General features: G+C 44.9%; 1 protein-coding gene across 1 annotated transcript; it reads left to right on the top strand.

Moving 5' to 3' along the window:
- Nucleotides 1–65510: 65510 nt before the first annotated feature.
- Nucleotides 65511–143896, top strand: LOC147701132 (sialic acid-binding Ig-like lectin 10). Its single transcript, XM_086928584.1, has 8 exons — nucleotides 65511–65901; nucleotides 82493–82540; nucleotides 84165–84425; nucleotides 86727–86774; nucleotides 92220–92480; nucleotides 117173–117287; nucleotides 120821–120911; nucleotides 143221–143896. Exons 1-8 carry the CDS (start codon nucleotides 65577–65579, stop codon nucleotides 143404–143406), a joined length of 1335 nt encoding a protein of 444 aa, XP_086784710.1. The 5' UTR covers nucleotides 65511–65576; the 3' UTR covers nucleotides 143407–143896.
- The last annotated feature ends 283 nt before the right edge of the window (nucleotides 143897–144179 follow it).

Here is a 144179-nt window from a genome sequence, read left to right as displayed (position 1 = left end):
GTCGGGGGTGTCCAGGATGAGTCTTGCTGAGGCGTTCTGGATCCGCTGGAGTCTCTTCTGGAGTTTGACGGTGGTTCCAGCATAGAGGGAGTTGCCGTAGTCCAGTCGGCTGGTGACGAGGGCCTGGGTGACCGTCTTCCTGGTCTCGGTGGGGATCCACTGGAAGATCTTACGTCACATGCGCAGGATGTTGAAGCACGACGAGGAGACGGCGTTGACTTGTCTGGTCATGGAGAGGGAGGAGTCCAGGATGAAGCCCAGGTTGCGTGCGTGGTCTGTTGGTTTGGGTGCGCTGCTCAGGGCAGGGGGCCACCAGGAGTTGTCCCAGGCGGAGGGCGAAGATCCCAGGATGAGGACTTCCGTCTTGTCAGCTGAGCCGCCCTCCCACAGACTACAAACAGCGCTCCACTCCCTGGAAACGCTGTGACTCACTCTTCGCTTTTGGGCTGAGTGGTCGCTCCCCAGCTTGGTATCGTTCTGCAGCGCTTTGCTTTCTAAAACTGCCTCGTATTTATTGCCTACTGTTTGCCTTGGTTGCCGCTTTGTTTGTATGCACTTTGGAATTGCCTGTGTCACTTTCACGCTGATTGCGCGTTTTCCCCCTAGCGCTCCGCTCTGCTCACCCCTCCGCCTCCATTTTGTTTGTTGTTGTGCTCCTCTGTAGCCCGCCCCGCCTCCCAGCTGAGCCGCCCTCGCCCCTCCCCCTCCACTATCCATATATGACAGTAGTTCCCGCGCGCAGCGTTTACGCGCAGCGACTGCGCCCAATCCGCGCCGAAGGTGCACCAAAGGTAAGCCCGTCTACGCCCGTCCGTGCCTGGACCGCGCCCAGCGCCAGACTCCCTGGCCCTTGTCATGCCCACCACTCCCGCATTACCTATGATGCCACCACCCTCCTAGCCCTTAACCCCGGCCGCTCCCCCAACTGCGTCCAAGCCGCTCCTGGCCACACCCATGGACCCTTTTCCTGCTACTCCTGCAAATTCAACGGTACCGACAACAACACCGCTACGATCACACCACAGATTCCCGACCCCAACCATCTACAATGCATCTTGCTCAACACCTGATCGGTCCACAGGCACGCCATTGACCTATGGAATCTACTAGACACTATCTCTCCGGACATCGCCTTCCTAACAGAAACATGGATGAACGCCTCTTCCGCCCCAGACATCACAATCGCCATCCCAGAAGATTATAAGATCATACGCAAGGACCGTACCGGCCACACAGGAGGAGGAATCGCTATCGTCCATAAGAAATCCATCCACATCTCAACCAGCTCTGACGTCAATCTCGACAACTCTGAACACCTTCATTTCCAGGTCCACATCAACCCCAAGACCACACTCAGAGGCACCCTCCTTTACAGACCCCCAGGACCCCGCGCACAATTCAGTGAGGACATCACGGACTTCATCACTCCACACGCGCTCCCCTCCAAAGACTACATCCTTCTGGGAGACCTCAATTTTCACCTTGAAAAGAACAACGACCACAACTCCACCACGCTTCTGGACAACCTCGCCAACCTCGGACTTAAACAATTGGTCACTTCCCCCACCCACATCGCAGGTCATACACTCGACCCTATCTTCACCTCCAGCAATCATGTCTCCTTCAGCCACACTACGGCTCTCCTCTGGACTGACCACAGCTGCGTTCACTTTACCTACAACAAGCCCAAACCCAACAACCACCCCCAACCAACTCTGCAAAGAAACTGGAACAAAATCACCATCGACCAGATCTCCTCATCGCTTCTTCTAAACCCCCAGCCCACTCCTCAAACCCCGACCAAGCCACCATCAACCTCACCCGATGGTTATCCAACAGCGCTGACATCCTAGCACCACTGAAAAAAAGACAAATCAAACTTGGCAGCAAGAAGGCCTCCTGGTTCAACGATGATCTTAAGAAATCCAAGAAACTCTGCCGCTCCCTAGAGAAGGCCTGGAAAAAAGACCCAACCACCAGTACCAAGGATGCCTTCAAAAACGCCACCCGCATACACCACCAACTGATCCGAAAGGCCAAGAAAACCGCCTTCAAGGACCGACTAGATAGCAACGCCCACAACAGCAAGGAACTGTTCAACATCGTCAAGGAATTTACCAACCCCTCGGCCAATTCTAACGACATCACCCCCTCTCAAGCCCTCTGCGACTCCCTAGCCTCATTCTTCCACAACAAAATTGCAGACATCCACAACAGCTTCGACAACGAACCCGGAGACCAACCCACCCAACCATCTGATGGACATTCACCCCCCTCGAACATCCTTAATGACTGGAACCCAATCTCCACTGAGGACACCATCCGCCTGATGAACTCCATCTACTCAGGATCACCCACAGACCCATGCCCTCACCACATCTTCAACAAAGCAGACTCCATCATAGCACCGCACCTCCGAGACATCATCAACTGCTCCCTCAACTCCGCCACCTTCCCGGAAAGCTGGAAACACGCTGAACTCAGCGCCCTTCTAAAAAAAAACCACAGCTGACCCCACCGAACTCAAAAACTACCGTCCCATCTCGCTCCTTCCATTCCCGGCCAAAGTCATCGAGAAAGCTGTCAACAACCAGCTCGCCGCCTTCCTCGAAGCCAACAAATCCCTTGACTCCTCACAATCCGGCTTCCGAGCAAAACACAGCACGGAGACCGCCCTCATCGCAGCAACAGACGACATTCGAACTCTACTGGACAATGGAGACACAGTCGCCCTCATCCTCCTCGACCTCTCCGCAGCCTTCGACACAGTCTGCCATAGCACCCTTCTACAGCGCCTCAAAAACATCGGAATCCAAGGAAAAGCACTAGAATGGATCACCTCGTTCCTCACCGGAAGAACCCAGAGAGTCCGCCTACCACCATTCAAGTCAGAGGCCACTGAAGTCATCTGCGGCGTACCACAAGGATCTTCACTCAGCCCCACCATTTTCAACGTGTACATGAGCCCCCTCGCGTCCATCGCACGCCAACACAACCTCAACATCATCTCCTACGCGGATGAAACTCAACTGATCCTATCACTCACCAATGACCCTAGCACCGCCAAAACTAACCTACACGAAGGAATGAAAGAAGTAGCCGAATGGATGAAACACAGCCGTCTGAAACTGAACTCCGATAAAACAGAAGTCCTCATCTTAGGTACCTCCCCCTCCGCATGGGACGACTCCTGGTGGCCAAAAGCCCTTGGAAAAGCACCCATACCGACAGACCACGCACGGAACCTGGGCGTCATCCTGGATTCCTCACTTTCGATGAACAGACAAGTCAACGCAGTCTCTTCATCCTGCTTCAACATTCTTCGCATGCTCAAAAAAACATTTCGTTGGATCCCCACCGAAACTAGGAAAACGGTCACCCACGCTCTGGTCACGAGCCGACTGGACTATGGAAACACCCTCTACGCTGGTACCACCGCTAAACTTCAGAAAAAACTCCAACGAATCCAAAACGCCTCAGCCAGGCTCATATTAGACATCCCACGGAAAGAACATATCTCAGGTCACCTGAAAAACCTCCACTGGCTTCCCGTCAATAAGAGGATTACCTTCCGGCTCCTAACCCACGCACACAAAGCACTCTACGAAATCGGACCAGAACGCCTCAACACACGACTGTCCTTCTACACGCCCTCCCGCCAGCTACGATCATCCAACCAAGCCCTTGCCACTGTACCCCGCATCAACAAAACCACCATGGGAGGCAGATCCTTCTCCTACCTGGCAGCGAAAACCTGGAACTCACTCCCCACTTACCTTCGCCTTACCCAGAACCACCTATCATTCAGAAAGCAACTTAAAACCTGGATATTTGACAAGTAACTCCTCTCCCTCCTCAAGCGCCTTGAGACCCTCTGGGTATGTAGCTCGCTATATAAATTCTCTGACTTGACTTGACTTGACTAGTTTCAGGCGGCTGTTCATCATCCACTCGGCTACGTCTTTCATCCCTTCGTGTAGGTTGGCTCTGGCGGTGGCGGAGTCGTTGGTGAGGGAGAGGATCAGCTGGGTGTCGTCGGCGTAAGAGATGATGTTGAGGTTGTGTTGGCGTGCGATGGCTGCAAGATGGACATTGAAGAGGGTGGGGCTGAGCGAGGAGCCTTGAGGAACTCCGCAGATGACTTCGGTGGCTTCTGATCTGAACGGGGGAGGCGGACTCTCTGTGTCCTTCCGGCGAGGAAGGAGATGATCCATTCTAGTGCCTTCTCTTGGATTCCAAAGTTGCTGAGTCGCTGCACTAGGGTGCGGTGGCAGACAATGTTGTATGCCGCGGACAGGTCCAGGAGGATGAGGGCCGCTGTTTCTCTGTTGTCGAGCAGGGCTCGGATGTCGTCAGTGGCTGCAATGAGGGCGGTCTCGGTGCTGTGGTTGGCCCGGAAGCCAGACTGCGAGAGGTCAAGGGATCCGTTTGTCTCGAGGAAGGCGGCCAGCTGCTTGTTGACGGTCTTCTCGATGACTTTGGCCGGAAACGGAAGGAGCGAGAAGGGGCGGTAGTTTTTGAGTTCGGTGGGGTCCGCGGAAGGTTTCTTCAGTAGAACGCTGAGTTCGGCGTGCTTCCAACTCTCCGGGAAGGTGGCAGTGTCAAAGGAGGTGTTGATGATGTCCCGCAGGTGGGGCGCGATGACAGCGTCGGCCTTGTTGAAGACGTGGTGAGGGCAGGGGTCGGTTGGAAATCCGGAGTGGATGGAGTTCATCGTGCGTAGGGTTTCTTCGGTGTTGATCTGGGTCCAGGCTCGGAGGGTGGTTGTGGGGGGTGCAGGTGCGGTCGTGGGGTGCGTCGGCTGTGTGCTGAAGCTGTTGTGTATGTCTCTGATCTTGTTGTGGAAGTAGGAGGCGAGGGAGTTGCCTCCCTTTGGTGCTTGCGCCACCTGCTCATGCAACACCGCAGTGGCTTTGGGTCCGGCTCGGGCCCTATCTCGTATGTACCACTTCCATTTGATTATGCTGACCTCTTGCGCATGTCCTATACTGTTAGTCTTGTGGGAACTCATCACCCATCGCATAATAGGAATCACAGGTCTCAAAATCACATTGTGCCCTAGGGTCAATTGCTCAGTATCCACCAGGGCCCAATAAGAGGCAAGCAACTGTCTTTCAAAGGGAGAGTACCGCTCTCCAACATCAGGCAATTTCATTGCCCAAAATCCTAAAGGCACCCTTCCTTGCTTCTGCCACTGACTCCAATTTGCATACGGCCTTTGCCCTGTCACATTCAGCTCAACATCCCCCTCCCACACTGGCCACAAATGGAAAGCATGCTGTATAGCCTCTTTTGCTGATACAAACACAATATGCTGTTGCTCTCCCCATTCAAATGCATTTTTCTTTTGCGTAACTTTGTAGAAGGGGCGAACATCTGACTCAAGCGAGGGATTAGCTCACTCTAAAAACCAAACAATCCAATGAATCTCCGGGCTTCCTTCCTATTTTGTGGCACAGCAAATTCTTTGATATTTTGCTTCTCTCTCTGTGTTCCTGATGCAATTGAATATGCAAAAACTTCACATTTTGAGAGGGTCCTTGTACCTTTGCGGAATCTATCTCCCACCCTTTCCTCTGCAAATGCTCCACAATCCTGTCCAACTGAATCTGCACTTGCTCTTGTGTTTCTCCAAGTATCATTACGTCATCGATGTAATGGCAAAGCTGTACTCCGGGAATAACTGGCACCTCATCTAACTGCTCTGCCACCAGCCGGTAACAGTTAGTACGACTGTATAAGTACCCCATAGGGATCATTTTGAATGTTAGATGTCTACCATTCCCTGAGAAAGTGAATTGCTCTTGGCATTCAGGGGCTATTGGTATAGATAATAAAGCATTGGCAATATCAGTAGTCGCATACCAAGTCCCAGGATTCTTCTGTATTTTCTCAATTAAGGTAACAGTATCTGGGACAGCAGCAGTCAATGGAGGTGTGTGGTTGTTCAATTCGCGATAATCAACTGTCAAGCTCCACGTATTGTCACTTTTGCACACAGGCCACATGGGGTTATTGCAGGCGATAGTGATTGGAGTCACTTCCCCTGCCTCTATCAAGTCCTGTATGGTTGCACTGATCACCTCATGCCCTCCTGGAATTCTGTACTGTTTCAAATTAATTTCCTTAGTAACATGGTGCACCTTCACTGGAGGAATGTTCAAGTGACCCACTCTTACGGAGCCAACTGAAATGTACCTTTTTGATCCAAATTGATAGTACCCATCCTCCATATACAGAATCATTCCCTTTAAAATATCAATTTGAATAATATAATCAGAGAAGTGTACAATCAACACGGTATACTATTTTCATTTGGAACTTTGTCTGCACAGCTGGTGTCTCTTTTCCACCTAAGCCAGTGACTGTGAAATACTGCCCTTTAAACTTTTTGGGATTTCCATATATCAAAATGACCTCCGCTCCGGTGTCTACTAGGGCTCGGGCCTTCTGAACATTACAATGTTTCCAATGAATTTCTATATCACCATAAGGTCTATTGTATTTCCGAGCCTGTCTCTGTACCAGAGCTTGACCTATTTCCTAATCTGCTTTTAATCTGTCATCCCTTGCCCAGGTCAAATCCTAGTACAACCTTTAATACTCCCAGGGGATCTCCTCCCCCTACAGTTCTCACTGAGCCATTCACTCTCTCAATCTCTCCCTTTCTTCATACTCAAATGGCAGCTCTCTCACCCTGTAGTGTAGTTCCTATATTCCCAATGGGTTCTGCGCATTGGAATAATATATACTGTAGTTTAGACGTAGGATTGAGGTTTACTAGGTCTCTACCGAATATATTAAACTTGATAGTGAGTGCCAGCTAGCTCAGAGGTCACTAGAAACTTTCTCAAATTCACAAGAAGGGATTAGTTTCTGACAACCGCATGAACATGTCAACTTTGTTTCCCAAGAATAAGAAATCAAATCTCTAGAGTCACGGAAACAATAGATATTTTACTCAGTCAATCGTGACTGCTTCGTTTCACCAGAGATGCAGAGAATTAGAGAGACGGGCATTTTCAATAATAGTATTTATTGAACAGTCTTCTTTCCCAAGCATTGAAAATTAACTGCTATAATCGTAATACTGGTTATAAAGTACAAGGCATATATTACAAACAGTATTATAAAATAGTACTGTAAAAGCATGATATGGTTTCTAAGCCATAAAAGTGCATAAAATGTATAAAATACATACAGTAATAAATAATTACTAAAAGTACTCAACTAGGGCTTCTAAAATACGCCTACCCCGGTGTACCTAACCTAAGTCTAGTACCAGGGAGGAAGTAAGTGAGGAGTAGCCTAAGTTTAGTAGTTCTCTGCCAGGAATCTATTTCAAGAATTCTCTGATACGTCTAATCAGCTCCGTACCTTGGTTTTAGAATGAAGGAGGTCTTGTATCTCTCTCTCCGGACTCGATTTCCCAGATACCAGCAAGGGTAAGCCGGAAACACTGGAGTTGGATTTCTAGGCAAGAGAAAAGACAGCGTCTCTCTCAGTGTGTCAGCTGGAGGGTCGGCTTCCTTCGGCACTTGCTGCTGCAGGGCATCGGGCAAGTAGATACTCGATCTGCTCCAAACCACTGTGTATTTGACTGGGCAAACCTGGGCATATTTATACTTTGAATGTGCCGAGTTAACGCATGTTTGGACTTAACCACTTGGATGCTAATGACAAGGGTAACTTGTCATACACTGCCCATTCATTTCAATGGAAATCTCATTATATAGCCTAAGAGGCCTTAGCGTCCAAGTGGTTAATATTGTCACTCAAAGGCTAAATTCTTGGAAAACGCCAGGAGTTCTTGGAGAACTTAATATTCAAGCAGGGGGAAGTTCCTAGCTGCTGAAGGTGGGTTTTTCCAATAAATCGTTGTTATTTCTCAGAACCTAGTGGAAGTAGCCATGCCATATTTGGGCTGTATGGCTTAGACCAAATAGGGTAGTGACTTCTATGCCTTTATAAGGATATGATCAAGTATATCTATATAAGGGCATGAATAGGGAAAATTACACTAGGGGCCTAGATTCGATTACAACACCCACTGCATGATCTTAAGTTCAATTAAGCTAACCTAATAAACACTGAACATATCTAAAGCCAGTGTTTACAATCCCACCCCAAAAATAAATAAATTGCATTTTGAAATGGTTGTACATGAGAAAATATTGAGCATTTCTACAGCATCTTCTTGAAATTTGGGTGGGGATGTCTATCCACCCAAATGTTTGAAATCTGGTCTCTAAGGTCAACACATAAATGAATGCTCTTCCCTCCTTCCTTGGAAGCTACCACTATGGGAGCCAACCATTCAGCGCTTTCAATATGCTCAATCTCACCGCATACTTCTATTCTGTCAAGTTCTTTCTTGAGTGGATCTCTTATAAGTAGAGCAACCGATCTGAGCTTGTGGTCAACCGGTTTGTGTTGAGCATGTAGCTTGATCTTGTGTAAGAAACCTTTCAACAGTCCTAATTTATCAGAAAAATCTTCAGGAAATTGTTTGCATATTTCTTTTCCTACACTAGACCTCTCCACAAGGTAAACCGGTTCAGAAGCATTTGGATCCAGTTTGATCCCCAAGTATTTTTGGTGTTTCCAAACTTATAACTTTGAGCTGTTTTTTGTGATATAAGTGTTTTCCAAAGAAAGTGGAAATGTGCTTGAGAATCAATGTGCATTTAAAGCATGCCCACAAGATGTATAGGATCATGGTTGTGTACCCCTGGTTTGATGGGGGTAAGAGTGAATATTCTTTGTTTTCCTGAATTGTGGATTCATTGATGCGAGTATATGGGGAACATGAGTCAGCAAACACCGTATACGGGACATCATCTAGCATGATCTCACATTTGGGGTAGTTGTTGCTAGTAGATTCCATATTGTTTGCTTCTTGAAAAACAATATCCTCATTAGGAACAGGTTCATTACTGACCATCGGGGTAACGTTTCTCCTAATTTCCTTGCAGACTTCAGCAAAGTATCCTCTTTTATTGTATTTTCTGCATTTAACACTTCTGGCAGGGCATTTAATGCTCTTGGCCAAATGGTTGGGATTACCACATCTGCAGCACTAAAATTTGTTGTCTTCTGTTTTTTTGTTTCACTACCTCAGTAGATGGTGATCTGGTCTTATCATCTTTTACAGATATTTTATATACTCTGTCATCCATCACTTGTGTGACATCAACTGTATCTCTCATCTCATTCATGCAAAATGCAGTGTGTTCTATACTTTTCGCTATACCAATAGCATGTTTTAAATCTGGGGCATCAGCTGATAGTTTCTCATGTATCTTCTTATCACTGGTACATCTAACTAGTTGATCCCTGATAAGAGATTCAGTCAAAGTACCAAAATCACAAGTTGATGCTAACCCCCTCAATTCAGCAATGTAATTACACACTTTTCCATTTTTTCCTTGCAAACGAAAACATAATTTGTGCTCTTCTAGAACAACATTAATCTAGTTTTTTGATAAACATCATGCTGTACATCACCTTGCAAATCATCATTAACATCTTCACCTTCAATTATAGAATCTGGAAGATCATCAAACATCTCTCTAGCATGTTTTCCTAAGTTATGCAGAAGGATATGTTGTTTACATAAAGATGAAAACCTATCACTCCTTATAGCAATTAAGTAAGACTCAAAAAGGTTCAGCATTTTTTTCCATGGGAGAAGAGGTTCCCCTGCTTCATTAAGAAATAAAGGAGGTTGAGACATTGTAATTGCTGCCATAGGGAAAGAGGAGTGAATAAGAAGAGAAGTGATGAAAGAAAAGAAAGAGGTAGCAGGAGTGCAAAGAATAGTGAAATAGGAAGAATTGAAAGGAAAATGAGGACGAGGATAAGTGAGAGTAGAGGTACAAGTGACACAACTGTGGGAAGAAGTAGCAGGACAATAATATATACCCACAGCTGGAGTTACAACACTAAACTAAAGTGTTATGAAAATACTAGGTATATTCATAGGATGTATGACGTTACAATGCATACTTTTACAACGCCTACCTTTACAACACAATTTTTACACCGCAGCATCCTTTAGAACGCATACCATTACAACGCATGCCATTACAACAAATTCTTTGAAACTACCTTTAGAACACATTCCACTACAACGTTTACTACCTTTAAAATGCGTACCATTACAACGCATAACATTACAGTACATGTACGGTAAGTGTTGGATAGTGCAGGGGTTAAAATTACTATCATAACTCCAGGGGGTGCAACAGTAGGGTAAGTGTTGGATAGTGTAGGGGTGAAAATTATTATTCTAACTCCAGGGGGTGCAACAGTAGGGTAAGTGTTGGATAGTGTAAGGGTACTATGTGTTGTAATGCTATGCGTTGTAATGGTATGCGTTGTAATGGCATGCGTTGTAGTGGTGTGCGTTGTAGTGTCATGCGTTGTAATGGTTGCGTTGTAAATGCATGAGTTGTAATGGATGTTGCGTTGTAAAAGTTTTGTTGTAATGGTAGTGCGGTGTAAAAGTTGCGTTGTAAAGGTTGTTTCCCATATTCATACATTAGTAGTAAGAGTACTATTATGCAGAGGTACAACTAGAATTTGTTATATAATGTTCAGGAATCTGAGTCCATCAGCATCAGGAAGGCGATCCTTGGGAATATTTTACCTTAATAAGTGAATCCCTCAGAACGAATATATAGAAAAGAAAATATAATGTAAATAAACTGTGCCTATAAGAGGAAGAGGGCACTATGCAGTAAGGTAACACTGAAATTGCAAGTCCACAACTCCTTCCTTCGAGGAATCAACGTGTTAAAACTCCTAGGGAAGCAAAATGGGAAGGCAAACTGGAAAATATAGTAGGAGTGCACACTGGGTATACCAATGGCAAGCCGTGCCTATCAGCAACGAAAATGCTGGCATGCTTAGGAGATTATTTGCAGACCGGTCTGTATAAGCGTAACAACCTTGAAAGAAAATGCTGGATGAATTATCAGTATTACACGCAAGGTGTAGAAATAGCAAGCTGTGCCTGTCAGTATGATGAATGCTGGCAGGCTGAGATGAAAGAAAACATCCCCTCCCTCTGTAGAATAAACACAGCGCGGAAGGCTCAGAGAGGAAGAGTGGAGCGGTGTGCTGCGTCACCCGGCAACAGCTGAGGTAATTAAGGTGAAGCATAGCCCTTTGCCTTCCCAAGGCTCTGAGAGAAGGAGCAGACGGTGAGCTGCGTCACCAGCAACAGCTGGAGTAATTAAAGGAGAAGCATTGCTCTCAGCCCTTCCTAAAGCACTGAGAGAAGGAGCAGGCAGCGTGCTGCGTCAACTGGCAACGGATGTATGACGTTACAACGCATACTTTAACAACGCACACCATTACAACGCAATTTTTACAACGCAGGATCCTTTACAACGAATGCCTTTACAACGCATGTAATTACATAGCAGATGCTATTACAACGCATGCCATTACAACGTAAGTATAGGTAAGTATATAATTTTTTTTTTTTAATTTAATTATTAAATATTTAATTAATTTAATTTATTTAAGTAAATATTTTTTAATGTATTTATAAATATATATATATTTTTTTAAAAATAGTGAAGTGTTTAAAAATAATATTCTAACTCCACGGGGGAGTAATAGTAGGGTAAGTGCTGGATAATGTAGAGGTAATAATTACTATTCTAACTCCAGGGGGGTGTAATAGTAGGGTAAGTGCTGGATAGTGTAGGGGTAAAAATTACTATTCTAACTCCAGGGGGTGTAATAGTAGGGTAAGTGCTGGATAGTGTGGGGGTAAAAATTACTATTCTAACTCCAGGGGGTGTAATAGTAGGGTAAGTGCTGGATAGTGTAGGGGTTAAAATTACTATTCTAACTCCAGGGGGGAGTAATAGTAGGGTAAGTGCTGGATAATGTAGGGGTAAACATTACTATTCTAACTCCAGGGGGGTGTAATAGTAGGGTAAGTGCTGGATAGTGCAGGGGTAAAAATTACTATTCTAACTCCAGGGGGTGTAATAGTAGGGTAAGTGCTGGATAGTGTAGGGGTTTAAATTACTATTCTTACTCCAGGGGGGTGTACCAGTAGGGTAAGTGCTGGATAGTGTAGGGGTAAAAATTACTATTCTAACTCCAGGGGGGGTGTAATAGTAGGGAAAGTGCTGGATAGTGTAGGGGTAAAAATTACTATTCTAACTCTAGGGGGTGCAATAGTAGGGTAAGTGCTGGATAGTGTAGGGGTAAAAATTACTATTCTAACTCCAGGGGGGTGTAATAGTAGGGTAAGTGCTGGATAGTGTAGGGGTAAAAATTACTATTCTAACTCCAGGGGGTGTAATCTAAGTATATAATTTAAATAAAATGATATACTTACCTATACTTACGTTGTAATGGCATGCGTTGTAATAGCATCTGCTATGTAATGCCATGCGTTGTAAAGGCATTTGTTGTAAAGGATCCTGCGTTGTAGTAGTTGGGTTGTAAAAGTAGTCCGTTGTAATAGTTGCGTTGTAACCGTTGTTTCCCATGCTCCTCCGGTGGCTGTGTTTCTTCTGCCTAATTGGAAAATGTTCACAAGATTTAGTTCAAAGGCATCGCTGTCATGGACGGTTCCGATTCTACGTTGGGATGGTGCCCCTACGCAGGTGTTAGGCAGACCCCACTTCTTTGGTTTTCCCTCTCATTGACGCAAGTTTGAAAGTGTCCTTTTTCCTTCTGGGTTGTGTGGGCTGATGAAGAAAATGGTGTTGGTGCACTTGCTGTATTGGTTGTTGTCTGTATTTAGCCATGGGGTGTGGTCCCGTCAGACTACTAGTCATAATATAGTGAGGTGTCAGGGGGAAATCCCTGTTAACAACTTTGAATGGTTTGGGGAGTGAGGGTCTTGCTATCTTTTAGAAACATCTTATTTTTTATAAGCTATTGATCCCCCCACCCCCTTAATCCTTCTTGGGTGGTCTTTTGGGCCCTTAACATTTCCGGACTGGGTGACAGGCTGATGTTAGGTATGTTTGTGAGGTGGTTCTCATGAGGTCAGGGAGTGATGAGTCTGTGGCTCCTAGTAGAAGTACTATGAGTGGGACTCAGTTTCGCTATAGGTGCGTGGAAGTGTAGGAGGAGGGGTCGTGTTGCCACTTGGTTTTGCTGGTGGCTGCTAAGTACCTGGTGAACACATGTGTAGCCCTCTATTACCAGCACATGGTTCATAATGTGGCCTTCCCTCATGTCCTGAAATACCTTGTTTTGCTGTTCTCAACCTCGCCTTTGATCTAGAATCTTCCTTCTCGGCTGGTTTTGGGCATTTTCCATGAATCACACCATTCATTGTTTTCCCCTGCCCCACGGAGAGAGGGTGTGAGGCTGCTCCGTGGTTCTTCCACCCTCCCCTAACCTGCCCCCAATGGGGCTGGCAGTTAGGGCAGACTGTTTCCTGGATAGTACTTGCAGAGTTGGAACAATGTGAGCAGATTATGCTTGGTTTGGAGGTGAGCGCACCTGGCGCCTGTGTTGAGCAAGAGTGGAAGTTTGAAATGCTCACTCCCAGGCACCCTCCTCTTTCTTGGACCACACCCTGCTTTTTTCTGGGGTGCCCGCTTTCCCTAGCTTGTGGCTGGGGTCTCTGCGGTCCTGGTGCATCTCTTGTCGATTTTGAAGGGGTGTGGCAGGGTGACCAGACTTTAGAAACCAAGGGAAAAAAAATGTGACAATTCACACAAAATAATAGAAGGCGGCTAGGCAAGTATTTGCCCTGTGACTACAAAAATATGCTTACACCATCCGCAGCTCTTGTAGGTAAGAGCAATGGGGCAGTGGGGCTGGGTAGGGGGGATTTTGACATATGATGATGAGGGAAAATTAATTATTTATTTAATTTTCCGTCATTGTTGTCGCCACAGGGCCCCACCGCCCCACCGCTCCTATCTGCAGGAGTCGTGGCTGGCTGAAATGTAACTGAAAATTTTAAAAAGAAAGGAGACTGCCCCAGTCACTCCGGGACCCCTGGTCACCCTGGTGAATCCCCCAATCGGCAGAATTGGACTCCACATCCTGCTGAGGGCTCACTGCATATTGCCTCTTTTTGTGTGCTGGGGAGTTGTATGGTTTTACCATCCCAGGCGCAAAGGAAACCTGCTTCCTGCCACTGAGGATAGCTTAATTTTATAACTTAAACGGAGGCCCCTATTGCTTTTGGGTCCTTTCGAGCTTTGGGACTACATGATATGAAGGAGTTGTTGTGAGTCGTAATGATAGTTGGAAATGGGATCTTTTTCACCTGGTAATTTGAATGCACCCCACTCAACTTGGACCGGAGGCTAGTCTTTTAAAACAGTGATCTATCACACCCCGTCATCAGACTGTCCAGCCCCTGGGGTGTGGTCAGCAAACCTGGCCCTCGGGGATCTGCAGCAGTGGGGCCTAGTTCCTGTGGGTGCTTTAAGCTAATTCATGTTGTGCTTCCATGGAATTGTCGTTGATGCTCAACTTAGTGTGGGCACTAATTTAGCATAGCCCCCAGCAACCCTGAATTTCAGGATGCAGAAAAGAAATTGGATTACCTTGTCGTTACTGATACTATTTAAGTCATTAAAATTATTATTGTCTGTCTTCTCCTTTGCTGGGGTGGTCTATCTTAATGTGTATTTTAGTTCTGTGATTGCGAAAAGGCTCCACCTCCCATCACTGTAACCCCTCCCTGTGGCTCTGCATTCTCTGTCTCTGGCTGCTACTGCCTTGAACTTGCCCAGTGGCTGGACTCTTGCTGCAGTTGTGACATGACTGGTGAACCTCCCTGTGGCTGAGCGTACAACAGATTCTGATTGCCCTGTGCTCAGTACTAAGGAGGAGTATTCATGGCAGTTTGTGGCAGTTGGCCCTGGTTTTATGACCTCTTCTGTTTCTCATTGTATGCTTTTATCCAGCTCCACTTTACCAGGTTACCCCACCTATGGCAATTGCAGAACTCTCGAGGGTCTGGTTATTACCAGACCTAGTTGGTCGTGGTCCTGGACTGCCTGTTTGGTACTGTCTAACATTTTGTGGTGGAGACCCCATTTTGACTGGTGCCATCTTCATGGTTGCAGCCATTACTGCCCCCTCGAAGGTGGTCTTTTTCAACTTGTGTTGAATATGTTTTGCTGCGTTTCTTTGGGCCTGCTCCTGCTTCACTCTAGCCTTCTCTTGGTTCTTCTTGTATTAGTGAAATATATGAGGTAGTATCTCCCACCAGGATTTGGTGTCTAGCCCGCTTTGTATCTCTGTGGATAACCTTTTTTTAAGAATATTGTAGAAGAATGTGACTTGTAGGCCTGTATCTTTCCACGGCTGTCCGGTTTCTTGTGCCCATCTCTCCCTCATTCTATTCAGGAAATTGTGTATGCTCCCCCAGGCTTCATGGTCTCTGCTATTAGCAAACCTACATCTGGGCAGACAGGTAATAATTCCTTCCGGGCGGTCCTGATCCTGTGCCATTGCTTACTAAATGTAGCCCGTGGTGTTGGATATTTCTATTTGTTAGACTGAATGTAAGCATGGGCATACACTGTGTTAGTCTGCTCCCCAATTAGGCTACTTAGCAGGCTCTTATTGTCTCCTATCGCAAAATTAATACCTGTGGTGTACCTCTCGAAGCATGTCCTCCACTTCCCTGCCCCATCCATTAACGGCAGAAACTTGTTTTTCAACCCCTCTTTATCCATCTGAACCCATGGTATATATGCAATCCCCGCCGTACTCTTCTGTAGTAACAGGCACACTCTCATGCTAGGTGGAGCTACGGGTGTACCCTCAACATAGCGTTCCCATCTTGCAAGGCAATGCTGCATGTAGGGGGAAGATCCACTTAAGGTTTCATCCATCACACCTGATGCAGTCCTCTGCCACTGCCATGTCCTCTGACTCAAACAATCCTTACTTCAGTCAAGGCCTGTCATAGTGGTCCTCTTCCAAGTCCAATCACCTATCAAGTCACAAAACAGGTGCACAAAGGTCTTGCCTTCCTTCTTAGCTATTATCTCCCTCGGGGTTTGCCTATCTTTGCCAGGCACATGCGAGAAACAACGTTGCTGCTCCCCTCTTGTGTGCGCACTGGGGTCACCTTGTTATTTCTGTGTGGTGTGTGAGTAAGTACCAGGCAGGCTGCCCTGTTCTGTATCTCTTGGTCTGCCTCTCTCCTGTCCCTGAGCGATGTGACCCTGAGCCCCACTAATAGTCTTTCATCGACTTCTGACTCTTTCACCCATGGCATCCCTTACTTGGCTTCACTTCCCTCATGAGGATAGTACACTGCCCTATAGTCTCTCTCTAAATACCAGGTGCATGCTCTTTCTCTCTTGAGCCTCCATTTGTGCCTCTCTTTCTTGCACCACCTGCCCTGTAACCATCGCTCAGAGGGATGGGCTGACCTGGATAGTCTGGCTTCACCCTCAAATTCACTTTCCATACCTTCCTTGGCTCCCTGGTAAACCAACCCTTGTTTTCAGTTCCTGGGGGAAAGGGGTTCCCTTCACCTCCTGAGCTCACAGAGTCACTGTTGAGAATTGCCACAAACTTTCCTAACATACTTTTGCGCTCACCTGATCAGTGATGTCATTTGAGATGTCATCAGTGATGTCACTGACCATGTCATGAGTGATGTATTATGTGAGGTCATAAGCAGTGCACTGAGGGGGCGTGAGTTATAGTTAACTAAGCTGGCCATAACTACAGAATTTTACTGTTTTTTTGCAAATTAAACCTGAGCCTGACTATAACAACCCTGTAACCTTATGGTATTTTTAGTCAATTTCTAAGGTTTTTAAAATGCTAATTCTTAACTATAACATCGCTATAACCTTGTTTTTTTCAGTGAATGTTTATGTTTTTTTAACTAGTAGTTACTTTTGTAGAGTAGTGGAGAAAGGGGCTGGGACTCCAACCAGGTCTCAGGAATCCCACTGTGTAGGAGTACCAGGAGGGTTTCTGGACCTCCAAGGTCCCTGAGGAAAAAATGGACTTCATCCCTCAACCATAAGTGCACAACGGGTCACGTTTGCAGAGTGGCAGAGAAGGGGGGCATGGCCTCCGAAGACCTTTTAGCCATTCTGTATTTGGGAATTATTGGTGGTAACAGGAGAGGTAGTCGTCCCCCAAGGACTTCGGGGCCAACTACCACATCTGTTATCTCCACTTCTCCAGTAAATCCCACACTGCAGTATTGCTGCGATCTGGTGGGACACCGCTCCCCCTTTCTCCACCACTGTGCAAACACACCTCCTGGCACACTACTAGCTTGGGGATTAAATCTGCTTGACTCTTGAGGGTCCTTGGGGGCCAACTATCCCACCTGTTACCTCAAGTAAGACCCACACAGCTAGATTGCTGAGAGGTCATCAGAGGCAATGCCAATTTTCTCCACCACTCTGCAAATACGCCTCCCGGCACACTGCTTGTTCCAAATAAATAGCAAACAAATAGCAGGTCAGCAATGTTAAATTGTAGGGTTTGCAGAAAATATTAAATCAATATCTATATTTTCAGGCACATTCTCCCTGTATACCTAGAAATGAAGTTTAAAGAAGTTTTCCGCTTTGCGAACTTACCCAGTTTTGCAGCACATATAGAAAAAGGCAAAAATGGCTATAAATGAAAGCATTTATCCTTGTTACACCTGCCTTACGTCAACCCTGGGGTGACGTCAGACTCTAACGCATTTTCAGGTTTATGATTTCTCGTAAATCTGGGAATGCTTCAGATTCCATGGGTGTTGCGTGGGAACACCCACAGCAACACCCATGGAACACCGCTTTCATGCAGTGTTCTGCGTGAAAGGGGCACATATTTACAATGACTTGAAAAGCCATGTAAAGTGGCTTTACATGGCCTTGTAAATGTGGTGGGGCACATTGCACCACCAGAAAGTCAAAAAATGATTTTCCAAAGCTGTAAAAGTGATAATAAATGAGGCCCTGGGTATTTAGCTATAATTTAAGTGGATCTGTTCAAGAAGATCAGTGGATCAGATCAACAACAGTAATATCTAACTCTCGGGCAGCATACAAAGACACTAAGTGGGCTTCCTCAAAGTCCTTACTGCATTATTGGATACGTTTTGCTAAATTCCAAATAAAGCACCAGATGTAGCCGCATTGGGTTTCACTGTTATTGTTTGTCATATGTAGCCATATTTAATATGAGGGTAACTTGGGTACATTCTAAGTAAGTAATCCGATGAGGAATACAGATGAGCACGTAATGCTCAGATTACTAACCAATTACTCTACGTTGTAGGCTTCCTCAGCAGGGCCTTGCATATCCTCTCTTCCTTCCAATCCTCCCCAACCCTTTTATTTTACATGGTTCATACCTAAAACTGAGGGGCATATTACCAAGCAATAGCGCTAATTATCGCTATTGCTTGGTTAGAGACAAACATTTACCGCAAAGCTGCGGCGATTTTTACCGCAAATAAACCTTGGTATTACCAAGGTTTTTCGCAAATGCGATAAAAATCGCCGCAAATGAATAAATATCGCTGAAAAGTCAGCGATATTCATGCATTACCGTGCTAATGCTCTTAGCCATGTTATCCACCTCCTATTGGATAACATGGCTAAGAACTGCTCAGGGCAGGTGTTAGCTTTTGGAGATATTCGTGCTTAGCGCGAATATCTCCAAAAGTTGGTAATAGGAGATAGCGATGTTAGCGACTGTTTTCAGTCGCTAACATCTTGGCACGCCCACTTTGCATGTCATTAGTGATAAATATCACTGACATGCAAAGTGGGGCCCAAGATGGTCGCTATCTCCTACTAGCTGTCGCTAACTGGTGTTAGCCACAGCTAGGTAATAGGGAGATAATTGTATCTCCGCTTTCTTGGCTTTTAAAGCCAAAAAAGCGGAGATAAACCCCCATGATAATATGCCCTTGAATTCTTTTGCTGCTTTTGTATACCAGAATGTGAAGAAGTGAGAGCTCCTTTTTGATGTTAATATTCTGTGGATGTGGTTCAGGGGAAATATTTGCTATGCAGTATATTGTTTTTTGTATCAACGGAGTTATCCTGTTCTAAGCACTGAAGCAGAAACCTCATTAGTAAGGACTGTGACGAGGAAGTCTACAACAAGGAGTAATAAAGATTAACAATAAGTATTTTGAACATTCACAATAAGACAATCCAGCTGGTAGGCTTGGTTTCATTATTGAGGAAGGCGTCTGTCGACAGAACTCAAAAATTAAATCTTGCACCACTTTCATATTCAGTGAATTTCCGGGCTTATTTTTAATATAAGGTAACACAATAAAGAGGCGCTATTTTAGTTATGTCAGAACTACTGACTTTGTTAAATTATCAGAACACCAAAATATAAAAAGCTGTGAGGCGAGCCGGTGGCAGGCAGTGTCATCTCTCTGATGGCTGATGCAGAAAGTTATAAGCACCAACAAGCAGACTGACTATCTGGAGCATTTCAAGTCCTAGCCCTGTTCTCAGGGGCCTTGCATACATCAGTGCCTTCCCATTTGTGACGCACTACAGCAACACTGGTAAAGGCAGACCCAGGTAGTTTAGTCTTAAGCCCCACTGTGCCCAAGGTACACACCAATCAGCCTGTCACTCCACACTTTCCCAACTTTTGACAGAGAAAAAAAAAAGGGTTGGATGAGAAAGCAAGTGACTTAAACATGGAACCTGTAACTGGTGAGATCCAGGTTTCAGTATCCTTCTTCAACTGTGTACCTACTCTGAGAATCAATTGTGCACGAGGTGTTGGAATGGGACATGTGCACCCAGTAGTAGTAAGAAAAAAAGAAATATTTCACATTTCTTTGTGTGTGTGCATGAGAGAGAGTATTTGTGAGAGAGGAAAAGTATGGGCGATTGGACATCTTTTTCTGTGTGTGGGAGGGAATGTATGTGTAATTGAAAATGACTGAGAGTGAGTGACAGAGAAAATAATGAAGCATGAATGAACGAGATTATAGGTGACTACAAGTGAGTGACAGTGAGGGAGTGAGAACAAATGAATAAGAATGACTCTGAGCAAGTGTGAAAGTGCATGTCATAGTGAGAGAGTGTGAGTGAGTAACTGGCAGTGATTGAGTGTAAATGTGAGAGAGAATGAATGAGTTGGAGTGAGTGAACAAGGTGAGAGAGTAATAATGAGTGAGTATTAGTGAGTGCAGTCGTGTCAAAATCCTTGGGTTGGCATACTGGAGGCAATCTTTTGCATAATAAGCATCTGAGACAATATACTGTAACTGCCATAATGCTAGACATATGGGACACATATAACTGACAAAGTTGAATGGGGTCAAGTTGCGGATGCAAGCATCCTAGTTTGAAAAAAACGATGGGACTCATTTATGAGGCTGTGCATCACTTTTACAACGCCGGTGCATCACTTTTTGTGATGCACCAGTAGCGTAAATAATGCGCTTGTTGCGCCATATTTACAAAGTGACGCATCTAGGTAGATGCGTCACCTTGTAAACCCCTGTGCCACATTATTCCTACTTCAGGTATAATGTATGCAAGGGAGGCGTATTGACGCAAGAAAAGGTAATAGAAGTGACGCAGTGAAATCTATGAGATTTCACTGCACCACTTCTAGGACGCAAATGGGTCAATATCTTAGGCCTGCCTCACAGCAGGCGTAAGACTGACGCAGGCCCTTTCACATGGGGCTTGCCCCATGTGAAAGGACGCATTGCTGGAGTTGCGTCACTTTTGTGACACACTCCAGCAATGCGTCACTTTTGCGCCATACATGTACGTAAGAAATACTGATGTATCCGTAACTCCTTGAGACATGATGCATCATACAGTAAATATGAGATATCAATCATGTTGCAAGGAGGGCGCACTGAGAAGAGACGCATCGCTGCTTTCACGTAGAGATGCGTCACTGCTCATAAATGAGGCCCGATGTCTTTGACTGGCTACTAAAGTCTCCTCTTATAGCACCTGTAATATAATCTTCATTCTATTACCTGCGACTGCAGTCTAAGACTGCATTCTTCAACGTACAGGGTGAGAATTGTGAACATGAAAAGTTATCTAGTAGCCTTGCTCTGTAACAGTCTATTAATATAATATCTAGGTGGATTTGTCTGAAGTTCTATGCTCCAAAACAACATCAACCCCTTATCTCCTCCCAACTTCAGGTGAGTCAGAATATGCACCAGACGCTCATAGGCCAGCTTAATTGTATATCTAAAAATGTTGACAGGACTATTGTCATTGCTTCTTTTACAGTTAGGTGACAAATGAAATGACCTATGTTGGAGCATCTAAGGTCAATGGCCAAGCTGTAAGCCTGCTTAAAAAATACAAATTTGTTTCTGTAGTTTGCATAATTTGAGCAACTTTTCATTGAGCGAACTAAACAAAATTACAAATAAATTATGTGGATATCTTTTACTGCATTAGAAAGCAGTGTTTTTGAAAAGTGTGATTTGTGGTTGGGGATATCCTGATAAACAAGGGAATGCTTCTACAAATCCAGAGAAAGCCTGATGTTTTGTTTTTTTCTTTTTTGAACTAAGTAGTTTCCACTATGCTGTCTTAGCTATAGATGTGCCAAGATCCACCAGAGGTGGTGAGCTCGTCCGTCAAAAAGGCAGGGATGTCAGTGACATAGACTTTTGAAGATGATATGTTTGGTTGTGAAGATAGTGTTGACTGGCAAATCTAATGGAATTTCCTCAGAGGGTTTGTGGTTAACTTTCTATAGGCCTCTATTGAGTCATGCTGCAGCATGTAGAATGACCTAAAGGTGAATCTAGGAGGTGGTAGAGTTGGGCATTGGTGTCATCCAGATGCGAGAGTATCTGGGCTTGAAGTTCTGAAGTTACTTACTGAGACATACTATCGCATTACGCCTGTTCTTGCAAGGGTACTGACCTTAGATATCAGATAAGCTGCTTTAGGAATCTTCAAAGTGTGACCCCACATTTATGTCAGAAGCAAAAACCTTAAATCTGATTTCAGAACTTTTCCAATGATTTTTATTTATGACCTGAAAGTGCAGTAAGTATGATTTATCTTAGTTTATGGTAAGCCCTTTGGTGTTCTAAAGATATACAGCTTTTTATACAAATCAAAAGGCAGAAAGCGTTTTGAAGAGTTCTCAAAAAAATATTTGCAGAAAAAAGAGTAAATCTAAGATTAAACCTGGACCTTTTTAGTCCTAGCATTGATGAGAACAGTGAGTAGAGACACACAAAGCACCATTATTCATAGCTTAAATCTCACAGATGTGGGCAACTATTTTTTTGGTTTAGCGTAACTGTAAGAGAAGACCATTCGCTGAAATGGGGTATTAACTATATCAATTTTCCCAGCAATCACTTCACAATGGTGTATATGCTCTTTTACAGACCCGCCTGATGTGCCCCAGATTTCCATCCACAAAACACAAGGTAACATATTGGCATGCTTCTCATGATTATGATTACATGTTATCTAATTGATTTTTTTAGCTATAGAATCATTATTCATACTTTCAATCTGTTTTAGTTGTTTTATCGAGTAGTGTATGTCGTTATCATAGTGTGTCAATGTATTTTTAATTGGTAGATCATATTTAGAAAGGAAAGTTCGCTTTCACGGTCTCTACAATATCAAGACAGTGGTTGGATTCAACTATTTCAAGTTCAATCAATCAATCAATGACACTTATAGAGCGCGCTACATACCCGTAGGGTCTCAAGGCGCTGGGGGAGGGGGGGTGCCACTACTGCTCGAACAGCCAGGTCTTCAGCTTCTTCCTGAAGGAGAGGTGGTCTTGGGTCAGGGGCAGGTCGGCCGGGAGGGAGTTCCAGGTCTTGGCGGCCAGGTAGGAGAAGGACCTTCCTCCTGTAGTTGCTCTTCGGATGCGGGGGACGGCGGCGAGGGCGTGGTAGGCTGATCGGAGGTGGCGTTTGGGAGCGTAGAAGTTGATGCGGCTGTTGAGGTAGCTCGGGCCTTGGTCGTGTAGGGCTTTGTGTGCGTGGGTGAGGAGGCGGAAGGTGATTCTTTTGTTGACGGGGAGCCAGTGAAGGTCTCTCAGATGTCCGGAGATGTGGCTGGTTCGTGGGATGTCGAGGATGAGTCTGGCTGAGGCATTCTGGATCCGCTGGAGTCTCTTCTGGAGCTTGGCGGTGGTACCGGCGTAGAGGGCGTTGCCGTAGTCCAGTCGGCTGGTGACGAGGGCCTGGGTGACGGTCTTCCTGTACTCGGTGGGGTTCCACCAGAAGATCTTCCGTAGCATGCGTAGGATGTTGAAGCACGCCGAGGAGACGTTGTTGACTTGCCTGGTCATGGAGAGGGAGGAGTCCAGGATGAAGCCCAGGTTGCGTGCATGGTCTGTCGGTTTGGGTGCGGTGCCTAGGGCGGGAGGCCACCAGGAGTCGTCCCAGGTGGAGGGAGAAGAGCCCAGGATGAGGACCTCCGTCTTGTCAGAGTTCAGTTTCAGGCGGCTGGTCGTCATCCACTCGGCTACCTCTTTCATCCCTTCGTGTAGGTTGGCTCTGGCGGTGGCGGGGTCGTTGGTCAGGGAGAGGATCAGCTGGGTGTCGTCGGCGTAGGAGATTATGCTGAGGTTGTGTTGGCGTGCGATGGCCGCGAGGGGGCTCATGTAGACGTTGAAGAGGGTGATGCTCAGAGAGGATCCTTGAGGGACGCCGCAGATGACTTCGGAGGCCTCTGACTTGTACGGTGGTAGGCGGACTCTCTGAGTTCTTCTGTCGAGGAAGGAGATGATCCATTCCAGCGGGATCCAAGTTGGATATAAGAACTCAAAACCTACGACAAGAAGTGACTTTTTATCTTTTGCATTGTTAAGTATAGTTGCATTAGTTTCCTAATATTATTCAAGTCATATCTGTAAATTGTGGCAGGGATAGGTATGTGCCTCTCTCTCTCTCATCCTTTAGTCAGGAACCCTGCTAAGACTTGGAGTAACCTAACAAACTGAGTTGGATGGATTCTGCAGGCACAGGGAATTTTAGCCCCCACAAGGGAGTACTTGCAACCTGGAAGAAGTGGGCAAAGCTGAAGACCAGAACTGCTCGAATGAACTGGGTTTAGGGCACCGGAACGAACTGGGTAAATTATGTCACAGTGGGGCAATTTATCAGTTTTATACAGACAGTGTAGATACCCTCCTGTTAGACATTGGGTTACTGGTTGAGGGAGGTACAAGCCCTGGTCAAGAGGTAACTACAATCCTAGTCATGGTAAGTCACAAACACTAAGATACACATAAACTTAAGAGCTAATGTGTTAAGTATTTGTGCAATACTTTAAAAAGTAAAACAGTGAAAATGCCATACAAAAGATTAGAAAATAGCTTTTCAATTAATAAATTAAACAAGACCAAAACAACTAAAATCCAATAGATAGAACTTGAGATATTTTATTTAAAAGAATAAACTGTAAAGTAGTGCTGAGAAGCAATAAGAGTTTACTTGGGATATCTGTTCATGTTGGACCAGGGGCTCAGTCAAAAGTTCACGATGGACCGCGGGCTGGACACTGGGACTGAAAGTGCCTTAATACTGGTTGCAATGTCGAAGATGCAGGGTTCAGCCGAAGCAATACATCAGGGTCGATCCCGCTACATAGGGGATGCATCGATTTTCTCCACATAGCAGAGGTGATTAGGGGTAGGCAAAGAATTCTGCTCCATTGGCGGAGTCCTGAAAGTTTTACCCACTCTGCCTAGAGTGGAGAGTTCCATAAAACTCTCCGAAGTGACAGGGGGTGAACTTTTTTCTCCCGATCGAATTGGTAACGTTAAGTTGGCGAGTGCTTGTGAGAAAAAAACGCGCACTGGACAATCTGCTGGCGAGATCTACCATTCTTGTTGAGGAAACTGCCTGCTTGGGTAGGTTGTCTACTCGAGCCACAGAAAGCAGCAGCACCCTCCGGGGCAACATGTAATGCTGTTCACGCTGATTTTACAGGGCCTGACAAATTCTCAGAGCTAAAAATCAGTGTGAGCAGCGCCACTTAACAGACTACTGTGCTGGCTGAACTCAGCAGAGCGTGGCAGAGTTTTTCCGGCCCTTCATGGAATTCTGCGAAGCAGAATTCCACAAACTCTGCTGAGGTCCAGAAGTAATATGTTGATTTCCTCCATGCTGCAGCAGCGATTCGTCGGTTTAAAAGGTGTTGTGTTGATTCTGCTCCTGCCGCAGAGGCTGCATACATCAAGTAGACGATGCATCAGTTCTGTTCCTCCAGCAGAGGCAGTCCTGCTCCTTCAGCAGAGGATGCGTTAGTTTTGCAGGAGCAATACAGCAGGGTGGTTGGAATTATTTTATGCCCCTGAGACTTCAGATCAGGAGGCTAGACAACTAGAGTCACTCTAGGTTCTGAGGACAAGTAATGCAGGTCCAATCCTTCTCAATGAGGCAAGGAGGAGATCAGTCATCAGGTCAACACAGCAAGGCAGCAGTTTTTCTAGATCAGCAGTCCAGCAGAGTGACAGTCTTTCAGCAGCATAGCAGTCCTTCTTCTTGCAGAGTATCCACATGTCCAGAGGTTTACTGAAGTGGTAGGGTCTGAGGTCAAACTCTTATACCCACTGGTGCCTTTGAAGTGGGGAGCCTTCAAAGTAGGGTCTTTGGAGTGCACATAGGTCCTCCCTTTCTGCCCTGGCTTAATACTCACTAAAGGGGGGGGGGGTAAGTGTGCAGCAGTGCCCAGCTCCTCCCTCCCATCCTCCCAGGATGGCCCACCAATTCTCACCTAAGCTCCTGTTTTGTGTGCTGTCATGAAAGAATACACAAAGCACAGCTGTCACCCACCCCAGACATGCACCCAGAGACAGGCTACAGGTACAAAACGCTAAGAACAGAACAATGACAACTTTCCGAAAGTGGCATTTTCAAATTTGTAATGATGAATTCGAATTTGCCATTAAAGTGGATTTATATTCACAATCCCGTAGGTACCAGCTATGTCAGATCCACATCCTCTCAATTACGAATTACAGTTTATTAAATGTAATAAGGAATCCCCAATGTTGAATATGAGAATGTCAGGCTTGGCAAGGAGTTTTAAAAGCCAAGTCGACATGGCATTGTAACATTGCATTCAGGCTGCAATGGCAGACCTTGAACAAGTTTCAGAGTGCTACTTAGATGGGTGAAACAATACGTGCTGAAGGTCCACTGGTAACATTTAATTTTCAGGCACTGTGTATATGGTATAGCACTCTACAAGGGTCTTACAAGTAAATTATATATACCAATTAGGTGTATGTCAATCAAACCATGTTTAGGAGAGTGAGCATCGGCAGTTTAGCACTGGTTACCACTGGCGCTCCCTCACTCATGACAGCTCCAAGCCATCATGAGTCACGAGCGGCGTATGCTCATGACTTCATGGAGCCAACATGACTCCGCCCACTCACTAATTCTCCGGCACAGGTGGGGATATTAGTGCCGCGCAGGCGGAGCGTGGGTGAAGTGGCAGTTGATGACGGCTCCACGCCGTCATGAGCACATGCCGCCCCTGGCTCATGATGGCGTGGAGCCATCATGATCATGGAAAGGGTTAAATGGGAGGAATTTTAAGTGAATAAACACGCTTCATAGACCATTACAATGTATTTGGCCTAATTAAAAGTGGAGCAAGGCATTAATACTTAATGTTTCATGGAAAAGATTTTCCTAAGTAAATTTCTCCCATTTGAAAAAATTACTATGAAAGAGTTAATGAAAATGAAGAGTTGATCATTAAGGTAACTTTTCATTTTAATTTTTACCATTTAAAAGCATAATTTTGTTGTTACATTCAAATATTGAGTTGACAAGAACTTTTATTTAAGAGTTGAATACTTTAGTGCCTCAGTTCTTCACCTCTGTTACCAAGCCCAGCCCATACATCTGAATAATCAGGCCCTGCTACTTGAAGCATGATGATAATAATGTGAAGTAAACACAATCTTCCCTTAATGTTAAAAGAAAAATGTGACCCTGGCCTTATTTAAAAATGAACTCAAGGATGCGAGCTACTCTGAAGCAGCAGCGGCGGCTCCTCCGTTAGGGCAGAGGAGGGTCGCCCGACTGTTGAGAGCCAGCAGATGCAAACATGAAAAATCAAACCATAACAAAAAAATTGTATTATCGTTTTATTTTTCACTGAGCCGCGTCTTAGGGCGCGGACATCCTGATGGACAGCAGCAGGGAGAAGGAGTGATGGGAACTGCAAGTGCTCACATCAGTTTGGTCGGCTGTCCTAGGACGGTCAAACCAGCAGGCACACTTACATTTTCTCAACCCGAGCTTTGTTGCACAGCCATGCGGAGAGCAGGCACAGGCTCCCTGTCCCTGAGTGAGCACTAAACCAGCCCACTCAGACCAATTCTGGTGCTTTTCTCTTGCTGGGTAATAGTATTACCGGCATGAGAGCAGCATCTAGATTGGCGTTGTGGAGCGTGGGAGCCTGTGCAGTGTGCATCAGCCCAGCAGCATAGGAGCAGAAGAGCACCGAGGCAGCGTCCAGCAGTGGCAGGTAAGTACTATTTTATTTTTTTACATTTCCAGAGAGGTTCTGACACAACTGTAAAGGTAAATAACTATATAGCTGGAAGACAGGCTTCCATGACAGCAGTCTAGTTTAGGGAGCCCCTTGCGGCCAGAGTGAGAGCTCTAAGGCATCAACTGAGGGAGCTGTCCTCAAGTCTCCTGGGCAGATTTACTTAATTAGTCAGCGATGCTAGAAAAAAAATAAGTGGTTCAAATGACTGCTTTGACAGAATCGTTTGTGAAGAATGTCCTCAGATGCCTTGAGACTCTCGGCAGGCTACATCCTGCGTGGCAGATGTGAACTGAGGTAATGCACCTGCAGTGTGTTCTTTGCTGTCACTTCAAACCAGAGCTGGGTTATGCCGCATGACAATATGTATTGCTGAGTCACGAGGGATCTCCACTTACAGTAACCTCAGGAAAACCAATACCCTGACCTAAAAAGTTCTCTGTGGCTGGCAAGCTTCGAAATGTTCTCAAAAGGTAATAGGAGCTGGCAGCATCGGACGTGCTGGTTTTCAACAGTATGGGTGTAGTAGTGTAACGTAACAGCAGAATAGGGCCACCTTGAGGTATGTTGTAAGGGGCCCCTGAGCTTCCAATATCTCACAGATGCTCACAGCTTGGGATTTAAAGGGCTCGACCCAGAAGGATGTGAACCACCATGCACGGTAACGGCTGCGGAGACCTGAGTTAAACCCCTGCCTACAATAAATAGTGACCACATGGAGCTTTCCCATGTGTGGCACCTTAGAAAAGTCTTTACACTCAACAGCACATGTCAGACTCAGACTTATTGGAAGGCTCATACCTAAGATGGAAATCAGTGAAAGTGTGTGTGAGAGTGTGTCTGCAAATCTCAAGGACAGTAAGAGGGAGTGTGAATGTGAGTTTAAGTGTGTATCGAAAAGTGAAGGGGACTGCGAGGGTGTTAGTGAAAGCATGTGAGTATCTTAGAAGGAGAGAGTGATTGTAGACTGAGATGGGATGGAAGTAAGGCAGGGGTCTGGCTATTGATTGTGCAGCAATCTGAATATGTGTGTGTGTAACAGTAAGTGAGAGTGAGTATAAGTGAGGCAAATTTTGAAAAAATGGGGTGAACATCTGGCAGGTACAACGTTGAAAGATCACCAGCCGCCACTGCTTTGAAGGTGTCTGGGAACTACTGGTAGGTCAACTACTTGGAGACACCTAATGATTATCAATCCACTGGTATCACATTTTCGTATCCCGGTAGAGTAATAGTGATTCTTTCAACCCCTCATTAGATTTTATGATGTAGTCAAAGATAGAATCAATGCAGGGCATTCAAGATGAGGATATAACCTGGGTAAAACATAAAAAAGATAAAACTACTAAGAACATGGAAACACTATACAATAAATAATTGGAAAGCAAAGCAAATTAATTTTAGACACACTATCATCAAAGTTATTCTGTTACTTGGAAAATGACCATCCTGTAGGAGAAAATATCTTAAAATGGGATTAAAGCAGTTAATCTTACAGAATCATGAAAGACGTTCGGCAGATGTTATTGAGGAAGAGTACTAAGGAGCTTATTTACAAGTCCCTTGCACCGACGATGCGTCGCTTTTAAAATGGTAAAAAGTGACCTGCCGGCGGTGCAAGGGGCTAGTAAATAAGCACCTGAGTGTATCTCTGTGAAACAATCACCTAGCCTCTGAACCAGCTGGTTCAATTAATTAAGCCTTAACATAAGCCCATGAGAAGACAAGGGGAACAGAGCAAGAGGAACCGATCACAAAAACAAGGCTCAGGGAAAGGCTGGGCTGGATTCCATCAAACAAGAACAGGCTTGAAATGAACACGTAAAGGTTCTGCAAGGTATCTGCATCCAGACGAGTACAGAACAGAAAGTATGAACACAGAACTAGAAGCACTGGAGTACAAATCTAAGAATATGCATACAAACAAGGATAGGCAAAAACAATGCAGGCTGAACCAGGAACACTGGAACACAAGACAGGAACTATTTACTCAAAGAGCCGAACAGAGAAACTAAAGTAGTAAACAATATAGTGGAAAACCACGTAAAAAGAAAATTCTTAAAGTAGGGCCAAGCCTTATTGCAAAGCAGCAATACAGCCAGCATTATCTACCATCTCAGCAGTAAACATGGCTGTAAGAATGGGAAGCACTGGGCACACATGACAGAGACAGCTGGAAACTAAGGGGGGTGGTAGGGAGAGGGTGCAGGGACTGAGCCAGTTGCTCCCAATTGATCAGGTACTGTGAATCTAGTTTTCACCAGTGGAGGAAAGGTTGAATTGTGACTTGGATAAGGAAAGAATAGGAAATCCATAAGGCACAAAAGGGGAAACAGGAAAACCAGGAGGTTAGTACAGACCATAGCTGAGAGAGATAAAAATCCATAAAGCATGCACGTCTGAGTCAGAATATCTGCATAACCAGGACCCCGATACTATATAGACAATAATGCATCAGGGTGGCATTATGGAAACCAGGAACAGTGTGTGATAATGAGAAAGGAGTTCTATGTACTGGAGAGTGTTATGGCTTAAACAGGTGCAAACAGGGCCACATATATTACAATGATCAAGTCCCAACTGGTGCACTGTTTGGGGGCAAAATTAAGGGCATGCAGTGCAGGGCAGCAAGCAACCCTGCTGCGCTGCACTGCGTGTCAGGGAAAGGGCCGGAGTGCGCCGTATTTAAGTTAATACTGTTGCAGGAAATCTAGAAAATAACAGAACTATGCTTGGGACCATAGAATCGTAGTAGGCAGGGACAGTGTTATCCTACCACCTCAGTACCCATGAGCCCGGGTAGACTAGCTATAGTGCCTTACTAGTCGCCTACTTACTCACAGAGGAACACGTGATTAGACACCCCAGAACACAACATTCTTGATCCTCTTAGAAATCGCTGAAACAGAAGATATGATTTTGCTCTCACACTCGTACTTGTCCATAATAAGATCTGACTGAGAAACGAGGAAAGTTGAAAATATTTATTTTAACTATTGTGCTCTTGTTAGACCTAGGGTATCCTAGATTACATAGGGTAGCCTGGCACAGTAGGGGAAACAGCTAAACTCCAAGGCGTTGGTTAAGTGCTTACAGAACCCACTCACAGTAACTCAATGATTGACCACTAAAAATAAAAGACGCTACACCAGTTTAGAAAAATACTAGTACCTTTTATAAAAATTCTCTTTTGTTCTTGTCTTAGGCCAAAAGCAGTACACATATAGTCCAGCACAGTTTTCATATATATCACATCAAATTCAATACTTTTCTCAATCAGTGCAAATGAATCAAAGGTACATCACATTAGAGGTAAATTACTATCAATTTCACAGAATGCTTATTCACTTAGATGTTACAGAAGGGAAAACTCACTTTTCAGGTTCAATGTGCCACTTTACACAATCTTGGCATGTACATTACCCATCTGCACTCAGGGCCCAGGTCAAGCTTGTCAGACTTCTACCCCCAGCAGCGCTGTTCACAAAGCCCACAGCCAACTATATAGCTAAAAAGGAGACAAGGTAAATTAATTATGCTTCCTGGGGACTGTTCTATGACTACCCCTCTCCTGTAATAGAACTGACTCCGAGTGATTAACTGCCTGGGAGGTTGTTGTGACTGAGCTCTGTTCGTTACCGGCACCCTATGGCCCAACTTACACCACTCCTACATAAGGCACAAGAATCTAATGCTTCGTTTCCCTTTGTCACTGCTCCCCCGTTATTAGCCTGGTCTTAATGTATCCTCATATACTGAGAGGGTTGATGGCCAAGTTCCTCAAGTGCTTATTCCGGGCGGTTCATCTGTTTTACAAGTACTCTTTCTAATCCTGCCGCTTCGGTAGTCTCTGCCAGCCGGCACTGCCGCCTCCCGCTTCCCCTCGCTCCTCCCCCGCTTACTTTGTCTGACGGCAACCCGGCTGGAGATGTCCTTGCGCTCGGTTGTTCTCTCCTAGCGCTGACAGCGGGGGTTCTGTAGAAGTCGGCGTCGGGCGGGGAAAACGGGAATGCTTACTTTAGCCGGGGACGCTCCTCCGGCGGGACCGTGGCGGGGCTTCTGCCTCCTTCCGCTTTACCTCAGGCGAAGCTCCGCCTCGGGCGCACCTCCTCTGACGCGCCGGGTCCTTCTTCCTGGCTCCGGACTCCGCCTCAGGCACACTTCCTCTGACGCGCCGGCTCCTTCCTCCTGGCTCCGGACTCCGCCTCACCTCCAACGACGACTCCTCCCGTTAACACACGGGTCAGCTGGGCAATTCACTTGCGTGTGGGTCAGGCTTGGTGACGGCGCTTCACACAGGTAGGAGCTTCAGCCGATTTCACCGCCTGTTTCCACCGCGTGAGAGCTGGTCTCGAGTGTGTGAATGGGACTGTCCTTACTCCTCAGCAAGTCAGCACAGATCCAGTCCGAAGTCCACCTGATCTGCCCACAGCCTTCAGGGCAGATGTGCAGGTCACACACAAGGGTCGCTTTGTAGCAGGTTATGAGGGTCTTCTTACAACACGACCCATTGCTTTACAATCTGGTCACAATGTCTCTGGTCACGCTTTATGGATGACGTGACAGTGGGGTTTGGTCAGCCTGAAAGGGGGCACTTCCCAATAACGCGACAGCCGGCCCACAGGTCGATCTGGTCACCACTGGTGCGCAATCCTCCTCCACAAGTCGCCTCTCTCCTCACTGGTCACTCCTGAGACTGCACAAAATGGCTGCTGGTCACTGGCCTTTTATAGAGTGGCCTGAGACCTCTGGAAGCCACTAGATGTTTCTGGAACCTTCCTCATGTTAGTCTATGGGTCTGTTCTCCTGGAATGTCCGTTATGGCAGTTGGTGGACACCATTTTAGGTTCATGAGTGTCCCTAGATTTTCCAGGAGTTTAACTAGGCCTCACAGAGTATGAGGGAAAAATGGCATCATAGTCAAGGAACACCTAGCCCTCTGACAGCACTGAAAAATCCTAGATGCAGACAGGTCTAACAGCTCTCATATGCAGTATACATGCCACAATAAGTAGGAAGATGCCTAACACACATACGGTCAGCATAGTAAGTAATCCATAAATCATAAAGTGAGCTGTCATTGTATAAAACAGGGTAAGCGAATCCCCTAGTTTACAGCAGACCCCATAGCTTAGCATGCATAGATGAAGGTTCTACATCTCAGGTGTAGTCCCAATGTTGTCTGTGTGTTTGCATGTCTGTGAACACCTATCTGACAAAGAGTACATGTTCTCAAACAACAGCTGCGTTTGTGTGTTTTGTCTATGTGCTAGAGCCTTAACAAAACTGAAAAACAAGGGGCATTGTTGTTTGTCTTCATCTAGGGTGTTCTGACTAAATCCCAGGAAAGAACAAAGGGCAAAAACAACAGAAGATTATGTGTGAAAGTGCAGTGTGGCACAAAGCAAAATACATGTGTATAGTAGAGTGCGAAAACCAAAGTGAAGACTGTGACATGCTCATGCTAACAGGAAAAATAACAATGGCTTGCACAGGGGAGAGGACAATAAGGCACAGTCCTGCTTGTTCTCTTAATGTAGCACCATTTTGGCTGCCTAGTGCCAATGCAGGCACCCTTGCACAATGGTGCAAGGGTGCCTCTGTTGTCAGGGGGATTGTTTTTGTGCAGGAAGTGGCACGTTCCTGCTCAAAAACAACCCCCTGAGGAATGGTTTTCCCTCTTTACAGCACACAAAGAAAGAGGAGAAAAAACTAGCAGAAATACATTTCTTTCTTGTTACACCTCACCTAGGGAGGCACGGGTTTTGGGCGCATTTCCAGGTATACCACTTATTTTAAATCTGTGAATGCATCATAAAATCCATGGCTGTTTTGTGGGAACACCCATGCAACACCCATGGAAATGCCTCCCTGGTGCAGAGTAATGCAACACAGCGATTTATGCTGTGTTGCATTATTTTAGATTTTTGAAGCCACTCAGAAACTTGCAAGGTGGCCTTGGGTGGCTTCATAAATCTAATTTTCAATTTGAGTCACTTTCGCACAATGTGGCGTGATGCATGAGCGATGCAAAGGGGGTAGTACATATGCTCTAAGTCCATTGTAATGCATGTTTAGAGAAAGGGAGGTGAGAAAGAAAATGCCAACTTAATATGACATCATGTCAATTCACTGTAATTATGTCTTGAATGGATATGTGCATGGATGTTTCCCAATAACAAAAATTCAGATTAGAAACAAAACTGACATACAATTTTGGAAGAGCACTGGAGAACACAAAAGTCTTTCCAAAGTATGTCTTCTCTTTTCCTCTTCCCACGGTATGAATGAGTTTTGTCTGCCATTTACCTCCCAGAAAAAGACAGTTTGCAATAATTGCTTGTTATAAGGTGGGTTATTAGTAGGGGTAAGTATGTACCTACCACTAGCAATAAGACCAACAGTGCAATATAAGGTCCAGACAATGTCTTAATACATTATTTTGCTCAATCCTTGGTAGCTGGCTGTGAGCAAGCAGGATTAACTCAGGAGATAGGTATGTAAAGCATTTTAAAGCACCAATAGATTAAATAAGAAAGACACAACACATAAGAAAAAATCCCACACCAATGTATGACAATAGGAAATATTTGTATCTTTTAAATGACACCAAAAGGTTGTAAAGCTAAATAGACAGATCTAGATAGATAGGGTTGCTAGGAAAAATATACATCTGGTTCCTTAGATGGATAGACAGATAGGCAAACCAATAGAGCTGTGAATATAGGTAGATATATAGACAACAGACTGATCAATAGAACGACAGGTACTAAGACAGACCAACACATAGATAGACAAGCAGGTAGACAGACCGACAAGTAGATGGACAGGTAGATAGATAGACTTGATGATAAACAGACAGTTGGGCTGATAGAACTTTGAAAATAGGCAGATAGAAAGACAGATAAATAAGTAGCTGGGTATAGACAGGCGGACAGTAGATAAACAGCTAGACTGATAGACTGTTATGTTTCATATAGGTACCCTAATATAGGCCCGGTAATATCATACACCTTCACCTGCATTTTATTCCTAAAACTACACAGAAACAAGCCTTTAGGATTGAACCTTTACCTAATTCTAGTCCTGGGCACAGAAGGAGGGGTTTTCCCTGAACAATAGCATCCTATAACTTCACCAATAAACTCATACAGTATGAATGAATATTGATAAGGGTTCTTGGAAACCAGTCAGAAGTTACCTGCATAATATCTATATACAAGGTTTATCCCATACGTCATCCTCAAATCCAACAATGGCTAATACAAGAAATAAGGGACAAAGAAACCCTAGATACTTTCTGTATAAATACAGCACGTCTTGCTAGGGTTAGAGGAGGAGACCAAGACTTCCAGGCCGACACACTGACCATAGACTCTGAGGCTCCTAAATGCAGACTCTACAGTTGTCAGTGGTCTAACAAATCCCTCGAGGGGTGTCAAATTTGAGACTGAGGCGGGACTCACACTCTTGCACTTCAGGTAATGGGGTTAGAATAAATCATAGGGGGATTTTTGGCTTCACACCTACTCACATGCTGTGTACACTTAGGTACATCTAGATAGGCATTGTTGGAGTACGCACATTTTTATCATGCATTTTATATTCATGTATATAGTCATGATTATTGCAAGATGGTTTAGCTGTCCTATCCTTTTATTTTCACTATACTGCTAATCACATATATGTGCTACTATTTAATGGTTATTGCAGAAGAACTATTTTACACTAGAAGAATAACTGTGCAATAAATTCGTATTTTAACACTCCCAACTGTTTCTTCTGTGTAACTCTCGGAGACCGAATAAGGGAGCACGAGTGACTGAGCAAAAAGTAGTATATTGTTTCCACAATCCTGGGGGATCAGGGTTATCATGTTCTGAGGTTGCCAGAATCTATTCTCTTTCCTATAAGAAGAGATTCTAGTGGCACTGTGAGCTAGCTAAAACAGAAAGGCTATCATTCTTGGTGGGTGTTCTCAGAGTCAGTCTGCCACCAATCCTACAGTTTATGTTATCCGAGCACGCAGATCCGGTATGGGTAATACAGGAACTACACAACAAGACATATAGGTCGAAAGCAAAGTAGATTGAAATATAATAAGGAAAAACTTGCTAAAATTGTTTACAAATATAATTGTAGTCTTCCATTAACAGACATACTTACATGATCTAGAAGAGTGCAGATATGAATGCACTCCATTGAGTGCATATTAAAAAGAGGATTACTTCATAAAGGACATTTTCAAACGGGCACAATCTGGTATGCTGCAAAACAACAGCAGTCAGAAAATTGTAAATTGTAAATTGTTGTGTCTTGTAAAGCGCACTGCTACCCGGAGGCCTCGTAGCGCTATAGACCGCTGGGGAACCCGTCCTGGCTTTCCCTGTGAGATAGTCCCTCCTGGGGGTCTCCAAGGTGAAACCAGGCATCCCCGGCGTTTGTGTGGGGCCGTTGTGGAGATGAGGCAAGCTAATGCCCAGAGTTGCCGAGTGTGCTCCCTGGTCAGAGTAGGCACCGATGCGAGAATTATCAGTCCGCTGATCCTGGTCCAAGACCCTGCCGCGTCGGGAATCGAACCCTGGTCCCGGGCCGTTCTCTGCACTCGGGTCTGCCGCCTCTAACCAGTGAGCCACACCTCTCCAGAAAAAGAAAGGCCACTGTAAAGTAATTTACAACAGCATTAGCAGGAGGCAGGAACAGATAAAGCTGGATTGTGTCCCCTGCTGACATATGGTAGTCATCCCATCAGGCTGTATTAGCACTGAACAATAAAGTGAAAACAAAAACACTGGCACTGAGTTGAACTACCTTGTGTGCCGTTGTGCTCATTGTGAGAGAGCAAAATGCAGTCACTCAAAGTGAAGTGCACCAGTGGCTGTAGTAGGATGACCCGCTGGAGTGGGAGGAAGCAAAATGCAAATGACACACCAATTGACCAATAGATGAAGAGAGCTGGCTGAAAGCCCATATAAGTAAGTATATCATCCTCTGTCCAAGGATAAACTGAGTAAAGAATAAAGTGGAGAACTGATAGCCTGTTAAGCTGTTTACAAAATTCCCACTGGACAAAAGTTGGATTATGATTGGATTTGGTTCGGTAAATTAAGCATATTGATGAATTCATTGAGAAAGAAGGGAATGATGTCAGAAGCGGAAAATTTACCTTCACAATTGTACTTGCTCGTGGGTAGGATAAACGTTCTCTTAATAAAGTAATCAGAGATGCAAAGGTTAAGCTGATCACAAAATTAGAGCAAAGGTACTGTGTTTAATTGTTTTAGTGACACAAGAGAAGTAGTCCCCTGTGCATTTTGAGGACATTTTTGGCAGTCACAATTTTGTTACAAAAGTAAGGGTGTAATTTAGAGTTCGGCGTATACATTTCTTTTGAGCTTAGCTTGACTGGTCAACATAGGAAACTTTCAAGGATGGCGACATTGAGAGATTCTTGCTCTTCGAAACTGTTGTTGAAGTAAGATAGTACAAACAGTTGTTCATGCATTTATTGTTTTGTTTTTGCAAAGCAGATTATGTTTCGCTCTTGATGATTTCAAGAGTGTGGTAATTTGTTGTTCACTGCAGAAAAACTACACTATTGCTAATTTTCTGCACATTCTGTTAAAATAGAGCTCGGCACCTCTGGTTTTGTGGGGGCAAGTGATTTCATTTGACAGAGGATGTCAGGTAGGAAATCAATTTAGACATGAATCAGAAGGTATTCTGCCTCACAATGTTGTATTGCAAAACTAATTCACCATCTTAAACAATCTAGATATCTGCTTACAGTGTCTGCACCATTCTTTAACAGTATGAACAGCTCTTTACCGAGTAACGTCGACGATGGTTTTACTGTTAAATAATATCTACAACAATAACCTCATTACATTTGTTTTTACATATTTCACAGATATACCAATGACAGTCTCTATTGGATCCTCAGTGGAAGTGCTAGAAGGCTCTAACTGCACTCTGCAATGCACTGTGGACAGTAACCCTCTTTCAAATCTCACCTGGATCAAGGGAGAGAACTCCCTGATAGAATCAGTCCTCTCTTCCAAAAGCCTTGAATTGATCTTTCCTAATGTAACTTCCCGCGATGATGGTGCCTACCATTGTGAAGCTGTCAATGAACATGGGCAGAAAAAGAACTTGATCAAACTCACTGTGGAGTGTAAGTATCAATTCTTTATAAATATCAATCTGATGCCAATTTACTATTCAAAATGTCTTCCTTTTAGGATTTATATTCGATCTTTCTTGTGCAATAAAAGTGTATCTTAATATCATTATAGTTTATTTTCAAACTCCAACTCAGCTACTGAGATCAGTAATTCTAAAAATGATCCTCAAATTTGTTTCAAGCATGTCAGTAACTTACCAGCCTTGGAAAGCGCAGTGCAAATTAAAAAAATCTCACTGCAATTCACTCTTGCCAAATGACTTGAACTCAGGCCTTCAATTTATTGCCCCCATTGTGACCATCATATTTTTGTTTTCCACATCTCTACCTCATCTGACATTTGTAATTAAAGGATTAGGCTAGGCTAAAGTAGGATTATGTTAGCTTTATTATGATATTTGCAATCAACATAGGCTATCGCTCGGTATCGATGAATATCACAGTTTTTATTGATATCTGTATTCCTATTGCATTCTTTCCTGGCTGTACAAGTTGAATAATGATTTATCGACTCAACTCGAATGCGACTGCACCCACCCATAGTCGAGATGGGAACCTGTTTCCACAAAAGCTTCTAACACCAAAGCTGTGCAAAGCAGGTAACAAATATGTGTCCCTGATATGCAGAGAAGGACCAGTATTTAGCAGTACACACACCATATTTCTGTTGCTAAAAGATGGATGGACGTGTCCAATATTAAGAAGGGCAGAAAAGTGAGCATAGTGCCCACGACAAAGGTATCTGACTCTCTCAAATTGCAAAGGAATTTTGCAGATCTACAGCAGAAGTAACTGGGAGGAGGAACACAGTGTGGACAGATATACATCAGTCATGTGTATGAATTGTATTTACAGTAGATACATCCGAAAAATATTTCCTGCAGATGGCATGCATTTCTTACCATTTAGCCGCCCTGGAGATAAATTTAATAAGCATATGGCAAGAAATAAAACTCTACTACCAGTACTAAGACAGTATGACAATCTTGCTCACCAATGATCTCCACTTGAAATCTGCAACTTTTAATTTAAACAAAAGATATTTTCAAAAGAGTAACAAACAGAAGGATGAGTTTGTGAACTCTGCCGCTTCCCAAGACACAAAATCTCACCACGACGAAAGAGTTAAATGTCTCAAGCGCAGAGAGAGTCGCTAGAACTAGGATTGTAAGGGTATTCAAGTGGTGCAATACTGAAAGCCTATGGGTGCATTTTGTGGTGTTGCTAAGGCTCTAGCGGATCAATGAGAAGGAAAGCACAAACTAATTAAACTTATGTTAAAGTTTTGAGCAATCCCAAATCAGGGACATACTGATAACCTCAATCAATCAATCATGGGAATCGTAAGCACGCAACTCACCCAAGGCGCTGGGGAGGGGAGTAAGCAGCTCTGTTCAGTCAAAAAGCCAGGTCTTGAGCATCTTCCTGAAGATGTTCAGGGAGGGGGCGCGTCTGATGTTGATTGGAAGCTCATTCCAGGTCTGGGCCACAACGTAGAAGCTTTTTCCACCTGTTCTGGCTCTGTGGATGCATGGGGTTTTGGCAAGGTTGGCGGACTGGTGGTTTCTCTTGAGTACGTGGAGACATTCTCCTGTTGAGGTATTGGGGTTTGGTGTTGTAGAGGCATTTGTAGGCGTGGTTGAGTATCTTGAAGGCAACTCTCTTCTTGATGGGGAGCCAGTGGAGTTTGCGCAGGTGCTGGGTGATGTGTTCCTGTCGTGGGATGCCGAGGACGAGTCTGGCCCCGGTGTTTTGGATGGTCTGGAGGTTGTGGAGTAGGGATTTGCTGATTCCAGCGTAGAGGGTGTTTCTGTAGTCCAGTCTGCTGGTTATGAGTGCATGGGTGACAGTCTTTCTTGATTCGGGGGATCTCCTGTTTATGCAGTTCCACAAGTGGATCACACAGATGTGGAAGCAGCATATATTGATATGAGCTTGATGGAAATGTCTTGTGCTGTCGCCTGTTTGCACAGATCCACCAGGAGCCCATAGATCTCACGTCTTGCTTGAGAGAATGAAGGCTTTGGATTTTTGATTGATAAATTACAAAATCACACAGAGAAATGTGCCAATCAAACTCAGTTACCTATCTTCATTGTATCCTGCTTTGAACACTTCTTTAATTCCTTTAAAATATGTTTTTCAGAGCTTTTCAAACGAGTCTGATTTGTTCAATTTACTTTTGATGTCATGCTTATATTAACATCAATGTGTAAAGTATTTGTGTAACACTTCAAGCAGTAAAACAGTGAAAACACCACACAAAAAGGATCCTACACCAGGTTAGAAAAATAAAGCTTAATTTAATAAATCAAACAAGACCAAAATGACAAAAAATCCAATCAGTAGAACCAGTGCTATGACTTTTTTAAGGATATACTCCGATCCATTTCCTTAAAAGCATAAAGCACAATCCTCTGCTATTTGGTCGCGCTGTACCAGGTACAAAGTCAAAAGTTCAGGCCAACCGTGATGTAGCACGGTATGGATACAGGTTGATACCACTGATGGTGCCACGAGTGCCATTCATATTGGAGAGGGTCGCATGGAGCAAGGAGAGTGTCCCTGGTGGTGGTTGGCATTGTGGATTAGCAGTTTGTAGCCTTGTGTAATGCTCCTACCCGATGATTGATACTTGCTCTGTGGTTGTGGTAAAATTGTTCCCATTTGGGAACAGTCCAAAAACTTGCTATAAGATCCCATGAGCCAAACAATGGGGGACATTTACAATAAAATGTCGGAGCACGGTATTGCTCCAAAATTGGTAATGCCGCACTCTGACATTTTTTAAACGTAGGGATGTGCCATATTTACAAAAATACAGCGCACCCCTGCATTTTCCCCAGCTCTGGCACTAAAAAGGCTCCTTAGGGATGGTGCAGGCACCCCTGTTTCCGATATCCGCTGAAGGCTGTTTGAAGGACAGGGGTCACTAGGGGAGCCAGACTTCATGGATTTGGTTAGTATGAGTCCTCAATCCATTGTGAGCAATGAAAATGAGGTCAGAGATTCTAAGTTGGTGATAGGAGATATTACTCCAGAAGATCAAGTGATCAATCTAAGGTTAGATGTAAAAGCTGTATTGACAGCTTCCAGTTTGATTTGAATGAAGGTGGAAAGTGTGTTGCAAAAGGAATAATTGGAGTTGGTGATGCTATTCTTAGAGATGTCGGAGAGTGATTTAAAAAGCTCTTTAATAGAGTATTTGGTAGTTTCAATTTTATGGGTGAATAAATAAGATTTTCTTCAAAAAACATGGTTTTGTATTTCAGATTGTTTTCTATAGGCCTCCATGCACTTTCTAATCTATGACACAGTTGTTTTTTGCATTTTGAAACTGTCCTAATACCAGGGTTTGGCGGGCATCAAACTATGGTGTGTAGATATTTTCTCAGAGAATAACTGATTGATTGGGTTGTCTAACCATGAGTGGTATTCAGAGACAATCTTGTCTATGTTTTTAGCATAAGTGGGTTTTGTTTTATTGAGGACCGCTTTTAATATTTTTGGTTCAAGCTTATGCCAAGGGCGAGTTATTTTAATTTTATTGGGTTGTATTGGGAATGGCACCTTATCTACATGGAATTCTCTACCATCCCTGCCCTGGCTCCAAGCTAACTGAAGTGACAATGTATGGTCATTAGACCCTTTGTGTGAAGACAGGACACAGCCCATTCTAGTGTAAGTGGAGCTGTGCCCAGTTCCTCCCTCCCTCCCATCCTGCCAGTGAAGGCCCATCTAGTCACATCTAAGCTCACATTGTGTTTAGCTACCTAGGTGAATACACAAAATCCAGCTGTCAACTAAATCCAGTCATGTGACGCAGACAGGCTGCAGGAACAAATGGCTAAGGAAAGAAAATGTTAACTTTCTATAAATTAAAAAAACAAGGTGGAATGCTTGAATTAGGCTCAGTCACTGGCAGTTGCCGGGGCCGCATCCCAATCCAATGTTTTGTAACCATCAACCCACCTCGGTTTGGACCCAGCCATGTGCAAATCAATCTTGACCCTGCTCCTCATGGGAACAGTCCAGCCTGAACTGCCAGGCCAGGTCTCCCTGAACTGGAACACAAGCAACCTGGACCCGTTTTGTCCTAGTTAGGGCTTTTCAGCTGATTTTAATTACGGCAGAGTATGTAAGGGCACCAAGTGGTATTTAGTGGCTGCCTTTGAAGATAGATTACCAATGTGAAACCTGTGTTGGTGAAGCACAGTGGTGGTTCCGATTCAGGCTGTCAGGTTGATTTGGAGTCCTTGCACTGAGAGAATCCTTACAGCAGAGGCAATTCATCAGTTCTGTTTAGCTTTTGCCATGCAGAAAAGGCGATGCTTCTGTTCTGCTGCATCCACAGATGAGCTGGCAGAGCACTTTCAGGTCCACTTCTAAGGGTCCTGGACTGGGGTGGAGCAACTTGGCGGGGTGGGCCACACAGATGGCAGCGTCCAGGTGCTGGGTTCAAAGTTGTGTAGCCTCTGTCCCTTAGGGTGTAGTCAAGAGGCCAGCCACTAGTTCTTTAAACTCATATTGGGGTTCTGGGTTCGACAGCTATAGGTTTAGTCCTTCTACCTCAGGCAAGAGTGCAGCAGGTCACCACAGCAGGGCAGCAGTCCTTCAGAGCAGCAGTCCAGCAGACTAGCAGTCCTTTCAGTAGCACAGCAGACCGTCTTCCTAACAGAGTATCCACAGGTCCAGAAGTGTAGTAAAAAGGTTAGTGTTGTGGGTCCAATATTTATATCTAGTCATTTCGTTGAAGTCGGAGAAGCTTCAAGGTGGTTTCCATTGAAGTCCGCAGACATCCTACCTTCCCTGTCCTGGCTATAGACTAACTACAGAGGGGAAGGCAGCCCTATGTGTGAAGGCACGACACAGTCTATTGAAGTTTAAGTAGGGCTTTACCCAGCTCTACCCTCCCATCCTACTAGTGATGGCCCATCAGAGTACACCTGAGGTTCCGTGACAATTGTAAGTGGTGTTTTCGACTCACACGAATATGGTCGAGTCTAGTATCTATGAACCGCAAATGACGAGTTTAGCAAGTGTGCGCAGTTTCGCTGTGCTAACTTAAACCGTTCGTTTGTTATGTGGGTTTGTCATCTGTACCCACGGGTTCCATCTTAGATACGGCATCCATTTTGTCTCTTGCCCTCAAGTAGCCAGCGAACGGACGCTGTCCGCTTCGCGACCCTGGGACTCCCAAGATATTTGCGGAAGACACATGTTCTTTGAAAGTGTCTTTATGACGAGGGGGATGCTACTGTAAGGCAGATGGCGCCGCTCGAGGCTCATCTTGCCGCACGGGCTTATTGTCTCAGCCGTGCATCTCATTAGGCACGTCCCTTTGATGCCTGTATCTCGTGCTTCTCGACACTCCCCTTTTACACCCTTTCCGATCTCCCCACTGTTTCCGTCTTCCTCTGCACCTGTCTTCGTTCCTGTTTCGATCTACTTTACTGCTGATTGGAATTTGCTAATGGTGGGAAGATGGGTTTTTACAGTTGGGAACCGCCAAATGTTTCCGCACTTATGTTCCGGATCTTGTGTGTTTCAAAGTGATCTAAGCGACCCCTCTGAGAGCGACTTGTGGGAACCAGGTTGTAAACTATTGTGTATCATGTTATCCTATGGGTAGAAACTGTATAAAAGGAGCGATCCACAAATACAATTTGAAGCAGTCTCCCCGAACTACACTCGATGTACTTCCTGTGACTTCTGTGTTCCCTGCAGTAAATAAACCTTGACTCTTTGACGCCGAAGGAAGTGTCCCGTGTCTCTGTGATTTGTACGCCGGAGCAGGTTACCCACGAAGGTTTCAGGTGTTGTGCCCTGGCACCGCTGGGTCCAAAGAACCCAGTCCTTCAGTTGGCGCCCAACGTGGGGCTGCATCAGTGGTACCGGTCCAAGCCTGACGATCGTGAGGAACTTCGTGTGAAATCTCCGAGGGAAGGTGCACCCCGCTTCATCGATCCTGTTGTCGAAATAAGTGGCCCGAAGACTTTTCCCGCGAAGATTCCCGCCTCCTAACGGCTGCGACGGACTGCTACCCTGACTGTAGACCTGTTTTGGCGCCTGGCGTAGACCTTGGTATAGCGAGACGATAGACGGGCCTTCCTGAGGACGCCATTGATCTTTGAGTTAAGTATTTGTGGGTCGCTCCCAGAGTTCTTGGTTGTAGACACTTTAGCGAGTGTCTTTGTTGTAAACACTTTAGCGAGTGTTTTTGTTGTAGACACTTTAGCGGGTGTCTTTGTTGTACACGCTGTGTGAGTGTTTTTGTCGGTGACACTTTGCTAGCGTACTTTGTTGTTGTTGTATTTGTTTGACGACTGCAGCCGCCAAAGACCGAGGGTTTTGTTCTTGCTGGGACTTGGTAAATCCCGTAACCCTTGAAGTTTGTGAAACTCGGCTAGTGTGCAAGATGCCTGGTCGCAGTACTTTGTTCAGTTGCTTTAGACCTTGTGGTGCGGATTCCCTGCTGGAGGACTCGTGTCCGATACCTCCGGTTGGAACTCCTACTTATGACCTATATAGCAAACATGGGCTAGGCCCGATTGCTTTTAACGATTATTGGATCAAATATACAAAGAAAGACGGCGATCTTCGTTGGCCACCTCACGGTAGCTTCGAAGCGTCGATCTTAGATAATTTGGAAATAAAGTTGTTCGAACGTAAATCAAGGCCGGCCATGTTTGATGCCTTTCGGTTCTGGCGCAAAGAAGCCCGACAGAAAGAGATCAGACAAAATAAACGTAGTCAGCGAGATACTGTTGCTACTATAGTAAAGAAAGCTGAGCAGTTTCAGCGTGATAAGGAGGATAAGGATAAGGAAGTGTTTGAGAGATTACAGCGTATGTCCATAGACAAATGCTATCCTGTTTTGTCTACGGAGTCGGATAAGAAGGAAGAGGCAGTTGAGGATTCTTTAATGTCCTATCTTATGAAGTCGCCACCTCCGTACGTACAGGGTACCGCAGCTCCTGTGGTCCCTGCCGTACCTGTTCCACCAGTTCCTCAACCTGCACTTGCTCTTCCGACTGTTCCTGCTCCTTTGCCTCTTTCTATTCCTACTGCTCCTCCGCTTCCACATACTCCTGTTCCCGCTACTGCTCACGCTACTGCTCCTGTGTTGTTAACCCCTGTTGCTGCTAACGTCTCTACTCCTTCTCTTGTTAGTCCTGTGTCTTACTCTTCTCCTTCTACTCGTAATCGTGATTCTCCCCTTGCGACAAACTTCTTTCAGTCGCTCGGACCTGTTTTTGGGTCTGCTGGTTCTGATGGTCCACAGAGACGTAGCCAGCTTCCTGGTAATAGAGAACGTGTTGCGCTATACAATATGGCGATGGGTTGGATGATAAACCCTGTTAGAAATCCACCTCGTGTTGTCCTCGAAACGTTTGATCAATTCAACATACCTACTCAGAGATATGTGTTTGATGAAATGTGCAAGTTCTTACATGATCAGATAGCGGCTGTTGCGCCTGACGAGGTGCTGACCGCCCTGTCTAATCTTCGGCTTCAGTTCGCAACTGGACTGATAGTCGACACTAATGTCCGACGTGCTATTGAACGGTTGCTATCTCTTCGTCCCGCTCCTATTCCTCATGCATTGTTCGTTGAGGACATTGAACAACGAGATGGGTCTGGCCAATATCCTATGCGAGAAGTTCCGCCAGTTTGGGTACCCGCTGATAATACTAATGCTAATGCTCCAATACCAGCACATTTCCAGAGAGTGTGGATACACCTCCCTTGGAAACGATCGGAAGTGCTTCAGGTGAAACAAACTTTGCCTGATCCTCGCAAAAATCCTGCGGGGTATTACAAAGAATTATCGCAGCTCGTAGACGCTACGATAATGAATCTGGCCGATATCGACATGTTGTTTGGCAATGTCGTACCGCAACCGGTATGGGCCAAGATTCGTCACCAAGATCACGCGAATGAATTAGGTGGTGATTGGGCTGCCATTACAGCGGCAGACGCTGGACAAGTGGCTGCTACTAAACCCGATCAGTTGATTGAACTTCTTCCCCAGCGAATCATTACGTTAATGAAAACGCTTATGCCAGCTATGAGGGTAAATTGGGACAAGTTGTCAGCCTGTAAGCAGAAGAAAGATGAGAGTGTTTCAGACTTCTTTACGAGGTTCGAGGAAACATTCGTCGATCATAGTGGGCAGGATATGGGTACTGAGGGTGGACAGAGGTTGTTTGTGGATAAATTTGTATCGAACTTATTGCCCGATTTGTGCAATAAATTGAAAAATTCAGAAAGTTCATGGGCCGTTTCTACCTCAGCTCAGATTCTGGCTACGGCACAATATTACGAAAATAGAGAAAAAGAGGAAAATGACCGTGCCGATAAAAAGACGAAAGAGCTGAAAACTAAAGTGTTGTTACAACAAGCATATCCGCCGCGTTCTAATCAGAATGCGCCTCAGCAGAATAGATCGCAGTTGCAATCGAATCGATCGCAGCCGCGTAATGATTCATCTTTTCAGAGATCTTCATTGGGGTACAACCAATGTGCTTATTGTAGACAGGAGGGACACATTAAATTTAATTGTCCTGCTTTAAATGACCGTAGTGGTGGTAATTCGTCTAGAGGAGGTCGTGGTGGTTCACAGAACGCATCACGTGGTAGAGGTCGTGGTGCTCAGAACGACTGTTCTGATAACTCGTCAAATTCTAATAATTGTTTCGACCAACGTGGATCATCGCAAGGACGATCTGCGCAGTACAATGTAGACGATTATTACGTCGATCAGGGAACTGACGATAGTAATTACTAGGACAGCCAAAGACAAGGAGAGGGAGTGGTATCAGTTCCGGTTGATCAGAGAGGGCCTTACGTCGCAGTTGCTACATCGGGCGTCGTTGAGCCTTTTCTGTTGGACACTGGTGCAGCGAAAAGTTCTATCATGCATTCGAAACTCCCTGGCGCACCTTTGTCTGGCTTAACAAATGTATCCGTTGGATTCTCTGGCGCCCCCGTTAGCAATCCAGTTTCGCGCCCTTTGCCCCTTAAAATTGGGCCTCGTGAGCTCGAAGCTCCGTTGATTTTAACCACTGGTTGTGGTGAAAATCTTTTGGGTCTGGATTTGCTTAAACGCTTGTATGCGACTTTGTATTGTTCTCCTGCGGGTGTAAAGCTTACGTTAGGAGAGAGGGTAGTCTCTCCCATGTACTTGTCCCTCGATAAGCTTCCACCGGAATTGAGTTCTCTTCCTGCATCTTTGTGGGCGACGGGTCCAAACGACGTGGGCCTACTTGATATCTCCCCTTATGTTGTTCAGTTGAAATCGAATGTGCGATTGCCACGTATTCCCCAATATCGTATCTCCCTTGATGGTGAACGAGCTTTGTTAGCGATCATCTATGATTTGATCGAGAAAGATGTTATTGAAGAAACTCGGGGAAACGTGTGCAATAGTCCTGTACTGCCCATTCTTAAACGTACTGATCCTACCAAACCGCCTGTTTATCGTTTTGTTATTGATTTACGGGAGGTGAATAAAATTGTGGTTCCTCAATTCCCTGTTGTGCCTGACATTACGGCGCTACTGACTCTGATTCCAGCTACGGCTTCATGGTTTTCGGTGATTGATTTGAAAAATGCGTTTTTCAGCATCCCGATTGCCGAAGAGAGCAGGGACCTTTTCGGTTTCTCTCTTGGTGGACGTAGCTTCCGGTTCAAACGCGCTCCTCAGGGCTACTGTGAAAGTCCATCGATTTACAGTCAAGCTTTGAAGGGTCAACTAGATGCGTTTAGGTTGCCGGTTGGTGCGGCTTTAATCCAATACGTCGACGACTTATTGGTGGCTGCTGATACTCAGGACATTTGCAAAATTGCTACAGTGTCGTTGCTGCAACATCTCTGTGAGTTAAATCACAAGGTGTCACCTTCTAAACTCCAATATTGTTGTCAAGAAGTAACCTACCTAGGTCACTTATTGTCAAAGGAGGGAAGGAGATTGACCCCAGAGAGAATTGCAGCGATTGCGCGCATGGCTGTGCCACAAACCCAAAGAGATGTGCGTGCCTTTCTAGGTATCACATCGTACTGCAGGCAGTGGATTCCTAATTTTTCATTGCTAGCGAAACCATTGGTGGCTCTTACGTGCAAGGATGTTTCGACTCCTTTACCATGGACGGAAGAATGTCAGAAAAGTTTTTCTGAATTACGTGATTCATTGTGTTCGGCCCCTGTGTTAGGTACCCCTGATTACAGTAAACCGTTCACGTTATATGTTCACGAGAGGGAAGGTTGTGCTTTAAGCGTCTTAACGCAACCTTTTGGTGGTAAGCAACGTCCATGTGCATATTTTTCCTCGACCTTAGACCCAGTAGCTAGAGCATTGCCGAGTTGTTTGAGAGCAACTGCGGCAGCTGCGGTCTCCATCCGACAATCAGCAGGATTGGTCATGGATAATATGCTTACGGTGATGGTTCCGCATGCAGTCGATACTCTTTTGAACCGTACGAAAACTCAGCACTTGACGAGTGCGAGGTTATCTGGGTACGAATTGACGCTCTTGGCAAGCCACATTCAGATAAAACGTTGTAATGTCCTAAATCCGGCAACTTTGTTACCAATTAGTGCAGAGTCAGATGCAGTAACAGAACATGACTGTTACTTGCGTACAGAGGAGGAAACAAAAGGTCGTGTGGACCTTAAAAACACCCCATTGGAAGACCCGGATGGCATCCTGTATGTGGATGGGTCATGTTTTAAATTGCCGAATGGTGATGTGACTACTGCTTATGCTGTGGTGACATTGAATACTGTTGTTGAGACTGCGAGATTGAATCAGAATTCTGCCCAAGCTGCAGAGCTGATCGCTCTTACTAGAGCATGTGTATTAGCAAAAGGTAAACGTGTGAATGTGTACACCGATAGTCAGTATGCTTTCGGTGTAGCGCATAGTTTCGGACGATTGTGGCGAGAACGTGGTTTCTTGACGTCACATGGCACGAAAATACAGCATGGCCAGCTTGTGAACGATCTTTTGGATGCATTGACTTTGCCTGCTCAAGTTGCAATTGTTAAATGTAGTGCGCATCGTAAGGTGACGGATGATGTTGGTCGTGGTAATGCGTTTGCAGATGAGATTGCTAAGGAGACTGCCCGGAACCTTAGCACTCGAATGTATGTGACGAATTCGGTTAGGTGGCCTACAGAATCAAGTATGTGTGAGAATACTATAGAGAGTGTGAAAGCAATTCAGAATGAGGCCACCGACACTGAAAAGATGAAGTGGAAAGAAAGTACGGGAAGGTTGGATGTGAATGGTTGCTGGATTGATTTGTCAGATCAGAAAAGATGGATGTTGCCTGATGCGTATGTACTGGCCGTTGTGCAAATGGCACATGGGTTAGCACATATTAGCGCGAAAGGTATTTGCAAGTTGTTGGCTGATGTGTGGAAGAATGATGGAATTACTAAGTGTGCTGAACGTTTGGTGAAGAATTGTATGGTGTGTATAATGTACAATCCTGGCAAAGGAACCCCAACTCCCCCTGGCAGTTTTGCTCCTCCTTCGTATCCCTTTGAGGTGATCCAATTGGACTTCATCCATATGGAGCGATGCAATAACCTGAAATACGTTTTGGTTGTGGTTTGCGCATTCTCCCGATGGATCGAGGCCTATCCCCTCAAAGATAATACTGCTTTGTCTACTGCGAAAATCCTACTGAAGGAATATTTTCCTCGGTATGGAATGCCTAGAGTCGTGTGGTCAGATAACGGAAGTGAGTTTGTTGGAAGTGTGATGAGGAGTGTGTGTAAGGGCCTTGGAATTAATCAGAAATTCCATAGCGCCAATCATCCCCAGTCAGCTGGATTGGTTGAAGGGTACAATGGCACCCTTAAACTGAAATTAGCGAAGATCCAGGCTACGACTGGACTTTCGTGGCCTGACGCTTTGCCTCTAGCATTACTGTCAACTAGGGCGACTGTACACTCCCGAATAGGGCTTAGTCCCTATGAAATAGTGTTCGGCCGTCCTGCGAATGTGTGGGGGGTTCCTAGGCCAGGTATGTTTGTTGATCTTGAGTACCCGATGTTGATTGACTACTTACATGACTTGACTGCTAAACTGAGGTTAATTCATCAACAGGTTTACGACGCCTTGCCGACGCAGACGGAGGGTCCAGGCCACCAGCTCCAGCCTGGTGATTGGGTTGTCACCCGAAATTTTTCGCGCAAGAAGAATCTGGACCCCCGCTTTGTTGGACCTCACCAGGTGCTTTTGGCCACGAGGACTGCCGTTCGTCTTGAGGGACGGAAGAACTGGGTACATGCTACCCATTGTAAGCGAGTCCCTATTCCTTTGCCGGCAGACCCGTGGGTGAGGAAAGGCATTGCGTCAACAGAAGCAGCGACATTGCCGGCGTTTGTACCTTTCAGTGACGCACAACTTGTTGGTGAACACTCAGTGCAGCAGAAAGCCATTGTTGGAACATTGTCAGCAAAAGACTCAAGACCAGACCAACGAACTGATCAGCAGGACGCTGTCTCTTCGACAGATCCTTTGTTCGACGAGCAGACACGTCCTGGGAAACATCGATATTCTTTGCGTTCTCATACTAAGGACAAATAAATTTTTTTCTTGCTTTGCTGAAACTGATAACTGCAATATCTTCGTTTCCCCTGATCAACTGTGAACAATTCGTATCACTGAAAATTGTTTTGTACATATATCAAGATTTTTTTTGTATCTTTTTCCTTCCACAGCTGAATTATTTGTGCTAAATAAAATACATATTGTGTATTGAGGGCCGTAGGGCCGCGCGCGTACTTCCTTCTGGACAGTAGGTCTTGACGCTAGGTTAAAGGCCGTCGGTTCCTAGGAACTCCTGGGAATTGACTATTGCTGCACAGAACGAAGTGCGTCAAGAAACGTTGCGGACGGTCATAGGGAAATGGCATTTTTGAAGCTGAATGATTTGGAAGGAACGCAGGCGTATAGAGTCAAACTGCAGAAACTTAGTCGTACTAAATGTTTTGTATTCCAATTGTTTGTACTGTTTTTAACTGCTTCTGCATTTTTTGCGGGTGGGGTGTATTACACTATGTCTTACTTCTTACTTCCTACCCCTACTCCTACTCCTTACCCTAACATTACTTCTACTGCTTCTCCTCATTCCTTTCATATGTTACCAGAACACGAACAGGCTAGACGTGTAGAATTCCGCAACAATTCCTTTATCCAGCTCCTCCATCAGCATCAGTTAGTGGTTAACACTACTAATTGTTGGGTGTGTGGGTTGATGCCACATACTACGGGTAAGGGAATTCCATATCTGGTGTTACCGTATAGTTCCCAAGGGTCAGCTCGAGCATACCAAACAATGCTTCGAAGCGCACTAGGTTTCCACCCCTCTCCAGAACGTTCCCCCAAACCGGGTCCTACCTCATGGCAGTGGGTGGTATCGATGATAATACAGGATTTGGAAGATGAGATCCATGATGCTTATCTCATCCCTAAGGCAGAGGTACAAGCCTATAGGGCACCGAATAGAGGGGAATATAGTACGTTCACTAATGAAAAGCAGCTTAAAAGCTCGTCTCCAATATGGGTCGTACCCCACACTGGTAATCTTTGTCTTGTGGGTCGTGGCTCGCAAGCCTCACTTGGAGTAAGTGCTTGCACTGAAAGTTACGTTCTGTCAATGTCCCCGATCCCTGTGTTTCTGGCTGCCAAGGGTACGTACTTCATCTGTCATGATCGTGCATACACATGGTTGCCCGCAGACTTCATGGGCTCATGTTTTGTTGCAAATCTGTTGCCTCCGACGTTCACTGTAGATGCCGATTATCATAAGACTAGAGTTGTACGAGGCGTAATTAGTGAAGAGGATACTGCCGGTCAAGAGGCAGGAGACTTTTTCAAGGGTTTCCTCCCGTTTTGGGGACCTATGGTTAATAGTAGGAACCTGAGACATTTGACTCGAGTGGTAGAATCGACAGCTAACATTACTGCCAGTGCCCTTGGTAATATCACCACAGAACTTCAGGCGGAGAGACTTATGACATTACAAAACCGTATGGTTTTAGATGTTGTCTTAGCAGATCGCGGTGGGGTATGTAAAGTGATCCATTCGAGCTGTTGCATTTTCATTCCAGGTAATGCTCCTACTGTCTATCAAGCCATCTCGAAGTTGCACAAGATCTCCGAATCCATACACGTGGATGTAGGGGATTGGACGCTACTTGGTTGGTTTTGGGGCCTGGTGTCGACTTGGGGTTGGAAGATTCTGACGATCATCGGGGTTGTGGTAGTGTTCCTGTTCACGTGTTGCCTTTGTGTACAGTGTGGTCCTGCCTTATGTGGCCTCTGTGCTACAACGTGTATGAGACAACCATCTGTTACCAAGGGGACTCGGTTGGACAGAGCTATGCTACAACGACATCTTGATGGTCTGATGAATATCGAGTATGATTCCGACTAGTGCTTGCCTACATGAGGGCAAAAGGAGCGTCTGAGGTTCCGTGACAATTGTAAGTGGTGTTTTCGACTCACACGAATATGGTCGAGTCTAGTATCTATGAACCGCAAATGACGAGTTTAGCAAGTGTGCGCAGTTTCGCTGTGCTAACTTAAACCGTTCGTTTGTTATGTGGGTTTGTCATCTGTACCCACGGGTTCCATCTTAGATACGGCATCCATTTTGTCTCTTGCCCTCAAGTAGCCAGCGAACGGACGCTGTCCGCTTCGCGACCCTGGGACTCCCAAGATATTTGCGGAAGACACATGTTCTTTGAAAGTGTCTTTATGACGAGGGGGATGCTACTGTAAGGCAGATGGCGCCGCTCGAGGCTCATCTTGCCGCACGGGCTTATTGTCTCAGCCGTGCATCTCATTAGGCACGTCCCTTTGATGCCTGTATCTCGTGCTTCTCGACACTCCCCTTTTACACCCTTTCCGATCTCCCCACTGTTTCCGTCTTCCTCTGCACCTGTCTTCGTTCCTGTTTCGATCTACTTTACTGCTGATTGGAATTTGCTAATGGTGGGAAGATGGGTTTTTACAGTTGGGAACCGCCAAATGTTTCCGCACTTATGTTCCGGATCTTGTGTGTTTCAAAGTGATCTAAGCGACCCCTCTGAGAGCGACTTGTGGGAACCAGGTTGTAAACTATTGTGTATCATGTTATCCTATGGGTAGAAACTGTATAAAAGGAGCGATCCACAAATACAATTTGAAGCAGTCTCCCCGAACTACACTCGATGTACTTCCTGTGACTTCTGTGTTCCCTGCAGTAAATAAACCTTGACTCTTTGACGCCGAAGGAAGTGTCCCGTGTCTCTGTGATTTGTACGCCGGAGCAGGTTACCCACGAAGGTTTCAGGTGTTGTGCCCTGGCACCGCTGGGTCCAAAGAACCCAGTCCTTCACACCTAAGCTTTCTATTGTGTGTGACTGCCTAGGAGAAATACGCAAATCCCACTGGTCAGCTTCACCCAGTCATGTGACCAAAAGATACACTGCCGGCACTAAATGGCTAAGGCAACTTTCTAAAAGTGCCATTTTCAAAATTGCAATTAACAATCCGACTTCAGAATGAGAGAGGATTTTTCATTACAATTACAAATACAACAAAAATGATCTGTTTACCTTCTCCCATTTGGAAATTATCACTTATTAAATGTCAAGTCAAGTCAAAGATGCTTTATTCGGTAAGTGGGTTCTGTTTTATTGAGGACCGCTTTTAATATTTTTGGTTCAAGCTTATGCCAAGGGCGAGTTATTTTCATTTTATTGGGTTGTATTGGGAATGGCACCTTATCTGCATGGAATTCTCTACCATCCCTGCCCTGGCTCCAAGCTAACTGAAGTGACAATGTATGGTCATTAGACCCTTTGTGTGAAGACAGGACACAGCCCATTCTAGTGTAAGTGGAGCTGTGCCCAGTTCCTCCCTCCCTCCCATCCTGCCAGTGAAGGCCCATCTAGTCACATCTAAGCTCACATTGTGTTTAGCTACCTAGGTGAATACACAAAATCCAGCTGTCAACTAAATCCAGTCATGTGACGCAGACAGGCTGCAGGAACAAATGGCTAAGGAAAGAAAATGTTAACTTTCTATAAATTAAAAAAACAAGGTGGAATGCTTGAATTAGGCTCAGTCACTGGCAGTTGCCGGGGCCGCATCCCAATCCAATGTTTTGTGACCATCAACCCACCTCGGTTTGGACCCAGCCATGTGCAAATCAATCTTGACCCTGCTCCTCATGGGAACAGTCCAGCCTGAACTGCCAGGCCAGGTCTCCCTGAACTGGAACACAAGCAACCTGGACCCGTTTTGTCCTAGTTAGGGCTTTTCAGCTGATTTTAATTACGGCAGAGTATGTAAGGGCACCAAGTGGTATTTAGTGGCTGCCTTTGAAGATAGATTACCAATGTGAAACCTGTGTTGGTGAAGCACAGTGGTGGTTCCGATTCAGGCAGTCAGGTTGATTTGGAGTCCTTGCACTGAGAGAATCCTTACAGCAGAGGCAATTCATCAGTTCTGCTTAGCTTTTGCCATGCAGAAAAGGCGATGCTTCTGTTCTGCTGCATCCACAGATGGGCTGGCAGAGCACTTTCAGGTCCACTTCTAAGGGTCCTGGACTGGGGTGGAGCAACTTGGCGGGGTGGGACACACAGATGGCAAGATACAACCATATAGCAACAGACATAATAAACAAAACAACATACATATGTATCAATTTTTGGGGCATACTTCCACTAAAATATGTACAAAATATGTCAGAGTAAAGCGCAAAGCATTATACCATTTTTTTCTGTGTACAATATACAATAGCAGCATTTGTCGGACATTAATATATGTGCAAATTGGCATGATAAAGTGTGAAGTATCGATACCATCCTTCCTAAAGTGCAATATGCATTTAGCAACACTAGACTGAGTACTTTAAAAGGTCTAACTATGTCAAACTAAAGTGCAAGCGCTATATCATTCTTTCAATGCACAATATACAATAGCAGCAATTATACAGCGTTCATATATGTGCAAATTAGCATGATAAAGTGCAAAGTGTCAATACCATCTTTCCCAAAGTGCAAAATGCATTTAGCAGCACAAATCCGAATACTTAAAAATATCTAACTCACTACATTCAGCTAACCATAAGTAGTGTAAGTGATAAAAGTATTCGTTTCAACATAGTAAATTTCTTTTTAAAAAGTTTAAAAAAGCATAATTGAATGAATTCATACGATAATTGATTTTCTTACAGAAATACATTTTAAAATATAAGTGGCCACATGAAAACATACATCTGGAGTCTCTAGATTAAACATCAGTTGCATCGCTGTTTGTATACCATGCGTGTTATATTTTAAAAAGATGGGTTTCAAATAAAATGTTCTAAAAGAGGTATAAAAGTTACAAGATAGCATAAAGTGACAAGTGCTCTGTTTGGATTTATCATCACAGGGACAGGGACAGGTGCTGGGTTTCTTAACCACGGGAAAGGACACTAAATGATGCACAATTCCCAAGCGGAGACGGGTCAATACAAAAGTATGGGAATTCATACTAACAACAGTAAGATAAGTTTGGAAGCCTTCATTAATATTATATTCCAGATAGGGATGTACCATGTTACAACGCGTACTATTACAACTACCTACCGTTACAACGCGACCATTACAACGCATACCATTACAACGCATAGCGCTTTGAGGTGCTGGATAGTGGTAAGTATAATTTACTATTCTAAATCCAGTCCCCGTGGACCCTAGGGAAGGTGTTGGATAGTAAATTATACTTATTCCCTATCCTAGAGCGCCCCCCAGCGCAATGCGTTGTAATGGTATGCGTTGTAAAAGTCTCGTTGTAATGGTAGTGCGGAGTAAAAGATGCGTTGTAACGGGTGTATACCTCCAGATAGAGATTAAACGTACTTTGTTTTATATAGCTTTCCGTTCTGATCCCAGCTGTATATTTGAGAAGTGAAACTTTAAGCTCCCGCTTCGACAGTGTAGACCCTATTGTTAGATCTTTAAAAATGTTTAGACCATACAGTGTCTTATACCAATGTTGTATGTGGCTTAGCCAGTGGACATTTGATCGGCGGTCGAGTTTAATACAATCAGTAATTACATCCTGAGTAAACTTTGTCTCCTCCTTTGCCCAAATTGAGTGCCATAGGGACAGAGGACGTAGAACAATTAAATCATTCACATAATTTATGTATTATCTCAGCTGAAGCCGTAGCCGGGGCACAAATTAATTGTTTTAAAAACACATTCTCCTCGTGCTGGATCAAATTAGCACTCTGGGCATCGTGCCCCCAAACCCCGGCCCCATATATGGCTGAAGATATACATCTTGCATTAAATATGGATAACATTTCATAAATTCAGCGACCCCCTAATTTGGCAGCAAATCTAAAAATGCAACTTGTATTCCTAACCATTTTAAAAAGGACACTTTTTTGTTCATTAACCCATCTCCCGTCTCCTGAAAAAGTAATGCCTAAATAACAGAAACTACTGACAGATTCTAATCTCTCCCCGTCTAAGAAAAAGGGCTTGCATTTTCTTGGTTTCTTACCACATATCATTGTAACCGTCTTCCCTTTGTTAATTTTCAGCTTCCTACTTTCAGTGAATACGTGGAATTGATTAATTAGATGTTGCAGTCCATTATGAGTCCTAGAAAGGAGGACCGCGTCATCCGCGTATAAGAGGATTGGGATCGGGTTACCATTAATGATAGGTGCATCTGCATTAGTCTGTCTTAAAATTTGATCAACCTGATTTATAAAAAGGGAGAACAGTAGAGGGGCAAGCACACATCCTTGTCGGATACCTCTCCTGATTTTAAAAAAAGGGGTGCATTCTCCATCTGTTCCAAATCTACCTTTACTGGACTAATTGTTGTACAGTCGGGCAAGCAGATGGATGATTTCAATAGGGGCACCCATCGCCAACAGAGTAGGCTAGAGCAGTGCGTGTTCCACCAGATCGAATGCTGAACTCAAGTCGGCAAAGCACAGGAAAAGATTACCATCTTTAGCTTTGGTATACTTGCCGACTATGAGTTCCAGGTTCACGCACTGCTCCATTGTACCCATCCCCCTATGAAACCCATACTGGACTGGGGATAAGATATTTTTTTCCTCAGCCCAGGCTTCCAATCTCACTAATAGGACTCGACTAAGGATTTTAACTGTCGAGTCCAAATGTACTACGGTAACTCCAATGTTATCCTATGGGAGTGGCAGGCCTTAAAATAGTGAAAAAACAAGTTCAAGAGTTTTTCACTATCAGGATATGTAAAACTTAAGAGGGTACGTGTCACACGTTTTAAATACACTGTACCCTTCTCTCTGTCCTTTCCAGGGCCTACCCTAGGGGTAACATATGCGTTAGTAAGGAAGATTTGGAGCTGGCAAAAAGATTTCTTTTGCAAGGTCGACATGGCAGTATGAGAACTGCACACACAGGCAGCAATGACAGATCAAAGACATGTTTAAAGTGTTACTTAAGTGGGTCACACAATTCCTCCTTTAATAACTTAAAAATACTGGCAATCATCACATTCTGTTCCATACAAGATTTACAGAACTCTATAGTTTTTAATAAAAATCTAAATTAGCTATCCCATCCTTGTGACTAGAATTATGTTGAGAGCACTGTTAAAGTAGTAAGATATGCAATTTATTATAGAATAGAACAGAACGCTTCCGCAAAGATATATACCCACTCACAATGAACTTGCACACCAATCATTCTCTTAGAAATATGGTTCTACGAAAACTATGATACAGTCCGCAATCCATGCAGGAGACACTGACACATACAGGGGATCAGTCCTCCAGCTACAGAAGCTCACTTCACTTAACTCAGATGCCCTGCATTTTTGATCATCACTGTGTTGTATTGACTACAGCTTGTTCTCAATACGTTTGATCACAAATAATTTAACATGTGCAAATGTGACACAAATTAGCTCTGACTTAGGGAGAGGAATGAAACCTCCATCTTACATTCTTTTTACTGAAATTTGTAGTGCTCTTTACACTTTTGTTTGTTGTGCTTTGTGTCTTATTTGCTTTTATCATTTGACCCTGGTTTCTTTTTTTTTCTTCTTTTTTTTCACCCCTTCCCACAACCCCCAACCCCCAAACCAACCCTCCCAACCCACCATATGAGGCACAAGGACTGACAGTCCCCGAAAATATGGAGTGCCGCCCCCTCGCCCATTTTCCTAGGTCCGGAAGGAGAAGAATATTATTCTTTTAACAGAACTGATCATTACCTTAAAGCATATTGTTTACCCAAAGGGGAAAAAAAGAAGAGGGGAACTTTATAGCATTACCGGCTGCAGACCGACCATTCTTCCAACATTATAAGGACAACAGATACTCTTTTGTTTCTATTTCAGAAAAAAGAACTTTGTTTGACCATTTACAATGATTTTTAGCTTGGCCGGATTTTGGAGATAGACTGTAGCCCCTTTTTCTTGAAACCCTGTGATCAGCTGACACAAATGCCAACGTTTCAAAACTGTAGCCTGGCAAAAATCAGGGCGAACAAAAAAATTACACCCTTTTACCACCCTTTTTCTATCTGGTCTAGCTAATCCAAAAACAGCTTCTCGCGCCAAAAAATTACCAAATCACACCAAAATAGCTCTAGGGCGTTCTCTCTCCCCTTGCCTTCCTTTTTTAATAGTAAATGGAAACCTGTGTGCCCTTTGTATCTCAGTTGTCCAATCCCACAAAGTCAGTACGGGAAATGCTTCCGCAAAAAGTTTGCAAACAAATTTTCGAACGTCTGTCTTTTTTTTTGATTCAGGGACTCCTAAAATCCGTAAATTATTCCTTCGAGCCTGATTTTCCAACTCAGAAAGCTTAAAGCTGATATCATCACTTTGGTGTCTCATAGTTTTAATCTCTACTTTCTGAGCTGCCACCTCATCCTCTAGCGTTGAAATTCTTGACTCCGCTTCAGTCACTCTAAGCGCTGTATCAGAACATATCTTAATCACCCGCTGTACGGCATTCTGTACTTTCCGACACGTTGCCTGAGTACGAGTATTCTCTGCCTTAATCTCGGATCTGTGCTCCATCATCGTGTGGTAAATCATTGACTGCATAATTTCTTGATCAGGACTCTGTCCCCCTGTATTTGACCCCCCATCAAGCTCGAGATTTTCATCGGGAGAGGGTCTCGGCATAGTAATCTCAGGAGATGCCCCACCCGCATCAAGAAGGTTGTTCTTAGATTTGCCATGCAGCACTTTCCTAGTTTTTAGTCTCTTAACTGTAGTTGCTAATGATCTTGGTGAGACACTATTCAATCCGCCCTCATCCTCCATACTGCTGCTGCCATCTTCCGGGTAATCAGTCCAATCTTTGCTTAAATTCTCACTTTCATCCTAAGAATGGTCAGACAATGAGTAAAAGTTATCTAGGATATCTTGAGATCCGGTCAAATCCTGTATGGGAGCAGCCTCAGTTAAAGCCAGAGAATCTATTACTGAAACAAGATTATCCAGGCTACCAGTAATGCTACCAGTAATGCCGTCCATAGAGACATTCTCGATATGGTCTCCCACAATGCCCTCTGTTAATACCTCTCCAGAAATTCCTTTCTCTTTCTGCACGCAATCGGGGGGGTATCTTTACCAACTCAGAAACCGTTGATACAGAGGCACAAGAAGGGGAGCCAGAACCAAGTTATTTGTAGCCAACCTGCGCTACATTTTTGCTACTTAATGGCTGTGGCTGTGGCTGCGGCTGTAATTGCATATTCTTCTAAACTTGCTTTTCAAATAGTTCCGGGAGAGTTTGATTTCCCTGTTTGGAAACTCTTACAGCTGCGCTCGCCTTCACTAAACGCTCAAGCCCCTTCTTCCTGCTCGAACCGGCGGGAGAGTGATCCCTTGCTTGATCTCCTTTTCCAGGTTCTACCGGTTTGCCATCTTTGCCATTTTCGCCGTTTTCCATTCCTTCCCCTCGAGCAAGGTTCGCCTTCGTTCTCCCGCTTCGCGTATTCAATGTCAGTTTCGAGGGCATATTGCTCCGAACAGCTCCTCCAGCACCTCCGCGCCCCCGAGCCACTTGCCAATAGGCTCGCACCGAGAGAATCGGGAGCCGCCACACCAGGATTCCTAGCAGTCGGAAAAGCACCAGCCGGGATACCATCAAACAGATTGCCCCGCAACATGCAGCATGAAAGAACAGCAGCCCTGTGTCACACCGCAGCGATTCCTCGAGTTGGTGATATGTCCATGTGTCGGAAAACCAGATACTATCCCAAAGGTGCGTGGCTTAACAGCTGGGTAAGCTGCTTACATTTCTTTCTCCTTCCGTACCCGCCATTTTGCCTCCGTGACCCTGGTTTCAACTGTAAATATGTTGATATACTAGATATGTTGATATACTAGATATTATCCTAAGGAAAACATCCATTACTGCGCAGTCAGAACCACAACCTGCTTTAACAATGCAGTCAAGTTCAAATATCTTTATTCGATTGTAAGCATTACAATCATAAAAGTACAATTCATCAACAAACAGTTAAAAGCAATCCGGATAATTCATTTATAAGGTACAAAATTCTTTATACAATGTAAGAGGTAAAAGCAGCGGGCAGCATAAACATTTTAAAAATGTGTAAAATATATAAATAATTTCAATATAATAAAGGATAAAAAATGCCCAGGGCATTAACAGCATAATTATCCCTCCATACTTTTCCTGAAAGTGATTGCTAATTTCAGAAAATTACAAACAAATAAAGTGCAGTCGCATTTCAATAGTTGGAGGTAATAAAGTGCAGGTTTTATCTGTGCGAAATTCAGTTTTTTAAGGCAGGGTTTTAAGTATAGTTTCCGGGGTGTTATGTAATAAGGACAAATGAATAAAAAGTGTGCCAGATCTTGCGGAGACTTCCCGTCACAGCCGCAAGCTGGCAGCACCTTACCCCGATGAGCCCCACTTGGTACCGCCAGTAGGAGATGGAACAGGTCAAAACGGAACCTTGTTAGCAAGTAGCGTTCATAGCCAGTCATAGGCCATGATAAGTATGGTTCCATTTGTAGACAGGTTTTAAGTAGTACGTGTTTCCTAACACTGTCCTTCTGTAACTCAACCTCCTCCCTGGCAGTATAACTGGTTGTCAGCATGGCATTTTTTACAAAAATAACATCGGATTTGGTGATAGAATTTGCGGTTAAAAATAAATCAGGCCGGTCAATTGCAGTCAAGCAGTCATTGATATACTTCAGCCACAGGACCTTAAACCTTCCATCCAATGTTAGGGCTTCTTTTAATATGTCATGAGTGAGGGGTATATCTTTGTTGAGCCAGCAGTTCAACCAGCACAATACAGGGTTCACTGCTATTCTATCACTTAGATAGGGAACACCCAGCTCCTCATGTACCGAGAAATTTCCAGTTCACCTTGGCAGCCTCAGTATTTTCTTCAAAAGGTTATTTTCTGTAACCTCTAGGTCCCTCATCTTACAATAACCCCAGAGTTCGCTTCCATAACAGGCGACAGCAACACTTTTTGCCTGATATAGTTTAAGCAAAGCGGCCATCGGGCTATTGCCAATTTTTTTCGCAAAGCCAAGTATGGCCGCATTGACACGTGTTACCTCACCCTTCTTTTTAATAACAGCGGGGCCCCAGGATAATTTGCAACATACTAGACGCGTTTTGAGACAGCCAGCTAGCTGAGTATCCGTTTTCCCTGAGCTCTAACACACCCAAATACTGCTGTCCTTGTAAAGCCACCTCCATTAAATTCTCCCCTCCCCCCACACCTCTCCATGCACTGGAATTCCTTGTTCAGGATGCCTCAAGCAGATCTGGGGGTACTTCAGCTTCCACTGTCACTTCCCACAGAAATTCTTGAATTAATGAATGTCCGTGGGACCGAAAAAGGCAGAGGGGCAAGTTGGCACTTTTCCCTGCCAGAGTATGGTTTCACTTTTAAAACTGCGGCAGCCAGAGTCAGGCCATCCCTGGTTTATCCTCCTTGTCAGTGTGCTTCCCATGCCAGTGTGGTGAATGTACAGAGCATGAACTTTTAAATATAATCACTTTATTTCTGGTAGACCCGAACTTTCTGGACTTCACGGCGTGATACACAGAGCAACGTCTTAGTATTATAGGATTAGGTTGGGTTCAGTATGTCAACCTTTGTAGTATACATTTTCAACTCGTGCATTTAAAGCATATCTTGCAAATTATGCACATACCCCTGTATGAGGCCCACATCACTGTGTACACAAATCAGGCGTGATTTGTGTGCACAGTGATTCCCAGGTCGGGAACACTGTGGTGAATAAAACCTTTGAAAACTATACGCTTTGTTCGGTCTATCCCTACGATCATTACTTTTAGACAAACCAGTCTATTTATACTGTTGTGTGCTCTGGACTTTTGCCTAATGGCTGATGAAGGGTGTTACGCAAAAACCGGTCCCAGGATGATTGTTTCTGGTTCAGGGAAGACCTGTCTTGGCAGTTCGGACCGTTTGACCGTCTGGGTACTCTGGACTCTTCTGAACTTCGCTCTCGGCATCAAGACCGCACCTGGGAATCCTTGCTGCTCCTTGACTCCTTGTCTTGCAAGCTCGCTGCAATGTCTGTGCCCATGCTCAGTGCAGGACCTCCCAAGATCTGTGGAAATCAAAGACAAAATGAAGGAATCTCCCTTGTAGTGAAGGATTTACTTCCCTGCATCCGCAGACACCGCAACACAACTGACCGGTTTGCCGATCCTGGGCTCCCACATACTCCACCATACTCAGCAACACAGGCGGTGTTCCTGTTCTCCCACGAGACCTGAGCTGTCCTCTCATCAAGTTGAGGCCAGTACCCCCTTGTCAGGGTCTCTACAACTGAACCCCTGTGCAACGCTTCGTTGCTTCGCTTCATAAAATGGCAAATGCATTGGTTGTCCCAACCGTCTCGTACAAACAGAGTCGGACGCACCAAAATGTTCTGTCAATGATCCTGTTCCCTCTCTAAATGATCAGCGCCAATGCTGTTGGTTGGAATGGATGGATCCTGTCATCTTCGAAGGTATGGTAGCTCTGGCAGAGCTGCTGACTCGGTGCAACAATGCTTGAAGCTTCTCATCATTTGTTTTGACCAGCAACCTTGAACTCAAGTGAACTTCGTCTTCCATGCCTCCTGGACACACCTGAGTGGTAAAGACTCTTTCCCCTCTGCTTACAGGTACTCTTCAACTCAGACTCAATTCTGGGTTCCAACCGACTTCTCTGTCCTCCTGTGGTAAGACTGCAAGCGTGGCGTTCCTGCTGTTCAGTATGGAGTACAAGGTTGGGTATCCTCTTCTCACCCGACTTTCATGGAGTCGTAGACTCTCACATAGGGTGGTTCCTTGGGTCCCCGACTCTTCAACCTCTCCTGGGTCCAATCTCAACTTAGGTTGTGATTTGTAGCCCACTATCTCGATTTATGTGTCCCCCCAGGGACTACTGTGTATTGGTGCTACTCGCTGTTCTATGGCCAAAGTATTGTGTCATTGTGATTATATCTCTGAGTAGGAGATATTGTAATGTGTCGGTGAGTGTTTGTAATAAATATCTATTTTTTATAAGTACTCTGTGTGTTTTTTTTTCCTTATACGAAAATATTAGATACTTTTCAACCGAGCTGAATGGCACTCCTCCTAGATGAAGCCTGAAGGCTGTTCTTCACAGCTATCACTTAGAGAGCTTTCTATGCTTATCTAAAATCCTAAAATCACCATAAGGGTCACCCAGGTTAGTGTGGGGTGCTACACCTACATACGTGAGCACAATATACTGACCCGGCCTCTCAAAACCCCTATCTCTCCCATTTTGCATACCCTCCTGCGGCTCCTCAGCGGTGAACCAGGCACCACATAGTGGCCTTGATAATGCTCAAAATGTCCATTTCCACGTTTGCAATAAGCACTCACACTCTTATATGAATCTGCAACTCTTCACTGCAGTGGATTTATGACACCTTACGTTAAGCTTTGAGTGTTCAGCAGATGTGAAGAAAAATATAATGAACATCCACTCTACAATAAAATTACAAAATATTTGTCTGCTTTTATTGTTACAGATCCTCCGAGGACCCCACTAATAAAGGTTGAGAATGTGACGACACCAGGTATTAATGAAAATATTGTGTTCTAATCAATCTAGTTAGTATTAATTGTGGCCTACAAATGATCTTTGAGACACAACCTCTTCAGCATCTCCCTCTGTGAGAGCCTCAATCAACTTCTCCCCATACATTGAGGTTCTGTCTTTTAAATTTAGGATGCAAGGAAATCTCAAGTCTGGTCTCCTTTGTCAAGATATAAGGCCAGGCTAACCCAACATGTTCCAGAAACTTGTCGAAAAAATGTGACAAATACAGATAAGTAGGATCTGAGTAGACTTTGTTGTGCTTCTTAAACTTTTTTACTTCTCGATCCAACGTATTCTGTTGTGGGGTTTTCTATTAATTTCAGGAATGGACAAATATAGAGGTAGGGCAGCCGATATTATCCTAGGTGATATTTGATTAAAGGGCATTGACTAAAATTTAATTGAACATTGTGTCATATGTTGTAATCCAGTCGAAGAAAGAATAGCCCATTTTGGTTTAAATAATTTTGCTTGGTGTCTGTTCGGCACATAGGGCATGGCGGAAATTCAAAAATTTCCTTCTGTCATTTAAAGCCTGCGCTTAGAATTTTTTTCCAGCTTTCGTGGCATGGACGATGTATCTCAAGAATTTCCAAAGAAATCTACAGCCAGATGTATTATCCTCTGCATTGCATATCTTATTCATACCCGTATATACCTATTCTTGCATGTAAAAGTTCTAACAGGAGCATGCTGAAGTCCTGACTGTTTATGTTGTCAGCTTTCTGTGTATGTCTGTTTGTGTGTATCAGGTGTCATCAGAGTAGTCCCAAAACACAGCCATACAACCGATCACTTTAAATGTCTATGAACATTGTTGCTCATCCACCATTAGCAAATAGATGATCAATTTAATTCAATGCAAAATCCTATAAGAACTTTCTCCCCAGGAACACAAAATAACAGAAAAGGAATACACCAAACCTAGCAGCCCGCAAGAGGTTGTCTTCACAAGGAAATCTCTGTGTGATTAGGGGGAAATTTGTAGTGGTTTAAAAAAAATTAAGAGTAAAATAAATAAACAGCAGTTTTGTCAGTTGTCTCTAGCTAGCTCAAGTTTCACAGTGGGCGGAACAAAAATAAATCACACCGGACCCAAAAGTGATACAAACTTTGCACAGTGTTGGAGTGCAATTTACTATCCAATTCAAACTAGGATTTCCATTGGAAAGTTCCCCAAAGTATAGCAAAGCTGCGTCAAGGTGTCCCATGAGTGGCACATGTGCGTTCTCATGCAATCACCAATGTGTGCTGCATTGCTGCATTGTAGAACACATATACAAAGTGTGAAAAGTCTTAAAAGATATTTATTTTTTCTACTGGAAGAATCCCTTTCCAGCACAGGACCTGGGCTTTAGGGACCTCACCCACCCATGGCAGTCAAAAGCACGTTATCGATGGAGGACAGAAAAAATGCACCAAATAACTTAGTAGATGTGGCACATTTGTTCTTTCTCTCTTTGACACAGGGCAGTGCAATAACTGTGTGTTGCATCAAATGTTAGTAAATCTGGGCCTAAACATCTTTCCGTGGTCCCTTGGACCAATTGGCCCACTGACTGACTCTGCGTTTCTCACCTGCACCTGCACCTGATAGGGTTACAATGGAAAGGGCCGGGAGCATCCATTATTTCAGCCTATGGTGATGGATGCTTCATCTGTTCTTAACATCTAGAAAGTTGAACCAAATACCCTCCACATTATCTGCGTCCATTTAATCACTTAAGGAGGCAACAATGTATTCAAATATAATTCTAAATAATGTTTGGCGAAAATCTATTATTTTCTTGATGTTTGCAGATTGGTCTGAAAAGCAGGAAAACATCTCCATTAAAAAGGTGCTGGAAGGACGATCTGTCAATATACACTGCTCAGTGGACAGCGCTCCCCTTTCAAACCTGACCTGGATAAAAAGAAAAGAAAATATTTTAGGAGGAAGGAACATTAACAACCTGACATTAAATCTCTCAATCGTAGCATTCGAGAACGAAGGACAGTACTGGTGCGTTGCAAAGAACAAACATGGCATGGCAAACTCTTCCGTATTCATCAGCGTGGAGCGTAAGTATGTGATCTTCTGGAATGTTGTTTGAGGACATATGCAAACAAAACAATGGAATGGAAGCATTTGTAGCTCGTGAGTATTTGACACCTAAAGACTCAAAAAAGATTGTGTATTATTTCTTTATTTTGATATAATGTGCCAATGAACATATTCAAGGGTAGATTTACTAAGATATGCACAACTGTTGCACGACTGGGTAAGAAATGATGCCTCATATTACCAATACGTTGCAAGCTGGTGTCGCCATTGCCCACACAAATAAGTTTCACTAATGTTTGAATAGTTAACCAAGGCAGTAACCCATTATATTCCATTGTGACCAAGAAAAAATGCCAGTTAGCACCTACATCAACTACTTAACAGGTCTATGGTACTGGCATGACAATGTAATACAGCACTGTAATACAGGCTGCAAACTGTCACAAAGCAATAGTATGTAGTTGTGCACTTTGTCATGGCCAGCCTCTTCTCCTCCAGAGCTTGTTCTTTCTCCATTTTCAATCTGCCAAGCTCTAGTTTCAACTTTCTCTCTTCCATCCTGTCCTCCAGCTCCTCTGGGGACAGGTTCCTAGATGACACACTGCTCCATGAACATGGCTGGACTTATACCCCAAGAGGATGTTCTCCCCCTCCCCAAAAGCTAGCATGTCAAGAGCCTCAGACTGGTCTTGCTCCAATTCTCTCTGAGATCCTGACCATTCCTCCTCATTGTCTGTGTGGGTCTGGTGGGGCTTCTTTCCATACTCTCAAAGCTGTTTGGAGCTATGCTTTATTACCACTCCCTTTTGTAAACAACCCTCTCTCCTGGCAATATCCCTTGAACTGGGCCACGGTGTAGCTCTCTAGACTGACCAGCACAAATTATATCTTTTCAGTTGAGGTCACAGACATAACAGTAAAAATGTGAATTGGGAAAACTCTGTAAAAACCAAAAATGTCAAACAGGGCAGAGTGACTTGAATTGGTCCAGATATGGATATGGAATAGTAGTGTGCAGCAAGTCACTGTATGATTCTGCACAAGTACAAGTCTTATCCTCACTGCTGATCACCAATGTTAGAAATTGGGTTTCTGGTTGGTGAAGGTATGCAACCTGACCAGACAGGACCACAATCCTAGTCAAGGTATGTCAGATGCACACCATGAATGAACCTCTGCTCACCCTCTGGTAGGTTGGGTGCAACACTTCAAACAGTAACACAGTGAAAACACCACAAAACATCTCCCCACCAGTTTATAAAATAGCTTATATTTTTATGAACAAAACAAGACTAAAACAACAAAAATCCAATAAGTATAACCAGAGTAATTAATTTTTAAGAAATAAATGGAAATATGGTGCTTAAAAGCTTAACGTGCCAACTGGTTACAATCGATTAATCAATCAAGAGATTGTTTTGTAAAGCGCACTATTCACCCGTGAGGGTCTCAAGGTGCTGGGGAGGAGGGGTGTTGCTACTTCTCTAAAATCCAGGTCTTAATTAGCCTTCTGAAGGTTAGTAGGTCCTAGGTCTGCCGTAGGAGGTTGGGGAGGGTGATCCGGGTCTTGGCGGTGAGGTGGGAGAACGAGTTTCTGCCGGTGGTCGCTCTTCGGATGCGGGGGACGGTGGCAAAGGTGAGGTCAGCGGAGCGGATCTGGCGGTTCGGGGTGTATAAGGTGAGTCGTCTGTTGAGGTATGCTGGGCCGGTGTTCTGGAGTGCCTTGTGTGCACGGGTTAGGAGCTTGAAGCTGATCCTCTTGTTGACGGTAAGCCAGTGCAGGTCTGTCAGGTGGGGTGTGACATGGCTGTGGCGAGGGATGTCGAGGATCAGGCGTGCAGAGGGGTTCTGTATGGGTTGTAGACGTTTCAGGAGTTTGGCTGAGGATCCTACATAGATGACGTTTCCGTAGTCCAGCCTGCTGCTGACTAAGGCCTGGGTGACCATTCTTCTTGTTTCAGTGGGGATCCACCTATAGATCTTGCGGAGCATGCAGAGGGTGTTGAAGCAGGGGGATGAGACGTAATTGTTATGTTATGTAAAAATATTTCTTAAGCGCAACTAACACCTGGTGGTTTCATGGCGCTGTGAGCATAAGATAACAGATCAGGAGGGGACTCAGTTGTGTGCTTTACGGAACAGGTGGGTTTTAAGAAGGGACCTAAAGTGGGTGTAGGAGACAGTAAACCTAAATTCTGAGGGGAGTGCATTCCAAAAGGATGGGGCTAGAAAGGAGAATCTAAGCCCTCCATGTTTCTTGCGTTTAAAAGTAGAGGTCTTAAGTAGGGCCAGGAGGGAAGAACGAAGGTTGCGGGACAGAGCATAATGGTGAAGTAAAGAAGAGATGAATGACGGGCCAAGACCAGCTAGGGCTTTGAAGATGATACAGCCTAGTTTAAAATAACAGCGTTCTGCTACGGGGAGCCAATGGAGGGTCTTCAGCAGGGAACGCACATGCTGATGCCTGGGCTGGTGAAAAATCAACTGTGCAGCCTGGTTCTGAACCAGCTGTAGTCGATTCAGTTGATAGGTGGGAATGCCAGCATAAAGTGAGTTGGCGTAGTCTATTCTAGAAATAACCAAAGCCAAAAGGGTCAAGGTGAGGCCATCAGTAGTGAGGAAACGAGCAATTTTACGAATTTTGCATAAATGAAAGAAGCTGGAAGAGACTACAGCATTGATCTGGGGCTTCATCATTGACTTGCTTTGTCATGGAGAGTGTTGAGTGGAGGATAAACCCAAGGTTGTGTGCGTGGTCGGCGGGTGTTGGTGCTGCTCCCAGTGTGGTCGGCCACCAGGAGTCGTCCCAGGCTAAGGGGGTGGACCCAGAGATGAGGACCTCCATTTTATCGGAGTTCAACTTCAGACCGCTGTTCTTCGTCCACTCAGCGGTGGCTTTCATTCCTTCGTGGAGGTAGGTTTTGCCAGTGAGGGGGTCCTTGGTGAGGGAGCGGATCAGCTGGGTGTCGTCTGAGTAAGAGATGATGTTGAGTTTGTGCAGTCGAGCGACGTGGGTGAGCAGTGCTGTGTAGACAATGAACAATGTTGGGCTGAGGGATGATCCTTGGGGTACGCAGCAGATGATCTCAGAGGGTTTGGAATGGAAAGGAGGAGGCGGATGTTCTGGGTTCAGCCGGTGAGAAAGAAGGTTATCCATTCCAAAGCCTTGTCACAGATCAATGTGTTGTGGAGGCGAGTGCGTAGGGTGCAGTGGCAGACAGTGTCAAAGGCGGCTGATAGGTCCAGGAGGATGAGGACCGCGGTTTCACCGCAGTCCAGCAGGGCCTTGATGTCATTAGTGGCAGTGATGAGGGCAGATTCGGTGCTGTGGTTTCTGCGTAACCTAGACTGGGACGGGTCCAGGACGCTGTTCTCCTCGAGGTAGCGTGTCAGCTGTCTGATGACAGTTTTCTTGATGACCTTTGCCGGAAACGGGAGCAGGGAGATGGGCCGGAAGTTCTTGAGGTCCCTCGAGTCCGCCTAGGGTTTCTTGAGTAGGGCATTGATCTCGGCGTGCTTCCATCTCTCCGGGGAGGTTGCGGTCTCGATGGAGATGTTGATGGCCTAGCGGAAATGGAGTGCGATAGTGGCGCCAGCTTTGTTGAAGATGTGGAGCGGGCCTGGGCCTGATGGAGAGCTGGAGTGGATGGTGTTCATGATTTTGATGGTGTCGTTGTTGTTTATGTTGGTCCAGGTGAGAAGGGGGTTGATGTGGGTTGTGGCCGTGGGGTCTGGGGTGTCAGTCGCTGTCGAGGCAGTCAGGTTGTTGAAGCTGTTGTGAATGTCTGCGATGTTGCGATGGAAGAAGGTGGCAAGGGAGTCGCAGACGTCTTGCGATGTCGTTAGAGTTGGAGAGTTCCTTCACGATGTCGAAGAGCTCGTTGCTGTTGTGTGCATTGTTGTCGAGGCGGTCCTAAAAAGAGGCCCTTTTGGCGGATCTGATGAGGCAATGGTGTGTGTGGTGATGGCGTTCTTGTGGGTTCCGTAGCTGTCCGGTGTCTGTTCGCTGTGCCATTCCTTCTCTAGTTTTTGGCAGGTTTGCTTTGAGGCTTGGAGGTCCGCGGTGATCCAGCTGGCTTTCTTGTCAGTGTGTCTGTTGGAGGGTTTCTTGATCGGGGAGAGAGTGTTGGTGCAATCGTCGATCTAGCGCCTGAGGTTGCGGGCAGCAGTGTTGGGGTCGGTGGGTTTGACGAGTGGGCTTTGGGCGAGGGTCGTGTTTAGCTGGTTTTCAGTGATTTTGCTACAGCTGCGGCGGGGAATCTGTTGAGTGCGGTGGTGGGTGGTGCGTTTCCAGAAGGTGAGGTGGATGCAGAGATGGTCAGTCCAGTGGAGTTCGGTGGTGTGGCTGAAATAGACGTGGGGGCTTGCGGAGAAGATGCAGTCAAGCGTGTGGCCGGCAGAGTGGGTGGGTGTTGTGACAAGCTGTCTGAGACCGAGGTTGGTGAGGGTGTCAATCAAGGAAGTGGAGTTGGTGTCATTGTTGTTCTCGAGGTGGAAGTTTAGTTGGATGTAGTCTGTGGAGGCAAGGGCGTGAGTGCTGACGAAGTTGGAGATGGAGTCGCTGAACTGAGCCTAGAGTTTGGGGGGTCTGTAGACAAGAGTTCCTCTGAGGGTCATTTTGGGATCAATGTGGATCTGGAAGTGCAGGTGTTCGGTGGTGCTGAGGGTGTCGTCGGTGCTGGTTGAGACCCTGAGGGTGCTCTTGTGGATGATGGCGGTTCCACTTCCTACTCAGTTGGTGCGGTCACTGCGGGTGATCTGGTAGCCGTCCGGGATCGTTATGGCGATGTCGGGTGCTTAGGAGGGGTTCATCTAGGTCTCTGTCAGAAAGGTGATGTCCGGGGAGGATGTGTTGAGCAGGTCCCAGAGTTCGACGGCGTGTTTGAGTGCGGAGCGGGTGTTAAGTAGAATGCATCTGAGGTGGTTGCATCCTGTCACAGTGAGCGGTATGACTGCTTGGAGGTTGGTGAAGCTGCAGCTCCGGCAAGAGAAGGGTCCTTTGGTGTGCTTTGGGGCGTCCAGGAAGCAGGAGTGCTGTTGTCCGGTGTTGAGTGCGTGGAGGGTGCTGACGGTGTAGTGGCAGCTTTCGGTGTAGCGTTCGTGAGGGCCAGGGGGTCTGGCGCTGGGCGCAGTCCAGGCCTCGACGGGCTTGCCTTAGGCGCACAGCTGTCAGAATTTGTAGGGGAGGGGGGAGGCAGGAGCAGCTGGGAGGCAGAAGCTGGTCGGGAAACAGAGTGAAAAAAACTGCGGGAATACAAGAACACGCTGGGGAGGAGGGGTGTTGCTACTTCTCTAAAATCCAGGTCTTAATTAGCCTTCTGAAGGTTAGTAGGTCCTAGGTCTGCCGTAGGAGGTTGGGGAGGGTGATCCGGGTCTTGGCGGTGAGGTGGGAGAACGAGTTGCTGCTGGTGGTCGCTCTTCGGATGCAGGGGAGGGTGGCAAAGGTGAGGTCAGCGGAGCGGATCTGGCGGTTCGGGGTGTAGAAGGTGAGTCGTCTGTTGAGGTATGCTGGGCCGGTGTTCTGGAGTGCCTTGTGTGCACGGGTTAGGAGCTTGAAGCTGATCCTCTTGTTGACGGTAAGTCAGTGCAGGTCTGTCAGGTGGGGTGTGACATGGCTGTGGCGAGGGATGTCGAGGATCAGGCGTGCAGAGGGGTTCTGTATGGGTTGTAGACGTTTCAGAAGTTTGGCTGAGGATCCTACATAGATGACGTTTCCGTAGTCCAGCCTGCTGCTGACTAAGGCCTGGGTGACCATTCTTCTTGTTTCAGTGGGGATCCACCTATAGATCTTGCGGAGCATGCAGAGGGTGTTGAAGCAGGAGGATGAGACGTAATTGTTATGTTATGTAAAAATATTTCTTAAGCGCAACTAACACCTGGTGGTTTCATGGCGCAGTGAGCATAAGATAGCAGATCATGAGGGGACTCAGTTGTGTGCTTTACGGAACAGGTGGGTTTTAAGAAGGGACCTAAAGTGGGTGTAGGAGACAGTAAACCTAAATTCTGAGGGGAGTGCATTCCAAAAGGATGGGGCTAGAAAGGAGAATCTAAGCCCTCCATGTTTCTTGCGTTTAAAAGTAGAGGTCTTAAGTAGGGCCAGGTGGGAAGAACGAAGGTTGCGGGACGGAGCATAATGGTGAAGTAAAGAAGAGATGAATGACGGGCCAAGACCAGCTAGGGCTTTGAAGATGATACAGCCTAGTTTAAAATAGCAGCGTTCTGCTACGGGGAGCCAATGGAGGGTCTTCAGTAGGAAACGCACATGCTGATGCCTGGGCTGGTGAAAAATCAACTGTGCAGCCTGGTTCTGAACCAGCTGTAGTCGATTCAGTTGATAGGTGGGAATGCCAGCATAAAGTGAGTTGGCGTAGTCTATTCTAGAAATAACCAAAGCCAAAAGGGTCAAGGTGAGGCCATCAGTAGTGAGGAAATGAGCAATTTTACGAATTTTGCATAAATGAAAGAAGCTGGAAGAGACTACAGCATTGATCTGGGGCTTCATCATTGACTTGCTTGGTCATGGAGAGTGTTGAGTGGAGGATAAACCCAAGGTTGCGTGCGTGGTCGGCGGGTGTTGGTGCTGCTCCCAGTGTGGTCGGCCACCAGGAGTCGTCCCAGGCTAAGGGGGTGGACCCAGAGATGAGGACCTCCATTTTATTGGAGTTCAACTTCAGACGGCTGTTCTTCGTCCACTCAACGGTGGCTTTCATTCCTTCGTGGAGGTAGGTTTTGCCAGTGAGGGGGTCCTTGGTGAGGGAGCGGATCAGCTGGGTGTCGTCTGAGTAAGAGATGATGTTGAGTTTGTGCAGTCGAGCGACGTGGGTGAGCAGTGCTGTGTAGACAATGAACAATGTTGGGCTGAGGGATGATCCTTGGGGTACGCAGCAGATGATCTCAGAGGGTTTGGAATGGAAAGGAGGAGGCGGATGTTCTGGGTTCAGCCGGTGAGAAAGAAGGTTATCCATTCCAAAGCCTTGTCACAGATCAATGTGTTGTGGAGGCGTGTGCGTAGGGTGCAGTGGCAGACAGTGTCAAAGGCGGCTGATAGGTCCAGGAGGATGAGGACCGCGGTTTCACCGCAGTCCAGCAGGGCCTTGATGTCATTAGTGGCAGCGATGAGGGCAGATTCGGTGCTGTGGTTGCTGCGTAACCTAGACAGGGACGGGTCCAGGACGCTGTTCTCCTCGAGGTAGCGTGTCAGCTGTCTGATGGCGGTTTTCTTGATGACCTTTGCCGGAAACGGGAGCAGGGAGATGGGCCGGAAGTTCTTGAGGTCCCTCGAGTCCGCCTAGGGTTTCTTGAGTAGGGCATTGATCTCGGCGTGCTTCCATCTCTCCGGGGAGGTTGCGGTCTCGATGGAGATGTTGATGGCCTAGCGGAAATGGAGTGCGATAGTGGCGCCAGCTTTGTTGAAGATGTGGAGCGGGCCTGGGCCTGATGGAGAGCCGGAGTGGATGGTGTTCATGATTTTGATGGTGTCGTCGTTGTTTATGTTGGTCCAGGTGAGAAGGGGGTTGATGTGGGTTGTGGCCGTGGGGTCTGGGGTGTCAGTTGCTGTCAAGGCGGTCAGGTTGTTGAAGCTGTTGTGAATGTCTGCGATGTTGCGATGGAAGAAGGTGGCAAGGGAGTCGCAGACGTCTTGCGATGTCGTTAGAGTTGGAGAGTTCCTTCACGATGTCGAAGAGCTCGTTGCTGTTGTGTGCATTGTTGTCGAGGCGGTCCTAAAAAGAGGCCCTTTTGGCAGATCTGATGAGGCGATGGTGTGTGTGGTGATGTGTTCTTGTGGGTTCCGTAGCTGTCCGGTGTCTGTTCGCTGTGCCATTCCTTCTCTAGTTTTCGGCAGGTTTGCTTTGAGGCTTGGAGGTCCGCGGTGATCCAGCTGGCTTTCTTGTCAGTGTGTCTGTTGGAGGGTTTCTTGATCGGGGAGAGAGTGTTGGTGCAATCGTCGATTTAGCGCCTGAGGTTGCGGGCAGCAGTGTTGGGGTCGGTGGGTTTGACGAGTGGGCTTTGGGCGAGGGTCGTGTTTAGCTGGTTTTCAGTGATTTTGCTAAAGCTGCGGCGGGGAATCTGTTGAGTGCGGTGGTGGGTGGTGCATTTCCAGAAGGTGAGGTGGATGCAGAGATGGTCAGTCCAGTGGAGTTCGGTGGTGTGGATGAAATAGACGTGGGGGCTTGCGGAGGAGATGCGGTCAAGCGTGTGGCCGGCAGAGTGGGTGGGTGTTGTGACAAGCTGTCTGAGACTGAGGTTGGTGAGGGTGTCAATCAAGGAAGTGGAGTTGGTGTCATTGTTGTTCTCGAGGTGGAAGTTTAGTTGGATGTAGTCTGTGGAGGCAAGGGCGTGAGTGCTGACGAAGTTGGAGATGGAGTCGCTGAACTGAGCCTAGAGTTCGGGGGGTCTGTAGACAAGAGTTCCTCTGAGGGTCATTTTGGGATCAATGTGGATCTGGAAGTGCAGGTGTTCGGTGGTGCTGAGGGTGTCGTCGGTGCTGGTTGAGACCCTGAGGGTGCTCTTGTGGATGATGGCGGTTCCACTTCCTACTCAGTTGGTGCGGTCACTGCGGGTGATCTGGTAGCCGTCCGGGATCGTTATGGCTAGGAGGGGTTCATCTAGGTCTTTGTCAGAAAGGTGATGTCCGGGGAGGATGTGTTGAGCAGGTCCCAGAGTTCGACGGCGTGTTTGAGTGCGGAGCGGGTGTTAAGTAGAATGCATCTGAGGTGGTTGCATCCTGTCACAGTGAGCGGTATGACTGCTTGGAGGCTGGTGAAGCTGCAGCTCCGGCAGGAGAAGGGTCCTTTGGTGTGCTTTGGGGCGTCCAGGAAGCAGGTGTGCTGTTGTCCGGTGTTGAGTGCGTGGAGGGTGCTGACGGTGTAGTGGCAGCTTTCGGTGTAGCGTTCGTGAGGGCCAGGGGGTCTGGCGCTGGGCGCAGTCCAGGCCTCGACGGGCTTGCCTTAGGGGCACAGCTGTCGGCATTTGTAGGGGAGGGGGGAGGCAGGAGCAGCTGGGAGGCAGAAGCTGGTCGGGAAACAGAGTGAAAAAAACTGCGGGAATACAAGAACACAACGAGGGGGCACACTGAGAAAGGACCTCAGAAAACAGTATCAGACACAAGTACAATTAAAGCAGGCTCACAGGAAACAGTACAATAATAGAAATACTTATGCAAAACGGGTTCAGAGAGGGTGAGAACCCTACCGCGGATGGTGGCTGAGTTTGTGGGTGACGGAGATGCCACTGTGCTGTCAGGGAGAGTGATATCCTGGAACAAGGTCTGAGACTCACGTGCGCTCCCCTGGAGTGGTCGGCATTTGTAGGGGATGGGGGAAGGACGATCAGCTGGGAGGTGGGAGCGGGGTGAGAAACGGTGTGAAACAAATGGCGGGAATACAAGAACACAACGAGGGGGCGTACTGAGAAAAGACCTCTGAAAACAGTATCGGACACAATTACAATTAAAGCAGGCTCACAGGAAACAGTAGAATCATGGAAATACTTATGCAAAACGGGCTCAGAGAGGGCGCGAAACCTACCACAGAGGACGGCTGAGTTCGAGGGTGAGCCAGATGCTGTGGTGCTGCCAGAGAGAATAGTATCCTGGACCCAGGTCTGGGATTCACCCAGCACCTTGTTGTGTCATCAATGGATCTGATATATGAGCAGCAAAGGGGTAATGTGTTTTCATTGAGCTTCCAGCTGTAGGCAATGCGTCGTGCACTTGGCAAAAGATCCTTGCACATGTGTCAGAACGGAAGGTGATGCACCATGCAGTTGGCAAGTGATGTACAGGATCCTTGCAGATGCGTCGGTGTCGAGAGAGATGCACCAGCTCTGATCGGAACACAATTGTGGATGTGTGGGTTTTAGCAGTTGCACTACTTTATATCCACTTACAAGGGCCCAGGGCTGGATTGGCACCACTTGGCAGAGCAAGACGTGCAGAAAGCAATGTCCATGTGCTGTTGCAGGATGATGAAGAAGTCTTTGATGTCCCGGAGAGTTAGAAAAGGGGGCAAGCCAGCATGTCCTTGGAGACATTCAGGGTTCAAGTGAAATGGGTTCAGTCCTTCCTCAGCAGGGCAGAGGGTAGCAGGCAGCAGGGCAGTACAGTAGAAAAGCAGTTCTTTCCAAGCAGCAGTCCATCAGAGTGGCAGTCCTTGCAGCACACCAGCAGTCCGTTCTTCTTCATTTCACTGGTCTAGGAGTGAACTAAAGTGGTAGGGTCAGAGACCAGTACTTATAACCAGTTGAGCCTTGGAAATGGGGGTAGATTCAAAGTGGGGCTTTGAAGTGCACAGAGATCCTCCTTTCTTAGCCCTAGTTCTAGACTCACTACAGGGGGATCTACAGCCCCTTGTGTGGGAACAGGACACAGCCTATTCAGGTGCGTCAGCCCCTCCCTCCCATTCTCCCCACGATGACCTATTAGGATGTGGATGGCCCATCATTGACAAGTACGCTCCATTTCTGTGTAGTTGTCTAGAGGTAATGCAGAAAGTTCAGCCGTCACCCACCCCAGACGTGTATTGGAGACAGGCTGCGGGAACACATGGCTAAAACCGGAAAAATGCCATCTTTCTAAAAGTTTTGTAAAACTAAGCAGTTAGGTCCTTGTGGGGCATGGGGTAGGCTGGACCCTATGATATCAGGAAAACAACAAACATTGCCTCCACCACACTTGTTTGCAAAGAAAACTTAATGCAAAGATCAAACCCAAACTACTTAAGTTTGACCCCATATTTTTATTTATACCCTTCTACTTTACGATTCTTTCAGCTCTATTTTTTCCGTATTTCGAGCAAAAAAAGGAAAGGACTGTACATTTGAATATTTACATTAATATACAATGCTATTTACAAACATATTACATTACAAAAAATTAAATTAAATAAACAACATACATCTCAAAAGAGACAATACATCAAACAAACAAGCATCATACATTTATGTTTTTATCTTTGCATTGAATGAACCTATATCCAAAAAAAAAAGGAAAGGACAAAGTCATAAATGGGAATACAATCGCCAGAAAATGATTACTTCTTGCACTAGCACATGCTCGTTTCCACTGTTAATGTTATTGTTTACTCCCGTAGGTGGGCCGACGCATTTCAAATTCAGGGGAACAAGTTCCCGGATTCTCATCAGGGCTTTGTCACTTTTTTGTAACGAACTGATTCATGAACGTTCCAGGTTTCAAAAGAAGGATCAAATCGACCTTTCTATCTGTCTCCTTATTGGCAAGGTCGTGACTCATTGGGTTCAGCAGGGTTAATAATTCCCTCTAGAAACCTGGAAGGTTCATAAATCAGTTTGTTACAGAAAAGTGACAAAGCCCTGATGAGAATCCGGGAACTTGTTTCTCTGGATTTGAAACGCGTAGGCACACCTACGGGAGCAAACAATAACATTAACAGCGGAAACCAGCATGTGCTAGTGCAAGAAGTAATCGTTTTCTGGCGATTGTGTTCCCATTTATGACTTTGTCCTTTCCTTTTTCTTTTTTTTTGGATATAGATTCATTCAATCCACACTAATATAATAAAGAGAGAGCCCAAACCTTTGAGGCAGGTAATCTCAGGAACCACAGCACCAATCACAACACCCAATACAGCGTTGGAAAGAGCAGTTGCAGCAGAAGGACATAGGCTATGCAGATGCCCACCATATACATTTAAAAGGTTAAAGAATTGTGCCAGCAAAGTAGTCCCTTGTGGGCGTGTCTGCGTTGTGCTGTGGGCGTGTGCTGGGGCGTGACAAACGCTGGGGGCGTGTGGTACGTTCCACCCTTCATGCCATGTCTCATATCGTGTGCTAATCCCACCCTGCTCCCTTTAAATACCCCTGCACTCCATAATCATAACCCACCCGTACTCCTTAAAATACCCCAACACCATTAAACACTAACCCATCTTAACCCTATAAATATACCCTGTACCCCAAAACCCAAACCTATCCCTAAACCCTAAAAATACCCCTGTACCCCAAAACCCAAACCTAGCCCTGAACCCTATAAATACCCCTGTACCTCAAAACCCAAACCTACCCCTAAACCCTGAAAATACCACTGTACTCCAAAACCCAAACCTAGCCCTGAACCCTAAAAATACCACTGTACCTCAAAACCCAAACTTACCCCTGAACCCTAAAATACCTCTGTACCCCAAAGCCCAAACCTAGCCTTGAACCCTATAAATACCCCTGTACCTCAAAACCCAAACCTACCCCTAAACCCTGAAAATACCACTGTACCCCAAAACCCAAACCTACCCCTGAACCCTAAAATACCCCTGTACCCCAAAACCCAAACCTAGCCTTGAACCCTAAAAACACCCCTCTACCCCAAATCAGATAAGAAATGCTATCAAAATGAAATCCTACAAAACAATATACTACTGGCCGGCAGCACTTCATACCCGGACAACGTCGGGACGGGCTGCTAGTACAAAGATAAAAACATAAATGTATGATGTTTGTTTGTTTGATGTATTGTCTTTTTTGAGATATATGTTGTTCATTTAATTTAATTTTTTGGAATGTAATATATGTTTGTAAATAGCATTGTATATTAATGTAATTATTCGAATGTACAGTCCTTTCACTTTTTTTGCTCTAAATACGAAAAAAATAGACCTGAAAAAATCCTAAAGTAGAAGGGTATAAATAAAAATACCGGGTCAAACTTAAGTAGTTTGGGTTTGGGCTTTGCATTAAGTTTTCTTTTCAAACAAGTGTGGTGGAGGCAATTTGTTGTTTTTCTGATCTTTCTAAAAGTGGCATTTTTAAAGATGTAACAGTAAATCCAATTTAGCCTTCAAAGATGATTTTTAATTACACGTCCAATGATACCACTCATCAAAGATCTACTTCTCAATCAGGATTTAGAACTTATAAAGTGTAATAAGGACTTCCCAATGTTAACCGATGAGAGCGGTAGGCTGGTCGGTAGTGAAAAAGGAATTTGGGTGTTTTTCACTACCCGGATTGCAAAACCTAAAAGTGCATGTCCTGCCTTTTGATTACACCGCACTATCTAGGGCTTACCGTAGGGGTGTCTTATATAAATAGAAGGGGAGTTTAAGGATTAACAAGGGATATGAAATGCCAAGTCAACATGGCAGTGTGATGCTCCCTTCAGCCTGCAATGGCGTGCATTGGACGAGTTTTATAGGGTTGCCTAGGTGGGTGTCACAATAAGTGCTGTAGGCCCGCTGTTAGCATTTATTTTGCAGTCCCTGTGTATATAAAATACCACTCTATTTATTTATTTATACAGGATTTGGAATGCGCATGGCTGCCTCAGCGACGAGGCGTCCCAGCGCAGCCAGAGACCAGACAAGAGACAGGGAGACACAGTGAGCGACAGTATCAGATAGTGGGGAACAGCCAAGTTTTTAAGGATTTCCGAAATGTCAGAAGATTAGGGATGGCTCGGATGCTTACTGGAAGGGAGTTCCACAGTTTGGCTGCCAAAAGGCCAAACGAACGACCCCCAGCCCTCGCTTTCTTAACTTGAGGGACACAGACCAGACCATGGTTAGCCGAACGCAGAGCGCGTCTGGGAAAATAGGACTTCAGTGAACCTGATAACGCCATAGGGACTTGCAGCCGCAGAATTTTAAACGCAATGCATAGCACCTTAACCTGAATGCGGGCTTTGATTTATAGCCAGTGCAGCTTCAAGAGCACCTGGGCCACTGAGTGAGATCTTGGGAGTGCCACTAGCATGCGTGCTGCAGCATTCTGGACCCTCTGCAGACGCTTGATGCTAGCTTTATTGGCACCTAGATATAAGGCGTTGCTATAATCAAGCCTCACGAGGATGGAAGCCTGCAAGATGGTTTGGCGTACTCTGGGAGGAAAGAAGCCAAGCAAGGGCCTCAGTCCTCTCAAAAGTGCAAAGCAGACTGTGGCTACAGCTCTTGTCTGCTTATCGAATGTTAGTCCGGTGTCGAACCAAACACCCAAGTTCTTTACCGTCTCCTTCGGTGACGGCGCAGTTTTCAGATGATCAGGCCACCATTGTTCTGACCAGAGCTCCTGGCCCTTCCCATACAATAGAATCTCGGATTTACTGGCGTTTAATTGAGGGCAATTAGCCTTCATCCAGTCTGAGATAATTGATAGATCCTCCTTAAAATTCTCCAGGTTAGTACAGCATTTTTTAGAGAAAGCGATCACCAGCTGGGTTTTGTCTGCATACGACACCAAGGACAGCCCCCTGCCTCTGGCCACCTCCGCCAAGGGTCCCACATACAGGTTGAATAAAAGTGGGCTTAGGATGGAACCTTGAGGAACACCCCGGCCCAGGGCATGTTCCTGAGAATGAAATGGTGGCACAGACACTTGGAATGACCGCCCAGCCAGGAATGACCAGATCCACTCCAGGGCTGCAGCCCTAATGCCGATCATCCAGAGACGTTGAAGAAGGATTTCATGTGACATCGTATCAAATGTGGCACTTAGATCCAACAGGACCAAGGCCGCAGAATTACCTACATCCAACCTACAACGGATGGATTCCGTGACCGCAAGAAGAGCTGACTCTGTGCTATGGCAGGGGCGAAACCCATGTTGAGATGGGTCGAAGATGTTATGCTCATCAATGTAATTAGACAAGATAGAATTTACATGTCCCTCCACCACTTTCGCCATAAAAGAGAGCTGAGATATAGGGCGGTAGTTGCATGGGTCGACCGGGTCAAGTGATGGATTTTTTAGCAATGGAATGATTTTAGCATGTTTTCACGCCCTTGGAACGGAGGCTGACTTCAGTGAGAGGTTGACCCATTCTAGAGCCACCGGGGAGATAAGAGGTTGAAGCTGGCGAAAATGACTCGCCGCCAATGAGTCAGCTGGCGAGCCCGACTTGATTTTAGCACTTAAGATCTCAAACTCCGCAGGCGACAGCAATGACAGGAATAGCAAGCCATTATTCACCCCATTGTCTGACCCTGCTAACACAGCGTGTTCAATGGGGGTGTTCCCAGTAGAGAGGCCCTGGTAAATCAACTCCACTTTTTCCACAAAGTGGAGTGCTAAAGCCTCCCAATGATGGTTTGACGCTACAGGGAAGATACTGGTCAAACCTGCACTCCTCATATAAAGATGGTTTTGGTGGGATTGGAGCTTGTCAAGATTTTATCGACAACAAACTCTGCCTGTGTTTTGCAGATAATACTTGGCCACAGTAGAGAGAATGGGTTTACTGATTGGTCAGTCCATGGCAGGGACCGGGGAGAGGATTTTTAAGCATCAAAGATTGGAAAAGATGGGGTCAAGCAGATGCCCACTCACATGTGTGCCCTCCGAGACCAGCTGCGGGAGCCGAAAAGCTTCTAGATCCGCTAAGAAGTTAGAGATCTCAGCCTTTCCTCCCAGCTCAAGGTGCAAATTAAGATCCCCCAAGATGGTAAAATTAGCCGCTTTGCTAGCCATAAGTCCAATTTTCTTCGCTAGATCTTTGCAAAAATTCCCGGAAGGCCCAGGGGGTCTATAGATTGAAAGACCGGACATGGTTAGGTTGCAGCTAAGCTTTACTTTAAAGAGAGCACTCTCACAGCCGGCGATATCTTCATTCGCCAGATTGACAGCAAATGTAACTTTAGCTATCACCGCAATGCCCCCCCCCCCCCCTTCCCCCTTCTCGATTGATATGATATATCATATAGCCGTCAGGAAGGGCAAGCCCTGGCTCCGCCACTGTATACTGGTTCAGCCAGGTTTCTGTGAGAAACAGGACATCAGGGGCCTCAGCCATTAAACGATCAATGACATCTGCATAATGACTCATCAAAGAACGACAATTTAAACTAAGTAGATTCAATTTGGTGTAACTGGATGGACAAATAACCTGCTCCTCAAAGGGACTAATAAGTAAATTAAATATGTGAAACATGTGTAAACCAATTATATCATGTTTAGAGAGGGAGCACAAGGACTTTAGCACTGGTTAGCATTGGTAAAGTACAAAGAGTCTCGAAACAAACAAAAATAATTCAACAGAGAAGGGAAGGAGGAAGGCAAAATGTCTGGGGTGACCCTTAAGAGAGACCATTTTCCAAACAGGGTTGTATTGCATATGTGCTAACGATGTGCATTGTAATGTCTGACATTCTTACACAGACTCAGCCCTTGTTGGTGATTATATAGCTTTCTTGTCAATCTGAGTTCCTTGCTTTACAATGGAGGCTTTTCTCCCTATTATGTGTTTGTCCCTCCACTTGAGCTTTGCTCTTTTGAACGCTTGTTTTGGATTGGCTATTGTTTAACCTTCTACTGCTGATGTCATGGAATTACTTGTTCAGCATGCCATATGAGTTCACGTGTTGCTGGTACTCTTTACTTTTATCGCCTTGTCTCTCCCGTTTTGCCTTCCCTCCTGCTGCTCCTCAGAATGGCAGCAGGCACCACATGATGGCCTTGATGATGCCCTAAATGTCCACTCCCAACCATGCGCTAAGGACTCCCACTTGAATCTGCTACACTACATTGCAGTGAGACTATGATAACTTTATGTTATGTTTGAGTGTTCAGCAAATATGAAGAGAAATATCATGAACAACTTCTGTACAAAAAAACTTACAAAATATTTTTCTGCTTTTATTGTTACAGATCCTCCCAGGACCCCACAAATAAATGTTGAGAATGTCACGACACCAGGTATTTTAAAAAATGGTGTCCTGAGCAATATACTAAGTATTAATTGCCAGCCTACAAATGACCTTTGAGACACATGAGGCATCATTTACAACATTTTGACGCAGGGCAGCAATGCACATCACTTTGCTGCGCTGCCCGAGTCGAAAGAAAGGGCAAGCATGAACCATATCCATGAGATACTGTGCATTACTGTCCTCTTACACTACACTGCGCTGGTCCACAAATGGCAGCCTAGCTCCAATGCAGGCACCCTTGCACTATGGTGCAGTGGGCCTTCGTTGTAATATGGTTGTTTTGGTGCAGGAAGGGACACCTTTCTTTACAAAAACAACTGTCACACCATCTTGAGATGGCACAGGGCTTTGACACATTCCAAGATTTACTCTATGTGGTAAATATGTGAATATAGAGTACATCGGGTAATGTGTCAAAAACAACGGCTGTTGAGTTGGAACACCCTCAGCAGTTCCCATGGCATGCCTCACCGAGGCAGTGTGAGGCAACGCAGTAATTTGTGCTGTGTTGCCTCACACCATATCTACGAGGCCATGAAAAGCCACGCAGGGTGGCTTTTCATGGCTTAAGTCTGCACTCAATAGGATATGAGTCACTTTGCTGGAACATCAAAAAAAGTGACACATCAGCGGCACACTGGGCTTGTAAACAAGCCCCAACATCTTCACTATCTTCCTATGCAAAAGCTGTACATGCATTGAAGTTCTGTCTTTTGAATTTAGGATGCATTATTCCCATGGTCCCTGTCCACCAGCCGGCCCCACTGACTGACTCTGCTGCCCCCACAGGTACATGATTGAGTTACATGGGAGGGTGCAGAATATAGCCACAATCTCAGCTTTTGGTGATAGATGTTTCATATGTTTTTAAAATTCAAGGGGCATTTTACCAACTGCCTGCGATAATTAATCACTGGCCCCACTTAGTGATAGATGTTTAAGAAATGATCGTCATGCTAGTGCTGTATCAACAACGCATAGCGCAATGGCTATAATTATTCTTGCAATAGCGGTGCTCTGTATAGAACATCGCTGGCTTTCCAGCGATGTTCCATGGAAAACAGCGATAACCTTGCTGATATGACCCTGTGGTCATATCAGCATAATCCACCCCCTATGTTGCGAATAGGTAAGTCAGGATTTTAGCGGACATTAGTTTTTGATCTGCTAAAATCCTGAGGGCCACCTTGTAAATATCGCAATGTGCATTTATTTATTTATTTATTTGCTGGTTTGTATAGCGCTTGAATCGACTCCTGTTGGAGTATCTCTGCACTTTTGGAGCCGATATTTCACTATAATTTACAAGTTAGTCCATCAAGGGTACGCCCAGTGACACCCACTTTGCATCTCATTATAGATGTAATGCGAGGCATCGGCAAAACTGCTGCTAACATGCGCTAATGCACGTTAGCTTTTAAAGCCAAAAAAAGGGAGATAAGGCCCTTGTTAATATGCCCCTTAGTTGGAGACCTACAATTCTAGAACGTTCGTCCAAATACCCCACACATTATCTTCCCTAATGTCATCACTTAAATAGGCAACAACTTATAACAATATCATTTTGAATAATATTTGGCTAAAATGTATTATTTTCTAAATGTTTGCAGATTGGTCTGGAAAGCAGGAAAATATCTCCATTAAAAAGGTGCTGGAAGGACGATCTGTCAATATACACTGCTTAGTGGAGAGCTCTCCTCTTTCAAACCTGACCTGGATAAAAGGAGAAAAAACGATTTTAGGAAAAGAGAACATTGACAAGCTGACAATAAGTATCTCAAACGCTGCATTCGAGAACGAAGGACAGTACTGGTGCGTTGCAAAGAACAAACATGGCCTGGCCAACTCTTCCGTATTCATCAGCGTGGAGTGTAAGTATGTGATCTTCTGGAAGCATGTTTAAGGACATAAGCAAACAAAACAATGGAATGGAAGCATTTGTAGCTCATGTATATTTGACACCTATAGACTAAAACATTTTGTTTTACTATTTCTCTATATTTATTGAAGGCACCACTGAACACACCCGAGGGCTCAATGCACCACTGTGTTGTGTTGTGCGACTGAAAAAAAATTATGTCTTGTATTTACAACACGTCACATGCAGAAATCGTCATTGCCCACACAAATAAGTTTCACTAATATGTGCATAGTTAACCAAGGGTAAATCATTCCTATTACAACCAAGAAAAGATGTCAGTGAGCGCCTACATCAGCTTTCTTACAAGCCTGTGGTACTAGCAGTGTAATACAGCCCTGTAATACAGGCTGCAAACCGACTCTAAGTAATGTGACGTGTAGGTACTGCACCCTTGAAATGCAGTGATGTTACCAGCCAGAACGTAACCCAACAAGGACTTGTGGTACCGCATCTTTCTAATCCAGCAATGAGGTCAGGGTATATTAGTTTGTGGTAAGTGGAAGTGAATCAGCGTAAATCCAACATGTTGGTGGGATTTATATCTGATTTATATTTATATTTGAAGCAAAAAACCTGCAAACCACAGTCCTTGTAGCACCACAGCAGTCCGTTCTTCTTCATTTCACCGGTCTAGGAGTGAACTAAAGTGGTAGGGCATTGACCAGTACTTATAACCAGTTGAGCCTTGGAAATGGGGATAGATTCAAAGTGGGGCTTTGAAGTGCACAGAGATCCTCCTTTCTTAGCCCTAGCTCCAGCCTCACTACAGGGGAGTCTACAGCCCCTTGTTTGAGAACAGGACACCGTCTATTCAGGTGCGTCAGCTTCTCCCTCCCATTCTCCCCACAATGACCAATCAGGATGTGGATGGCCCATCAGTGACAAGTACGCTCCATTTCTGTGTGGTTGTCTAGAGGTAATGTAGAAAGTCCAGCCTTCACCCACCCAGACGTGTATCTGAGACAGACTGCGGGAACACATGGCTAAGACCTAAAAATGCCATATTTCTAAAAGTGACATTTTTAAAGTTGTAACAGTAAATCCAATTTAGCCTTCAAAGATGATTTTTAATTACAAGTCCAATGGCCCCACTCATCAAAGATCTACTTCTCAATCAGGATTTAGAACTTATAAAGTGTAATAAGGACTTCCCAATGTTAACCGATGAGAGCGGTAGGTTGCTCAGTAGTGAAAAACTGAATTTGGGTGTTTTTCACTATCAGGATTGCAAAACTTAAAAGTGCATGTCCTGCCTTTTGATTACACAGCACTATCTAGGGCTTACTGTAGGGGTGTCTTATATAAATAGAAGGGGAGTTTAAGGATTAGCTAGGGATTTTAAATGCCAAGTCGACATGGCAGTGTGATGCTTCCTTTAGCCTGCAATGTCGTGCCTGGGACGAGTTTTATAGGGTTGCCTAGGTGGGTGTCACAATAAGTGCTGTAGGCCCACTATTAGCATTTAATTTGCAGTCTCCGTGTATTTTTAAAATATCACTCTATTAGGGACTAATAAGTAAATTAAATATGTGAAACACGTGCAAATTAATTATACCATGTTTAGAGAGGGAGCACAAGCACTTTAGCACTGGTAATCATTGGTAAAGTACAAAGAGTCTCGAAACAAACAAAACTAATTCAACAGAGAAAGTAAGGAGGAAGGCAAAATGTCTGGGGTGAACCTTCAGAGAGACCATTATCCAAACAGGGTTGTATTACATGTGTGCTAACGATGTGCATTGTAATGTCTGACATTCTTACACAGACTCAAGCCTTGTTGGTGATTATATGGCTTTCTTGTCAATCTGAGTTCTTTGCTTTACAATGGAGGCTTTTCTCCCTATTCTGTGTTTGTCCCTCCACTTGAGCTTTGCTCTTTTGAACCCTTGTTTTGGATTGGCTATTGTTTAACCTTCTACTGCTGATGTCATGGAATTACTTGTTTAGCACGTCATGTGAGTTCACGTGTTGCTGGTACTCTTTACTTTTATCGCCTTGACTCTCCCATTTTGCCTTCCCTCCTGCTGCTCCAGAATGGCAGCAGGCACCACATGATGGCCTTGATGATGCCCTAAATGTCCACTCCCAACCATGCGCTAAGGACTCCCACTTGCATCTGCTACACTACATTGCATTGAGATTATGATACCTTTATGTTAAGCTTGAGTCTTCAGCAAATATGAAGAGAAATATCATGAACTACTTCTGCACAAAAAACGTACAAAATATTTTTCTGCTTTTATTGTTACAGATCCTCCCAGGACCCCACAAATAAAGGTTGAGAATGTCACGACATCAGGTATTATTAAAAAGCATTTGCAATGCAATAGGTCTCGCATTAGGAAAGTTAGAGCTATTGGTCTCGTAAATGTACATTTTTTTATTTATGTGTTTTGAAAATAGCTAAATTAATATCTTTGTTATTTACAATGCCAATAGTTATAACTTTCGCAAATATGACACCTATAGCATTTGTAATGCAACATGTTTTGTATTTACGTGACTTAGATGTATTGATATTACAAATAACAATGGCTTTTAATTTTTTTAAATAATTAATACTGAACTAAAAGTGATTGCAATTTATAATGGCAATAACTTAAACTTTTGTAAATAACTTTGTGAAGATTATGTTCAGTGTATTTTATTGTGACGAAAATCGAAGAACAGAAGTGAAATATTAACATCTTTTTGTGACATTTGTAATTAAGCTTGAAACATTGAGAGAACATATTTGAACCAGTTGTTGAATGGTTGCACAGATTGATGCAGTGATGGTGCTGAGTGATGCTGTGGTGGTGCTGAGTGATGCTGTGGTGGTGCTGAGTGATGCTGTTGTGGTGCTGAGTGGTGCTGTGGTGGTGCTGAGTGATGCTGTGGTGGTGCTGAGTGATGCTGTGGTGGTGCTGAGTGATGCTGTGGTGGTACTGAGTGATGCTGTGGTGGTGCTGTGGTGGTGCTGAGTGGTGCTGTGGTGGTGATGAGTGGTGCTGTGGTGGTGCTGAGTGGTGCTGTTGTGGTGCTGAGTGATGCTGTGGTGGTGCTGAGTGATGCTGTTGTGGTGCTGAGTGATGCTGTGGTGGTGCTGAGTGGTGCTGTTCTGGTGCTGAGTGGTGCTGTGGTGGTGCTGAGTGATAATGTGGTGGTGCTGAGTGATAATGTGGTGGTGCTGAGTGATAATGTGGTGGTGCTGTGGTGGTGCTGAGTGGTGCTGTGGTGGTGTTGAGTGGTGCTGTTGAGGTGCTGAGTGATGCTGTGGTGGTGCTAAGTGATGCTGGTGTTGCGCTGAGTGATGCTGTAGTGGAGCTGAGTAGTGCTGTGGTGGTGCTGAGTGGTGCTGTGGTGGTGCTGAGTGGTGCAGTGGTGGTGCTGAGTGGTGCTGTGGTGGTGCTGAGTAGTGCTGAGTGATGCTGTGGTGGCGCTGAGTAATGCTGTGGTGGTGCTGAGTGATGCTGTGGTGGTGCTGAGTGGTGCTGTGGTGGTGCTGTTGCGCTGCTGAGTGGTGCTGTGGTGGTGTTGAGTGATGCGGTGGTGGTGCTGAGTGATGCTGTGGTAGTGCTGAGTGCTGCTATGGTGGCGCTGAGTGCTGCTGTGGTGGCGCTGAGTGCTGCTGTGGTGGCGCTGAGTGATGCTGTGGTGGCACTGAGTGGTGCTGTGGTAGCGCTGAGTGGTGCTGTGGTGGCACTGAGTGGTGCTGTGGTGGCACTGAGTGGTGCTGTGGTGATGCTGAGTGGTGCGGTGGTGGTGCTGAGTGGTGCTGAGTGATGCGGTGGTAGTGCTGAGTGATGCTGTGGTGGTGTTGAGTGATGCTGGGGTGGTGTTGAGTGGTGCTGTGGTGGTGTTGAGTGATGCTGCAGTGGTGCTGAGTGATGCTGTGGTGGTGCTGAGTGATGCTGTGGTGGTGCTGAGTGATGCTGTGGTGGTGCTGAGTGATGGTGTGGTGGTGCTGAGTGGTGCTGTGGTGGTGCTGTGGTGATGCTGTGGTGGCGCTGAGTGATGTGGTGGTGCTGTTGAGTGGTGCTGTGGTGGTATTGAGTGGTGCTGTTGTGGTGCTGAGTGGTGCTGTGGTGATGCTGAGTGGTGCTGTGGTGGTGCTGAGTGATAATGTGGTGGTGCTGACTGATACTGTTGTAGCGCTGAGTGATGATATGGTGATGCAGAGGGCCGAAAGGCACAACACATTAGAGCTATTAACATTACAAATGCCAATGTCTTTTATTTTTGTTTTCCTTTTTAAAACATAAAAAAAGGCTTTTTCATTTACAATGCCAATAGCTAAACTTGCGTAAATGCAAGACCTATTGCATTGCAGGAAGTAGGGGGCAAGGCATGAGTAAAAAGGATAGAGAAAGTTGGGAAGGATAGAGAAAGATGGTGAAGGGGTGAATAAAGAAAGAGAAGCAGCATGGGCGCAACAGAAGGAAGGGTGACTTGGATGCTACCAAGTACTAAAGGACATCTGTCTAATGTTGGCCTAATGTCCTTGGTGATGAAGTAGCCCCGCCTTCCTGGTCCCCCTAGGCAGACTGTGTACAGCCTTTTGTGGTGCTGGGATGCTAAGAATAGCAGCCTGTGCTACTGGGATAGATTTGAAAAGTCCATCACCGGGGAGCTGAGAAGGGGGGGATTACGGCATTGTGGGGAGACCGAACACCGCAGGCATCTCGGATCCACACACGCAGCATACCTTACAGCAGATGGGGGCGCGCAGAGGGGGAGACAGGTGCTGGAGGGAAACTAATCAACAGCGACAACAAAAGAGAAATGGGAGAGACAAACAAAGAGCAAAAAGCAAAGAAAGAGAGGGGAAAATAGTTTAAAGGAGAGGGAGAGAACAAAGAAATGGAGGAGGCAAAGTGCGGGAGGCAAACAAAGAAAGGTGGCAACAAAAAGAAACAATGGGCGATAGATGCTTGGCGCCACTATTATTCTTACCTTGAGGTCCTAGAAATCCGTTCCCCGGCCAACCATTTAAAAAAAGGAAAATTAAAAAATACAATTGGAACCAGTGAGGGGTGCGGCAGCAACGGATAGCACGAGTGAAAAGGAGGAGCATGTAGTTGTAGTAGTGCGCGAAAAGTGGGCATGAGAAACAATGAAACCCGCACTTCCATGAACTGGGAAAACTGAAATTAACTAAAACTGGTGGAACGGGAGGTGCAATGAATGAGGGGTGGAGAGAAGGGGGGCACGGTGTGAGGAGGAATGAGCATGCTCCCGTTTACTCCATCAACTTCGCCGCAGTTTGTGAAATGTCTGTGCCTCGTGTGAAGTCGCACCGCCGCACTTTGGAATTGAAATAAAGATTTCAAAAACGCCACTGGCGAGCAGCAACACAAGTCCCTCGATCGCTGAAAGTGAAAGCTATACATATGAAACCTGGGAAGGCGAGGGCTGCCCGTGCATGCGCGGTACTTGTAATTTCCACGTGTCCTGCGGCTCGTGCCCAGTAAGCTCGTGCCTATTGGCTGCGCGTGTGGACAGAAGCCACCGGAGATTCAAGAGTGCAGCAGGGCTCGTGCGGCCCAGGGAGGGAGCCACCAAAGCGCAACCAACATTTCATGCGGGGCTCCTGTGAGCAAAACGGAGCCCCGCCTGTAGCTGCAGAGTCCCCACAGTAGCCGGTAAGTGGGGCATACTGACTGTACGTGCAAAGCGGGCCACGCTTAGAAAACACGTGCACATGAAAAAAAAAACGGTTAAGGCTCAAAGCGACACTGCAGTAAAGCGCATTTTACTTGGGGAAGAATGTTATGATCTCTTGTTTATATTCCGTGACTGCGCCCAAGATATCAGACATGCGGCGTAAGCCAGGCCGGTGGGCGCGGAAGATGCATGAGCTTCGATGTGACCGACACACAGAGGATAAAACTCAAGCTTTCTCCGTGGAGCAGACAAGGGGGGGGGGGGGAGGGAGTGAGTGAAAGCGAGCGATGTGCACGTGCAGCTGACGTTTACAGCACTTGAAGCCATTCTTGTGAGACAGGAGATGTGCACGGCGCCGGCCAGGGCATGCGTGCCCACAGAAACCAATCACCGCACGTGCCCGACCCCTGTCTCAGATTCCCAGGAGATGGGCAACATTAGTTGTCGGCTGGACGCAATGCTTCGGATTGCTTTCTCCAGCTCGACCTAAAAATGGTGTTCCAAGCAATATACTAAGCATTAATTGCCAGCCTACCAATGACCTTTGAGACACATGAGGCATCATTTACAACATTTTGACGCAGGGCAGCGCTGCACATCACTTTGCTGCGCTGCCCGAGTCGAAAGAAAGGGCAAGCATGAACCATATCCATGAGATACTGTGCATTACTGTCCTCTTACACTACACTGCGCTGGTCCACAAATGGCAGCCTAGCTCCAATGCAGGCACCGTTGCACTATGGTGCAGTGGGCCTTCGTTGTAATATGGTTGTTTTGGTGCAGGAAGGGACACCTTTCTTTACAAAAACAACTGTCACACCATCTTGAGATGGCACAGGGCTTTGACACATTCCAAGATTTACTCTATGGGGTAAATCTGTGAATATAGAGTACATCGGGTAATGTGTCAAAAACAACGGCTGTTGAGTTGGAACACCCTCAGCAGTTCCCATGGCATGCCTCACCGAGGCAGTGTGAGGCAACGCAGTAATTTGTGCTGTGTTGCCTCACACCATATCTACGAGGCCATGAAAAGCCACGCAGGGTGGCTTTTCATGGCTTAAGTCTGCACTCAATAGGATATGAGTCACTTTGCTGGAACATCAAAAAAAGTGACACATCAGCGGTGCACTGGGCTTGTAAACAAGCCCCAACATCTTCACTATCTTCCTATGCAAAAGCTGTACATGCATTGAAGTTCTGTCTTTTGAATTTAGGATGCATTATTCCCATGGTCCCTGTCCACCAGCCGGCCCCACTGACTGACTCTGCTGCCCCCACAGGTACATGATTGAGTTACATGGGAGGATGCAGAATATAGCCACAATCTCAGCTTTTGATGATAGATGTTTCATATGTTCTTAAAATTCAAGGGGCATTTTACCAACTGCCTGCGATAATTAATCACTGGCCCCACTTAGTGATAGATGTTTAAGAAATGATCGTCATGCTAGTGCTGTATCAACAACGCATGGCGCAATGGCGATAATTATTCCTGCAATAGCGGTGCTCTGTATGGAACATCAGTGGTTTTCCAGCGATGTTCCATGGAAAACAGCGATAACCTTGCTGATACGCCCCTGTGGTCGTATCAGCATAGTCCACCCCCTATGTTGTGAATAGGTAAGTCAGGATTTTAGCAGACGTTGGTTTTTGGCGAAAATCGCAGTTTTCGCCAAAAACTAACATCTGCTAAAATCCTGAGGGCCACCTTGTAAATATCGCAATGTGCATTTCACTATATTTTACAAATTAGTCCGTCAAGGGTACGCCCAGTGACACCCACTTTGCATCTCATTATAGATGTAATGCGAGGCATCGGCAAAACGGCTGCTAACATGCACTAATGCATGTTAGCAACGGCTTGCAAATAGGGCGATAGGATTATCACTGCTTTTCTGGCTTTTAAAGCCAAAAAAGCAGAGATAAGGCCCTTGTTAATATGCCCCTTAGTTGGAGATCTACAATTCTAGAACGTTCGTCCAAATACCCCACACATTATCTTCCCTAATTTAATCAGTTAAAGAGGCAACAACTTATAACAATATCATTTTGAATAATATTTGGCTAAAATGTATTATTTTCTAAATGTTTGCAGATTGGTCTGGAAAGCAGGAAAACATCTCCATTAAAAAGGTGCTGGAAGGACGATCTGTCAATATACACTGCTTAGTGGAGAGCTCTCCCCTTTCAAACCTGACCTGGATAAAAGGAGAAAAAACGATTTTAGGAAAAGAGAACATTGACAAGCTGACAATAAGTATCTCAAACGCTTCATTCGAGAACGAAGGACAGTACTGGTGCGTTGCAAAGAACAAACATGGCCTGGCCAACTCTTCCGTATTCATCAGTGTGGAGTGTAAGTATGTGATCTTCTGAAAGCAAGTTTAAGGACCTAAGCAAACAAAACAATGGAATGGAAGCATTTGTAGCTCATGTGTATTTGACACCTAAAGACTCAAACATTTTGTTTTACTATTTCTCTATATTTATTGAAGTTACCACTGAACACACCCCAGGGCTTAATGCACCACTGTGTTGTGCGACTGGACAATAATTATGACTCGTATTTACAACACGTCACATGCAGAAATCGTCATTGCCCACACAAATAAGTTTCACTAATATGTGCATAGTTAACCAAGCGTAAATCATTCCTATTACAACCAAGAAAAGATGTCAGTCAGCACCTACATCAGCTTTCTTACAAGCCTGTGGTACTAGCAGTGTAATACAGCCCTGTAATACAGGCTGCAAACCGACTCTAAGTAATGTGACGTGTAGGTACTGCACCCTTGAAATGCAGTGATGTTACCAGCCAGAACGTAACCCACCAAGGACTTGTGGTGCTGCATCTTTCTAATCCAGCAATGAGGTCGGGCATATTAGTTTGCGGTAAGTGGAAGTGAATAAGCGTAAATCCAACATGTTGGTGGGATTTATATTTGATTTATATTTATATTTGAAGCAAAAAACTGCAAACCACATAAAGTGATTGTACTCAGGACTTATGTGGGATGAAAAGACTGGGTGATCTCTCAAAGGGCCGTGGCCAATGTAAATAGGGCGTGCCTTAAAAAAAAGTAAGCTACCAATCTGTGCTTAGCATAGTGTGACGCCCGACTTGTATTTTGGGGTTTCGTCATTGCATCCAGATATATTATGCAACAAGTGAAATCATACCTACAACAAGTCAGGACTATTGGCTTTGTCAATGGTTGTTAGTTGCATAAGATAAATAAGCAGCAACTATGGCTTGTATATAATATTGAAAAAGCTTCCACTTAATGCCTTGGTGACACCACGACAATGTTGTGCTCCTGATTTTCAAAAAGAGAGGGGAAATCCAGAGAGAACATTTATCTCTTTAAAGAATTTCCCTTCCCCTACAACGCTCACCTGGCATGAGGCCATGCCCTAACCTCTCCACTAGTGAGAGAACTTCTCCACACTAGTGAGAAGTGAGCAGTGTGAGCACACGCACATCATTGTACCTGCTGTCACTACAGTGCAGAAAAAAACAGACTGCCTTTGCCAGGGCACAAAACAGAGCTCGATAGACACCAGTTTTGAGGGCCCCTTTAAAAAACTGCTGGTGCTCAGACCCGGTGAGACCCGGCCCACTGTCAGACAGAGAAAGGTTCCACTAATCTTTGTAGCCGGATACAGCGGGAACAATGATGATGCTTATTAATCCCTACCACCACTATTGAAATACCCCAGAGTGATAGGTAACACTTGAAGGATAATCCCACCACGGGCAAAAGGGAAAAAAGGGATGAACGGAAAAATAAAGTTGCAGCTGTTTGGCTTAAATAAGGGATGTCGTCATGAGCTGTGGACCTCACTCTCCTGCACTTCACCCCATCAACCCTGTAAGTGAAACACAAGGCACACATCAGAAGGTTCTCTCCCCCTCCTAGTTATGACACACAGCAATCACTCTAATGTGTAAGTACTCACTTCAATAACAGCTGCACTCTCCCTTGGTAACACAGACAAAAAAGGAAAAAAAATAAAGAAAAATTGGAATCTCAGTAATAGTCCACAATATGAAGCACTTATCTGTATGAAGATTCGTCTCTCCGTGATGAAAGTCACACAATCCAAAAATAATGTTTATGCTTCTTCTACTTTCACACTTCCGTGGTATTTGATTTGCCAATGTTTGTTTAGTTCAAAGTCTAATCACAAAACAAAACAGGAATGCTTCTTCACGCTTCTTTCTTTATAAGTACCAAGAGTTATTTCCAAGAAAACCAAAAGAGACCCTTGGCTTCCATGTATTTTTCCTATGGCACGCCCAAGGAGACTGGTTTCAATTACGAGTGCAGTATTCAAGGGCGCTTTGGAAAACAGAAGAGAGAGTGTTCACAGCGCGGATTCAAGGCTGTGTCCATTTCTGTATTCCTTCGTTTTCTGCCGAGTCAACGTAGATAACGCTACTCGGTACCGGCCTTCGCAATCCTGAGCCAACGAGAGACCAGAAATCTATTTCCACAATTAAGCCTCGGGGAGCGCACCGCTCCAGGAAGGGAGCAGAACCAAAGTACTCGACGAGGTGCAGCGACGCCTCGGGCAACACGCCGCTCCCGGACAGTAACGGCTGATCTTTTCCTCGAGTTGGCGGGGAAACGCCTCAGCCCGTGTGCTGCTAGTACTAAGTATAGTTTAATAGTGATTGGTCTGGATAAACACAGTCTGAATTTAGAATGTAATACCATGGTTGGGGGTTCTCTTTAACAACCAGAATTGATTTCTATCTAAAAGAACCCTTTTTGCCAATATTAGGATAATCAAAGACTGGGGAAAAAACATAATGCTCTAATTTATACCTTGTAATTTTCATGCAGCTCTAAGATGACAGTTAATAACTCACTGTTCTATGTCAGGATTTTGACTTACAAACTGCAAGTAACAAAAGGATCTCACTGACAATATCAGTAACCCACTGACCTATTTAGATTATGTGCACTTTGTGATCTGCATGGGGCATGTCCTTTGCAGCAGGCACATTAACCCTCTGCGCTACCTTTTTACAAGTCAAAACTTCCAACTGATAAACTCCATCTCTTTCTAGGAAGAACATCAATGAGCGGAGTTATCATGATATTTTTATTGTTGCAGGAAATTGCTGGAGAACAGGAAAGAGGCAACAAGTGCATTTAAAAACATAATATACTTGCAAACATTATGCCCCCACCCAAAATCAGCACTCAGTGCAATCTCACTGGTCGCACCACCCTATAGCATCCCTGTTCAAGGGTCCTGTGACCTCAGTGACAGAGTCATTGTTGCTCTATGGTTTGCTGCTTCGTAGACCTGGCCGCAAGACTGGAGGTTAACTTCAGTATGGATTGTGGTGAACAGGCCTTGAAGGTTAACCCACACATGCCACCGCTAGGGTCCACCTGCTGGTGCTAAGACACCAGGGCTTCTAAAGCCTTACAGGCCTTCGAAAGTCTAGCATGGGAATGTGCTCTTTCAGGAGAGAAGTCAGGTGGACTGGTCATGAAGGCTGATCCTGGTTCATCAGTCCCAAATTCGTCAGATCTGATGTTAGCGCCACATCCTACTGAAAGAAATTTCCACTGCCTTCAAATAAAACTCAATTGTGCCCCGCTATAAACACCTGGATGCGACTCAGTTCAAATTACGCACTAGACAAGAGTATTATGGGTGTGAATACATGACTACAGTTGCCCATGCAGGGTTTACTGTCTTGTTATGTGTTTTGTATTAAAGAAAAGGCATTCCAAAATAGCTGCTGATGTGCATGTATGACTTGTGAAGCCCGTTATGATGCATGGACACTTGTGGACATGTGTGAATCATGATGTGTGGGTGCACGTGTCATAACATAGGCGGACATTTTTTTATTTACTGACCATTGAAGATGCCAATATTAGACTAGTATGTAAAAAAATAAGTCATGAAAAGTGTGAGAAATGAGGCAATTGCCCCAGCAGCATTTTCCAGTTGGCAGGTCCTCATAAAAATAAATAAATATGATAATAATAATAATCATAACAATAATAATACTAAGAATATTGATACATTATAATAATAATGATAAGAATAATGATAATAATAATAATAATAATAATAATAATAATAATAATAATAATAATAATAATAATAATAATAATAATTATAATATATATGGTCACAGTGAAGGGGGAGCTGAAAGAGCTTGCACCCCTGCAGCGCTTGGCAGCTGTGGGGTCAGCAGGATATTCTCTGCCTAGCTTAAGTTCACCAGCAGGAGTGTGCACCCCTTTACACACATTTAATTATGGCTGATTCTCTAATAGCTATTGCCAAAGGTTCTCACACCAGTATAAAGGGTAACAGTGACAGAGGAAATCCTTCTCTGGTGCCTCTGCTGATTTTGATGGTATCAGAAATACTTTGAGACTAATATAGTCTCTACGGACAATTCACACAAACTTGTGTTCAAGGCTGAATAACTTTAGAGTACGAAACATATAACATATAACCCCACTCCACTCGATCAAATGCTTTCTCAGTGTTGAGGTAGAGGCCATTTTTCTGTCATAAAAGGTGCAACAGGGCCACAATATGGCTAAGTGAGGACTGGCTTGGTACAAATCCCTCCTGGTTTCATGTAAGAGATCTCCTTACCCAGTTTTATCGCCAATACCGTAACCAGATGTTTTTCACTGTAGTTAAGAAGGTAGATGGGTTTGCAACTGGAGCAAATACGTTCATCCCTCCTGGGCTTACGTATGCCCTGAGAAATCCGAAGCAAAAGACATCTGATTCCGTAGGCTCCTTAGAGACTTTCTCCAGTAGCAGAACCGTTATGGAGATGTTGGCTTTATAGAAGTCCAGGGAAAAGCCATCGCCTGTGGTATTCTTGTCTTTTGCCACCTGTTTAATGGCCTTTGTGATCTCTATGGCTGATATATCTTGGTCTCGTTCCACACTCAGGTGTTAAAGTATCATTTGATAAATATCTTTGCATTAATTGAAGCAAACTATTTTATAATGATCATTGGGTGTGTTAGCATTTTCTCATTAGGACCACATATTCCCTTTCCTCATGTTAATTCAGTTGCCAAGCAGCAGTCTTCCGTCTGTCTCCCCATGTTTGTGGGCCTCCCCTTTAATACAGAGTATGGCTGTCTTTGCAACGGTACAGCAAATAGTCAAATACCACAATGAAGGGAGCGCCTTATTCTGTAATCAGTATTTGCAAATGCAAAGGTGTTCCCGATTGATTCAATCAAAAAGACATGTTTCCTTGACTCCACAGATCAACAATGTATTCCACGTCACTTTAAGATAGTGTTTCCACAACGATTATGACAGTTCATCAATATTAATTGACTAGCTTACAACAATTCATCAACAGAAGTTCCTTATAAATTAGGTCAATGCGTTTCGTCCAAAGTAGGACGTCATCAGGGCTGAAAAGAAAAACAAAACACTGTTCATATTTCCCATACCACATAATTAAAATCATCTTGATTGATGACACAATTTCCTAAGCATTAATTTCTTCACATTATCATTAAAATCCCCAATGTATCATTGCCATCAGCATTTACAACGTCCCTCTATAACAATCTCAACAAAAGTCGATCATATAAAGCAAGTTGCAAACAATTCTTAGAAACAACTAAACACTGGGAGAAAAACATATTCATCCTATATGTAGAAAAACTAGACCCTCCAAAACATAATCTCATGGTTATTGAATCATAACTGTACATTGACCAGTTAATTCATGTCACCTAAATGTTTTTCCTGACATTGATCATTCACTGATTATTTAGCTCAACCTGAGACATTATTACGTGCCAGAATTCTATCTCTGTTCTAAAATCCTCTTTACAGTATTAAGACAGAAAAGTAAAACACCTACCTATAGTTCAGTTTTCTTTCTGTGTAACTTCTACCTATCACGTAAACGGTTCAGATATTTATTTTGAGTTTTCTGAAGATAAAAGGAGATACATAAAATATGATTATTACATCTGCCCCAATCCTCTTATCTCTTGCCATCCATTCCTAATCTGATAACCTCATGGCCCATTAAACGTACATTCTAAAATAAGGGTTTCCAAAATGTCATGAGTACTGTATTTCATTAGGTCATCCGTGCCTACTAAATTCCCAATCAGCAGTTCTGCACGAAAATAAAATTAAACCTACTACACCAAAGTCCACTAAAGTGTTCCTCATACAAAAGTTTCAAAATTGAACCTAACCAACATATTTATTATTAGCTCACCTTACATATATCCGCATCCAAATTCAATTACAAATTCCCTGTAAACAGCTATTACAGTGGTCTGTTAAAAGCATCTTACTTATATGCAGTCCAATTCCTACAATTGAAACAACAATAGAAAAACCTGTTACTCAAAGGTCCAAGACGCAAGCCCAAGATTATATAAAGCCTCCAATCCATGCCAAAACCTGCTCACCTTCAATTAAAGCCCCATTCAGCTAAGACGACCTCATTACTCGCAGCCAGCCCGATAAATTCCGCTGTCAGAGCTCTTCCCGCATCTGTCTCCTAAAAAGTCTAATCACAACCAATCATGAGCGAGTCCCTTTAGCTCATTCATTAGCATAAAACCAGTATTGTTTCCACTGTGGTCCTTGTCACCTTTCAACCAATGAAAGCGCTTCTTTATATATTTCCTGTGCCGGAAAACCAACCAATCAGAATCCTGCTTTTCCGCAAACCACCGTTACCAATTCCAACCCTTCTTTTCATATTTCCGGTCACAGGAAGTCAGGACATAGCATTCGGGGGCACCTGGTTAATACACAAAACACCATTTTGTCAGTGCACGCTACGCATGTGCATGTGCATATGAATATGTTTTTCTCCCAGTATTTAGTTGTTTCTAAGAATTGTTTGCAATTTACTTTATATGATCGACTTTTGTTGAGATTGTTATATAGGCATGCTTCCTTATAGAGGGACATTGCTAATGCTTATGACAATGATGTTGATGATAATGTAAAGAATTTAATGCTTAGGAAACCATGTCATCAATGAAGATGATTTTAATTATGTGATATAGGAAATATGAACAGTGTTTTGTTTTTCTTTTCAGCCCTTATGACGTCCTACGTTGGATGAAACACGTTGGCTGCAAGCTTGTCAATTAATATTGATGAACTGTCATAATAGTTGTGGAAACACTATCCTACAGTGACGTGCAATAAATTGTGGATCTGTGGATTCAAGGAAATCTGTCTTTTTAATTGAATCAGTTGGAAACAAAGTGCTCCGGGGGACAGTGTCAGGGCAGGCGGGGGACCCTCTAGCATAATTGTCCTCAAGCTCCCGACTCCCGCCGGCCGCTCCATACACTGTGAACTCTTACTCTTATCCCCGCAACCTTTGCTCATCCTCGCCTCTCTGCAAACAGAGCGCCAGAGCCCCACTTACCCAGAAAGCTCCCCAGAGCCTCAGGCGCTGCTGCTGGCCACCACTGCAACACTGGGCCTCTGGCATAATTGTGTGAGTTAAGCCTCCGGAGGCCAATGTCATGTTAGGCAGGGGTCGGGGCGGACGGGGCACGGCCTGATGGGCAATATGGGGCAGGCGGGGGTCGGGGAAGCCTGATTGCTCCCGGACAAGGTCGGGACGGGCTGCTAGTTATTGATAAAGCAAATATTACAAGGGCAGCGCAACTACAAAGTCAGATTTATCAAGCCACACAAGGCCACCTTGAGTAGATACTGGGCACCACTCACAACCCGGGCGCCCAGCTGCATCTGCCGAAAGACGTTGCGGGTGCGGCTGGTGGGCTCTGCGGCTCAAGCGCAGGCGGCCGTCAGCACAGCGAGGATCCTGGAATGAGTCCCGGAGAAAGGCCAGAGGTGAGCAGCGGAGGCCAGAGCGGCCGAGAATTGGAGCCGGCTGGCGTGGGAGGTCGGACTGGAGGCGGGGAGGCCTGGAATGCCACATTGTTGTCCCTGAGCGTGCGGGGCCCGAGGGGCTTTAAGGACGCGCCCACCGTGTAGCTGCAGTCTCAAGAGAGGAGATGGACTGCTGTGTGAAGCACTACTGAGGGACGGTAAGGAGCAGGACCCAGGGCGGACAGGGAGGCCCTGAGGAGACGCTGACACACGAGGGCGGGAGGCCTGCATGGAAATGCCTGAAATGGCTGAGGTAGGGCTGAGAGGTAAACAGAGGCGAGTCAGTGGAGCCCTACAGAAACCCTGCTGCTGGGAAGACCGGCGCCCCCAGAAGCCTGATAGCTGCTGGTAAACCCAGAGTTCGCCAGCAAACAGCACCGCTCCAACACCGGGGCCCTGCAATAAGTGTGTCTGAACTTGAGCATTAGCATATGCCCTGGCGCAGTACGCCACCGCTTTTGACAGCTCACTGACAGGGAGACTTTAAGGACCACGCTAACATCTCCAAAGAGAACTCACCGGTGGATTTGGGGACTTCATTGTGCAGGGCGCAGTCGGCGCTAACATCCTTGCTGGCAGCTGGTCCCCCCCGCCGCCGCGACCGGAACTCCACGCGGCCGCCGAGCGGGGGGACCACAACCCCCACAAAACTTTGCTTCTTTTGCTCCGCCCTTTCCCGCCCACTGACGCCCGGAAGGTGCAGAAAAAGACAGAGCCCCTTTTGCGTCGCGGGGCGCGTGCGGGTGACGCAAAGGGTGGGCCCACTGTGGCCCGAGGAGGACGGGACGGGGCCACCCCCCTTGTCTCTTCGTTATGAGCCAAGGGGGGTGGCTTATTGACTTTGCCTTTCTCCAAGGACATTTTCTTTTCCGATGCGTAAGATTTGCCGATAACTATTCTGTTACACCCAAATCACACTATGACTCACAAGGGGGATAATATAAACAGCTCAACATTGCCCATTACTAGGGAAGTCGATAAAGGCGTATCTCCCCAGCCCACACAAACAGTAGACACAGAGCACGCTTTTGCATGGTTAGATGACTTAAACACCCTGTGTAAAACCAAAGATGTCTTAGTGGAATCGCCGCTTCCTGCTGAAAGCTCCTGTGTATTACCTGATACTCTTAGCCCCCTGCAATCCCTCCCATCATCCAATAAAGCCACATTGAAAACACCCAAAGGATAGTATCCCCCCAATTCTCATCTGTTAAAAGGAAACGTAGTGGGGTTAATCACATTAGGAATCAATCAAAATTCCAAAAATTGTGCTCAAGCTCGACAGTTCCAGTCAGCAACTCTTCAAAGATTCCAGAGGCTGCCGAGAAATTAGCCGTCCCAGCTTCTCCTACACAGCTGGATTTATTATCCCTTATTGAACAACTGGTCAGCTCTATTATATCACCACTAATAGAAAAAATAAACATACTAGTTGACAGGCTGACTGGAATGGAGGAAACCATCAAATATAACTTGCTTGGCAATAAATGCAATAAATGCTTTATAACACCTAATTGTTCCCACCCACCTACTACTCCCAAAGACCCCAAGCCAATTACGCAAGACAAAAGGGCTCCAACCCAATCAATAGTCCCTAGCGCACCAGCCCCAATAGCCGGTAAAACATTTGTAAAATCCCTTTTGCCGCAGATTACTGCTCCTAGAGCACAGTATAAAAAAGCTACCCCTATCCAACTCCCACCGGAGGTTGCTCCTTTTGTATGTGTCCTCGCGGGAGTTCCATTACTTACACCTGGGAAAACCGAGAGACAACATGATTTGCTGAATAAGGTTAAATTTTGGTTGGCAAAAAACAGACCCCTGCCACCTAACCTTGAGGGTACAATACTGAGTGTCAGAAGGGTGGGTTGGCTGGGTTCCCTCCCAAAAGACATTGATGGTGACCTAGTACTCATTAGATTTAAGCAGAGACACATTGTCCCATACCCACGTACCTGTGCACCCCAAGTGGGTAATGGCCCAATCTCCGTCTGCATGATTTTTACCCTAGAATGCCGTGCATCCCCACATCTAGCCTAAAGGTAGGCTGCAACATGTTAATGGGCAGAGGACTCCATGTACAGAGCGGCCGTAGCTTTCCCACCTATACCAGACAGGAATCATCGTGTTATAGTCCCAAGTATTGGAACCCCTATTAATTACTGTTTGATTTAAGCTTAACCTGTGAAAAGTACGCTATAATTAAGATATTTATCCCCACAGGTTGGGCAAAAGTTGTTTAACCTCATATATTATGTGTTATTGTATGTATGTTTTTACTTGTAACTGATTTTAACTGTACGCTTTTATGATTTTAAACCAAAATCGAATAAAGCTATACTGACTGACTGACTGACTTGATAAATCTAGAGTAACACAACACAGTGCAAATTGTGTTTCTCTGCCCCAGGAAGGCATTTCATGGGTGAAGCACGGGTATTCCCAAAAATTTACTCTTGGATTTTGGTGCATTCACAGATTTGCCATTGGTTGTAGACCTGGGAATGTGTCAAAATGCTGTGCCTTCCCTGGGGAGGTGTAGAAAGGAGACATATATGTATTTCTCTTTGTTTTTTCCTCTTTCTACGTGTGCTGCATTCTGAATCACACATAGAAAGATGAAAACGCCTCAGATGATTGTTTTTGTGCAGGAAGGTATCTCTTCCTGCACAAAGACAATCTTCTTTGAAGCACAAGCACCCTTGCAAGATGGTAGAAGGGTGCCTGCATTGGCGCTATGAAGCACAGCAAGGTGGCTTGCTGCACTACCTGAAATAATGATAGATCTTTCACCTCATACTATATATTTTGACGCATGATCTGAGACGCTGAGGACAATTATACCATATTTGCAGACTCTGGCTAGTGGGTTATTGCTCACAAGAATAAAGTCCATTCTTGTTTCTTTATCATGCACAGTAGAAAGATAAGTATAGACCCTGAAGGTGTGATGATACAATTGCCAAGGGTCCAACATGAAGCTAACAAACTTTTCCTTTGTTGTACACTCCTTTAGTCCTCATGCAAACCAACAAGAAGGCCCATTCTATTCAGAACAGAGTCCATCACAACTATTCCAATCCCTCCCTGCTATTATGTTCATCTGGCCAAACTCAGGAAAAAGTTGGGAAAGGCGGAAGAAGACGTCCTGTTTAGGGTCAGTAGGTGCATACACTAATCGTACAACATAGCGACCCATCGGATTTGTTCATGTATGGTGAATCCTCACCACAAGATTCTTGTGGATAAAAATGCAAACGCCATTCTTCAAGGAGTGTGCCAAACAACTCTGAAGGGTTAGATTGTCATATTCAGTGGAGGATATTGCGTTAACTATCCAGTCTCTATTTAGTTTTATGATTCCATTTTGGGAAGATGAGAGTCTTGTGTGAGAGCAATACCAGGTTCTTTGGGGGCTTACTGTGAGAGGACTTTTTTTTCTTAATATTAAGTGATCCATGGCAAGGTCTTTCCTCTCACATGGGGGTGATTTCTCTGAGTGTCTCAATTTGAGTAGTGCTTGAGAAAAGATCCTCAAATGTATGGCACTGATGGTGTGTATGGTGTCTAAGGAAAGAGAACCAATAGATTTAGCAGGTTCAGTAGAGACATCAGTCTCCTGCTTGTGTTCTCTTTGGGTCTTGAAGTAGCGGAATCCCTTCTCCAGAGTGTACCATGAGCAGGGGTAAGCAGAGTGAACAGGGGAGGGGGCTGCACATCATTTGCCGATTAGCATTTTGTAACTCAGAAGAACAGTGAATTTTATCAGGATTGTAAAAACTATACTTTCAGCAGGTTCTAGATTTTTCTTTGTCCTTCTTTGAGGGGGCCCCATCCATATTCCAATCCGCATCTTGGTCTCTGCGCTCAGGGAGTGGCTCCTGTTCGAGGAGGAGATTATAGCGATGTATGTGAGGTTGTTTCTGTATCTCATGGAATTTAATAGAGATTCTCCAGCACTTACTCCAGCTTTTCTGGGCCATAGAATTCCCTGTTAACCTCATTCAAAGTCACCAGCATCACAATAGGGTTCAACAACCCTTATCAGATTTTCTCAACATAGAGAGGGGTTTGACACCAGGAATTCCTTTCAAAGAATGGTGGCCTCATAGGCAAACGCCACCACAGAGGATATTCTGTGTTCCTAGTAGAGATATGGTTCATGGTTCTTGGAGGTTTGAGGACTCGGGATGCATCTTGGTGTTGCAGTGAACACTCTATGACAAGTCATTGGTCACCTTTCAGGGCTCGGTTCGTTGTTATGATTTTATCGGCCCTTTGTCATTCATGGGGTCAATTCTTGAAGTTTAGATAGAAACATGGATAGAAATGGTTTCAGATATTGACCCCCTTCTAGCCCTGGTTGCCCATCCGTCAGATTTGCCAGTTTTTCCATGAGTGCTATATTTCGTACTCCCAATCTGCAGATTCCATCACTTTGCTTTCAAGGGTGGTCAGTATTTTTTCAGTTGTGTCCTGCTGCACCCTAACCATGGTGATGTTATCCCTGAGTAAGTTGAGGTCTTTATTTTCTCCAGCAGTAGAGCGTTCCACAGGTGACAGTGCCACTTGAAGATTCTTGAGCTTGTCCATAATACTCTCGAGTGTTACAGCATTCGTATTTTACTTGTCAGAAAGTGGCGTTTGTTTTTTGGTAGCTAGGGATTTCAAAAAGAGCAGCTGCCTGGTAGTCTTGTTTCCAGACATCAAGGAATATACCAAAAGTCGCTCACATGGCACTGTCCAGAAGTGACCTGTGAAGCACCCTTTAGCCGAACTATGTACAAAAGAAAGGTGCGCGCTCGCTTTCAATACAGCAAGGGGGCCCCTGAAAGCAGATGCCGGTGGAGACGCAGGGGAGAAGGGCAATAAATAAATACAAGAAAGTCTCCACCCCAAATTAATAAACGTGGTGCTTAGTAAGGTCACCAAGGATACAGTTTCCCTCCCTAAGGACAAACAATCGAAAGGCAATATTTGTAGGGAAAAAAAACATTTCTTGTGTTTATTTAGCATGCTCGACATGTTTCAGCAGAATACTGAAAAATGTCTATTTGGTAGCACTGGAAAGTTTGGCCAAAAGAAAGATGATAGGGGTGGGGGAAAGAGCTGCTTTGTGACAATGAGATTTTAGAAGGAAGGGGGTTGCTGTGAGCACTTCTCGCCAGAAGGTGGTAGTATTCCTCAGGATCATTGCCAGTGTTCAGCAGTTCCTGGTCAAAGAGCTTGCAGCATCATGGCGTGACCTCCTGTAGTGATTAAGTCCAGTAGACAAGATGTAGTTTCAGTAGTTTTATTGAGTCTTAGTTATAAGTTGTTATGTTCCTGAGAAGCAGCCCCACCAGATGCAGCCTGCCTGCTGCTCAGCCCATACTCCAGTTGTCCACTTCACCTCAGAGGCACCCAATCATTCCATTTAGCATCACCACACTAACATTCCATACAGCACACAGCACAATCACACTGGCTGAGCAGCTAAGGAGATAATGACAGGATATTAATATGAACAAGATACTACAAATCCCCCTTTCTTATATAACAGAAACATAAAACTGGTTACCCGAAGGAAGTTATAACAAAAAGAGCCATACAAAGAAATTAAGCCCATTTACTCATATGCAGATAAACATATGCAATCAAAATGAAAAAAAAATAAGAAACGATGCATCGAAGAAAATAAAGAGGAAGCAATAGATAAATATACACTAATAGATATCACCCATCCTCCCCTCCTATACATTTCATAAATATAGCATAAAATGAAATGGCATAAGAAACAACATGTTAGCAGATAAACACACCTATGGCTACCACCAAACACACCCACTGGCCAGACAGGCATACGAGGATGCATGACACAGCATGACACAAACTAACCGTTGCCTTACACCACGACACCCAAAAAATAAAATAACAATACAATGTGGGGACAACTATAGACAAAGAATGTAGAAATACATAAAATAGTCCAGAATCCAAGGATGCAAGGAAAATGCTACATCACAAGGAGGACTGAACAAGGAAGAAAACAGAGAAGATGAATACAAATACAAGAATTATCACTCATCCTCCCCCATTTTCATGTTGAGATGTGAAACAATATTTGTATAATGTTACAATTATAAAGTGTAGACAAAGAAAACTGTACCCCATCCAGGGATTCCTAATAAAATAAATAACAATCTGCTCTGTGCAAATGGGACTAAAACCCATTTTGCCATCCCACGTGAGGGTCAAAAACATGGAGACATGGGATTGAAACTCACAAATATGTCCCTTATGTAAAGGTTGGTGACGTGAACCATGTAAATGGGACTGGCACCCATTGAGCCAACGCTCATGTAAGGATCAAAACTAGCAGAAATGGACTGTCATAGATAAAGACACACCCTGTGTAAGGATTTTTAGTGTACTACGTGTAAATGAGACTGACCCCCCATAATATACCCCTGATGTAAGGGTGAGAAACTAATGTAAACGGGACTACAACCCATAAAGACATACCCTGTGTAAGGGTTAAAAACGTAAACACTTGCAAATGGGAATGACACCCATTTAGACAACCCCCATGTAGAGGTCATGCAATGTACTATGTAGAAATGGGTCTAGTACCCATTCCTGTCCCATTGCTGTCCCTCAAGTAAGGAAGTGTAAAGTGTAATACACATACAAATCTGGATATCTCCATGAAAGATGTGTAAAAACAAACCAGGAAAGCGGTGACGAACACCCACTAAAACCATAAGATCACCCTCATGTAAGGGTGTGTAAGAATACTAAAACATAAGTAAATGAGCAAACAATACTCATATAAGAATACATTCAATCAATCAATCAATCATAGCATTTGTAGAGCGCACTACCTACCCGTGACGGTCTCAAGGTGCTGGGGTGGGGGGTGGGGGATAGCGAGTCGCTACTGTTCGAAGAGCCAGGTCTTGAGGAGTCTTCTGAAGGTCAGCAGGCCCTGGGTCTTCCGTAGGTGGATTGGGAGGGTGTTCCAGGTCTTGGCGGTGAGTTTGGAGAAGGATCTGCCCCTGGAGGTCGCTGTTCGGAAGCGGGGGACAGTGGCGAGGGCGTGGTCGGTGGACCGGAGCTGGCGGGTGGGGGTGTAGAAGCTTATTCAGCTGTTGAGGTACGCTTGTCCAGTGTTGTGGAGTGCTTTGTGTTTGTGGGTGAGGAGCTTAAAGTTATCCTCTTGTTGACGGGAGCCAGTGCAGGTCTCTTAGGTGGGGTGTGATGTGGCTGCGGCGAGGGATGTCGAGGATCAAGCATGCGGAGGCGTTCTGGATGCATTGGAGCCGCTTCAGGAGTTTGGCTGAGGCTCCTGCGTAGAGGGCGTTCCTGTAGTCTAGTCTGCTGTTGATGAAGGCCTGGGTGACCGTCCTCCTCGTTTCGGTGGGGATCCACTTGCAGATCCTACGAAGCATGCGGAGGGTGTTGAAGCAGGAGTGAATGGATGGTGTTGACCTACTTCTTCATGGAGAGGGTGGAGTTGAGGATGATCTCTAGGCTGCTTGCATGGTCGGTGGGTGTTGGAGATGTTCCTAGTGCGGTCAGCCACCGGATTTAAAGTCCTAAGCTGGGATGAACGGTTTAATTTTTTTAAGGTGATCTAGTGTGAAGAGAGCACCTTTTGACGAGTTTTTTATTTGGGGAGTCAGATTGAGGTTCTGGTCAACGCTAATGCTGAGTGATTTGGCCGAGTTGGAGATTGTGAGAGAGCAGTTTAGAGCTTTAATGTCAGTGGTCCAGTGTTGAATAGGGAGCGAATTGTTCTTGGGAGAGAATAGGATGATTTCTGTTTTTTTGGGGTTTAGTTTGAGGTTGTTTTGATGGAACCATAATTGAATCTTGGTCAAGGCATCGTTAAGTTGTAAGATGTCACCGTGGGATTTGATCTTGTAGTATAGTTGGGTGTCATCGGCGTAGAGGTGATAACTTAATTTTGGTTGTGTAAGAATAAGGGTGAGGGTTCCATGAAGAGGTTGAAAAGAGTAGGAGAAAGGCCTGTGAAACGCCCAAGGCGACAGGTTGAGGTTTGGAAAGGCAGCCACTAACTTTAATTTGTTGGGTTCTTTTTTGGAAATAGGAGGCGAAACACTTGAGAACATCACAGTCAAAGCCGAAACGGTCTTTGAGAATGTTGAGTAAAGTGACATGGTTAACCGTATCAAAGGCAGCAGAGAGGTCAAGAAGAATGAGGACGGAGGATTCGCCTTTGTCCAGGGACCGATGTAAGTCATCGATAATATTGAGCATAGCTGTTTCCGTGCTGCATCCTTTTCTAAAACCTGATTGGAAAACATCTAAGAGATTGCATGTGTCGATGTGTTTGTCCAACTGTTTCAAGACGCATTTTTCGAGGGCTTTGGATACGAAGCGAAGGTTGGAGATAGCGCGCACGTTGTTTAAGTCATTGGGATCTACCGCTGTATTTTTGACGATGGGAGTAATTTGGCCTAGTTGGAGGGAAGCTGGAACAATACCAGTGGTAAAGGAAGAGTTGATAATATTGGTCCATAGTGGGGCAATGATGTGTTTAAGTTCTTGTACCAAATGTGCAGGAAGAGGATCTCTGGTATGCGAGGATGGTTTAAGCTAGGTGATGATGTTCAGAACATCTTTTTCTGAAACAGGACAAAAATCTCTCCAAGATGCGTTGTTTTTGATGATGTTGAAGAGTTCTTTGCTGTTTTGTGCAAGTGTGGAGATTCTGTCTTCTATCGTTTTTTTCCTCGTTTTTCTGATGAGTTGGTCGTGGGCATTGGAAGCGATCTGAAGTTGTTGTTGTGTGCTTCTGGGGATTTGGTGTTCCTCCAGGTCTTTTCGAGGCGGTGGCAAGTGCATCTGCACTCTCGTAGTTTGGTGGTAAACCATCTGGCTTTCTTGGCATGGGTGCTGTTGTTTTTCTTGAGGGGGGCTATGGTGTTGGCGCTGACAGAGATCCATCTGTGCAGAGTTCGGGCTGCGGTGTTGGGGTTGTCATTATCTGCGATGGTTGGTGTGGAGTTGATGAGTGAGGAGGTAATCTGGTTGTCATTGATTCTGGTCCAGTTTCTTCATAGGAGCAGGTGCTGGTGTCTGTGGATGGTAGGTGTTCTGAAGGTGAAGTGGACGTATCAGTGGTTGGTCCATGGGAGCTTAGTGGTATGGCTGAAGGTGATGGAGTTTCCTGTTGTGAAGAGGGGGGGTTGAGGGTGTGTCCTGCTGAGTGTGTAGTTTCAGTCACAATTTGGCGGAGTCCAATGTTGTGGGGGTTGTCCAGGAGGGATGTGGTGTTGGGGTCCAGTTGGTTGTCGAAGTTGAGGTCTCCCAGCAGGGTGTAGTTGGTGGATTCGATGGCATGCGGGGAGACGGTGTCCATGATGGAGATGGAGAATGGTCTGCAGGGGCCAGGGGGTTGGTAGATGAGGGTTTCTCAGAAGGTTGTGGTGGGGCTGGTCAGTATCTTGAAGTGTAGGTATTCCATCATGTCTGTGGGCTCGTCGAGGAGTATACTGAGGCGGAGGTTTGATTTGTGTACAACGGCAATTCGTCCTCCCGGGTGGTTGTGGCGGCCCTTCCTGGAGATCTTGTATCCTTGGGGAATGGGGATGTCTGGACCCGAGATGGTGTTGGGCCAGGTTTTGGTGAAGAACGCTTAATCCATGGTGGTGATGTCGAGGAGGTCCTAGATTTTGGTTGCATGTTTGTGGAGGGAATGGATGTTGAGGAGGATGCATTGCAGAGTCTTCGGTTTGGGTGTGGTATTGCGGTTGGGTTATGCTGGGTCCGTGTTCCTGGCCGTGCTGTAGGTTTGTTGGCAGCGGTGACAGCTGGAGTATCCATTGGTGTTGGCAGGTGAGGCTAGCTTGGCCTGGGTTGAGTTTGTAGACTGCCGCTTGATCGTAGCGTTGGCGGTGCGGAGATCCAGGATTCCTGGCACTGGCCATGGTTGGGTCGCGGACGGGCGCAGACACGGTTGCCTTTGGCATGCCTTTGCATCCGTACAGTGGCTGCCATTGAGTAGGGAAGGGAGGAGGGATGATCAGCTCAAAGGCGGGACCGAGTGCAGGCAGGGGGAGGGGCCGCAGTGGCAACCAGCAGCAGGAAGGAAAGGGTGGATAAAAGAAAATTACAGTGGGCACAAAAAGGGAATAACAGTGAGAGCAAGATCAAAATGCAGCAGACACAATACAGTGGGGGTGAGATCAGAACACAGAATACAGCAAATTCACAGGATAGAGGGGGTAATATTGGAACAAACAGTAGCAAATAATACAAAACGAAAATGATGGATTTCACACAGCAGGGCACAGAGCAGGCAGGCAGCAGCCTCAAAACCCTTGTGGGAGGAGGCTGGGGCTCAGCGGCAGAGTCGATAGTGCTAAGCTGCGAGGGAAGAGCAGGCCAGGGACCTGGCTGACAGTGACGGAGCAGGGACCAGACACAGAGACCTAGTTAGGCCTGCTGATCCTGGTTTAAATCCTGGTTGTGGAGCGTTGCGTGGATCTGCGTCAAAGATGCGTTACACAGCCAAGGCAATGCATTGGTTTCGATATGAGGTGAGGCTGTAGTATGAGGTCCTGTTTGTTGATGTCAAGGATCCCATTGACTTTGCTTGTGATGCGAGGGCCAGAGTTGGGAATGTATTGCACAGCTCAGGCAATGAGCCGGTACCAATGAGTGGTGAAGGGGTAATGCGGAGTCTTGGCATCACCGTCGAGGTGCCTTGGATGAGAGATATGAGCACCCGTGCTGGGAAATGTGTTGCGAAACCCACTTCTGAAGGCAATGGGCTGCTCCTTATATGTGGGTTGCTGAGATGATGCAAGTCTTTTGTGATGGTCCCAATACACACAGCAGCAATGATGTGGAGATACACTGCTCAGCTGAGGAGATTTGTCGGTTCTGATCGGGGATCCGCAGCTCAGCTGAGAAGATGCAGCAGTTCTGCTGACTTCCAGGAGTCTAGGACTGTGATGACACCACTTGGCAAATTAGGCTTTCAGATGGCAGAGTCCAGGTGTAGGGGGTTGGATGCCAGTTATCTCCTTAAGGATTTAGATAAGTAGGCCAGCAAACTAGCACTTGGATTCACTCTGCATTCTGGGGTAAAGAATTGCAGGAACAGTCCTTATCACCCAGGCAGGAGAGCAGAAGGCCCGCAGGTCAGCACAGCAAATAGGAGTCCAGCAGAGCTGCAGAGTGGCAGTCCTTCAGCAGCACAGCAGTTCTTCTTCCTAGAGGAGTATCCACAGGTCCATAAGTGTACTGGGTGGTAGTGTCTAAGATCCTTCTTTTATATCCAGGAGTGCCTTTGAAGTGGGAGAAAATTCTAAAGGCAAGCCTTTGAAGTGCACAGATGCCCTGACAGCCGTGGCTCCAGACTAACTACAGAGGCTATGCAGCCCTTTGCGTGGGGACAGGACACTGCCTATTCAGGTGCATGGGATGCTGGGTCCAGCTCACCCCTCCCATCCTGTCAGTGATGGCCCATTCAGCTGCATCTAAGCTCCCATTCTGTGTGGCTGTCTACGGGGAATATACAAACCCCAATTGCCAACAACACCCAGTTGTGACCAGACACAGGCTGCAGGCACCAAATGGATAAGGGACTGATTACGAGTTCCGCAGTCTATCGGACCGCCGAAACCTTGCTGATAGTTCCGACCACTGTCACATTGAGGCAACACCTCCACATTACAAGTGCAGCGGTCAGACCACCTCAGGACCGCTGAACCTGTGGGGGATTGTGATTCCGTGGCGGTGGCACAGCTGTCAGAGTCAGCTATGCTGGCGGTGCCGCTGCAGCACTGTCGACCACATTATGAGTTGCCTCCCTGCCATCCTTTCAATGGTGGTGAGCCCACCATGGAAAAAAGGGTGGTGGAGAGGCAACTCAGGGTGCCCTCATAGGTATTGCATCCAGTTCCTGCACGGGAAGCAACGCATGACATGGTGCATTACATCCCATGCAGGAACATGCTGCAGCAGTACCATGGCGTTGCCTGTCTAAGGGTCTCTGTATGAGCCTTGGACAGGCATTGCTGTGGGACTCAGTAGCACCGTCCACCCGCCAAGGTTTTTAATTGTAATCTGGCGACGATATGAGAACAGCGTCGGCAGTCCTGCTGCGGAGTGCTGGCATGGCGCTCCATAGGAGGTCCGCCAATGTCATAATCAGGCCTTAAGACAAGAAAATTGCAGTTTTCTAAAAGTGAAAAGAAAACCCAAATAACTATCTGGGGATACCCAGTGCACTACAGGGGTGTCGCTCAAAGTGTTTCAACAAAATTGTCCAATAGCTTTACCAAATGTTAGAAATCACGAAATATACTCTATAAACCATAGTCCTCTTGGTTAATCGATGAATCCAATGAATCAAATGTTCCAAACTTCAAGTGAAAAAAAAGTTTCAAATTGGTTTATTCACGATATTTGCAAAGGAGTTTCACAAAATCAAGATGAAAATGCTTTACATCAGAATAAGTGGTCATTAAAAATCCCAATGCATTTCGGGCTGTGGAGAAAAGCCCTTCATCAGGGGAATCTGCAAAGCATTGAAACATAATTGGAATGAGTTATCTATATACAGTACAGGAGGCTTAATCAAAACATAGGAGAGAACGAACGTTCATGGTTGTCATGCGAAATAAATGCGTAAAGGTTAGGAAGAAGGGAAGAATATGAGAACACAGTGAAGGGGACCAAATTGAAAAAACGCAGCAAGATGAATGATGCAGAGTAAAAAGTATGAAAGCCCTTGTCCGCGTCTGGGTATAGATGACCATCACCACCACAAGTATCAATGAGATAAAGCAACGTGATATCAATTAACATACTAGAAAACGTGGTCTAAAAGCGCCTACAAGCTCCTCCCTCCTGAAACCAGGCTTATCTCCTCCATCACACTCTTTAAAAAAGAAGTAAAAGCTATCCTCATGGCTAAATACACCTGAACTATTAACATGGACTTTTAAAGTCTCTGCACCGATCTGTATTATCTGTTCGATCCCTGCGATTATCTGTATTATTTGTATTGTTGACTTACCTGACTGTCTATGCTCACACTTACTTGTACTACTTGCATTGTTGATGTATCTGTTTTACTGTGCCTATTACCTACAATTACGCTATACCTAATGGCCTGTTATCCACTCTCCTGATTGTATCCCCTGCTCTGTAAAGCGCTCTGATATCTGCAAAGATCTTGTTCGCGCTATATAAAACTTTCAAAATAAAATAAATAAATACAAGGCCAAGATGCCAACTGACTTCACAATGAATGTCTTAACCAAAAATGAAGGTTACGCGATAAACAAGCGACAGCGTGACCTGAGGAACAGAAACTACTGTAAGGTTGAGTGTCCACAAAGTAAACGTATGCACTAAACCGTAGACAAACACTGCTGAATCCACTCACCGATAGACGTGAGTCTGACCTCTTAGTGATCGTCAATAAGGGACATCGGTAGCGTCCAAATACTAGCGAAACCTACAAGGCAACAACTGCTGTAAGAATCAATGTGCAAAAAATAAATGGGAGATAGGGGAACCCGGGAGACGTATATCTGCGTTTCAGCTTTTTGAAACCAGGAACGCCGGTAGCAGAAGAAGACGCCGCGGCATGCATGCGATTAAATCAATGCCTCATGGGAATCGAAAAGGGACAAGATGAAAACAAGAGTGGCGGCCATCTTATAATGGCCAAATAACTAGATCGGCAAAAACAAAACGAACAAAAGTGAGTAAAGTGAAAGTGTTTAGTTTCACTCAGATATTGAAAAAGAAAAAGAAAAAGTGAAACCAAAAAACTGTGAGTGAAAACGGCAACAGGCACCAAAAGGAGAGTGACTGCCCAAGCACGCAGAATGGAAATGAAATAGGCATGACAACTATGACAAGTTGGACTCAAAAACGCATGAAAGTAATAGTATACAACAAATTGCATCAGCATATAGTACATAGTCGATTCAGGAATGGAGTACAAGATCAATGAAACCATGCATGAAGGTACATACAGTCAAAGAATATATGCAAACAGCATAGCAGAAATTCTGTATCTAGCTGTAAAGATACAAGTACAACATGTGTGGCATGTATAACATGAAACAGCATTAAAGGTTTACCTGGTACAATGAAATGACAGCTGTCATGGTAACGATCAGAACATTATAAAAAGCAAGCAAGTTCGAATTTATCATTTAACCAAATGGGAGACAATGTTTGCATGAACGAAACCCAGTAAGCTTCACGCTGTGTTAAAAATTTCGACATGTCTCTGTCTGGTCAATTTTGTAACAGCTCAAGAACTCCAAATCTTAACTGAGCTATACTATGTCTTGCGGCAGGCCAATGTTGGGCAATGGCGAACTGGCAGTGTTGGTTCTGATGCGGCTCTTGTGCTCAGTAATCCGAGTCCGGAAATTTCTCTCCGGCTTGCCTACATAATACAAATCGCATGGACATTTAATTACATAAATGACGTGGTGACTGTTACAGTTGGCATTAAAATGTAAAACAATCTTTTTACCCAATCGAGGATGTCCTAGCGAATTACCTGTGATAACATTGTTACAATGGGAGCAATTCATAAATCTCAACATACCTTTGAAAGCAACATCTGGGTTGTCCATAGGTTTGTTCAACATTTCTTTAGGATTGCTTGACCTTTTATATGCGAAAATATGAGGATCAGCGAACATACCTTTTAAATCGAGCTCAGATTGGAGTGCAGCCCATCAGTCTAGTATACAAGATTTCACAAGGTTTGAATGCGTGGAGTATGTGGAAACAAATACTTCCCTGGTTGAGCTGGTGTGTTAAACTTTCTTTTTCAGTAAGTCGTCGCGGCATAATGCCATTGACCTTAAAACTGCCTGGTTGACAACCGATTGAGGATAGCCTCTGCTGAGAAACTTTTCTTTGGATTTTTCAATCGTCTGCATGCCAACCTCAGGATCAGAAGAAATGCCCTTAATTCTCAAGAATTGAGAAAAAGGCAAGAGTTGTTCCAGTGGCCAAGGGTGGAAGTTTGGATATAGGAGAGCATTGTTACGATCGGTGGGTTTGTTAAAGATAGAAGTTACAATGGTATTCTGTGATAGAGCGAGCCTGACGTCCAAAAAAGCAATACTCTTAGATTCAATTTGGTGAGTGAATTGGATCCTGGGATTAATATCATTAAGCCCATGAACTAAAGACTCAAGGTCACGGCGTGACCCATGCCAAATAATCAGAAGGTCGTCAATATATTGATGGTATGCAATGAGGTTGGTACACAGTTGCGGATTTGAAAGAATATGCTCAGTTTCAAATTTCAGCATGTAAATATTGGCATAGCTGGGGGCTCCAGAAAAGCCCATCGATGTGCAATTAGATTGCAGAAAGAATTGTCCCTTACATGAAAAATAACTATGGAATAGACAAAAATGGAGAATTTCCAAAAGAAACACTGTATTTGCTCTGATAGTGTCTTGTCTGAGCAGAGCCCATTCAATCCCTTCGATGCCTTCAAGATGGGGAATTGAAGTGTACAAAGACACTACATCAACTGTACATAAGCAAATTTCACCACCACCATCAGGTATGCGAATATCCAGGAGAATGTTTAACGGGTGTTTGGTGTCCTGTACATAAGACGAACAAGCTTGTACAATGGGTTGAAGAAAGGTGTCTAAATAATGCCTTAAAGGATCATGAATAGATCCGCAACAGGAGACAATGGGTCTAAACGGGGAATCTATGATACTTTTATGAATTTTGGGCAACATGTAAAGCCCTGGCCTATGAGGAAAACGGGTGAACAGAAATTTCTTGTTTTTTGCGCTAATCCATTTCATCTCGAGGCCGTGTAGCAGAATCTTTTCAAGTAAGGCCGAAAATTCATTAGTGGGATCCGGAGGCAAACACAAGTATGTAGAAGAATCCTGCAACATGGTGTTGATCTTATACTCATATTTTACCAAATCCATCACAACTAGGGCCCGACCCTTGTCTGTCTTAGTGAAGTGTAAAGAAGTGTTGGATTGTAAAGATTTCAATGCAAATCTTTCACTTCTATAAAGGTTAGAAGAAGCCGATGAGGATGAAGGAAGCTTGGCTAAGTCTTGTTTGACCAGAGTCTCGAAAAGGTCAATGGTCTTGTTGAAATAGGTGCAACAAAAGTGCTCTTAGGTTTAAATTCAAGGTACTCGTCGATGTCTGAGGATGCAGGTTCAGTAACTAAAGTGGCATTTTCAGAGTTGTACTTTAAAAGATGACTTCACCATAAATTAGGGTTTTAAATTAGGATTCCAACGGTTCGGACTTGAACCAAACCAGTTAAATCTTCCCGTTTGGGAATTAAACTTATTAAATGTAAAAAGGTCATCCCAATGTTATCCTAAGGGAGATAATGGCCTTGCAGTAGTGAAAAACGATTCTTTTCACTACCAAGGCATGTAAGACTTAAAAGTACATGCCCTGCTTTTTAAATACACTGCACCCTGCCCTCTGTCTTATATATATTAAAAAGGAAGGACTAGGCCTGGCAAAAATATTATTTTACCAGGTTGAAATGTCACGTTAAAACTGCACAAACAGGCTCTGCAATGGCAGGCCTACGCCATGTATAAAGGGGCTATTTAAGTGGGTGGCACAAGGAGTCATGCAGGCCCACTAGTAGCATTTAATTTACAGGCCCCATGGCATACCTAACTATAAGTAAGCCAACTGGGACTAAACCAATTATTTTCATGTTTAGGTTAGAGAGAGCATACAATTTGGTACTGGATAGCAAGTGGTAAAGTGCTCAGAGTCCTAATACCAGCAAATATGAGGCCAGAACACTGGAGGAGGAAGGCAAAAAGTCAGGGGCATGACCACCCTAAGTCTGACATGTCTAACACTCTCATTTCTCTTTCTCCACTTAATATTATCTTCTGTACCTTTTTTCTGCTACTTATTCCTACTAGTTTTATTCTTTTTCTTTCCTGACACATTTCGAGTCATGTGCTCTCTTCATTCACGCTATTTCTGTTTCATGAAGGAGACCCTAGTGTGTGTCATGCTTAATTCATCATATAGGCGCTGGGCATGTGGCTACTCATCAAGGTTCTGGAGGTGGCATATAAATAGAGATATGCATTAAATAGAAATCTTTCTTTCTCCTTTCAGATATGGAATCTACAAACCTGCCACTTATGCCCATGATAGGGGGAGCAGTCGCAGGTGTTGTTGTCCTGGCTGGAGTGTGTTTGTTGGCTTGGGGGGTGATTTACAAGGTCAGAAGGTAAGTTCATCTGGCAAAACGTTTTTGCAAATCCCTCTTAACATTTTCCAATCCTGTGACTAAATCAGTATAACTGTATTCCTGTCGCAGTAGGCAGTTGCCTCGCTAAGCCTGAGCCAATTTCTAGCTCTCTCTTGTTTTAAAGTGTTAATGGGCGAGCACACTCTCATGCATGTGTATTCAATACCTCATGCATCCAGACATGCACCCTCCGGCTGTCCAATCCTGTGCACTTAGAAGCTGCAAACGGCATCACTTCTAATTTTAATCAAACTCTCATACAAGTGGAAACCCCAACTTCGCATACATGTGCATATGATTCTTCATGCATGTTCATTCGAACCACGTTGCAATCAGACATATATATACATTCACACCAGTATCGATGTGCATTCCAGCTTTCATGCATGCTCTTATAAACAGTCGAGCATGTGCATTCAGACCCTGTACATGTTAGTCATGCATGAGTTCACAGACGCTCATACATATGCAAACAATCCCTTATTAATCTCCTTCCAAACTTATATAGTAGAGTTTACAAAATAGTTATGCAATACACTATGCAAATATCTAGGATTCTTTGTTCATATGCATTCAGTAATGTGGTGTAGGGTGAACATAGTCGCATTTGTGCATTTTATTTTGATTTAGTTGTAAGTAGAGGTTCCATATCTTAGCTGTTTGGGCTGAGGAGGAGTGCTCTCCACTGCAAGATGTATCCATAGAAAGGACAGATAGGAGTTGAGTAAACCAAAATCAAAGAGCCCAGGATTACTAAACGTCCTTAGTTTTGCCACAGAAAGGTGGGAGCCGTAATGGCATGATGAACTTTGCACAGTGCTTCGAGCCCTATACGTCTAGCCACCAGCAGCCAGTAAAGAGACTGGAATGCAAATGAAATTTGTGACTTGATGTCAGTTGAATGCTGTTCTCTGGGGTGCTAATTTACTAGAGGTCTTCGCTACTGGAGCATCCCTTTTTATGACGCTCCGGTGGCACAGGCCTCTCCATATGCCGACGCAAAGCCACCCTCCATGGCTTTGCATGACCTCAGACATATGAATTAAGGCAAAGCAGCACAAAGAACTGTGCTGCCTTACTCTGCGTCGAGGAGGCATTCCATGGGATTTGCAGTGGGTGTTCCCATGCAATTGCCTTTGATTGTGATGCTCCCCCAGATGTACAAAATCACGTAAACCTGGGGTAGCGCCAACACTTTATGCTTTCCCAGAGCTAACGAAATGAGGTGAAAAACTTTCTTTTCTCCCCATTTTTAGGTCGAGCATTCGAGACCTCTTGTATATACTTTAGTATATACTTATATGTGTATGTACTTTTTGGGCTCTGGAGATCAGCCCTAGGACTTGTCTGCTTCCGCTTAGGGACTTTTTTTTTCTGTTCAACTGCCTCAATTTAACTGCCTTAATAGAAAATGACCAGAAGAGATCAGTAAAATTTCAGAATTGCTTTCTGCTCAGGGACCTTTTTTTCTGGCAACTGCCTCTATTTAACTTTCTTGATAGAAAATGACCAGCTGAGATCAGTAAAATACCAGAATCACTTTAGCATTCTATAGATTCCATTCCATAGAAATTGTTTTCTATGAGCACCCGTAGGCTAATGTGCTGCATAGCTAAATACATGTAAGATCCCAAATGCGAGCCCGATTGCATTGCAAACGCTTGTTTTCTTTTTCCATATGTGCTGCGTTCTACAGGACACATAAAACAAAGAAAACACCTCAATGCATTGTTTTTATCCGCCTACGTACACAAAAACAATACTGCCAACAACGCAGATATCCTTGCATCATGCTGCAAGGGTGCCTGTGTTGGCTCTAGGCACCAAATTCTGCGGTGGCCAATGCACTGTAACTAGTAAACAGGGTGCATTCCGGCCCTTTCAAATTGGTATAGGGCAGCACAGCAAAAAGACATGAAGCACTGACTTACTGTAATATTTCAGTGTTTCCTGGGTCAGGAAAGCACTATGCTGATGATGATTTAAACCTTTTTAGACTCCTAAAGAAGGGAAGATTTGATTTACGCATCTCATCATATTAAAGGATCACTTTGCAACTTGATGCACTTAAATAATTGGATAGTACTGTTTTGTGCCCATGATCTCACTAGATTCCTTACTTGAAATCAGTGGGGTGAGAAGCAGGCCAAATAGATAGTAGACTGGTGTTGGGATGTCCATTTACCACAAACTATTAACTCAGTGTATCATATATTTAGTTTTAGGCAGTTTGTTACATTAAATGATCTGCCATAACAGAGGAATCTAACTCAGATGGGATTTGAGGTTTTACCATAACTTGTGTCTCAAGAGCATGGTTGTAGCAGTTGAGGTTGTAGGAGGTTATCAGCTCCATTAGTGGTCTAAGGTATATGTTAGAGAAAAGAGGGTGGCAGTAGATACTTGTTGTACTCCTGCAATGTTTAGGTAAAAGGGCAGATTAGAATGTAGATGATGATAGGATGAGGAATATGTTAGCCAAGAATGGCATAATACAAGGAAGGATAGTTCCTTTCTCCACCAGAGGCTAGAGCCTCCAGAGCAGAGTGCGATGATGAAGCATGTCAAGGATAACTGGGAGGTCCAAGCCGAAGTGTGTGACTGCTTTGGGTATCATATGCAGAGTCGAAAAAGGCAAGACGATAAAGAGTTTCCTCCGCTGAGTTACACGTGGGGCACTTGTTGAAGCTGCAATACTTCACACTCCATTTCATACAGAAACTTTCAACTGTAATACCCCCATACCCTCATCTTAGAAAAAATTGCAATGGTATAGGGCCCTGGAAGGATGTCAAAGAAAGATTCATAAGCAGGAGTAGGATTAGTGTCTAAAAAGAGGTCAGTTAGGCCCCCCTCTTTGAAGTGTGCTACTGCCTTGGAGAACACTGGAAGCTTGATGGAGTCCCATTTTACTGTAAATAAGATTATTCTCTTCTGCATACGCTGATATGTATGTGCAGGCAGCTTGCAGTACTGGCCGTTCTTACAAGAGAGCATTGGGTTGTTGACTCAGTTTTCTCAAAGTATTTTTTATGTAAACAGTTTTGAGATGGCAGCTGAACTGATCATTGAAGCTGTTATGCTTATGCATTCAAACTCTCATGCATTTGCATATTATGATGCCCATGAGTACATAACATAAGTGTTTGTGCTGTTGAACCTGCATGTTTCTCCATGTTTCTCCATGCAAACCATCATACTTTTGTACATTTAATTTACATGAATGCATACCCATACAACCCCTGTGCAGTGTATTTCATTCTGTTGTATGTTCACTCCAACACTAATAAACTTCGGTAGAACGTGCATACATGAATACAAACGTTATGATTATGCAGACGAACAATCATATATGCACACTTAGAACCTGCTTAATGTTAACACCGACATTTATCGAGATTAATTCATAATTTTATGGTTGATGCAGATGCTTTTTTCAAGACTTTCTCTAACAATTACAGATTCATCAAATTGTTGTGGAAATTGCAAATATCAGTACTTTTTTAATGCAGGACAAGGTGTAACAATGAAAAAGCCAGTGACGAAAAAGAAACTGTGGGTGACGTGATACCGATCTACAGTGTTGTTAAAAAGACCCCAAAGGTATGTGTCGTTTTTAAGGTATGGTCAACAAGACAACTGTGACCGGAGTGACGGATGAGACACTTGAAATAAATGAAGTCATGGCCCTTACTGCACTCTAACAAACATATGATCATAAATGCAGTCTCATTGTATGCAAATGAAATGCACAACATATTTACCATGTGTAATTACAAAGTAGTTCCTTACAAGTTTGTTGGAATAGCGTGACCTATTTAATACATGTGGTAAATCCTATTACCTTTGGTTGAGGTATTTACCACATTTTATAAATACCTCCCATTCTGAGTTTTCAATAGAGAAATGAGGCATAACATGCAGTTTTTTTAACACACTGAATTCTGCATGATTTGCCTTTTTTCTGGGCTAATCCTCTGCTAAATTTCATCAGGTTCGAACTGCTGGAATTTTTCACGGGAAAACTGTGAGGGAGTGATGATTGAAATACAATTTAAATGTGTGTGCTCTACGTAAATCTACATATGAGAGGTGGGCCACAATGTGTCGGCTTTGCTGTTTGAAACAAATCGGTTCAGCCTCCTATAAAAGGTGCTTTGAGTCGGAAGTCTCGCCGCCCTCAATTACACGGTGTCTGACTGAGTAACACCTCTATTAGTAGATGTACTTTTATTAAGTGGCGGCATAGTCTGTTCAAAAATAGCGGACTGCTCTTAAATGCTGAAGAAAGCTCTAATAAGCTAATAGTTGGTAGAACCAAGGCCAATAGCTGTTTAAATTTCAAGATGGCCTCATCAATCCTAATTTTGGACCATTCATGTATTGAGTAAGATTAGTATGGGCAGCCGAGATAGAGGGTTTGTTAGCAATTGTAATATCAAATTGAATCAAGGTATCGTCAGTAAGTTTCCTTGTAACTTCACATATGGAAGTAACAAGTCTTCCATGTCAACCCATTCCACTGGTGCTTTAACGACACTTCCATGACTGAGCTGGAAGTGCCTCCACACAGAAAACAAAATAACACAATCTGAATCTACACACAGTTTTCCATTGATGGTGTGTGGCCAGGAGTGAGGAGCAAGAGGGGTTTTCTTCAAGCAGAAGATCTGAAGTTGAATTTCCATTGTGACAAGGTTGTTTGGGAAAGAAGATAGGATACTTCTCTGTGGTTCAGTACTTGTTTTGACTGGAATTTTGATTCTCCAGTTAATATGCAGAGAGAATCTTTATTTCATTAAAGACAAAGGTGGCTAACATTATGCAAATGCATTTATTGCTGCTTCCAACTGCAGGCCCTTTAAAGAACATTTAACACATCATAAAGACAAGAATGTTCATAACCGAGTATACGTATCTGAAACACGCTGTCATCTTCCTCTTTTAGCTGCTAACACAAGAATACGACGATCCAACTTGGAAACTTTGGAATCATCCTACAAGGTGTTTTCTAGAAGGAAAAAAGAAAGAGAGAGAGTCCCAAGTAAAAGGAAATCTTAAATATTTTGTTAAGACAATCTATACAGATTATCCAAGATAAAACAAATAAATATATGTATACCACTCCTCACGGGAGAGAAGGATGGGATAATGTTAGACTCTGTTGCCTTTAATGGAATCAAGATTCTCTCTGCATATTAATTGGAGAATCAACATTTCATTACAAGACCGGAGTCTACCATTATGCATGTTCAAAGCCCCTCAAGGCTACATTACTAGCATGCTCTATTGGTTTTAGGTAGAATTTAACAAAGGTGCTTGCATTTTACCAGTTAGCTGTTTTGCGAATCTCTGGTAAGGAACCAGCTGACCAAAGACCAGGCCCGGACTGGCCATAGCGGGCACCGGGCAATCCCCCGGTGCGCCGCAAGGGTGGGGGCCGGTTTTGAGCCCCTGGGGGCCGATTTTGTTACTGGGCTGTTTTTGCAGCATAGCTGCAAAATCGGCCCTGCAACAAAATCGGCCAAAAACTGGCCCTAGCAAAGCGCTCGGCGGCACCTCCAACCCCTTGAGTGGGGAGGGGGGAGCTGGCCGAGCACTTTGCCAGGGCCGGTTTTGGTTCCCAGTCCGGCCCTGCCAAAAACCTTACTAGACATTGCTCCTCTTGAAGAATGGGCACCAAAACTTGAAAGGTCCACACCTGCCTCACTCATAACCACACTTATCCACCTTGTGAGGCTCGCTGTTGAAACTGGTTTATGACGTTTCACATAAGATATAGTAAGCCGGTCAACCCCATGTGCTCTGAACTCTGAAATCTTACTTCCATATTCTTTCATGCATCTTACCACAAATACATTTTCAAAAACATTAAAGAAAGGGTAAAAGGCAGAATTAGACACAGTCTTGGGTCTTTTCCAGACATCGAAGTGTACGCCCTCACTAGAATAGAATCTGTTGGATATTTCCAATTCTTTGATGTCGAATACCCTTTCAAGGATATCAAACAAATTAGAGTAGCAAGTTTCATAGAAATTTGTATAAGTAAGAGATAGGTGTTGTTTGGCCAAGAACTACAAATTTTAAAAGTCACGTTGATGTCTCACATGGATTAGTAACGAGTCTTAGGAGGTCTTTTAAGCCTCATACCTTTCATAACTCTTTTGATGAAAGCATCACTCCTGATTGCCAAATTATTAACTAAGGCATGACCAGAGGAGATAGCTGATCTATAGCAGTTGATAGGTTCCTCCAAAGATCACTTAGCGGAACCACAGGATATCGGATGCCAAACAGCGGCTTGCCCCCTGAGGACTTTCACCCCGGCTGCCCATCGTAGAGGTGGAGAGGCGGACCCCCCACAGCAGCGAACCCATCGCACTGGCGGAACGTGGGATTGTGCAAGCTCCTGGACCAGATTGGGTGTCTCCGGGCGGCCCTCGGTGAGAGCTCGATATGCTGCCCTGCCCCCCTCAGCGCAACGCACAACAACGCGGACAGCTCGTTCGGTGTGATATATTTTAATGGAAGTCCCGCCCCAACAATCTAGGATTCTATGGAAGTCTATTCGATCAGCAGCCATATTTACCGGGCATCAGAACCCCCATTCACCAAAGGGGCATGACGCCTCCAACAAAAACGAACACTGGCTCTACATCGCGCTCGAGGTAAATGCACCTTTATCTACACAACCTTTGTGACTTGTATTGCTATTTTTATCTCTCCGATACTGTTACAGCGGGATTTTTGATCTCTTATCAGATCACTATAGATCTAGATCCCAACTCAGGTCGACTGAACCTTTGTTACCTGTCGTAGAGTAAAAAGCAATCCACTACTAGGTTAATCAGTTTAAGACTTGCACAACTCTGAAGAACCACTTACTACGAATAAGTTTTAAAAGTTTTATTATAAAGCCAAAGATAACTGGAGATACAAACATCTCAATATAAGGTTCAAAAGATACACTGGCATTAGTACAAACATGAATTTTCTAAATGCTCTTAGGCGCCAGAAGAGTATCACCAAAAATAATTCAAAGATAATCAAGGTTGCAAGAATGGACACAAGTTGTAACTTGTGCGACATTTACAAAAGGGAAGGAAAATCCAAATTAGACTGTCCCAACACTAGACTAAGTGACATCCCTACTTAGCAAGATCTTAACCTAAAAAGGTGTCAGCCGTGGTGACTTCCAAAGAAGATCACTCACTTTCCCTTAGTCTTTGTTGTAAATCTGTGCATCGCAGTTATGCGCTATCTGCCTACCCATCCGCTCTCTTAGGTTCCTCAGGCCATCTGCTCTACCTCCACCCAGGGGTGCTGTCCCTAATACAAAATCACAATTACAGTAGAAAACGCCCCTCAGAGACGCCCCTCACGTACACCCCTCACGTGGTGTCAGTTCTGGCTTTTTCCATGCTGATACTCCTCTGGGCTTATTGTTAGCGTTGACCTTGCTTCTCAGGCTCTTCTCCGGCAAGACGGTACCCCCCAGGAAATTCCTGAACCCTCCTCCAGGCCTGTGCCTGTCTCCCAGAACAGAGCTCTATTCATCACTCTCTTGATTGGAACCCCCTCGCACCTGCAAACAGACACCCATGAAGTGGGCCCCAAACTCCGGCCTCCAGCTTATCTCCTAAGTCGTAAACCTTCGAGCATGGTCCACGATTTATGCTTAACACGACCTGATTCTAACTAGCACATGCAGATCAAAAGAAACAACCTTATCTCTTCAGGCCTACTAGAATTACATGAAACGGGCCTGTGCACACTATGAACCTTTATTTCTCAGCCTAAACAGTATTCTAACTTATTACACACACTGGTTATAGGGAACACTTCTATAAAACGTATATTTTCAGTTCTATGATCAATAATACTTTGAATTATTACAACAGTAATCCATATCATGTGAAATTGTAAAGGCACGTATTCTTTCTTAGTGAACTGCCATGAGGCCTACACATTTCTACTTTTAGCAGCATTACATTTTCCTCTGCAACAGCCACATAACATGGAATTTAATATCATTCTAACATCTCTAAACACTCCTACATTAGCTTTTCACACTGATATATGCACTCTGTATTAATTAAACACTCTTATATGTATGCACTCTATAAATTCGACACTCTTATGTGTTCCTTTAACTAGAAAGGTGCAACGTGCTTGTAAATATGGTGCACCTCTACATTTTACTTGATTTGCACTCTCTCAATACTCTTTCACTTATGTGCTAGCAGGCCTGAGACTCTGGGTTCTCACTACCCCAAATTGGCCGATAGCCTTTAGGACAAGGCAAGGGGCCTCCCCCACCCTCCCACTGGTCACTTCCTAGTCTACTTACTACAACAACTCCTGCAGATTCGTATTTCAGTGCAACCGACATAGGACAAGAGATACTGGTATGTTCATAGACAGGGAAATAAAACTTCTCTGCTCCCCCTCTGCTCTCCTTCAATGTGATGATCAGTAAAACAGGACTACAAGGGCTCCTCTTCAAGTAATAGTAACTAACATAGGACCACGTTTTTGTCTATCATAACCTCTTCCAAGAAGTCGTCCATCTTAGCTTGCCTGCACCACATCGCCATTGACTTTAGATACCTAGCCCTTTATTTACTACTGACGCCCCCCCACCTCAGCTCAGCCTGTACCACATTGCTATTGCCTTTCCTCCCTCTCACCTCTTTTGTTTAACCTCTACATCGCCCCTCTTATTTTTTCTTTGCAGCAAATGGAGGTCAGCGTATACAATTACGCGGATGACCTCCAACTTGTTTTCAATCTGTCTTCTTCCTCTGCTTCCATTTCTAACTTTCAGTCCATGATGATTTTTATCCGGGACTGGATGAACTACAACCACCTGAAACTTAACCCAGATAAGACCGAGCTGGTTTTGACAGGTGGTTGTTCCAGTCCCTGGTCCCCACTGTTTTGGCCCCCCTCCTTAGGTTCACCCCCGGTCCCTTCTGCCTCGGTTAAAACCCTGGGTATTAAATTCAACTCCCAGCTTACCCTTCACTCCCAGGTTAGCTCCGTGGTGTCCTCTTCCTTTTTGTCCCTACGCACCATCCGCAAGGTATCCCGATTCTTTTCTTTCGATGCCTTGAAATTGATCATCTTGGCGATGGTAATTTCCCGCCTGGATTATGGCAACGCCTTATACGCAGGTATACCTGCATATAGTTTAAGGCGTTTGCAATTGATCCAGAACCAGGCGGCACGGTTGGTGTTTAATCTTCCTAAATTCCATCACGTAACACCCCTCCTCAAATCCCTGCACTGGCTCCCTGTCCGCGAACGCATCCAGTTCAAGCTTGCTTCTATCATCTTTCAAGCTCGGCTGGGCGCGGCCCCGGCCTTTATCTCATCGGAGCTCGTTCCCTATGTTCCAACCAGGGAGCTACGCTCATCCACACAATCCCTACTATCAGTTCCCCGCTTCAGGAGGAAAAAATGGGGAGGATCGAAGTTTGCGACCCTTGCCCCAGTCCTGTGGAATTCCTTGCCTTTGGAGCTCAGATCCATAAGTGTCTACCCCCAGTTTCGAAAAAAACTCAAAGCTCACTTATTTGCTAAAATCTTTTAAATAATTCTTTAGCTGCCTCTGTTCCCTTTTCCTTTTTTTTCCCGCGGTTCCCGTTCTAGGGACCTGCCTGCTGCAGCGCCATGAAACCGCTGGTGAAAGTGCGCTATACAAATATTTTAAACTCAAACTCAAACCCTTTAGATACCTTAGCTCCCAATTCATTATTGACGTTTCCTCCCCCTCCATTTCAGGTCAGACTTTTTGACTTTCTCTACAGTAGGTCCTCATCTTTCCGCCTCTCTCATTCTCCCTGCCCCTGCCCTGCTCTTTTCTTTTCTCTGTATTTTGCTCTCTCTTCCTCTTTTCTCTTACCCCTTCTTACCCCCTTCATCTTTTCTACTTCCCCTCTACCTACACTGCACCTTACACTCAAGGAACACTCTTCAAGATTTCTGTGATGCAACCCCCCGTTCCCCCACTCAGCCCATACTGTATTATTCTCAGCCGCAGTTTTACTCTCTCTTTCACCCTCCCACACCCATCAGCCATCTCTGCTCTTCTTCTTTTTCCTGGGCATCTGAGATCCAACTCCCGTCCCCCCCTCAGCCCATATTCCCCGCCCTCTACGGGCATTGCACCCATGCGCTTCCTCTACCCTGACTACCCCCCACTTCAACACACCTCACCTCACTTCACAGAAACCGCGCACATCTCCTCCCTCTAGCATGACCAGATTACATCTGCTCCCCTTATAGAAACAGAAATCACTCCGGACTCAACCATAGCTCCCCCCGCTACCATAACCCCCTCAATCAACTCCCCCCACTTCATCCCCTCCTCACAATAACACTACAATCAAGGACTCCACCCGCTCCATCCAACCCCCAACAGCTCAGTTGGTGGCACTTAACAGGACCCCTCTTCTCCTCCTCGAAATCATACACACCATTCCCAATCACACCTCCCACTATCGCCCCCCCAGTCAGCCACACCAATCTCCCTACCAACCACATCCACTACTCTCCCACACACACACAGCTTTACCTCCATCGCTGCCCACTCCTACCCCTGCTCACACACCCTTGTCACCATCCCTACTCACTCTCACCCCAGATCACACATCCTATCAGTCCACATTGCACAAAAAAACATTCTCACATCACAGCCATCTCCCCCATTCATTACCGTCCCAGACACTGGACTGGATGAGATTATGTCCACACTTCACCAAATCAAAAAGGATCTCCACACTTTTAAAGTGCTGATATCAAGACAACAATGGCTCTCCAGATCCTCAAGAACTTCTGTATCTAGCATGACCCCGACTCCACCTTCCACCTCCAAACATACTCCACCCAGCTGGAAATCAGTACCCTCCCGTAACTTTGCTTCCCGCCCAAGGCGAAGCTGCAACCCATTTTCGGAGAATGATCTCCGCTCTCTTCTTCACTCCTACGAATCCACTCCTATGACCCACACATCTCTCACTGACATGCCCATCCCTACTATCCCTCCTAACCCCCACAGGTCTCCCACTCACAACATTAGAGGTATCGTCGACAATAATCTTAGAAGAATCCCAATCATTCAGAGCCCCAACTCCGCCCTCATCACACCCCGGTTAAATGCACACTCCTGAACTGCAGATCAGCCTCCAAACACGCTGCAGACATAGCTGACCTCATTATCTCATCTGATCTGGACCTGATAATACTAGCCGAAACCTGGCTAACAGATTCCTCATCCCCCCCTCATCGACATCCTAGTTCTCCCTAATTGTGACATCATCAGACTGGACAGGAGTGGTAAGACAGGGGGAGGAATTGCATGCATACACCGCAGCAACATCGCCATTAACAGGGCCATAGCCCCTGTATTCTCCTCTGGCGAATACATCTGCCTCAACATCAACAGCAATGACAAACCTGTATGCTCGCTACACATCATATATCATCCTCCTGGTGACAACCTCATCTTCACCGAACACCTCATGGATCTGATCACAACTAACACAGGGCGACAAAACACTCAAACATTCCTCGGCGACTTCAATCTCCATTAGAACAACCCCAATGATGCAGTGGTCAATAGCCTCAAAAACTTCCTCGGCGCCCTGGATCTCAACCAAATCTGCAGCAGTCTGACACACAATAGAGGGTCAACCCTGGATTTAATAATCTCTAAAAGTTATTCCACTCAGCACGAGGCTATCCAACCTTGTGATTGATCAGACCATCATATCATCACCTTCTTCATCATGGAAACAGTGAAAATCAACATGATCCAATCCACAAAACCAAAGGTATGGAAAAGAGACTTGAAAAAACACATTACCCACTTCCTGCCACAACCAACTTCTGCCCCTTGCTGGTATGGTCAACGTACATGATCTCACCAACCACTACATTAACTCCATGATCTCGATAATTAACGAGATCGCTCCCCTTCAAATAAAGAGAGTTTTCACGAAAGAGTCTAAACCCTGGTTCACTGACCTTCTTAACGATGATAGACGTTCTCTCAGAACCTCGGAACGCATGTGGAGATCGGTCCCTTCCACCAAACACCTCAAGATTCTAAGAAAATAGAGAAATGCATACTATAGAAAAATCAAGCGCTCTAAAGCAGACTTCTTCAGCCATCAACTAGACCAAGCAAGAGACCATCCAAAAAAACTGTTTGATCTAATCAAAACGCAATCTAAAGACTTTGTCGATCCCCAACCCACTTGTGAAGAATTCTCTACCTTCTTTAATCTAAAGTATGACAGCATCAAGAAATATCTCCGAAATGACCTACTCTCACACTCTAGTCCTCACAACACAAGCCTACCACTGCCCCAACGGCGTCACAGCAAATCCCCTCAAAGTTTGTTCTAAAAAACAACGCTGCATGTTCGTCCTTTGATACCTATTCGGAAGAAGCTATTGGCAGGATTCTCAAGGTCCTGAAGCCTGTCAATCACCTCACTTACCACCTCCCCGCAAACGCGGTTAAAGACTTCACCCCATTGCTCCTAACTCTCTGGACCAAGATCATTAACAGTTCACTCCTACAAGGCTGCATCCCTGACACCCTCAAGGTGGGTCAGGTATCACACATCCTAAAGAAACCCACAGCAGACCCCAGAGACCTAAACAACTACTGCCCCATCTCCAATATTCCAACTTTGGCTAAACTGCTGGAAAAATGTGTTCACCACCAACTCACAAAACATATTGACCACTTCAACCTGCTTAACAAACACCAATCAGGCTTCCATGCAGGCCATAGCACAGAATCAGGCATGACCCACATACTTGATGATGGACTACAAATACTTCATCAGAACGGCGCATGCCTCCTCATCCTGCTAGATCTCTCCTCAGCCTTTGATACGGTCCAACACGAGAGCTTGATAGATATGCTGAACCACAGAATGGGTTTATCAGGGTCAGTGCTTAACTAGATTACCTCTTTTCTGCAAAACCAGACTCAAAAATTCAAGATCAACAATACCCTGTCCAAACCCGTTCCAATTACGTTGGGAGTCCCTCAAGGATCTTCGCTATCCCCGACTTTATTTAACCAATTCATGGAACCACTCACTGATCTTCTTCAAGCATCTAACATGCAATTCCACATGTACGCAGACGATACCCAACTATACCTAAAGATCCACCCCCCTGAAGACATTCAATTGCTCAATTCAACGCTTAAGAACACCCAAACATGGTTGGCAGAGAACCATCTCAAACTGAACGCTCTAAAAACAGGATTCCTCCTAATTGCTCCACCGGCCAAAGCCCCCATAATAAACGAATGGGTCAAACAGCTCACTGTGCTCAATGTTCAACCAACCATTGTCGACTCAGCAAAATCATTAGGTATAACACTTGACTGCAACCTAAATATGCAGAAACACATTAGCATCGCCACTAAGGGAGCTAATTTCCAGATAAATACATTGAGGAAGCTGAAACCCTTCCTGCCCATCAATGACTTCAAAATGGCAGTTCAAGCTCTAGTTATCCCTCGGGTTGACGATGGAAGTGTCTCTCTTTGTGGCCTCCCCAATCTACTAGAGCCCCCTTAAGAGCTACTATTAATGCTGCAGCGAGACTCATCACTGGCTCGAAAAGAAGGTCCCACATCTCCCCAGACCTCAAATCCTTGAACTGGCTACCATTCGAAGCCAGAATTCATCTGAAAATAGCATGCTTGACGCATAAGGCCTTACATCACAATACACCCAGCTATCTCACACAGAAATTGACAATATCTGGTGGCATGAGATCCACTCGAAGTGCAGATAACCTAATACTGAAGCCACAAAGATTCAACAAGCAGAAAACTTATAAACAATCCTTCTCAGGAATGGCGCTGAGGATATGGAATGCTCTCCCCCTGAAACAAGACTGAACCCCTCCACTGTATCCTTCAAAAAGGATGTAAAAGCGATTCTTATGACTAAATTCCCCTGAACACAGACTTCGGATATTTTTTGATCGATCGCACCCGTCCCTTATGCCCGATTCTGACAAGGGTCCAACTTGTCAACACCTTCATGGTACTTGACAGTGGCATGACGCACCCAGCTTCAAATGTTTTCGAACCTTATTGCTTTGCTCTATGTCGCTCAACTTGTTATGTATTTGTTATGTAACTTTGTTCTACTAGCTTCCTTGTCCTATACAATTTTCTTCGTCTAATGTAAAGTGCTCTGATATCCGCAAGGATCTTGCGCTTTATAAAACGTTTCAAATAAATAGGAAAGTCCGGATTAAAAAAAACTTGCTAAATTATTTGCTATGGAGTGAACAGGGGTTTCCACTGGATCCAAATCCCTTTCCAGGCACTAACTGCACTACTTGCTCTACACACCTTTATATCATTTTTTTTGTCCCTGATGCCCAAAATTAATCTAAAAGGTGTTAGACCCTGGATCCCTAGTTGGCTGAGGTAGGAACATTAGGCCAAATAGGGATCCATGTTTCAACGCCAGGGAAAGGAAGGTCACCTTCTGAGATAAAACTGAATGGTTTGGCAACCAAGTCAAAGGTCAGGCGCACAGCTCTAAGTATAGGAATAATTAACAACTCCAACAAATCAAAGATGTGAACTCCAAGAGAGAAAGGTACTGGTTACCAACAGTGACCCTAGAAACCCCGGATCTCCAGGGAGTTATGCAATCAAAACAGTATCTCTCTGAGCTCAACAATGGTTCAAAAAAGGTTTTTCTAATCAGTCGAAACCAGTTTAGAAGAGCCTATCGTATTATAGGTGTGTTCTCTCTAAGGGATACATCAAATTCGATGCAGCAATGGGAAAGTCAGGATACACGAGTACGTGTACCTGATCTAGTTGTCTCAGCGTCTCCTCTTCGGCTTCACGGCTTTCGTGTATCCTGACTTTCCCATTGCTGCATCGAATTTGATGTATCCCTTAGAGAGAACACACCTATAATACGATAGGCTCTTCTAAACTGGTTTCGACTGATTAGAAAAACCTTTTTTGAACCATTATTTTTGCCCTGAGGAAGTCTGTTGATGCAAGGATTAGCATCAGACGAAACACGTGTTGGCTGAAAATTTATTAAAGGACACAACTGTGATTTGGATTGAAGAAAAATCAATAAAAGGAGACTGAATATTGGAATTTTGAAATTTTCATTTATCAAAGACTTTACTTGACAAGGAAGATATCATCGCTGCACTAAATATTATTGGACATTGTACCGGATGGGTGAATTGTAAACCTAATCATTAATTTTGTTGAGCTCAGAGAGATACTGTTTTGATCACCTTCTGAGATAGCCCCGCTCACCCCCTTGATAGCTTGGCACGAGCAGCCTGGCTTATCTTCAAGGCAAATGTGTAAATTATTTGCAACCACGCTCACAGCAACCCAATGATGACACCACAAATAGACTCCACACGAGTTTTATGAAAACGAGTATACACTTTATATAAAAAGATATACGATAAGATCAAACGATATAAATCCAACATATTCGTATTTGTAATATTTCTCCTGGCCGGTTGTCAGGCCAGCCAGCCCTTGTAAGTTCTGGCGATATTAATGAGCACTTCTAAACATGCTATTGTAATCCTTACACCATGTTATGCAGATTGTAATGCTAGAATCAGGCACTATTGCAATGTAAAAATAATGCAATGCGTATGCAACAATCAGGCACTTTGCAATGTATATATAATGCAATGCATAATAATGCAACCATCAGCTACTTTGCAATGTAAAAATAATGAAATGGGTAATACGACCACCAGGTACATCGTTATACAAATGTAAGGCAATGTGTATTATGCTAATCAGGTAGTTTGTTATGCAGAAACAATACAATGCGTCGAACGACAATCAGGTAGTTTGATATGCAGGAAAGATACAATGTGTAATACACTAATCAGGTACTTCGTTAAGCAGAAATTCTGCAATACATAATACAACAATAAGGTACTCCGTTAGGCAGAAATGGAGTAATCTGTACTACACTCAGGCGGTCTCTCTGCCACTCTTGCTTACTCGCAGGTACACTCTGACAACAGTTGCCTGCAAAACACTTATGGTATAACACAAAAAGTGCAGCTCCGTGCTCCGTCCCCGGTACTGCCACTCTCTTGGCAATATGGGCCGCAACACGAGCCGAAGCAGAGGCTCGCGCTGCTGAAGTGATAAAGAGGCCAAGAGCATCTCCCTCCGAGCCCACGTCTAGCCCCTTACACATTATCTGGGGGGCGCAAACTCACTCTTATCTCCTCGTCCAGCAGTTTGGGCCAAGGATTCAATCTTTTGGACTTGGCAATGGCGGGATCGGGCCGGCGGCTCGGCTCCTCAGTGGCTGCCAGTCCGGGCCACTACTGCTACGAAGATCTCATGCTGCAACAGGGCACACGCACACAGCGTCGCTGAGACTTCCATGAGCTTTGGGTGCACGATCACTGGGCACTCCACACGAAGGTCTCAGGGTGCACTATAACAAGGAAAATCTTCACAAAGCTCTCACAGTGCACAATGCACATGCACACAGTGTCGGTGATACTCACTTGGATTACGGTGCCTATGAAAACAGGACAATCCCCACAAAGGGGTTCAGGCTGCACAAAGCACATGCAGACCGCGTCGCTGATCCTTGCTTGGACTCCAGGTGCCCATGATCACAGGGAACACCTTACGAGGGTCTCAGGCTGCAACTAGCAAGTGCACACAGTGCCACTGAGGCTCTCCTGGAAGATTTTGTGTTCCTGTGTTTCCGCAACAGGGAGCCAGCTCACCTCAGGCCCATGGGGATAAGTTACTTCAGGACACAGCACAAGGCAAAGTCCTTTCAAGCAGGGGGACACAGCACACGGCAAAGTCCCTTTAGCCTGTCCTTGGTTAAAACTGCAAACTGCAGGCCAGCCCCAGAACACACAGCAAGGGTCATCCTCTACTTCAGTCTATTCAGTAGTTTCTTCCTTGGCAAAGGTCCTCTTGACCACAAAGTAGCTTGAGTCTTGTTCACACTTGATCAAGCCATTCTCCAAAGTTCAGGCCTTCTGGTCTCATAGTTATACCCCTCAATGGCTTTGAAGTCTTTGTGTTCAGGGGGCACTGACCCCTGTTCAAACCATTTCTCGGTGCCTCCCTGCCAGTAACACATTCTTCCTTTGATTAGTGGGGTCTGGATTCTCAATCACTCAGCAGGAGATGGGACAAATGTGTTATTGCAGCAACCCAGGCCTCTTCATCTCTAGGGGCGTCTACTCCCCCTACACTTCAGATGCAGGTCAGCCTGTTGCTGTCTCACCTCCTCCCCTGGGTCACGACATTTCCCAGATCCTACCGCTTTTAATTCCAGACAGTCAATCCACAGTCAGGCAAAAAAAAAACACAGAAATGGTATAGCACAAAAATGCAGCCACTTCTAAAAGAGTGGCTTCTAAATACACAATGCAAAAAACACCTTCATAAAAAGATGTGTTATTACGTTGTGAGTTCAGGCATACTAAAATTCACCTTTCCATCTTAAACCTTTGGAAATATAGGCTGGAAAACTTATTTCACAGCCTTTCAATTCTATTCTATGGGCAAGATGGCCTTTCCACAGTGAAAAAGTAAATGGAGATTATTTCACAGTAAGGACATTTTACACACCTTAGTACATGTCCTACCTTTCACATGTACTGCACACTGCCCAGGGGTACTCTGGACATATCATAGGTGTGTCTGATGTGCATAGAAAAGAAAGGGTAAGGTCTGACAAGTGAGTGCACTTGATAGAACAACATGGCAGTTTAACAAACTGAGCAAAGGCACTGCAATGGCAGACCTGAGTTTCCTTTTCAAGGCTACTTGTGTGGGTGGCACAATTAGTGCTGCAGGCTCACAAGTATTTACAAAAAGGGGTGGTGAGGGACAGAGTCTCTGAATTAAGCAGAAAGCTCTCACCCAGTCAAAAGATCAGGGCTAGATCCAACACCGTTTTTTAGCTCACTGCACCATCCCAGTTTCAGAACCTGACTGTATGCAAATTAGTCTGTTCCTGTCCCAGTGCATGATGGGAACAGGACAAACCAAACTACAGAAGCCAATTCTTACACTGGGAAGGAAACAAGCTCCCGGGGACCGGTTTCTGGCATTACAGCCGTCTTCGGCCCGGTTTGCTTGAATCCTGATGGTGCAATGAGCAAGGGTCTCACATCTGAGAATACCCTTCCACGCTTAGGGTGGACAAAAATATTTACAAAAAGGGGTGGTGAGGGACAGAGTCTCTGAATTAAGCAGAAAGCTCTCACCCAGTCAAAAGATCAGGGCTAGATCCAACACCGTTTTTTAGCTCACTGCACCATCCCAGTTTCAGAACCTGACTGTATGCAAATTAGTCTGTTCCTGTCCCAGTGCATGATGGGAACAGGACAAACCAAACTACAGAAGCCAATTCTTACACTGGGAAGGAAACAAGCTCCCGGGGACCGGTTTCTGGCATTACAGCCGTCTTCGGCCCGGTTTGCTTGAATCCTGATGGTGCAATGAGCAAGGGTCTCACATCTGAGAATACCCTTCCACGCTTAGGGTGGACAAAAATATTTACAAAAAGGGGTGGTGAGGGACAGAGTCTCTGAATTAAGCAGAAAGCTCTCACCCAGTCAAAAGATCAGGGCTAGATCCAACACCGTTTTTTAGCTCACTGCACCATCCCAGTTTCAGAACCTGACTGTATGCAAATTAGTCTGTTCCTGTCCCAGTGCATGATGGGAACAGGACAAACCAAACTACAGAAGCCAATTCTTACACTGGGAAGGAAACAAGCTCCCGGGGACCGGTTTCTGGCATTACAGCCGTCTTCGGCCCGGTTTGCTTGAATCCTGATGGTGCAATGAGCAAGGGTCTCACATCTGAGAATACCCTTCCACGCTTAGGGTGGACAAAAATATTTACAAAAAGGGGTGGTGAGGGACAGAGTCTCTGAATTAAGCAGAAAGCTCTCACCCAGTCAAAAGATCAGGGCTAGATCCAACACCGTTTTTTAGCTCACTGCACCATCCCAGTTTCAGAACCTGACTGTATGCAAATTAGTCTGTTCCTGTCCCAGTGCATGATGGGAACAGGACAAACCAAACTACAGAAGCCAATTCTTACACTGGGAAGGAAACAAGCTCCCGGGGACCGGTTTCTGGCATTACAGCCGTCTTCGGCCCGGTTTGCTTGAATCCTGATGGTGCAATGAGCAAGGGTCTCACATCTGAGAATACCCTTCCACGCTTAGGGTGGACAAAAATATTTACAAAAAGGGGTGGTGAGGGACAGAGTCTCTGAATTAAGCAGAAAGCTCTCACCCAGTCAAAAGATCAGGGCTAGATCCAACACCGTTTTTTAGCTCACTGCACCATCCCAGTTTCAGAACCTGACTGTATGCAAATTAGTCTGTTCCTGTCCCAGTGCATGATGGGAACAGGACAAACCAAACTACAGAAGCCAATTCTTACACTGGGAAGGAAACAAGCTCCCGGGGACCGGTTTCTGGCATTACAGCCGTCTTCGGCCCGGTTTGCTTGAATCCTGATGGTGCAATGAGCAAGGGTCTCACATCTGAGAATACCCTTCCACGCTTAGGGTGGACAAAAATATTTACAAAAAGGGGTGGTGAGGGACAGAGTCTCTGAATTAAGCAGAAAGCTCTCACCCAGTCAAAAGATCAGGGCTAGATCCAACACCGTTTTTTAGCTCACTGCACCATCCCAGTTTCAGAACCTGACTGTATGCAAATTAGTCTGTTCCTGTCCCAGTGCATGATGGGAACAGGACAAACCAAACTACAGAAGCCAATTCTTACACTGGGAAGGAAACAAGCTCCCGGGGACCGGTTTCTGGCATTACAGCCGTCTTCGGCCCGGTTTGCTTGAATCCTGATGGTGCAATGAGCAAGGGTCTCACATCTGAGAATACCCTTCCACGCTTAGGGTGGACAAAAATATTTACAAAAAGGGGTGGTGAGGGACAGAGTCTCTGAATTAAGCAGAAAGCTCTCACCCAGTCAAAAGATCAGGGCTAGATCCAACACCGTTTTTTAGCTCACTGCACCATCCCAGTTTCAGAACCTGACTGTATGCAAATTAGTCTGTTCCTGTCCCAGTGCATGATGGGAACAGGACAAACCAAACTACAGAAGCCAATTCTTACACTGGGAAGGAAACAAGCTCCCGGGGACCGGTTTCTGGCATTACAGCCGTCTTCGGCCCGGTTTGCTTGAATCCTGATGGTGCAATGAGCAAGGGTCTCACATCTGAGAATACCCTTCCACGCTTAGGGTGGACAAAAATATTTACAAAAAGGGGTGGTGAGGGACAGAGTCTCTGAATTAAGCAGAAAGCTCTCACCCAGTCAAAAGATCAGGGCTAGATCCAACACCGTTTTTTAGCTCACTGCACCATCCCAGTTTCAGAACCTGACTGTATGCAAATTAGTCTGTTCCTGTCCCAGTGCATGATGGGAACAGGACAAACCAAACTCACAAGTAGCATTTGCATTACCCGCCCTGGCACACATATTACACTTTGCTAGGGACTTTACTAGTAAAGGATTGGGCCAGGGCGTTCCCCAGGGATCGTCCCTGAGCCCAACCTTGCTTAATCTTTATGTCTCTCCAGTGGCTCTGATTGCCGTAAGTCATGGATTGAACATTGTGTCATACGCTGATGGCACGCAGCTGGTTATCTCCCTCTCACGTGCACCCGGACTTGCTATGGACAGTTTCAGGGCTTGCATGCAAGATCTTGCAACCTGGATGTCCACCAACTGCCTTAAATTAAATGGCAACAAGACCGAGGTGCTCGTGGTGGGGAGGAATCCATCTGTTTAGTCATCGGCGTGGTGGCCCCCATGCCTAGGTGAGGTTCCTATGCCTCGTCAGGAAGTCAAAAACCTTGGCGTCTGGCTCGATGCTGACCTGTCTTTTGGACCCCAAATAGACCGAGTAGCAGGTGTCTGTTTTGGCATTTTAAAAACCCTACGGAAGGTCCTTGTCTTCCTTCTTAGGTCCGCTCGGAAAACGCTGGTACATGCCCGCGTTACCTCACACCTAGACTACGGCAACCTGCTGTACTTGGGAGCCACTTGCAAGGCAATGAACCAACTCCAGGTATTACAGAATGCGTCCGTCCGCCTTGTCTTAAAAATCGAAAAAAGATCGGATTCCAAAGCTGCCCTTCAGACCCTCCATTGGTTGCCAGTGAGAAGCAGAGTGGAATTTAAAGCCCTCTGTACCTGTCACCGTATTCTTGCTAAGAAAGTGCCAACACCACTTCAGAACCTAGTTACCAAGTACGTACCATCACGTACTTTGCGTATCTCAAACGGAGGCCTACTTGAGGTCCCTAGGGTTAAAAGGGCCCGCATGGGAGGACGCTTGTTTCGACATCTGATAGCGAAGAGCTGGAACGCCCTGCCTCCTAATCTCCGCCTGGACTCATCTGAATCCAGCTTCCGGAAGAACTTAAAAACGTACCTGTTTGCAAGATAACAGAGCTCTTTCCTTACTTCTGCTCAGAGTTATTTTCAGTTGTAGCGCGGGGACACGCTTACTAGCGTAACCAAGCGCTTTACAAGCTTCCCTTATTATTATTATTATAAGGCAAACACACCAATCATGGACAACCAATTACCATTACACTTTACACAGGGAGCACTTGCACTTTGACTCTGTTTAGCAGTGGCAAAGTGTTCAAAGCCTATAAGTTGGAAACACCATGTCAGAAAAAAGGTCTAAGGGGAAAGCAAAAAGTTTAGGGACTTTAGCCTTTGAGGAAAGATTTGGGTATCTATTTGATCTCCTGAAATCTTCCAAACAAGAAGGTTCATTTTGCCCTCTACCACCAGAGGGTGTTCTCTCTGTCTGGGCCTTGTAGGAGGCCTGAGGCACTGCGACTAGGTGTGGGATATCCATGGCTAGTTCCATCACAGCGGGAAACTAGAATCCAGACTTCCAGAAGGGGGTCCCTAGGATAATACTGCTACATTCTAGTCTCACTTTCCACAGAACCCTTTGAATCATAGAGAAGGGGGGGAGGCATAACCTTTGTTCTTGCCCCATGATTGAAGAAAGGCATCTACAGCTGTCGCTTTTCAGTCTAGTATCCAACTGAAGTATTTGGAATTTGAAAGGTAAGTCTGCTTGCAAATAAATCTATCTATCTGGAAAGGACTCCATAATTCTTGTATTCATGAGAAAAAATCCGGTTGTAACTTCCAATCGCTGGAATCCATGAGATATCTGGAGTTCCAATCTGCCCTTGTGTTCTGAACACCTGGAATGAATTCTTCCCATAGCACTATTTTGTGATCCCAGCAGAATTACCAAATTTTTTTGTGTAGACTCGAGAGCATTGGTGATTTGGTACCCCCCCCCCCAGTCAATTTATATATGAGACAGCTGAGAAACTGTGTATTGGAATTTCGTAAGATCACCTTGAAGCTCATAAGGGCATTCAGACTGACTAACATTTCCAAATAGTTTTTGTGGAGAGACTGTTCCTCTAAGGACCATCTTCCCCCTGTTTCTTGATTGTCGAACCGGGCTCCCCAATCTCGGTTCTCGCGTCTGATTCTAGGACAAAGTCTGCTACATTTTCGAATATGGCCTTGCCATTCCATGCATCTAGATTCTTCAGCCACCAGTTTAGATCTTCCCGAGCCTCATGAGTAAGGGTAATAGAATCTCCGTACCACAGGCCCTTCCTTAGGCTTAAGGCTTTTAGTCTCTGTACCCCCCTGTAATGGAGGGGTCCTGGGGAGATTGCCTAGATAGAGGATGAAAGGAGACCCAAGTCTTTTGCGAGGTCTCTCAGAATTACTGAATCTCTTGATGGTACCAATCTCACTTCCTTTTTTATCTTTAATACTTTCATGTGTGGTACGAATAATTGGGACAGAATGGAATTCAATTGAAATGCATTAGCTCTATTTCCTGAGTGTGGATCATGACAGACTTCTCTGAATTCACAATGAAACCTATGTTCTCTAGGAGTTCTATTGCCCATGATAGATGTTTTAGAAGTTCTGACCTGTCTTGTGACATGATGAGAATGTCGGCTAGGTTTGTGATAAGGCAAACTCCTCTTTCTCTGGGATGACTGACCACTGGGCGAAGGACCTTGGTTAAGCACCATGGAGCCAAGGATAGGCCGGCGGGTAGGCAGCGAAACTGGCAAGTCACACTTCTCCAAGTAAACCATAGGAATTTCTGGCCGTCCCAGTCCATGATAATTGTAAAATAAGTATTTTCGAGATCCAGTTTTACCAGCCAGTCGTTGGCTTGTAAAATGTCTCTCAATAGGTGAATACCCTCCATTTTGAAATGTCTTTATATTAGGAACTTGTTTAGTTATTTTTAGTTTATGACAGGTCGCAAACCCTTGTCTTTCTTCCTTACCAAAAATAGTGTAGTCACAAAACATTTTATCTTTTCCTGATCTGATGTCACTCTATTATAGTGCCTTTTTCTAACATCTGGGTCAAATCCTTGTCTATTAGACTCATCTTTTCTTCGTCTAAGGATAATTCTGTGGCTCTTATAGATTGTACAGGGTATTTCCAGAAATCTATCTTGAAACCTGCCACGGTTTGCTGTACCCATGGGTCCTTTGTTATCTTTTCCCAATTTGGAAAGAATCATCTTAGTCTCCCCCTACTTTCTTAGTAGAAAAAATTGTATTGCTTACCTTGATATCTTTGGTTTGAGGCTCCTCTGGTTCTTCCACTTTGGGTTCTCTGGTTTCTCCCTCTTTGAGGGTAGAAATTTCTGCTCTGATGGTAGCCCCTTCCATAACTGGTAAACCCTCGTTGCTCCTGAGGGTAGAACTGGGACCTTAGAATTCCAAGGATGGCAGCCAATTCCCTCTTGTCAGCCCTTCCAAAAAGGTGTCTTGAACCAAACACTCTGCGCCTGTTGTTTTGTGCTATAGTAAAGGCCATAAAGGTAGAAACGTATTTCCCCAAAGTTTTGACAAAGTCATCTCCGAAAAGGAGACCCTTTGTGTTATTCATATACTCTTTGGTTAACAGGTCGGCAAGTTTTCGATTCATCCTCATTAAGACGGCTTTGCATCTTTCCGAAATCTGATTTGCGTTAGCATTATCTAAAATGCATATGGCTTGTTGGGCTGAGCCTCTTAAGAGGTCCACGTTAATGGAGGTCTTATTACCTCTAGTGTCCTCAGCCATATCGAGAATGTGGGTCAAAGGATCTAGGATATCCAGGAGTTTGTCCTATGTGTAAACAACAAGGGTACCCCCGTAGAACGACCAGGGGTGGTATGAATATTTAAAAGGAACAGTGGTCTAAGGGAGGCCTCACAGATCCTCTTGTAGCCTGGGCTATTATAATTATGTGCCCTAGTAATCTACAAAAACACTTTTGAAGGGAGTCCAGACAGGACTCAATAAGCAATGTATGAAGGGACACAAGGTATGAACACATTTATTGGCAGCATAAATGGATTATCATTCAAAATGCAACAATAATAGTTCTTGTGCTCACACGAAAAAGTGCAAGTGAGTGAGGTGAAAGTTCTTGGTGACATTAAAAGATTTACATCGCATTGAAATCACACTAGAGAACTCCAAGTTATTTAGTGACAATGAGGGAGTTCTGAGGAAGTAGAATGCAGCAAGAACCAATTGTGCACCTATTTGGGGTGTCTTAGAGGGTTATGTGGTGAACCTGACCGTGGGGGTCGAGGAGCCGTTTCTCGGAGACATGAAAGCCTCAAGCGAGTAGGGTCTCATTGTTCCACATGGTCCCATAAGAAGCTGTTCTGCATTTGCCCTGGATTTGCCCCAAATATTTAGAGATGTGTACTTTGTGGGGGCAAACTACAAGTCTTTTCTCACATTCAGATGTAGGATTCATCTTGTGTCTTTTGTGACTTTGGGCCATATGTATCAACACATTTTCCCATAGACACAGAATGGGCAAAACCCTTTGATACATCTGACCCTTAAGCCCATTAGGATTGTGTGTTGCGTGGGGGACAAGGGCTATATCTTTTCTCAGATATAAGGTACAGCTTGTGTCATTTATGTGCACTTCAAATGTTAGATTTGTTTCATTGCTTAACTTCACTTCAAGATAGGTTTGATGCCTTACTGGCATGAAGAGTCAAAGTGGTGTCCACCACATGATACCTAAATTCCCTTACACAATAGACACTCTCCTATTCACACCTCAATCATATACAGACTAAAATGCTGAACCCAATTATATGTGACAATGTTACATTTTATTATTATAACAATAATGTAAAAACTCTTTATTGGAGCAATTACAAATGTTAAAATCAATGTTGTTACAATTGAAAACGGGGCCTTGATTGAGATGTGAATAGGAGAGTGTCTATTGTGTTAGGGAATTTAAGTGTCACGTGGGGGACACCACTTTGTAACTGACCCTGTCCCTAACGTTTGTAAGGGTACCTTTCACATTACGTGAATAGTCTTAATGGCATGAAGAAAGCAGCTGATGGGCAGGACAAGGAACAGCATGTCTTGAAATGCAGATAGTGCAGACCTTGTCTATGCTCTTTAGGGTGGTTTAGAAAGTTAGATTACCAGCTTTCTGCTGATTAACACAAAAGCAGTTTCAGGCATGACTAATCTGAAAAAACAAATGACGTAAAAGTCATAACTGCAGTCTAATGAACACATGGTCATAAATGCAGTCTAGTTCTATGCAAATAAAATCGACAAAATATTTACAAGGCATCATACACTGTTTTATATGTACACAAACGTTTAAAAAAAGTATAAATTTGGGAGAAACTGGAGCTTTTTTTCTTTTCCAGTTGCACATATATATTTCCTTTAATTTACTAACTCATATTCCTTTGTATGCATTCTCTATAGGGTCTAAGGACTAAAAGCAATCCATGTTCTGGTGCCAATGCATTGGACTCTAAAGAAGATTTGTATGCCAACTTGAGTAACGACAACCTTCATTATGCGTCAATCCAATTCTCCCGAGCCAAGCCTGGAAGCAAGCCCATCCCACCTCCAGAAGAGACCTTGTATTCAGAGGTCAAAGTGCACTAGCTGTTGGGTGTCCCTAATCTTCTATATATATAAAAACAAATATATGTCTGTCTGTCTGTTTGTCCTTTATGCATTACTACACTCCGATCGGCATGAAACTTTGGGAAGTTGTTGAGTACACTCCTGCAAGGGTTTCTGGCAAAAAAATAATAATAATAATTTGTTAAAAGTTGCTGAGTACACTTCCGCGAAGGTTTCTGGCAATAAAAAAAAAAAGGAAATTGTTAAATATTGGCCCCCCCAGTTTCCAGTGCGACTCGCTTTTGCAATGACCATCAACAAAGCACAAGGACAATCGCCTCTCACATGGACAACTGTATGTGGCCAGCTCACACGTCGGAAAACCTTCTGATTTATTCGTGTACGCACCAGATGGAAAAACAAAAAATACTGTTTATCCACAAGCACTTGAATAAATAAACAGAACAACACTTTAAAATGTTTTCCATATTAAAATGAATATGTTTCAATAAAAATTACACAATGTAAATTGAATGTTATCATAACAAGTTTCCTTAAATTTCCTTTCTTCTGAGATCGAGCAACGTGGGACGGGTAAGGTAGTTACTCAATAAACTATAGATTTGCCATGTTTTCAGTGAAATAAGAAGGATTTCTTGTGCATTGAGCCCCGGTCCACTATTGCTATGCTTTTCGAGAAGTGCTGGCAAGAGTCTATTGGCCCAGTGATACTCCAGACTGCTGATGATAGTGATAATCTGTTGTATGATGCAGATTAGGATCCTTGTCTCTAATTGCTGCAACAATGATAG

This window comes from Lissotriton vulgaris, chromosome 7 (genome assembly GCF_964263255.1).
Source record: "Lissotriton vulgaris chromosome 7, aLisVul1.2, whole genome shotgun sequence".
NCBI lineage: Eukaryota > Metazoa > Chordata > Amphibia > Caudata > Salamandridae > Lissotriton > Lissotriton vulgaris.
This window is presented reverse-complemented; position numbering and strand designations above follow the sequence as displayed.

Bases quoted from the DNA above. Each gene is read 5' to 3' on its own strand.
- LOC147701132 (XM_086928584.1), top strand. From the start codon at position 65,577: ATGTATTCAAATATAATTCTAAATAATGTTTGGCGAAAATCTATTATT. The intron at 82,541-84,164 runs GTATTTTAAAAA...AAATGTTTGCAG, and splicing joins TGAGAATGTCACGACACCAG to ATTGGTCTGGAAAGCAGGAA. The intron at 117,288-120,820 runs GTAAGTTCATCT...TTTTTAATGCAG, and splicing joins GTGATTTACAAGGTCAGAAG to GACAAGGTGTAACAATGAAA.